General features: G+C 44.1%; 3 protein-coding genes, 1 long non-coding RNA gene and 1 other non-coding gene across 6 annotated transcripts in view; 2 read left to right on the top strand and 3 right to left on the bottom strand.

The window, feature by feature from the left end:
• Window positions 1-5,909: 5,909 nt before the first annotated feature.
• Window positions 5,910-108,877, top strand: LOC116272565 (unconventional myosin-Ie). Of its 2 annotated transcripts, XM_031661304.1 has the most exons (24): window positions 5,911-6,076; window positions 11,028-11,117; window positions 15,254-15,385; window positions 18,512-18,646; window positions 20,141-20,273; window positions 26,264-26,460; window positions 29,489-29,569; window positions 29,900-29,986; window positions 33,620-33,706; window positions 35,028-35,195; window positions 38,422-38,507; window positions 41,502-41,583; window positions 48,922-49,028; window positions 55,798-55,896; window positions 65,943-66,087; window positions 70,236-70,350; window positions 70,561-70,730; window positions 72,743-72,888; window positions 81,539-81,685; window positions 83,556-83,713; window positions 86,880-86,972; window positions 91,529-91,730; window positions 106,892-107,061; window positions 107,783-108,877. In XM_031661304.1, the coding sequence occupies exons 1-24, from the start codon at window positions 6,032-6,034 to the stop codon at window positions 107,857-107,859; spliced, it is 2,952 nt and encodes a 983-aa protein (XP_031517164.1). In that variant the 5' UTR covers window positions 5,911-6,031; the 3' UTR covers window positions 107,860-108,877. The 2 variants fall into 2 exon arrangements, with proteins under 2 accessions (XP_031517165.1, XP_031517164.1); XM_031661305.1 differs by lacking the exon at window positions 55,798-55,896 and having other exon boundaries at window positions 5,910-6,076.
• LOC116272569 lies at window positions 31,397-31,537 on the top strand. The gene has a single exon (XR_004181214.1). It is a non-coding gene; the product is annotated as a U4 spliceosomal RNA (small nuclear RNA).
• LOC116272566 (L-lactate dehydrogenase A-like 6B) lies at window positions 35,361-37,070 on the bottom strand. The gene has a single exon (XM_031661306.1). It carries the CDS (start codon window positions 37,051-37,053, stop codon window positions 35,794-35,796), a length of 1,260 nt encoding a protein of 419 aa, XP_031517166.1. The 5' UTR covers window positions 37,054-37,070; the 3' UTR covers window positions 35,361-35,793.
• LOC110743688 lies at window positions 61,185-67,599 on the bottom strand. Its single transcript, XR_002523074.2, has 2 exons — window positions 66,686-67,599; window positions 61,185-62,631 (listed from the first exon to the last, which is right to left on the bottom strand). It is a non-coding gene; the product is annotated as an uncharacterized LOC110743688 (long non-coding RNA).
• Window positions 108,878-120,012: 11,135 nt separating the features above from the next.
• Window positions 120,013-127,470, bottom strand: part of LOC116272568 (G2/mitotic-specific cyclin-B2) — a 19,613-nt gene continuing 12,155 nt past the window's right edge. Inside the window, exons 8-9 of the mRNA XM_031661314.1 lie at window positions 121,387-121,497; window positions 120,013-120,291 (exon numbers count right to left, since the gene is read on the bottom strand). Of these exons, the coding sequence (XP_031517174.1) occupies window positions 120,181-120,291; window positions 121,387-121,497 (222 nt within the window). The 3' untranslated portion in view covers window positions 120,013-120,180. The remainder of the gene's footprint in view (window positions 120,292-121,386; window positions 121,498-127,470) is intronic.

Genomic DNA, 127,470 nt, shown 5'->3' with positions numbered 1-127,470 from the left:
TAGTAGAGACGGGGTTTCACTGTGTTAGCCAGGATGGTCTCGATCTCCTGACCTCGTGATCCGCCCGTCTCGGCCTCCCAAAGTGCTGGGATTACAGGCTTGAGCCACCGCGCCCGGCCAGTGGTTCATTTTTACATTAATAAATTGTGTCAATTTTGAAAAACTAAATAATGTATCAGTTGTTCTGTATAGGTAAAGGCAAATTCATCAGTATGCTGCCTTGAGAAAATGGAAGTCTAGAGTCTGTATAAAATGTAGCACGAAATAGCACAGGCCAGAACCGTTGGTGCATCCCCAAACCTGAACCCAAGGTCACTGTCTTGGATCTCTGCACTGCCTTCCAGCTCCACTCCCAGCTTCCCACCTCACAATCAAGCCCTATCATTTATTTATTTGTTTAATTTTTTTTTTTTTTTTTTTTTTAAAGAGACAGGATCTCACATTGTTACCCAGACTGGAGTGCAGTAGCTCGACAATAGCTCACTGCAGTCTCAACCTCCCAGACTCAAATGATCCTCCCACCTCAGCCTCCCAAGTAACTAAAAACAGAGGAGCACACTACCACACCCACCTAATTATTTTTAATTGTTTTTATTTTAAAATTTTTATTTTTATTTATCTATTTATTTTTGAGATGGAGTCTTGTTCTGTCACCCAGGCTGGAGTGCAGTGGTGCAGTCTCAGCTCACTGCAACCTCTGCCCCCCAGGTTCAAGTGATTCTCCTGACTCAGATCTCTTGAGCGGCTGGGGCTATAGGCATGTGCCACCACGCCTGGCTACTTTTTTTGTATTTTTAGTAGAGGCAGGGTTTCACCATGTCGGCCAGGCTGCTCTTGAACTCCTGACCTCAGGTGATCCACCTGCCTTGGCCTCCCAAAGTGCTGGGTGTGAGCCACTGCACCCAGCCAATTGTTTTTATTTTTATTTGTTTTATTATTATTATTGTTTCTTTTGTGTTTTTTGGTTTTGTTTTTGTTCTTTTTAAGAAACGAGATCTTGCTGTTTGCTAAGGCTGGTTCTCCAACTCCCTTGGCCCCCCCAAATTATTGAGATTATAGGTGTGAGCCGCTGTCTCCTCAAGTCCTGTTTACCCATGATTCCCTTCACATGTACCCCCCAGAATTTTTGCCTCTTATGTATGGCTCAGGCTTCATCCCAACCCCTAACGTGTACAACACAAGTGCACATACACACAACACAGCCCACCTGGCTAATTTGATTGTCTTTGTTGAGATGTAACTAGTTGTGACTTTGTTTAGGAATCTTCTCATCAGGGATAGCTGCCACCCACAAATCCCTGAAACCATACCCCCATCTCCACTGTGTTATTAATAGCCTTTGTATACTTGACTTCCCTGTGAGACAGTGAGTGACTTCTTCTCTGACAGGAGCCACATCTCATTCTAGCCTTCGGCTTAACACACTGGGGCAGGGGGGTTGTTAGACAATGCTTGTTGGGTGAACAAAAGTAGGCATCATTTTTGTTTTAAGTGTCTACCCTTTTTAAACCACAAACAAAAAGTTGGAAAAGTGACATTTCAGTTACATTGATTCAGCCAGTTACAAGGGAACACCAGTTCCTGTGGTACAGAAACAACCAGGAGAGAGATTTTGAGATCAGAAATGGGGGATGGGAGTGCATTGGTGAATCTTCCAACAGTGATAACAGCTGATCCTACTTATTTTATGGAATATCTCAAAAAATAAAAATAAAAAAGAACAACCGGGTGCGGTGGCTCACGCCTGTAATCCCAGCACTTTGGGAGGCTGAGGCGGGCTGATCACGAAGTCAGGAGATCGAGACCATCCTGGCTAAGAAGGTTAAACCCCGTCTCTACTAAAAATACAAAAAGTTAGCCGGACATGGTAGTGGGTGCCTGTAGTCCCAGCTACTCGGGAGGCTGAGGCAGGAGAATGGCGTGAACCTGGGAGGTGGAGCTTGCAATGAGCTGAGATCGTGCCACTGCACTCCAGCCTGAGTGACAGAGCAAGACTCCATCTCAAAAAAAATAAATAAATAAAAAGAAAAAAAGAAAAAGGAACTGAAATATTTTTGCATTTGCTGAATAAGTTGAAGTGAATAGGAAATATTATTGACTTTTAAGTGAGGAATAACCTTTCTCAGAAAAATAATTATGGTCCTTGGATTATACCATTGTAAATGGCTTTTTTTCCGCAGAACATTCTTTCCATTTCGTTGATATTTTACCATATGTTTCCATTTCTATAGTTAGTACACAGACCTACAGACACACACAGACACACACTCTACAATACTTCCTATTTGAATTAATATTTCCTATAAAGTCTGTTATGACTTTGATTTAAAATTGCTTGGCTTAATCCCAGCTGGCTATACAAGAACTAGGGAGTTTGTTAGAAATTCCTATTCCTAGACCCTGTCCCTGGAGACTGGGATCCAGCAGGTCAGAAGACGGGCCCAGACATGGGCAATTAAAAAGTACTCTGATGATTCTGATAGACTGCCAGATGTGGGAACTACTGGCATATTTTCCTAATTTCTAGAGTATTTGTGTGTGTGTGCATGTCCATTTTAAAAGTCAATTAAATTAGGAAGAGCTGCCTGGAAGCATAAACAAAGCAAGTTGCCCTACAACAACTGCTGTGAGATGTAAAGTAAATAATTTGGGATTTATTATTTTGTCTGATACCTTCACTTTCTTTTAACTTGGGTTTTAGTCCCCAAGAAGAAGCAGTATTTTCTCATCCCAAATAGCCCAGTATAATTATGGTTGTATATACTGTAAGTTTCAAGTCATTCTGTAACATTCCATTATTGTACCATATTTTGACCAAATCAGCAGCTTCTGATCAATAAAAATTCTTCTTAAGTGTCTGTAAATTGAAACCAAATAATGAAAATTCCGATCAATGTTTAGTGAGAACTAATTATTTTAAGTCTTCTGGAAAAGATCACAGTTACTGAGAATGCAGATACCCTATTTTTGGAAATGGTATACTTATTTTAATGTATGAAAAGAGCTACTTTCCATTATTTTTACTTTCTTTTGTTTCCAACAAAAGAGACAAAATATTTAATGTCTGAATACAGTATTAACCAAAGACACAGTGGGGGGATTATTAGGATTACTTTACTTTTATTTTATAATTCTTTTTTAAATTTAATAAATTCCACTTTATATATATTATTTTATATTCTGATTCTAATAGGGTTTGCTCGTGCTCACCCTCTCTCTCTTTTCCAGCTTGTTCTAACGAAGCTTAAATGTGACAGTGTAAACTTAAGGAAAATATACATACTCATGGTGATATATAGGAAGTTGTATAATAATATAATGAAATTGATCAGTGGTGATTATCATTGTGGGGTGTGATCCCTCCCTTTTTCTCTGGAAAAGCTGTTTTAAAAACTCTGAAAGACACAAATCTCAAAAAATCTTTGAAAACAATTTTTTTTTTTTTTTTTTTTGGTGAGACAGAGTTTCACTCTTGTTGCCCAGGATGGAGTGCAATGGCACAATCTTGGCTCACTGCAACCTCTGCCTCCTGGGTTCAAGAAATTCTCCTGCCTTAGCCTCCTGAGTAGCTGGGCTTACAGGCACCTGCCACCACACCCAGCTAATTTTTGTATTTTTAGTAGAGACGGGGATTCACCATGTTGGCCAGGCTGGTCTCGAACTCCTGACCTCAAGTGATCTGTCCACCTTGGCCTCCCAAAGTGCTGGGATTACAGGCATGAGACACTGCACCCGGCCTAAAAATCTTTAAAAAAACAGTAAGCATTATGAGAAAGCACATCCAAAGAAAAAAGAGCCAGGCGCTGCGGCTCACGCCTGTAATCCCAGCACTTTGGGAGGCCAAGGCAGGCGGATCACCTGGGGTCAGGAGTTTGGGACCAGCCTGGCTAACATGGTGAAACCCTGTCTCTACTAAAAATTTAAAAATTAGCTAGGTGTGGGGTGCACACCTATAATCCCAGATACTTGGGAGGCTGGGGCAAGAGAATCATTTGAACCTGGGAGGTGGAGGTCTCAGTGAGCCGAGATTGTGCACTGCACTCCAGCCTGGGCGACAAAGTGAGACTCCATTTCAAAAAAACACAAAAAACCATTCCTTTCTCAGCCTCCTAACAAGTCAGGAATATTTCTTTTTCCTTGTGGATTTGTTTTTGTCCATACGTTATTTTCACATAGTTGTAAACTTGTTATAAATATAGTTTATAGGTATTTCACATTACCACTTAACTTTAGCTGCATTATCTTTATGTTGCTACATAGTCTTCGTAAGTATTTCAAATGACTGCAGTATTATATTGGGTGGTTGTACCATTGTAATCTTGAACTTTCCAATATTCTTGAATGTTTACATTGTTTACAACTTATAAAATGGAGTTTCATTGTTGCCAAAATGTGTAATTCAAATGAGAGAGTGCATGTATTGACCCTGGATCTAGTAAATACATCATCTGAGTATGTCAACCATTTGAAATATAATTTCCCCATGGAGATGAATTTGCCAGACCTACTTACTGACTGTGAGTAAGCATGTCCTCTGGAAGCAGTGTGACAGCTTGTCCCAGGCTTGCTGGTTTTCTACTTGCTACTGTAGCTTATGAAATTTCAGTTTGGTTTTCTTATTCATGTGACCATGAAGCCTGGAGCATAGCACTAGGATGGTGAGTGAATTGCATAGATGGGTTCAGACTTTTGAAGGTCATGAGCTCTGAACAGAGGATGGTTCCCACCTCCCCATAATTTCTTTAAAACCATATTATTAGTTCAAGGAAATTCAGCGAAGTTCTGAGTTTTTCTATATGGCCAGCTCAATTCTTTGTTCGTTTGTTTTGTTTTGTTTTGAAGTGTAAAATTATTTCAAATTTCAGTTTCCTTTTGAGAATGGGAGGGTCGCCTTGCTTGGTTTTTCCCTAAGCAAATGTTTTCTCTTTTATTGGGTAATTCAGCAATTGATAACAATTGATTTGGGCTGGATATTCACAGAACATTTGCCCTGCACCCTAAAATTTTTTATTGCAAAGAGCAAACAAAACTATTGTCCTATGAACTTGTAACAGCCTGAATTTTTCATATTAACTCCCGTCATCATTTTATATGACATGGGGTGCTTTAACTCTATCCTGGTAACACAAAGGGTACCAACAGAAAGATGAAAAATCTGACTGACTTAAGCATGTTTTGAATTGAGGTCATTATCAATTCAGGGGGATTTTGAAGGAAGAATGGGAATTTTGAAGAGCAGACTGTATATTATTAACAAAGGCTCTCCCCGTGCAGGAAGGCTACCCAGCGGAAGGTGGCCTTTGTTACTCAGGATGTGTAATATTGCTTCAAGGTTTAATTTTAGAACTTCCAAAATAAGGAAGCTTGCATCAGTTCAAGGCACATGGTTTGAAACCTCAGAGTGCCCACTTTTTCTTTTCTGTTTTTAAATTACAAAAATAGCATATGCATTACAAAATGTTTGAAAACTAATGAATTAAAACAAGTTTCTCATAGTCTCTGCCTTGACCAAAGCCTTTGTTAACCTTTTGTGGTAGTTCCAGTCTTTTTTTCTTAGGTACTTTAGAAAAAAAATTGTAATCATGTTTTATATATAACTTGAATGACTTATTTCACTTACCGTGATTTCATATGCTTGTTTATTGTGTTTACAGTCTTCATGTCAGTTGTAATTTATGCAGAATTCCACCCTTGTGACACTCCATAATTTTCCTGATCATATCCCCCATTATTGGGCATGTAAAATCCTTAATGGTCAGTGGTGTGCACAGTGGTAATTATCCACACCATGTTAATCCGACTCACATGGGCGACTTAATCCTGCTGTAACTTGCCTTTCTCTACTGGTATTGCACTAAAAAAAAAAAAAAAAAAAGGATTCTTTTCTGTCTGTTTTGTCTTTGTCTGTTTTGTGTGATGGAGGGGGACAAGGAAGGGAGCTGGTTGTAATCCACTTCTCAGGTGGGCACTTTGTCTGTTTTTCTTTAGTGGTGAAAGTGGTGCTGGAAAAACAGTGGCTGCCAAATATATCATGAGCTACATCTCCAGAGTGTCTGGAGGAGGCCCCAAAGTCCAGGTGAGTGGGCAGTGGCCCATTATGATACCTTATGCTATGGGAAATGTTAGAGGCTCCATTTGCTGTTAGAAAAGAATTTTTCTTCCACAGAAAAGACACTGGTTCTTCTATAACTGTGAAACTTGAAATCTGGAATGGAAAGGAATAGCGCGCGTGCACGTGTGTGTGTGTGTGTGTATGTGTGTGTGTGTATGTATATATTTTTTTGAGACTAGAGTCTCGCTCTGTTGCCCAGGCTGGAGTGGTGCAGTGGCGCGATCTCACCTCACCACAACCTCTGCCTCCTGGGTTCAAGCGATTCTCCTGCCTCAGCCTCCTGAGTAGCTGAAATTACAGGCGTGCCCCACCACGCCCAGCTAATTTTTGTATTTTTAGTAGAGATGGGGTTTCACTATGTTGGCCAGTCTGGTTTCAAACTCCTGACCTCATGATCTGCCCGCCTCAGACTCCCGAAGTGCTGGGATTAAGGAATAGCATATTTTAAGGTAGAAGTGCCTAATATATAATGAACTCCTACAAATCAATAAAAAGTTCAGCAACCCAAAAGGAAAATAAACAAAGGACATGGAAGACAACTCATAGAAAAGGAAAGATAAATTACTCACAAAACATGAAAGTATGTTCACCATCATGATAACAAGAAAAATACAAATAAAAACTACATTAGAAAACTATTTTTTGCCTATCAGATTGGCCAAAATCTTACCATGTTTTAAACACTTGATTGATAGGTAGTAGGGACGCAGTTGTTTTCATACATTGCTGGTAGGAGATGAACTAGTACATTTTAATGAAGGACATTTCAGCAAAATCTATTAAACTTACACATATTTGCCATTCAGTGCAGCAGTTCTGAAAAGAATTTATTCTTTAGAGATGCTGAAATGTATACACAATAATACATGTATAAAGTTATTTCTGGCAATTTTGGTAATGCAAAAGACTGGAAATAACTTAAGTGTTCATCACTAGGCAACTGGTGAAATAATTTGTGGTTCATTATATAATAGAATATTATACACCAATAAAACTGAGGCTTCATGTACTGATAGACAATGGTCTGTAACATATATCATTAATTACAAAAGGCAAGGTTCAGAACATTGTGTGTAATATATGCTGCCATTTGAGGGATCAAAAGAGAGTGTATATTTCTATTTGTTTGGATATGTGTCACATATCCCTCGAAGTATACACAAGAAACTGTCAACAACAGTTGTCTTGAGGGAGGGAAGCTGGGGGATTGGGAGAAGGGCCTACCCTTCCTGTATACCCTTTAGAAACTTGCATGGTTTGAATTATGTGAACCACTTACCAATTCAAGAAACTTATAAAAATTTTAAAGGACATAGACAGAGAAAGGGGAAAAAGAGAAGGAAAAAAGAGAGATTAAAGAGTGTAAAGGAAATGTTAGGAAAGAGAAAAGATCCAGAGAATGAGGGCACTCAAGAGGTGAAAATTAAAATCAGCATTGGCAGGAATGAGTAGAGCCTGCTCCCCAGAGCCATGGATGATGGTGATGGAGAGCTGAGGTCCGTAAGGGGCAGCCCAAGCTTGGCGCTCATCACCACTATGCACCACTGGTGACAGAATTCATTCCAAAGATTAGTTTTTAAAATCAGAACTGTTTAATGTTATTGCTGTGGTCGGCTGTAGACTTTTAAAAGACACACAAAATTCTCTTTATTGTGGTTCTTTTTTTTTTTTTTTTGAGATGGGGTCTCACTCTGTCACCCAGGCTGAAGTGCAGTGGGGCGATCTCGGCTCACTGCAGCCTCCTGCTCCTGGGCTTATGCAATCCTTCCACCTCAACCTCCCAAGTAGCTGGGACCACAGGTGTGTACCACCATGCCTGGCTAATTTTTTTTATTTTTGGTAGGGACAGGGTTTCACCACGTTGCCCAGGCTGGTCTCAAACCCCTGAGCTCAAGCGATTCACCCACCTGGGCCTCCCAAAGTGCTGGGATTACAGGCGTAAGCCACCATGTCTGGCCCCTATCTATTAATTAAATAGTGTTCTATCATGTACTGGTAGATCAGAAAGCTTAAGGCAGAGCCAAATAGTCCTCCTTTGAGTTTGTGGATCGACTCTTTCTATCTTTTGTTTGCTGGCCAGACGTGCCTATACCATTTAACAACAGCTTCTCTCAGGGAGAGAACCAAAGACTGAATCTTCTCTATCTCTTCCCTTCTTTACTTACAGACTTTAAAACTGAGAATATTTATGCATCCATCCATCCATCCATCCATCCCATCCATCCATATCTGTTCATCAGCGATCAGTGATGTCCAACAGAATTTTGTGGCATGTAGTGAGCATATCAGGGAAAAGAGAAAGAGCAAACTAAGGTTGCAGAGTGAAGGGTTCTTAAAGTGGCCTCTTTCTCTGAATGAAAGGAAGATGGAGAGCAGCTCTGCCCAGTGGAAAGATGAAGCAAGCCATATGTGTAATTCTAAATTTTCTAGTAGCCATATTAAAAGAAGTAGAAAGAGAAAAAGGAAATTACTTTTTAAAATAATATTATTTAACCCAATATGTAAAAAAAGATTGTATTATATAATCAATATAACAAAATTAATGAGATATTTTATTTTTTTGGTACTAAGTCTTTGAAATACAGTGTGTATTCTATAGTTACATCTCAGTTGGGGTAGTTTATGGCTTCCATATTGGACAGTAAGGGCAGCTCTAGAACCTGGGTTCATGTGGTTCAGTCCACTTGCCTTTCTCTATTCCTGTGATTGTACTTGCTTTTCTCTATTCCTGTGATTGCACTTGCTTTTCTCTGTTCCTATGATTGTACTGCTTTTCTCTATTCCTGTGATTGTACTTGCTTTTCTCTATTCCTGTGATTGTACTTGCTTTTCTCTATTCCTGTGATTGTACTTGCTTTTCTCTATTCCTGTGATTGCACTTGCTTTTCTCTATTCCTGTGATTGTACTGGATCCTGAGAGGGTTGACATGGAGACAAGAATCCAGGGTGCTGTTTTACAGATGGTCTGCTCTTTTTTTTTTTTTTTTTAAGACAAAGTCTTGCTCTGTCGCCAGGCTGGAGTGTAGTGGTGCAATCTCAGCTCACTGCAACCTCTGTCTCCTGGGTTCAAGCGATTCTTCTGCCTCAGCCTCCTGAGTAGCTGGGACTACAGGCATGTGCCACTACGCCCAGCTAATTTTTGTATTTTTAGTAGAGATGGGGTTTCACTGTGTTGGCCAGGATGGTCTTGATCTCTTGACCTCATGATCCGCCCGCCTTGGCTTCCCAAAGTGCTGGGATTACAGGCGTGAGCCACCGTGCCCGGCCGATGAGCTGCTCTTTTACCTTGGTTTGCTCTTTCTCTTTTCCCTAATATGCCTGCCGCATGCCACAGAATTCTGTTGGACATCCCTGATTGTTGATGAATACATATAGGTGGATGGATGGATGGATGGATGGATGGATGGATGGATGGATGGATGGATATATAAAGATTCTCATTTTTAAAGTCTGTAATTTAAAAAGGGAAAAGATAGAAGAAGATTCTGTCTTTTGTTCTCTTCCTGAGAGAAGCTGAGTGTTGTTAAATGGTATAGGCATGTGTGGCCAGCGAAAAAAAAAGATAGAGTTAAGGAAGATCCACAAACTCAAAATTGATTGTACAAAGAAAAGCAGAGTTTTATAAATCCATGAGTTTTTAAAAGAGAGTTGAAAGTGTGTTTCTAGGCTTTGAAACTGACCCATGAAAGGACCACCCCCAGAATTGCCGTTGGTGCCGTTGCTAAGGATGATTCCCCAGTCACAGTGAAAGCCCAGTTCTCATTTCTCATGGCAGTTTCTCTCCTGAAGGTTCAAGAGAGTGCCAGAAGAACACTTTGGCTGTTACATAGTCAGTCAGTAGTTAGTGCATTAATTTACTCCTCTTTGCTACACCCCTACGACCTGGTAGCCAGACTGCAGACAGTTAATGTTGATTTTCCTCTTCCTGTTTTCCTATGAGGACAATGATACAGAGCCCTTGGCTTGGAATTAGTCAGTAGCTAAAGAGCACAAGCCAGAAGACTTGTTATTTCTGGAACATGTTTAACCATAGCATGTGAATAATTAGAAGTACAAGGAATGACTCACTTGTTGAAAGACTTCTCCAACATCAAATTCTATCTCTTGAGCTGTCTCATGTCTATGGTGTGTTTTGCACACTTTTGCACAGAACTGGGATGTTTGAAAAACAAATCCTTCCCCCCTAGTAGGCCAGGACTTGTTCCACACAATCCACTGTTGACCCTTGCTGCCCAAAGTGTGTATCAATGCTGGCAAAACCAGCAACACCAGGGAGCTGGCTACAAGTGCAGATTCTTGGGCCCTACCCCAACCTTACTAAGTCCACATCTGCATTTTGACAAGATCCCCAGGTGATTCATGAATATTAAAGTTTGAGAAATACCAGGCTGTATTTCCATAACCTTGTTTGCGGGGGAGAAGTGGGTTAATTTTCCTTAAGAAAACTTGCAGTGAAGCAGCTGGAGATGGGATGAGATGGGTGGGTAGACTAGTTGGGAAGGGGTAGTGAGAAGAAAGACCCTGGTCAGAACAGCAAGGAGACACCCCTTCATGTACCACTTCACTTTTTTTCCTGCTGTGATACCTGGCACTCCCACAAGTGCAAGGTGAAGCTGCAGCAATCAATTTGGAAACCCAAGCTGAGAACGTTTGTGTGAATAGTTCCTGATTCACAGTGGCACCCTGGCTCCTGGGGATCCTGTATCAAGCCATGAGAACTGGAAGACCCAAATACACAAACAGGTTGAGGTCTGTCATGGTGAAAGAATAAATCCTCCAGAAACCCCGCCAGTGACACATGGATGTGGGGCCCCTCGCCTTAATGCATTCAGAAGCCAGCTCCTTAGAGAAAGTTTGGCATACTGTGTGGTAGGTGTTCACACCTTCCTAATCTCCAGTCTGTTTGCTGGGACAGCACGTGAAGGACATTATCCTACAGTCCAACCCACTGCTGGAGGCCTTCGGGAACGCCAAGACCGTCCGGAACAACAACTCCAGCCGATTTGTAAGTCTCTTCCCTGTTTCAGACAGTGTCACTTGATTGATAATGCTGATGTTTCTGACTGAAGTCCAGTATCCCACGGGAAATGGGAGCTTTTCACATGCCATCAGGAGCCCACCTCTTCAATCTTTCCTTCCTTTTCTATAGCAGCATGCCACCAAGCTGCAGTTTACCCTTTTTTGTGCCCCAGGGATACAAACAAGATAATTTTGAAAATCATTTTCCACATCAGTTGCCTTCGTAAGGAAAATAAATGATGAAAGTGGCAGCTTTGGCCTTGGAGGAGTTGTCTTTATGCCCTGGAGAAAAGACTTGCTTTCCTAGACCAAGAAATAACTAGAGTAGATGGGTATCCCAGGTATCAACCACTGGCAGTGGTTTTGCTTCTTAGAACTTGGTCCATAGACTCTGAAGGGTGCAGAGAGTTGGACTGATCTGGCACCTTAGAGACAAACTTCCTCCTCTCTGTCCCTCAGAGCGAGCTGCCTGCCCACCCCAGCCCTCTGGCTTTGTGCATCTGTCTTATGCCCTACTCATATAACCTAACGACATCCCAAAGTGACTGGACCTGGCCTCACAGGTTGCCTCTTAACTGGCTTACCTAACTGGTAATGAAAATATCAACCAAATGCATTGTTGTGAAGGCTTCTTTAGTCATGTTTCTGTCTGAGTGTCTCCCGAGGGGGTAAATAGGAAAGCTGGCAAGGCTGAATATGAGTATGTTCCCCTTAACAAAAGCCACATTTACAGAGAAACAAATGTTTACCCAGTAACCTTGATTTATATAGATTTTGCATCTTATTTCAACCATAGATCATGTCTGGCACTAAAGCATTCACGGAGCCATCTGTGAGGCTGATTCTGGAACATTTTAAAATAAATAAGTGGGAATTCTGGAGAAAAACAATTTTCTTTTCCACTGTCTATTTTGGAAAGAAGCTTCTATTTCCAAGAGAATTTTTACTATGTGCTCATATAATAATTGTCAAGTTCCCTGGTGGGTTCTCTCTGTTAGACTTGCCCTTACTTTCTTTGCTTTCCAATATTATTCAAACTACTCATTTGTTTGTCTCTCATATTTGGGCCCAATGCCTGAGTTGTGTTATCTTGAAGTTTTCTGGATAATAAAATAGGAAAGAAGAATTAAACAAATTTTCCACTTGAACTTTTTTCTTAATTTTCAATCTAAATCTTGTAAAAATGGACTTGACCAAATTTAACTCTTTATTTGCCTTTTCCCCTGTCTTGGATTCCTTGGAGACCAGAAAAAAATAATTAAATTGATATCTTCATTGATTTTTGCAATATAAAATTGTTCATTATATTTGGAGGATACATCAATTTCTGTAAATAACAAAAACACTCAACATTTATTATTTTCCTAATTGCAAAATTTTATACAATCCTGATGGAAAGACGGGGAGAGACAATTCAGACACACACTGACACACTCACCTACACACACACACACACTCTCTCTCTCTCTCTCTCTCTGTCTCCCACTATTCACCATCATGGATGAGAGAAATGTAAATGAAAACCACATATCATTTTCTGTCTCTCACATGGGCAAACATTAAGTTGATTGATAATAATCAAGAAAACATGCTATTGGTTGAGAACTGATACATTCTTCCAGGAGAGCGATGGGGCAATTGTTATTAAAATTTTAGTCGTTCATTATCTTTGCCCAACAATACTTTTAGAATAAATTACATAAGTTTCCTGCTTAAATAACTACTTATTTTAAAAGATATTCAGAATATGTTGTTAAATTAAAAAAACAGATTACAGAACAATATTTACAATATGTTCCTTTTTTTTTTTAAATGTGCACATGATATGAAATGTAACTAAGAGATATATAAATCCAAGTTTGACATCTGACAGTGATTATTTAGCAAGAGAATGAAGAAGTGGCATCAGGGTAGAATTATGAGTAATTTCACTTTTAAAAGTGCACAGGTATTATGAAGCATAAGAATGTATATATTTAACACTTATAAATCTTTTCAAGTTAAAGAATGTATTATGAAATATTTCAAACACGATTTAAAAATAATACAATGAACATCTATGTATCTGGCACCCAACATAGGAAATAAATCATTACCAAGGGTTGAGTTGAAACTTCTTTTCGTTTCATTATCAAAATGCAAATGCAACATTCTATTCCCTTTATACAATTTCCTGCCTTCCCCCCAAGGCTGCTATACAGCAGTCCTATAAATATGTTAACCTTTTGTTAGAAAGGTTAACTTTTATGTGATAATTATGAGCCATGCATATGCATTTTATTTTATTACAGCAGTGGTTCTCAACCTTGACCACACATAAAAATCAGCTGGGGACTTTTTGAAAACCACACAGCTCTGGGCCCTGGTTCTAGAGAGTCTGATGTGCGTGGCCTGGACTGTGACAGCATGTTGGAAAGGCTCCCCAGGTGTTTCTAAGGGGCAGCCAAGGTTGAGCACCGCTGCTAAGGAGGACTTGGGAGCTTGCCCGTCCAACACCTGCCTTTCCTGGGTCAGATGTTCTGTTTGGTTTCATTTTCCCTCAACTGATGAGGAATGGGGGACAGGCACTGAATTATTCCCTCTATCACATGCTAAAAGGAAAGCGTGGTGAAGGCGGCCACCAAAGGAAGCACGGGAGCTCCTGTTCAGCAAGCTTTGCCCAGGTGCCACTGACGTTCCGCAGAGCCATGGCTACTGGTTCTCTGCCTGGTGCTGCTGAGTGTTTTTGTTTTTTGCCGGGAGGAAGAAGGTCATCAGATTAAGACACGTAGACAGTCAGAAGCCGGCCTTCTTTGGTGGTCTCTCTTGACACCTAGAATAATTAAGAACAGGAACACAGCATGTACTCACACATCTGCAGTGTGCACAGTACTTTTCTTGCCCTTAATGAGTTTACAGCTCCAGTCACAGACATAAAACCCAGCTGAATTCATTCCTGAAATGGGTGGATTTAGTGAGCGTACACATTTTTATGTTATTACATGTGAATGTGGTGAGGCTGGGCATCTTCTCCAGTCTGGCCATAGACCACATGGCTCCCTCTTTTCCTTTATTTGTATTTACTCTTCTGGCCTCTGAGGGTGCTTAAGTTTCTGAGGACAGGAGAGAAATTAAGTTCTAGTGAGAAAAAAAGAACAATTTAAATATATATATTATATATAATAATTGTTATAATAATTATATATAATATATAATTGTTATAATAATTATATAATTTTTATTCATTTTATTTTGTTTTTTTGTACAGAGTCTTGCTTTGTGGCTCAGGCTGGAGTTCAGTGGCATGATCTCGGCTCACTGCATCCTCCACCTCCCGGGTTCAAGCGATTCTCCTACCTCACTGGTACTGCAGGCACCTGCCACCATGCCCAGCTAATTTTTTGTATTTTTAGCAGAGATGGGGTTTCACCATGTTGGCCAGGCGGGTCTCGAACTCCTGACCTCCAGTGATCCACCTGCCTCGGCCTCCCAAAGTGCTGGGATTACAGGCGTGAGCCACCGTGCCTGGCTATATATAATTAAAATAGCAACCTAGATACCTTTTCAACTGCAGTCTAGGTTTTTATTCTCCTTTGTTCCCTATTAGCAGTCATTTAAAGAGGAATTTTCGTAACAATGACAGTGACAAAAATCCCTAGGCCCATGAGTAGCTGGAAAGAACTTTACTTTTTATAAAGTGTTTTCATTTTGGATAAACATTTTAGATGTTCCATAGGTAAGAGGGATTGAGTGTTTTTGCTCAAAGCCATGAGATGAAGTCTGACAGAGCAAGAGCGCTCTTCCTCTGAAAGGGTGCCATGCCATTTTTCTGCCTCCTTTTTTACACCTTCTGGTTGAGCAGGCGGGCACCTACTGGGGGAAAGGAGCAAGGAATAGAGCATATCCTTATTTAGTCATGCTGGAATGATAGGTGCTCGCTCATAACAGAATCGTGTGGCTGGACAAAAGCACGGGTTATTGTCTGATTGAAAACTGTAAGGAAGTCTAGACTCAAATTAGGAGTAATTCAGAATGTGTCTTTTATTAATGAATTTCCTTGAATTCTATACTGTATTCAAAGCCTGTTTGGGACATCATGTTTTGTTCACCAACCACTGAAGGAAATCCCTAACTTTCTTGCAGGGAAAATACTTTGAAATCCAGTTCAGTCCAGGTGGGGAACCAGATGGTGGAAAGATCTCCAACTTCCTTCTGGAAAAATCTAGGGTGGTGATGAGGAACCCAGGAGAGCGGAGTTTTCACATATTTTACCAGGTTTTCCTTTCTACTTTTTTCCTGCCCACTTCCTGTCCCTTCTCTACATTAAAATATTTCTCAGACTTCAGGCATAGAGTGTAGTCTGGCAAGCCAGGGAGGACTGATTATGGTACCATGTGCAAGTCAATGTGCAGAATTGTGAGAATGCCCCTGCCCTCAAGGAGAATGAGTTCTAATTGGAGTGATAAGACAACAATTCCCCCAAAGCTAAATCATCAAGGAAGTATTGACGTAACTTCAAAACAAAATGAGGAGTGTTGGAGTCTTTGCCAAAGGAATTCATGTGGGCAGGTTTGGCCGGATAGTAGGAGAGGTATGAAGGAGGTAGAACCCGGATGGAGAGTGGAGGGGATTGATCAGGAAAGACAGGTGTCCAGCGCTAAAGCAGTGGAGGTGGGAGAGGGAAAGTCAGTCAGGGAGCCCGGCCTCAGCCTGTGTGCAGGGCAGGCATCTCCAGCACGTGAGCTGTGGGAGGGAAGATTTGAGATAGGTTTTGGATCTTCAATGCCAAGTTGAAAAGTTTCCACCTAGACCCTCAGAAGTCGTGGAGAGTTTGGGGCCAGAGCAGTGTGCAGGGTGCTTTTCGGTTATGTTACAGGCCTCAGCAGTCATCTGAGTCGGCTACTTTTATTTTATTTATTTTTTTTATTTGTGACAGGGTCTTGCTCTGTCGCCCAGGCTAGAGTGCAGTGGCACAATCTTGGCTCACTGCAACCTCTGCATCCTGGGCTCAAATGATCTTCCTGCCTCAGCCTCCCAAGTAGCTGGGCCCGTAGGCACATGGCGCCATACCTGGCTGATTTTTGCATTTTTCATAGAGGTGGGGTTTCACCACATTACACAGGCTGGCCTCTACCTCTCGGACTCAAGTGCCCCACCCACCTCAGCCTCCCAAACTGCTGGGATTACAGGCGTGAGCCACTGTGCCTGGCCCTGATTCAGCTACTTTTGTAAAAGTTTTTAAGTACTTAAAAAATACAATGATGTTAATAACCAAATTTTTTATGTTCTATTTAGTTATTAGTATTTTATATTGAAGATCCACATTAGACTTTCTTCGAAGAAAGGCCTGGTCACTGTTTTTTGTTTTGTTTTGTTTCATGTTTAGTTTGCGGATCCCTGTATTAGAAGGGCATTAAACTGTGTAATAGCTCACATTCAGTCTTTTCAGTTACACACATATCTTAGGTGATGCCAAATAATTCTTTTAGTTGGTATCTGTTGATTGAAAAAGTATAATAAATGTCTAAAACTTCTGTGAATTCAGTCATTTTTAAAATCGTATTAAAGCAACATGTATAGATAAGTGAAAAAAATTATATATTTCACAGAAATAATACTGAGTGCTAGATGGAAGTGTATAATGGATGCCAGGACTTCTTTAAATAAATGCAAACCCTAACCCTTCCCCAGGAGTCCTCTGCCCTTAGGTCAGAAACCACCGGAATAGAGGCTGGGAACTGGTGGGCTCAGGGCTTCAAGATTCTGACATGAAAGTAATTCTTGGCGGGGCGTGGTGGCTCATGCCTGTAATCCCAGCACTTTGGGAGGCCGAGGCGGGTGGATCACAAGGTCAGGAGATCCAGACCATCCTGGCTAACACGGTGAAACCCCGTCTCTACTAAAAATACAAAAAATTAGCTGGGCGTGGTGGCAGGCGTCTGTAGTCCCACCTACTCAGGAGGCTGAGGCAGGAGAATGGCGTGAACCCGGGAGGAGGAGCTTGCAGTGAGCTGAGATGGCACCACTGCACTCCAGCCTGAGCGACTGAGCGAGACTCCGTCTCAAAAAAAAAAAAAAAAAAGAAGGCAAAGAGTAGCGTGTTTGTAGCTAGAAGAGAGTTAGAGAAGATAGATTTGAAGATGCAAGTTAGAGGGAATCTACAGTATATGGGTGGGGAGAGGACTGAAAATAGAGGAAAAAAAGGAAGGGGTGGGACCAAAAGGTGAACGTTCAGGAGACAGGGCAGGAAACGAAGGAAGCCTGATGTCATGGGGTGACCTAGAGCTTCTCAGTAATGGAGATGAGGCCCCCCGTGTGGGGAGGGGAGCCAGGACGGCGTTGTGCAACTTGACGAAGGTGGGAAGCATGGATGGGGAGCTGTCCCTATTTTCCTAAATATTATTGGGTTAGAGCCAGGGTGTGCTGGAGCTGGTTCGCATGGGCGATGCACATCTCTTCCCTCTTCCTTCTGTGACATTTCTTTGGTAGTTGAAATCAGTCAGAGTGGGAGTATTTATACCATGAATATTGACAAACACTATAAATCAATTTTTTTCCTCAAGGGTTAAACATTTTCCTGCACACCACTGGTTAAAGCCCAGTAAGAGGGTCTTGCCCAGGCCCAAGGCAGACATCAGAGTTTGAACAAAAAGCCAAGGAGTTGAGCGTGGTGACTCACACCTGTAATCCCAGCGCTTTGGGAGGCTGAGGTGGGAGAATTGCTTGAGCCCAGGAATTTGAAACCAACCTGGGCAACAGAGTGAGACTCTGTCTCTACAAAAAGTTAAAAAATTAACTGGACGTGGTGGTACATGCCTTTAGTCCCAGCTACTTAGGAGGCTAAAGTGGGAGAATTGCTTGAGCATGGGAGATCAAGGCTGTCATGAGCCAAGATTGTGCCACTACACTTCACCTTGGGTGACAGAGCAAGACCCTGTCTATAAAAAACAAGAAAAGCCAAGGGACAGTCATTGATCAGGAGGTTTCAGAATACCAGAGAGCGAGAAGCTGCATGGCAGTTTTTTAACATGCACCCTGCAGTGAGAAGCATGGAAAAGCCAGCTCCACTTGAAAAAGCTGTAGCAAGTTGGGCAGGAGCTAAGTAATGAAAATCTGTTTTGCTTTCCACTCTGCCAAGGGTGGCAGTCGAGTTCCTTTCAGTGGACCAGGGAAAATCCTCAGCTCTTGCAGGTCTTTCCAGAGTTAGGAATCAAAATGTGCAGAGATGACATGGGGCTACTACAAGTACATATTTGGGAGCAAGGACTGCCTATAATTTTAGAAAGCAGAGATAGAAAGTCCTCATCACTGGGTTTGGGAATGGTGACTGCAGGATGTATGAGGCGACTTCGGGTGCCTTGTGGTCCACATCATGGCTCAACCTGTGTTCTCGTGCTCCAGCTCATCGAGGGCGCCTCTGCAGAGCAGAAGCACGGCCTTGGCATCACCAGCATGGACTATTATTACTACCTGAGCCTCTCGGGCTCATACAAGGTTGATGACATTGACGACAGGCGGGAGTTTCAGGAAACTCTGGTAAGTGCCGGCGCAGGGCCAGGCGGGTTCTGGTCTCCCAGCTGGCCATTTCCTGTGGCCGAAAGGGCAGTGAAGCTTAATAAAGCGAAGAGCTGCATAAAATGTCTGCCTTGTTCTGTGTGAGCACTCTGTGTGCTCATTCATGTTCCAGTGCCCTTTCATACCCATGTGCCAGTTGCCTGAGGACCACTTAATGATTTGAGATGGGTAAAAAGACATGAATTCATCATTATCCCCCTGCAGGAGCTCTGGTAAATAGGCAAAAATGATGCGTACATTGAGCACACCTGTTTGCTGATGGCCTACTCTGTTCGTGAGCTGTTATCTTAGAAGGGCTAAGCAAACAGCACGTCTGTGGACTGAATAGGTTTAGAAATTTTGGAACATATTTAGTCTTTTCTCTTATTTCTTTTCTGGTTTTGAAGACTCTCTTCCCCTCTGTACTGCGCAGGGCAGAGGACCCTTTTTCTGTGCCATGCCCTTCACATTGCATGTATGTTATGGGCCAAGTTATAAAACTTGGTAGATTATGGAGGGGTTCCATCCTGTGAGCAGCAACTAAAATGACTCAATCTAGAACTTTCTAGAGGTAAGCTGACCACCCACTTAGCCTCAAAGGCCTTCATTACCACTGTCCTTTGAGTCTGTTTCAAGCTGGTGACTATTCCTCAACTCAGATCCCAAACTGAGCAGTAGAGTCTGAATGAGTAGTGTGGATTCAGTACATTTGTGGTTGAAAGGGACAGAAAGTTCAGACAGACTGTGTCCTGGGTGCCAGGAAACAAAATGGTGTCAACAGGTCACATGGCCTCAGAGCACATGGGAGAAAAAGTGCCAGTAAGGAGTCTGCACACTGGTCCTAGAGTATAGTAGAGTATAGTTTTCTTAGGAGATGGTTCTCTAAGATTTAGACATTTTAGCGGTATTTATTGCATTTAAGGGACCTCAGAAACTGTACTTTTAAATGATGCTTTTATTGGATTTCCTGGAGATTTTTCATTAGATCCTTTTGCAAGTACAACATATTCTTATCCCTCCTGATGAAGGGAAAGATCTCTTGAGTCCACTTGGAGTAGGTGGAAAGGTCAGCAGTGACCTTCGAAGGGAAGCTGGCAATAAGAACACATCAAAGGATGAAGATAGGACTTGGAGACTTTGTGTACAACTACCACTCCTCCGAGTCTCATTCCTCCTGGAGTATTCCCTTATTCCTGGAGGACGGCATGTTCTGCTTAGAGACAGAACTGCCCTTCCAGCATGACTTTGAGACATGAGAAGAGTGTGTACACTGGGCAGTGGTCATGTTGTACAAGAAAGTCCGGCTGTCATCACAAGGTCAGCCACATGTGACTGACTGCACAACCCAATCTATGATTTTTTTTCTTTCTGACTCGTCTGTACTTGTCACACCCTTATTTAGAGCAACTGCTCTGCCTTGGCTGCTTTTAAAGCTGACGACCAGCTTCTCTGGATAGTTTCTCTTTTCTCTTCCAGCATGCCATGAATGTGATTGGGATCTTTGCAGAAGAGCAAACGCTGGTGTTGCAGATCGTGGCGGGTATTCTCCACCTGGGAAACATCAGCTTCAAAGAAGTTGGCAACTACGCAGCTGTGGAGAGTGAAGAGTGTGCGTAGCCCTGGCACGTGGCCATTGATTGAATGAGGGGTGGCTAGCTCTGATTAGAAGTAACCCAGCACTTTCCTTTGCTTAGATCTTAAATGGGAATATTGGGAAGAAGTGAGAAATCTACATGTCCTCTGTGGCAGAACAGAATGGCTTCACGAGAGGTCAGACCTCTTGTATGCACCTGCCCCTCTCCTTATCCCCAGCCTTTCCAAGTCCCACACCATCGATGATAAATGGAATCGTTTCAGTTTATCATTAACCTGGGGAAAGCTGGGAGGATTTCACATCTCGGTTTAAAGATAAAGTGTTCTCTTTAATGGGGATTAGAGTAATGGCTTAATGCAAAAGATTTAGTCTCTTTATGAAAACCTTTAAGTAACTGGTCTTTAGGATCTAAATTCACTTAAAGATTTTAAAGAGCAAGCAATATAATATATGTAAATAGGGGAAGTTCACAGCTTCACAGTTTGTTCCACGGATTGGATTAGATTGGATTTCTGAGCACAGGAAAAGATGGACGTTGACTGTTGTGTTGACATTTCTGATGATCACCTTTAATGATCACATCTGCATAACTGGAGCCTCCACACCTAAATGGTCGTTTTTACTCTTTGAGAAAAAAAATCAGGGTTCTTCCTGCAGAGAGATGTTGGTTATATGTGCCCAAAATCTACCATAAATACAGCGGCACATGACTTTAGCCTCTTAGGCATCAACAGTTTGCAGGCTGCTCTCAGAACCCACACATCCTTTAACCACCCAGGAAGACATTCTTCCTTTCTCAGCATTCTTTAAGGATGATAAATTTAGATGCTTAGTAATAAATAGTATCCCACTCATTGCTGACAATGCAGTAGGGATATTTCCATTCCAAATAAGGTTCTTGTTTTATGTTTTTGTTTTCTTTTCTGATAAAAGAGGGAAGTTCTGCTAACTTCTGATGTCTATCTGATAAAGAAAAAGATGAATTATGTTTACCAGGGAAGGGAGTAGAAAACCATAAATATACGGGGTGTCCATAAAGTCTGAAAACATGACCTAATAATCATAATAATGATAACTGTGTTTCTAAACTTTGTGTACATTATCCTTGACATTTAACAAATGCACATATGTTTCCAGTAGGATCATTAACACTTGGCCTTTTAATGGTAACAGTGTTGGTTTGGTGGTAGTTTCTGTTGAAGTAGACTGGATTTCTTTTGCCTTCTTGGATAGTAAAATAATTTACTGCCTCTTTATGCTTGACAACAAAATCATGACACTGGGACAGCAAACAGTTCCCTAGATGTCTGAAGCAAGAAGTGTTTTATTGCACATTGATGTCCAGAGTTAGTAGTCTTCTCAGCCAGATGGGTAAGGCTCAGCACTGGCAACTGCCCATGAAATTCCCTGACCAGAGGCGATGGAGGCATGGAGATCGGAAAAGGCTGAGATGGAAGCCAGAGAGGTCTAGGAAATGGGCCTCCCCCACCTCAATAATTTCCTTTGATTTGGGGTTTTGTTCATTTGGTAATACATTAACCTGGCTCGAGGGGGTATACAGTGAATGTTCTCCCTTCTATACCTTTTCTAGTCCACTTGTTCCCCTCGTCAGAGGTAACCAAGGTTCCCAGTCTCTTGTGTTCCCTTTAAAGGATGTGTGTTCCGGAACAACTACACACAACCACTCTTTTTTCCCCACTTTTGTGCAATAATGGGGGCTTATACCACAATGTTCTACAGTTGCTTTTTCACTTAATATGTGTCTTAGTCTAGGCATGGAGGCTCATGCCTGTAATACCAGCACTTTAGGAGGCCGAGGCAGTGGATCTCCTAAGGTCAGGAGTTTGAAACCAGTGTGGCCAACATGGTAAAATCCTGTCTCTACCAAAAATACAAAAATTAGCCATGTTTGGTGGTGGTGTACGTCTGTAATTCCAGCTATTCTGGAGGCTGAGGCGGGAGAATCACTTGAACCCTGAGCAACAGAGCGAGTCTCCATCTCAAAAAGGGAAACAAAAAGTTATATATATTAAAAATATATTTATATAAATATATATATAATTATATTATCTTCCCAGTGCTTCCTGGGAAAAAATTTTATATATATATATATATTCTCATATATATATATGAGATTATTCTATACCAATTCATAAGGAGCTTTATTTTTTATTTTTATTTTTTAAGAGGGATGGGGTCTTGCTTAGTTGCCAGGACTGGTCTCGAATTCCTGACCTTAAGTCATCCTCCCACCTTGGCGGCCTCCCAAAGTGCTGGGAATCCAGGCTTGAGCCACTGCACCTGGCCATCATTTTTATAGCTGCCTAGCATTCCATTCATTGGCTACACTTTTATTTCTTTATTGAACCAATTATCTGTTGTTGGACATTAATATGGTTTCTGATCTGCTGTTACAAGACTGAATGAACACTACTGAAATGAGTAGCCTTGGTTTCTGTCTTTCTCATATTTTAGTATATCTATGAAGTAGAGGGAAGTGGTAGTCCATGCCTTTAAAATAGAAAAAAGCAGACTTTCTCTAGCTGTTGCAGTGTGGAAAAAAAATGGTAAGATTTTCATCAGAACTGGCCTACTAAAGCAAAATAGCCATTAATAACAACAAGCTTTTGTTGTTGTTGTTGTTTTTTTTGTTTTGAGACGGAGTCTTTCTCTGTCACCCAGGCTGGAGTGCAGTGGCGCTATCTCGGCTCACTGCAATCTCCACCTCTTGGGTTCAAGCAGTTCACCTGTCTCAGCCTCCCAAGTAGCTGGGATTACAGGTGCGCACCACCACGCCTGGCTAACTTTTGTATTTTCAGTAGAGATGGGGTTTCACCTTGTTGACCAGGCTGGTCTCAAACTCCTGACCTCAGATGATCTGCCTGCCTCGGCCTCCCAAAGTGTGGTGATTAGAGGCATGAGCCACCACGCCTGGCCAAACAAGCTTTGTTTTTACCTGTCCTTGGACTAATGGAAGTGTAGCATTTCCTTGGTCAAATCTTTATGTTGCTGTGAAGCCAAACAAACCTCACCTTAGGCACACGTGTACCTGTCCAACAGCAATGCAGTGAGGTGGCAGGTATTAAAAACCAAATTAACCTAAGAATTTTAATGAAAGAACAAGTCACTATTTTGATAACAGTGGGGAGGAAAAGCACAGTTGACAGCGCCCCTCCTTTACCCCGTTATTCACGGATTAGAAAGCACAGAAAGTCAACACCAAGGACAGATAAACCTTTTTTTTTTTTTTTTTTTTTACCATGCTGAGTCTTTTAAATTTGTAAAAATTGAATTTTATTTTTGCTACATCTTTTTGGTGTTTCTCTATTCCCTGTATTTTAAATTTAGGTGGAAAAATTAAACCTAACTTTGCTTTACACTTTAATGCAGTAATAGTAATCTATCTTCATTATTTAAATGTGCGGAAATACTACTTTTTAGCAGGTTCTTCAATGTTTTCCATGACTCTGATTAACTATATCAGAGTTACACACCCACATTTTAAAATTAATCATTGCTTCCTCCCTCCCTCTCCCTCTCCAGTTCTCCAAGCTTCCATACTGACACTCCTTTCCAGACACACTCACAACTGCCTCTTGGAAACTCACAGCCTGAAGAAAGTCAATATTAGCAGCCCTGTAATTTCAGCATTAGGGCAGGCACTGAAGAAAATATGAGGCCATAAAAGTTTGAAAAACATGGCATGGATTCTTTTTCAAGCCAAGCGCTGTATTTCCGCTCTAGTGTCCTTCGCTATTTCCCTAAGCTTGTGGCTGTGATTCTTGGCCCAGTTGCATTCCTTGTGTTGTGAGTGCTTGCGGCTCTCCATGCCCTCTTCTGCAGAAAAGGACCACAAGATGGAAGTAGAGCGTGTGTCTTTGTCAGTCCCTTCTCGCTCTTTTGTCTCCGTGACTCTCATCTTAGCCTTTATTGTTGTATCTCTTTAGCAAAGGTCATAAAGATAATGGCATAAACATCTTAGTCAAATATTTTAACCATGTGGGAACACGGTTAGGGCTTAGGAGAAAGCCGTATTTACAAAACAGAGAGATTGAGGCTAATTATTCATTTTATGAACCTATTCACTGTATAGTTCCTATAAACAATGAGAGGAGCTCTTGTGACTGTCCTGTAAACTGCTGAGGATGATGTCCACTGCATCAAGTGAGATATCACTCTGATAATAAAACCAACAGGATACTCTTCCCTTAGTGAGGGCTTCTTATATGTTGGATATGTTGGTGAATGTCTCTTGATTCTCACAACAACCCAACATGGGTCCAATCTGATTTATGAATGTGATCTGTCCTTACTCTGTGCACAGGAAGTTTTAGTTCACTGGAAGACACACCCAGATTCTTAGACATGTGTTTAACACTAAAACTAAGTACAATGGCCATTTTCAGATCAGTGCATTTGATTTTGTTTACATGTCTTTTCTAAAAGGAAGCCCTTCTATTGCTCAAAGCATGTTTATGAAACACTCATATAGAGGATAAATGTCTTGTTCTGGCATTATACGTTTTCAAAATGTATTCACTGACTTAATCTCATTGGAAGGTGTACACTGAGAAATGTCAGCTCGTTATATTCTAACACCATCTGTGAAATTCAAACAGATTATCCTTTATTGGGAGGCTTGTGATTTTTTAGCATTATCATAAGGCCTTTAACAAAATTCTTTTATCAGATAATTTTGGTGAAGCATTATGCAGAAAAAGAAAACTCATAGCCAAGTTCAAAATTTCCATTGCATCTATAAAAATCTTTCATTCATATTGGAAAAATCTGAGCATTCTTTCATGTCGAAGAATGGTGTCATTTATTTATATGAGAACGTTCTGCCCAGAAATCAGGAAAACCCCATTTATATCACTAGCCCTCCTTAGTTAAGTTTCATGGTCTGAAACAAGATGTTGAGCTATGGAAGTCTCTGTTTCTCTATCCAAAGACCACAAACTACCATACCATGTGACATTAGGGCAGGATATGAACATCCCCTTCATTTCACTCTATATGCTACCCTCAGAGGAATCTTCTTATAATGCCCCTCTTTATTAGCCATCAGGCCCCCTTTTGCCTCCAGCCCAAATATATCATACCATGCAAGGACCGCCAGCATTGGAATCTGTCCTAACCTTTTTAATCTGACCTGAACTTTCAGCAGCAGCCAGTGCTAGTCCACACACTGTAGCTCGCGTCTCGTCTCTATCATGTCTCCCACACTTCTGCTTCCTCCCCTTGGTACACTCCCTTCTCCTCTCTGCATCTGTACAAATCCTATTTATCCTTTATACCCAGCTCAAATCTCTTGACTACCCCAGCAAGTAGTAATATCTTCCTGTTCTAATTTCTCCACATCTTGTCTGTCTGTGTTACATATTCAGCTTTTCTAAGGGTTCTTTATTTGGCAAACTATTTTTTGCCTTGTCTAGATTGCTTTCAAGATTTCTTACATATTTTCTATTCTTTCCTCCCTCTTTAGTAACCCTACACGTGCTAAATACTCAATAAACATGGGATTAGTAAACATGGTAATTATTAGTTCAGTAATATCAGGTGCTTCAAAAATGATGCTATGAAAACATTGTACTAAAAAGGAAGAAAACAATATTTGGAGCCAAAGAAATGTTTCTTGATTGAGTTCCTTCCGGGCTGTCTTGCTGGAAGCTTGGAGAGATGTCCATGTTAGGCATTTAACTGTGATCTCGGTAGGAGGGATAGGTTTGCCATCCTTCTTGGATCCCTGATTTGTATTATTGTAAGTCTCAGTCATCGTAGGAATTGACTCATGTAATAAAACAATTGGGAAGAACAAAGGAGATGGATGTGTGTGGGATTACTGATAAGCAGCCTTCACTAGAACGTAAGCTCTTGGGGCCTGTGACTGTGCCTTCTATGTATACACATGTGCATGTGCACATAAGTGCCTCCATATGTTTGTGAGATGAATTGGAAGTGTCCCAATTCTGAAAGATTGTCATGTTTTGTTTTATGTTCTACAGTTTTAGCTTTTCCTGCATATCTGCTAGGGATAAACCAGGACCGGTTGAAAGAAAAGCTAACAAGCCGGCAGATGGATAGCAAGTGGGGAGGCAAATCCGAATCCATCCACGTGACCCTCAATGTGGAGCAGGCCTGTTATACCCGGGATGCGCTCGCCAAGGCCCTGCACTCCCGGGTTTTTGATTTCTTGGTAGATGTAAGTAACACAAGTTGATGTTGGTGATGTTTCATATCTTAGCTATAAAGAGTCAAACTAGTAGGCTGGGCGCGGTGGCTCACACCTGTAATCCCAGTACTCTGAGAGGCCAAGGTGGGAGGATCGCTGCAGCCCAGGAGTTTGAGACCAGCCTCTGCAACGTGGTGAGACCCCGTCTCTACAAAAAACACAAAAATTAACCAGGTGTGGTGGCAGGTGCCTGTGGTCCCAGCTACTCAGGAGGCTGAGGTGGGAAGATCACTTGAGCCTGGGAGGTCAAGGCTGCAGTGAGCCGAGATTGTGCCACTGCACTCCAGCCTGGGGGGCAGAGTGAGATCCTATCTCCAAAAAAAAAAAAAAAAAAATGTCAAATGACTAAGGGTTTTGTGTTCCTGTTCTGGCTCCTTCCTTTCATCCATTACTTTACTTCGCTTTCTGTCCTCTCACTCTGCAATCACTGAATCCTGCATTTCCTTCTAGAACTGCCCAACAAGATACTTTAGCTAAATCTAGTATGGTAACAAGTTTCTTCTGGACAAAATATTTGGTAAAGCTAGGACTAGAGACCAGAAAAAGAGGAGATCCACGTTCACGGGCCTTTCTTGATTTGTGGGCCTAAAGATTTAGGAATATGTTTTCCACATACTTCTGTGTTACAAATTAACCCAAAACCTAGCGACTTGAAACCATAAGTGCTTGTTTTCTCAGTTTCTGAGGGTCAGATATTTGGGATCGGCTGAGCTTGGTGGTTCACGCTGACTGGAACTGTGGTTGTCTGAAGGCTTGACTAGGGTTGGAAGATATGGCTGAAAGATGGATTGCCCGTGTGGCTGTTGGCAGGAGGTCTCAGTCCCTTGCTTCATGGACCTCTCCTTGAATATCCTCATAACATGATGGTTGGTTTTCCCCAGAGTGAGTGATCTGAAAGACAGCGTGAGCAAGAAGCCAGTCTTTTTTATGTCCTGATCTTGGACTCAAGTATTGTCACTCTGCCACATTCTGTTTATTAGAAGCAAGTCACTAAGGAAAGTCCACACTTAAGGCGAGGGGAATGAGGCTCCACCTTTGGGAGGGAGGAATATCAAAAACTTTCTGCATGTATTTTGAAACTATTAGATATTTTTGGTTATGGTGTAATTATATGTAATTATACACATATATATGTGTATGTAGATACACACACACTCTTACATATGAATATATATTTATATATGTATATCACATATATATGCTGACAATCAGTCTTTCAGCAGTGTAGCACTGCCAGTAACAATCTTGTGTTAATCACTGTAGCCTCTAAATGGTAAAATAATAATGCCAAGCACTTACATAGCACTAACTATATAAGTGCCCAGATACTGTTCTAAGTATTTTAAAGAGAAAAAACCGTCACTTAATTCTTACAACAACCCTGTGACTTAGGTACTATGATCTCTGCTTTACAGGTAAACTAAGGGAGGCATAGATTGATTAAGGAATTTGCCCAAGGTCACTCTGTTATGTGATTGATCTAGGAGGCCCTAGATTCCTAGCTAGTTTGCTCCTTTGATGTTTATATATTCAAACTAGAAGGACCCTAGTCAAGGGACAACAGGGGGCCGTTCGATCCAAAAGATCTGTATGTGATTCCAGGCACTAACATCTATGTGGCTTAAAGTACGGTTAGTGTGGTTAGAGTAGGGTCAGGCAGGACAGGGTAGGAGAAGTATTCTAGGTAGTTCTAGTGGCTATTTAAAGTATAAAATTGCTTGGGAAGGTCAGGGTCATACCAAACAGAAGTCATGCAGTTAGCTTGTTCAGATCCCTTGTTTTACTGAGAAGGGAATATCAGGCCTGAGCCATGGTGGTTTTACCCAAGGCCAATCAGCAAGAGGGCAGTGCAGCCTGGGACTAGAATCCACGTATCTTGTCTGTTTGTTCAGAGCACCTTCCAGCGCTGGGCTTCCTACCTACCTTCCTTCCTGTCATCTGTTAGTTTTTTTGTAAGTAGTAAAAGTACATGAATACTCATACAAGTGATCCTAATTTGAGGTGAGATTTACTGGGCACTGACTATGTGTTGTGTATGATTACTCGTTTGCTCACAAAAGATGATATATCATTTTGTTTACCTGGAAAACACCTCTGGTACTTCAGAATTCATCCAGGTATTCAGCACCTCAAAGAATTCTTCGCTTCACTCCTCCCCCACTGCATCCCCCACCAACCCCTCTATCCAAACCTTCCCTGCTATCATTAAGTCTATTCCCATGAATTGCTTGGCCTCTTCTCACAGTGATTAAGAACACAGATTTAGGCATCATACTGCTTAAATTTAGTCCCAGACCCTGCTTCTTACATAGAACAACCTTAAGCAAGCCTTGGTGTGTGGAAAATTGGGAAAATAATGGTATCACTGCCATTTTGAGAATTGAAATGGGAATTAAGTGAAACAACACATTAAGAGCACCTAGCAAACCCTGGCAGAGGTGAATGTTCAATAGATGTAAGCAGGTTCTATTATCAATTCAAAGATAATGACTATTGTTACTATCTGCAGATAGCTCACCCTCTCTATAAGCTCCTGGGAACAAGGATTGTCTTGTCCTTAGCATCCCTGGCATATTGTGTTGGGTCATCATTAAATGACTGGTGAATGGAAGACAATGGAAATGACAATTATAGATCCTTTAGTGTGGGTTCTTCGTGTGAAATAGGTTTTACTTCGATCATCCAAGATGACATCTTCTTCTAATTGTTAAGACCTCCTGAAGAAGCTGACTCAGCCAGAAATTAATGGTTATCATCATTAAGCAAACATTTTTTGTTTCTACTGTACTCGCGTTTCTGAATCCTGGTGGTTTTCCAAAGCGCTTGCCTTTGCACTGAGAGTTTGTTAATGCAGCAGGTCTCCTGCCTTCACGTTGTCCTCTGTTTCCTGCAAGCAGTAGTGTTTGCTATGTAGAGTCCAGCCTCCCTTTCCCCAACGCATGCCCGTTTTTAGTATAAATGGAAAGGATTTCACTGCCATGCTGTTTACTTTCTCTAGTCGATCAATAAAGCCATGCAGAAAGACCATGAAGAATACAACATTGGCGTCCTAGACATCTATGGCTTTGAAATATTCCAGGTAAGGCCAGTTTGAATAAGTAGGGGTTGAGGAGGGTGGCATATTTCATCTGGCCTGCAAGAAAGAATTCTAGGCAATGCAAACACAAAAAAACAGAAAATATACCACCACAACAACAAAAATACCACTCAGGCTCATTTTGGCCTTTGTGAGTTCTTCACGTACCTTTACCAAATTAGTTTCTCCTAAATATAAACTTTTTTCTACTGATGCATCCAACATTTCTATGAAAGCTTTTCACATGAAGACATTTCAATAAATCACTCAAGAAATGACTTTTAAATGATTTTGTGAAACAATTACATGTGAATAACTTTTTTTTTTTTCCAGAAAAATGGCTTTGAACAGTTTTGTATCAATTTTGTTAATGAAAAACTGCAGCAGATTTTTATTGAACTGACATTAAAGGCAGAACAGGTAAGCAGTCCCTCGTCCTTCATCCTATTCTATTTATAATTTATTTTGTTTACAAGGGTATCGATTTCTGTCTTTTGATAATAGATTTGGGTTCCACTCTTATATTAGGAAATGCACCTAATAAAGTCAGGCAGAAAAACCATACGCCATTGTGGTATTTTAATCCATGAAATATAAATACCATCTGCAGCATTTGCCTTCTTCTTTAAGCAAATGATGCTGTGACGTTGGACGTAAGCCTGGCTGCTTTTACTATACTGACTCACTGAGCACGTGGGAAATGGGAGCCTAGTTCCAGCCCCAACTGTCTGAGGCATATATTGTGTTCTAAATAAAAGACTTGGTTTTCTCAGATTTACTCCATTCTCAATCTTCCCTAACAATACATACATTTTTAGCAAAGCTGGTATTTCAATACTTACCTGAGGTAATATGCCTTGCTGTAGTTTCTTCTAAAGTTGGGTGCAGGTCGGGTACTGTGGCTCATGCCTGTAATCCTAGCACTCTGGGAAGCCAAGTCGGGAGAATTGCTTGAGTCCAGGAGTTCAAGACCAGCCTGCCGGACAAAATGAGACCCCATCCATACAAAAAATAAAACAATTAGCTGGACGTGGTGGCATAAGCCTATCGTCCCAGCTGTTCTGGAGGCTGAGGTGAAAAGATTGCTTGAGCCCAGGAGGTCGAGACTTACATCATCACACCACTGCACTCCATCCTAGGCAACAGAGCAAGACTCTGTTTCAAAAATAAATAGTAGCCAGGTGCAGTGGCTCATGCCTGTAATCCCAGCACTTTGGGAGGCCGAGACCTGCAGACCATTCGAGGTCAGGAATTCGAGACGAGCCTGGCCAACATGATGAAACCCCATCTCTACTAAAAATACAAAAATTAGCTAGGCATGGTGGTGCGTGCCTGTAGACCCAGCTACTCCGGAGGCTGAGGCAGGAGAATCGCTTGAACCCGGGAGGCGGAGCTTGCAGTGAGCTGAGATCGTGCCACTGCACTCCAGCCTGGGCAACAGAGCGAGACTTCGTCTCAAAATAATGATAATAAAAATAAATAAATAAATAGTTCGGTGCAGTTTCCATCGTTTCCTGATAGCATATTGTTTAGGATTCCTGGGGCCACCATAACAAAGCAGCACAAACTGAGTGACTTGAAACAGTAGCAGTTTCTTCCCTCCGAGTTCTGGAGCCCAGAGTCTGAAATCAGGAAGTCCTCAGGGCCACACTCCTTCTCAGGATAGAGGGGAGAATCCTTCCTCTTCTAGTTTCTGGTAGCTCCTGGCATTTCTTGGCTTCTGGCAGTTTGACTCCAGTCTCTGCCTGTGTCTTCACGTAGCCTTTTCCAATGTCCCCCTGTGTCTCTATCCAAATCTCCGTCTCTTTTCTTTTATGAAGATACCATTTTAGCTTTGTGCAATGGCAATATTTTAGCCAGTGAGGTTTATCTGAGGCATGATTATTGCTAATTGAAAACTTTTCACAATACCCTGCCATGACGCCTTGAAATATAGTCAGCATTGACGATTTTTGACAGTCTCTATGGAGAGTGAACTGTTAAAAAAAAAAAAAAAAAAGAAAAAGAAAAAGAAAAGAAAGACACCATTTTTTTGGATTTCGAGTTCACGCTAAACCCAGGATGCCTTACGGTGGGGTCCTTAGTGAATTACATTTACAAAGACCTTACTTCCAAACCTCACACATTTTGAGGTTCCAGGTGGATGTGAAATTTGGGGGGATACTATTCAAGCCACTGTATACATCAAAGGCTGTTTTGGGGTCATTTAGTTATGGAAGTGTTTATGCCTGTGCTTAGGAAACACCATACCAGCGGGTTTCACGTGACCTTCTGCCCTGGAACCCACCCTTGGTTGTTTTACTGTAGCTACTCTAAGGGGTGGGGAAGGCTAGAGGTTCACATGAAACCCATTGCTACCGTTGCCATCTAAGTCCCTACCACGTCTAGCCCACTCTCCTGCAGTAGTCTCCAAACTGGTTTGGTCGTCTCCATATGGGTTTCCCATGAACCTCTAGCCTTCCCCAACCCTTAGAGTAGCAAGAGAAAAACAACCAAGAAAGAGCACAATAGCCAATGAGATGGGAGCGGGGAGGCAGGGGCTAGATCATATGGGAAATTGTAGGGCATGGCTGAGACTTTGGGTGTTATAGTAAGTGGAATGAGGACCCATTGAAGAATTTTGAGGGAGGAGTGACATGATCTGATTTGTTGTTTGTGTTTTTGAAAGGGTCACTCTGGCTCTGTAGGCTTATAGAGTGGGGTGAGGCAGGGGAAAGCAAACTAGAATGGAAGTTAAAAAACCAGTGATGGGGATACTGCAGGAGACTACGTTAGATGTGGTAGAGACTCAGACGGCGATGGTAGCAGTCCAGGTGGTGAGAGGGAGTATCTGGAGAGTGAGAGAATGGGACTTGCTCAAAATAATTAGCAATAGCCAAGAAAGAAGGAGCAATCGTGGGTGATTCTTAGCTTTATACCCTGGATAACAGGGCTGATGGTGACACTATTTACTGGAGGGTGAGATGAGAAGAGGGGTTGTTTGGAGGTCATGGGAAATACGGAATCAGAATTCCTCCAAACAGGTTAAGTTGGAGAGGCCCATTTATTATACATCCAAGCGAAGATTCCAGTGTGTGGAATGGATTTGAGTCTGGAACCCCGTGACAAGATATAGATGAGAAATAAATTCAGGGGTCATTAGCCTGTAGGTGATGTATTTAAAGCCATGGGATTGATAGAAATCACCTAGAGAAGGAGGGCTGAGAAAACAAGAAGGCTGAAAGATTGACCCCTGAGACTCCACCACATATAAAGTTCTGGAAATAAGAAAGAGCTAGCAAAGGAAGCTGGCAAAGTGAAACCAGTGAGGAAAGAAGAAAAAACCAGGATAGTGTCATGGTTTTCAAGTTAAATGAGCCTCTGATAGACTGAAGAACCTTCCCATTAAGTACCTGGATGCTAATCTACTCCTGTCCTATATTTAATTTTAATTTTTATTTATTTATTTATTTTTGAGATGGAGTTTTGCTTTGTCGCCCAGGCTGGAGTGCCGTGGCGCAATCTCGGCTCACTTCAACCTCCACCTCCTGGGTTCAAGCAGTTCTCCTGCCTCAGCCTCCCAAGTAGCTGGGATTATAGGCGCACCCCACCACACCCAGCTACTTTTTGTAATTTTAGTAGAGACGGTTTCACCATGTTGGTCAGGATGGTCTCGAACTCCTGACCTTGTGATCCGCCCACCTCGGCCTCCCAAAGTGCTGGGATTACAGATGTGAGCCACTGCGCCCAGCCCTATGTTAAATTTTAAGTTTTGTGATTTTTTTTTTGTAACTGGATTTATGAGTTCGGTGCTACTAAATTGCAGTTTTCGTTGGCCAGAAACAATTGTGTGGCAACAATTTCATAGGGTTCAAACTAAACATAAAAATCACCAAGTCATAAAGTGTTCCTTTCCTGTTACCTCTTAGAAAATAAGAAATTAAAGTTCCTGGTATTTGTTGAAGGACATTCAGGTTTTTCTCTTTCATGGGAATTTTTGTCCATTCAGGGTCTGTCCGTGCAGAGCTCTTGCTATTTGGGAAATAATGTGAGTTCCTGGTTTCTGTCTTACAGGAAGAATATGTTCAAGAGGGAATAAGATGGACACCCATTGAGTACTTTAATAATAAAATTGTATGTGACCTCATAGAGAACAAAGTGGTAAGTGTTGGTTTAGTATGTCTTCACTGCTCACAGGTTTACATTAAGTGAGTTTTTGTTCTGTGTCGTTGTTTTAGAACAGGCAAAGTGACAACTCTGATTTGCAGAGAATTTGAGCAATTGTATTAGTTTTCTGTATGTGTGAAAAGAAAACAGTAGGGCTTTATTCTGGCAGTAAATATGAACATGTGGATATGAGTAAAATGTCAATTTACAAATGGAAGTTGTTACTGATTCTAAGAGAAGACAGCTATCACACGATGACTTAGCATGTGAAGAGCCATAAAACTGGCCCTGTGTTCTAGTCCAACTTCTAGGACTTTAGCCTTAATGACTGATTCAGGCTGGGCATGGTGGCTCATGCCTGTAATCCCAGTACTTTGGGAGGCCGAGGTAGGTGGATCGCTTGAGCACAGGGGTTCAAGACCAGCCCCAGCAACATGGTGAAACCCTGTTTCCAAACAGAAAATTTAGCTAATACAAAAATTGTATTAGCTAAATACAAAAATTAGCCAGGCATGGTGGCACGCACCTGTGGTCCTAGCTACTCTGGAGGCTGAGGTGGGAGGATCGCTTGAGCCTGGGAGGTTGAGGCTGTGGTGAGCTGAGATTGTGCCACTGCACTCCAGCCTGGGTGACAGAGCAAGACAAGACCCTGTCTCAAAAGAAAAAAAGATGATTCAAAATAAAAGAAAAGTGATATAGAACAAATATCTCTATAGGATTTTATATATAAGCCAAACACTGGAAACAGTGAAAACATCCGTAGACAACTTATTTATTTATTTATTTATTTATTTATTTATTTATTTATTTAGAGAGGCATCTCGCTCTGTTGCCCAGGGGTTTCAGTTATAAACATGAGGAATGCTTATAAAATAGTGCTATGTGAAAAAGGAAATGCATTATAGAGTGTGTACACTAAATAACTATATAAATGATGCCTATATGGGTAACATGCTGAAAGAGAACATTAAGAAATAGATTAGGTCAAAGGAAAATGTTTTTATTTTACTTTTGGATTCATAAGTCAATTTGGCATGAATATGAGTGAGCAGATAATGATCTGTGCATGACTGTTGGATAAAACTTCAGGGAGTTAAACAGCTTTTTGGAAAATGGAGTTTCCTCCCTCTTTAGATCTAAGTGGTGACTTCCCATTTGGGACTATTAATTGCATTCTTGCCTGAAGGGGAAGACTGACTTTCAAGATGGTATCTTAAGTCTGGGGAGCTGTTTCCTTCCCTAAGAAAGGACCTGATAAGCATTGTCTGTTTTGGAGAGGTCAGTGACTAGGGCCTTGCCTTCTTGCTCCCATCAGAACCCTCCTGGCATCATGAGCATCCTGGATGATGTGTGTGCCACGATGCATGCGGTGGGTGAGGGGGCAGATCAGACACTGCTCCAGAAACTTCAGATGCAGATTGGGAGTCATGAGCACTTCAACAGTTGGAACCAAGGCTTCATCATTCATCATTATGCTGGGAAGGTATGGCCAATATCCATTTTAATGTCTATCTGTTTTAAGCTTTTGGGTCTGTGATCCAGTTTCTCATGAAGCAAATCATATGCCTTGCCGTATTTTATTCATTCAACAAATAGAACTTATTGACTATCAAAGGAAGCAAAACAAAAGATTGTATATACTACTGCATATTTTTTTTGTATGTACATACTTTTATTTTTATACTGTAGAAGAAGCTACTACTTTACAGCGTATAAATGAACATAGGTGTAAGACAGCAAGAATGAAAGAAATAGCATATATCTAATGAAAAGACTCAGAATTTCTAGAACACAAGGAATACCTACATCCTACTTTTTGGGAACCAAATGCTAACAACATGTATGTAACAAGGCAAGTGCTGCTACATCAGAGGTACCAAAAACACTTAGGAATTGTAAATAAGTATCATCCAGCACGTGGATGCTAAATAAAAGAGCTGGAGGACTAAATAAATAGGAAAGTCACTCTACCTACTTTCCTGTTTCCATCTTTTAGGAATTCAAGTTTAATCAAAATTTCGTTATATAATCCTGTATCTGTGATCTCTTCAATAATTTCGGAATGGTAGTTTTAGACAACTTTAAATCTTGAGCTCCTTCTGAATTTCCCAAAGTGTTTTTGCACTTTTTTTCAGACGGGCCTCTTCTTCAGGGGTCAGCTTTATCTTTATAAGATGGGTAATACCATTCTCTCCCAGGATACAAGGAATACTGAGGAATACTTCTTCATCTATTCCATAGAGGCCCTTAATTATGGTGGAAACTGGATGTGTTCTCCTAAGATTCTTCAAAATACTTTCTGTTAAATCAGCCACAGATAGGCCAATGGCCCAAGAAGTATAACCTTTCATTTTAATAATCTCATAGGCACTAGCAATCACTTCTTCGTGGACATTTTTCCATTGCTCAGGATCTTTATCAGTTCCTATATCAGAGTTCAGGTCCTTCAAAGGGACACCAGCTATGTTCACTCCACTCCACACAGGAACACTTGAGTCTCCGTGCTCTCCGAGGATCCATCCATGGCAGCTTTCAGAATGGATACCAAGCTTTTGTCCAATCAAGAAACGAAAACGAGCAGTATCCAGATTACAGCCGCTTCCAATAACACGGTTTTTGGGAAATGCACTCAGCTTCCAAGCTACATAACTTAAGATATCCACTGGATTGGAAACAATAATCAGTTTGCAGTGGGGACTATGCTGGACAATATTGGAAATCATTAACTTGAAGAGGGCCACATTTCGCTGCACTAAATTAAGGCGCGTTTCTCCCTTTTCTTGGCGTGCACCTGCTGTGATAATCACTAGGTTGGAGTTTGCGGTGACAAAGTAATCTTTGCTACAAACAATATTTGGCATTTTCGTGAAAGAGCTGCCATGTTGAAGATCCATCGTCTCACCCTTCAGTTTGCCTTCATCAAGATCCACAAGGGCAAGTTCATCGATCAAGCCTTTTAATAAGATGCTGATAGCGCAGGCCATGCCCACCGATCCAGTTCCTATGATGGAGACCTTACTGTGATGAACGGGCTCCTCAGAAGTGAAGCGCTCAATAAGCTCACTCTTCACAGTCGCCATCTTGCTCACGGAGGTGAAGCGCCAGGCGCCCTTGAGTGGGATGCGCGCTGCCTGACGGGGACACAGGGCCATCTTCAGGCACAGGAAATTCGCTCCCACCGAGCTCACTCTCTGGCTGGCCCGCACAAGAGGCACAGTCCAACTCATGGCTGCTCGCTCAAGAAGTGGAGAGAGAGACACGGCAAAAAGCTGCTGACCAGAACGTTGAGACACCAAGAGAGCCGTTGGCAGGACCTTCAGCCCTCTACTGCGGGTGCGCATGACCCGCCCCCTGGCCCTCTACTGCGGCTGCGCGGGCCTTTCCAGCGTCTCCGACACGTGCTTTCCGTGGGTGCTCAGACTAAGGCAGTGAAGGGCTGCTTCTCTAGCAAGTGATTTCTGGAGTTCGTTTTACAAAGAGTGTTCTCATCAATAGTTGACATGCTGAAGAAGCTAACCCAGATCCCTGGGATTACTAGTTTTTTATTTTTAGTATGAGTGCCAAGGAAAAATGCTTCTATTATCTACAGATGAAAATAAGGTTACGTTTTCTGAACAATGACCCTGCCGGGAAGGATAGGGCGCTGTGCGTTGCGTACCGGTGGCTGCCTGCACCATCTCCCAGTGTCCGAGAAGTGGGCTCCTGCTTTCTGGTCTATGGCGCTGGAGGCCTATTTTGAAAGGATCCCGCTGCCTTGGTGCCAGTCCTGGCCAGGACCCGCACTGGGACAGTCAACTGAAGCTTGAGCAGGGTAGGGGCCAGCTGGGAGTCACTCCAGCACTAAATCTCACCATACTACTGTGTATTTTTGGAACATGAATCACCCTGCTACATATATTAGCTGCTGAAGAAATAGATTTTCGTCTTGCCTCTTGCTGGAATCACAGACTGGCATTCCTTGTCTCCCCATGCCGACTGGGAGTATAAATCAAGGCCCAGAGTTCACTTTTGGTGTTTGTTCTCATAAAACCCATGAGTATTGGGTGCCTAGTGGGTGCCAGGCTGTGTAGGGCTGCAGATGATAAAAAAGTAATTTGAGGTCATGGTCTTGGGGACTTCCTGGTCCTATGGAAATCCCCTGGTCTCATCCATCATCCCAGCTGACCTCTTGTTAAACAGAGTATCTGAGCATGAGTTTCTGGGCAGATTGGTGCAAATTCGATACTGCTTCTGGGAGAAATTGCAAAGCCTCAGATGACATGGCTCATTGCAATGAATTACTGAGCATGAGGGGCTTCGCTTTTGCTCTGTCTTAGCTAAAATTTAGGAAAAGAATTGAGTTTGTCATTTAGACACCCCAATGAATCCACTGAAAAAGGGGTATGGGGCCTTGAGAGCTGGAGTTCTGATTATGGATCACCTGGGCCATCCAGGCAGGCAGATACTCATCAGCATCTGCAGGTCATCCCCGCTAAGTCAGCTAACAAGTAAGACATGCACAACCTTCCTGTGACAGTGCACAATGAAATCCCAAATGCAACATCTGGAAATCCACACGTTGTGGTGAGGATAGCCATGGCAACTTGGGTTTTTTGTTTGGTGAAATTAGATTTTTTGTTCAATAAACGATTTTGTTCAATGAATCACATTTTGTTCAATGAAATTACATTTTGTTCAATGAAATTAGATTTCTTTCCGTTCTTGGCCAGGTATCCTATGACATGGATGGCTTTTGTGAAAGGAACCGGGATGTGCTTTTTATGGATCTCATTGAGCTTATGCAGAGCAGTGAGCTGTAAGTATGTTTTGCCATAGCTGACAGGGGATATAGGTTTGACGAAATTTTCAATATGAAAACAAACTTATGAGCTGGGTGTGGTAGTGTGCTCCTATAGTCCCAGCGACTCAGGAGGCTGAGGCAGGAGGATCACTTGATCCTAGGAGTTTGAGGCTGCAGTGAGCTATGATCACTCCTATGAATAGCCACTGCCCTCCAGCCAGGCAACATAGGAACACCGTGTCTCTAATAAAGAAAAAACAAAAACAAAACAAAACACCTGTGATGTTTAGTGGTTAGGATTTTGTTCCTTCATGCTATTGGGTCTGGATTATTATTGATCTATTTGGTTTCTCAAAATAGCTTTCTTTTCTCTATATCAGTCTGTCCCTTTTATGTCCCTAACACTTCATGCACCCAAATTCCAAGTGCCATCTACAGGTCCTTGAGGGCATCAGACTTTCTACCTTTCAATACTATTATCAGGGAGAAGTGAGCCCACTGGCTTTGGATTGGGATGGCCATTTCTGACCATTTAAGAGTGGAACAGTCTGGTTCTATGACATTTTGCCCTTGAACTCTTCTTCATGGTCTTTGAATTTTTAAAGATGTTTAATGGCTTAGCAAGACCCACATTAACCAGAGTCCCTGAAGTACTTAAGAAATGGCTTGAGAACTCTGGGAGGGACAACTAAAGAAGGAGTGACTCAGAGATCCATTTTAACTCCCAAGACCCTGTTTCAGCTATAGGGGTAGAACAGTGGGGGTATCCCCCTTGCACACTGCTAGAACTGTCAGGACCACCTCTGCCTTCCTCCCCTCTTCCCTGAAAAGGTTCTCAAGATCCTGGATAACACATAAGAAGATGTAATTTACATGAGCAGGTCCATGCTTGCAAGGCAAGGCCCATGCATGCCAGATCTAACAATTTCTAGAGCTTATTTCAAGTAAGAGTTGCCCTTCTGGTCTCTATTACTTAAGCTGTCACAACAGCAAGGCCAGTTCCTCTAATCAACAGCAGCGAGCCTGATAATTTCCTAATAAAGGACTGACTGCAATGAAAGCAAAGCAAGAGTTTCCTTTTCAGGCCCTGGACAGCTGTTCTGCTCCATTTAATTCTGTCTCTGCCACTCCCTGCCCCTCCTCACCCTCTGCTCTCCATCCCTGCCCTTCTTTGCAGTCACACCACCATTTTTGAGATTTTGCATTTCTTTTTATTCACAACATACAAAATTGATCGGTTCTTCTCTGAGATGGTTAGGTAAGCCACAAGTCCTGGCTTGTGGGTTTTATGGCAGTCAGGTGCAGACTTGCTTCTGGAGATTGTTTTTAAAAACTTATTAAAATTCCTGCCAAGTTTAAGAGCTGTTATTGCTTGCATATAAACTGCTGTCATATAGACATGGCCTATTATTTTATAAACACATTTGATGTCAAAATCTGTAGTCGTGTCTGGTCAAGTTAAAAGTAGATTGCTGGGGAGACTTCCTGGAACATTCAAGATGCCCAAAAAGTCATTGAGGAGGAAGTGAGTTTGAGTTTGAATGTCAGATTGCTAATTTACATGGATCCCGTCATTCACCCAGTCAGCAGATATATATTATGGACCAACTGTGTACCATGCTATGCTTCAGACACACCAGGGACACTAAGATGAGGAAGGCATTGTCCCTGTCCTGTTGCTAGTGAGGCAGATGTGTAAACACATGCAGCTCAAATAGCACCACTAATGAAAGTATATACAGGCCGGGCACGGTGGCTCACACCTGTAATCACAGCACTTTGGGAGGCCAAGGCAGGTGGATCACGAGGTCAAGAGATCGAGACCATCCTGGCCAACATGGTGAAACCCTGTTTCTACTAATAATACAAAACTTAGCTGTGTGTGGTGGTTTGCGCTTGTAGTCCCAGCTACTCAGGAGGTTGAGGCAGGAGAATCTCTTGCACCTGGGAGGCAGAGGTTGCAGTGAGCCAAGATCACACCACTGCACTCCAGCCTGGCGACAGAGTGAGACTTTGTCTCAAAAAAAAAAAAAGAAAGTATATTCAGGAGGCAGAGTGCTCATGATTTGTTACTGCTCCACTTAAAATTGCTCATACTCAAAAGCAGTTTGTCAGGGTTTTCTGTGTAGAGCTGGAAACAGTGTGCTACTGGCATCTGGTGAACAGAGACCATGGATGCTGCTAAATATCCCACTATATGTAGAAGAGGCCCCCTCCTCAGCCCCCAACAAAGAATTATTCAGCCGCAGATACCAGTGCCCAGGCTCGGAAACTGCTCTAGAGCAAAGCAGCATCTGCACTGAATCCAGATATTTCATATAATTCCCTGAGTTCTGGTCTAGCTTGCTTGTGTTAACAAACACATGCTGGCCGGGCGCAGTGCCTCACGCCTGTAGTCCCAACACTTCAAGAGGCTGAGGCAGGAATATCTCTTGAGCCCAGTTGTTTGAGACCAGCCTGGGAAACATGGCACAACCCCATCTCTATAGAAAATACAAGAATTAGCTGGATGTGGTGGCACCTGCCTATAGTCCCAGTCACTCAGGAGGCTGAGGTGGGAAGATGGCTTGAGCCTGGGAGGTCGAGGCTGCAGTGAGCCATGATTGAACCCCTGCACTCCGGCCTGGGCAACAGAGCGAGACCCTGTCTCAAAAACAAAAGAAAACGAAAACCTGAAATCCCCTACTGACCTCCCTCCATTATGTTCTACTGTCAAGATACACCTCGATTCCTGTGACTAGGGATGTTGGAAAGCAACGTTTTAAAATTTATTTTGCAGTCTTTGATTCCAAGTTGCTTATATCTTAGAATTCTTTCCTTTCATGTCTTTCGTCCATTGTTCATTTCCCCAAGTCACATCTTGATGGCCTGTGCCATGAGTCAGATGGCTTTTCTGTAGCCAAGGTTATATGCCTGGGTACGGCCCTCCACCCCATCCTCTAAAAAGGCAGGCTTTCAGACCCCAAGGTACTTACAGATTGCTAATTCATTCTCTTTCTCCTTTTCCAGGCCTTTCATAAAGTCTTTATTTCCGGAAAATCTGCAAGCTGACAAGAAAGGGCGCCCAACTACTGCCGGAAGCAAAATAAAGGTTAGTTCTATTTTAGGAAATTTATAGATTCTTAAAAGGACTAGGGCTTCCTAGGAGTCAGGAACTGCACCCCTGGGCCAGGATATGAGGTCAGCGAGATGTGAGGAGATGGTTACAGAAGATGCTCAGAAGTAATGTCGCTGCTTGTTAAAAGGTTCCAGGACACAAGCTGAATTTGACTTGGCTGTACCAAAACCTTGAATGGTTTAAGTACCTCATAGCTTAATAGTCAGCAGCTGATAATCAGCTACTTTGTAAGAGGAAATGGCTTTATACAGAATCTGGAAGAATTTATGTTAAACTATCAGGGAAATTTTGTGGTTCAGAGCCATGTTTTGGATATTGATGACAGTTTTCCAGGCCAAGCCCAAAAACCTGCCAGTTATGGAACGTTACTTGCCAGAAATTCTACTTGGTCTTTTAGGGGCAATTTATGCGTCCCTCCTCGCTGGGCCCTGCAGGCCTGGAATTGAAGACACATTTGGCCACGTGGTGTCTCAAAGTCTGAAGGAAATCTTAACAGTGTTTCTCAGGAAGTAGGCAGGGTTCTGTGGTACCTGAGCCATTGTGTGGCAAAATTCGTTGTCCCTAATTACACTCTGAATTAAGAGTTTGTGGGCCGGGCACAGTGGCTCATGCCTGTAATCCCAGCACTTTGCGAGGCCGAGGCAGGCGGATCACCTGAGGTCGGGAATTCAAGACCAGCCTGACCAACATGGAGAGGAGAAACCCTGTCTCTACTAAAAATACAAAATTAGCCAAGCGTGGTGGTGGGCGCCTGTAATCCCAGCTACTCAGGAGGCTGAGGCAGGAGAATCACTTGAGCCCGGGAGGCAGAGGTTGCAGTGAGCCAAGATAGCGTCATTGCACTCCAGCTTGGGCAAGAAGAGTGAAACTCTGTCTCGAAAAAAAAAAGTCTGTGTCAGCCACATGTAGTGGTTCAGGCCTGTAATCCCAACACTTTTGAAGGCCAAGGAGGGAGGATTACTTGACCCCAGGAGTTTGAGACCAACCTGTGCGACATAATGAGAACCCCATCTCTACTAAAAATAAAATTTAGGTGTGGTGGCTCACACCTATGCTCTTAGCTACTTGGGAGGCTGAGGCAGGAGAATCACTTTAGTCAAGGAAGTCAAAGCTACAGTGAGCTGTGATTGCTCCAGTCTGGGGGACAGAACGAGACCCTATCTCAAAAAAAAAAAAAAAGTTTTTGTCATTGTGTCACACACACTTAATCTTGTAACTCTAAGAAATATTCACTAAGCTATTTTTAAAAATCATGCTGGTTAAGAATAATTTTTTTAAAAAATTATACCAGCTAAATACTTCCTCAGTTTTTCAATCAAAGGAATGGTTGAGTGACAGCAGGGCTTTGAGTTTGCTTGCCTGTGTTTGAATCTCAGCTCTGGGTTTTCCTCGCTGTGTGCTTGCCAAGGTGTTACTTATGCTCTCAGTGCCCTCACCGCTTCCCTGTAAAATGGAGATATTGGTGTCTATCTTAAGAGATTACTGTGATGCTTCAGCTTCATAATTCATCGGAAGCATGTAACGCAGTGCCTAAGGCATACTGAACACAAGATGTATATATGTGCTCTGACTACATTCTTCCCCTTTAGCCCCATTCCTATATCACCGTTGTTGGTCTCTGCTTAATTGTTGCTTTTTCATTTTTTGTAAAGTTGGGTTCTCACAATGTCACCCAGGCTGGTCTTGAACTCCTGGGCTCAAGCAATCAATCCTCCTGCCTCAGCCGCCCAAAGTGCTGGGATTACAGGTGCTGCAAGCAACCGAGTCCAACCTGGGCTTTCAGCTGTAGGGTAGAGCCCTCTGAGTGTCAAGAACATCATATTGAAAGAACTAGAGAAATTTAGTAGCCCCAGGACAGCCACTGGGTTAGGCTCACTGGAGCAGAAAGCTGAAGGCAGAAAACACATGAAATTCTCATGAGGCCCAGATATTACTGTCTGTGTGAAGTTTCTGACTCATGCCTTTACTGCAAAGTGCTGGATAAGGATTAACTCTGGGCTGGAAAATCGAGTCATAAGACTGTCACATTCACATCCAAGGGGCCCGGATCATCCAGGTTATGATGACTCATTTCCAAGTGGTCTGGATTATTTATAAAAAGGAGAGCAAGGGTAGGGACACTTTTTTCCTCCTCGAAGTTTTGTCCCCTTTCTTTTCCTTCATACGCTTGTCTGGTTGAAGGTTCAAAGTGCCACCATTGTGGGGTGTTTCCAAAATGTTTAGGTTTACAAGTCTCAGGCCCTTTTCTAGGGAGGTCAAGCTGAAGTCAGCCAGTTTACCTAAAGAGAGTACAGCATGTTTTCCCACCTCCAGGCACACTCTCCTCAGCGGATGTTGTGACCTCTGTCTGCCTGGCTGTCTGCCTCCACATAGGAATAAAATTTCTCCCAGTACCTCTTACAGCTACAAAGCCATGGCCCAATCTCTGATACATTCCATATCCACAGTATTTTGCAGACATCACTGTCATCTTAACAAGATCCCTGAGGCATAAGCATTTAAAAAGGTTCTGAGTTCCTTGAAAGAAAAATTAAACTGGTGTTCAAGGTCATCGTAGTGTTATATATTTCATTATCTTGTAATTATTTAAACATGTAAACTGATTTGTAGGATTTAACTAATAGAATATTCATTTGATGGGAACTCTTATTATCTTGATTATAAATAAAAGTATAAATATAGTAATATTTAATAGCACTTGATTTTGAGGTTTTACTTAATTCGATATTGTTGTGTCTGGAAGGGACCAGTACAGGTTGAGCATCCCAAATCCTGAAATGCTCCAATGAGCATTTCCTTTGAGCATCATGTTGGTGCTCAAAAAGTTTCAAATTTTGGAGCATTTTGGATTTCAGCTTTTCACATTTGGGATACTCTACTATAAAGTATAATGCAGGCCAGGCTGGTGGCTCATGGCTGTAATCCTAGCACTTTGGGAGGCCAATGTGGGTGGATCATTTGAGGCCAGTCTGGCCAACATGGTGAAACCCCATCTCTACTAAAAATACAAAAATTAGGCCGGGCGCAGTGGCTCACGCCTGTAATCCCAGCACTTTGGGAGGCCGAGGCAGGCGGATCACGAGGTCGGGTGATCAAGACCATCCTGGCTAATATGGTGAAACCCTGTCTCTACTAAAAATACAAAAACAGTAGCCGGGCGTGTTCGCGGGCACCTGTAGTCCCAGCTACTCGGGAGGCTGAGGCAGGAGAATGGCGTGAACCTGGGAGGCTGAGCTTGCAGTGAGCCGAGATTGCGCCACTGCACTCCAGCCTGGGCAACAGGGCGAGACTCCGTCTAAAAAAAAAAAATACAAAAATTAACTGGGCATGGTGGAGAGCACCTGTAATCCCAGCTAGGAGGCTGAGGCAGGAGAATCACTTGAGCCCGGGAGGTGGAGGTTGCCATGAGCCGAGATTGTGCCATTGATGTGTCAGCCTGGGCGACAGAGCGAGACTCCGTCTCAAAAAATGAAAGAAAGTATAATGCCAATATTCCAAAATCTGAAAAAATCCAAAATCCGAAACACTTCTGGTCCCAAGCATTTTGGATAAGGAATACTCGTCCCATATTTAAATTAGAGTGAAAGATTGATGGTACAGAGAAACAGAATCAAGCCCAGAGGTGGCAAAGACGGACTGGTTACAGCTTTACCTGAGTGCAGCTGGAGCTGTAAGGGACATGACAGAGGAGGTGTAGGCATCATGTAGGTGATTGGATTGGTTGGGGGTTTTTTTGGTTTGTTTTTTGTTTTTGTTTTGTGTGTGTGTGTGTGAAATGGAGCCTTGCTCTGTCACCCAGGCTGAAGTATAGCGATGTGATCTTGGCTCACTGCAACCTCCGCCTCCCAGATTCAAGCGATCCTCCTGCCTCAGCCTCCAAAGTGGCTGGACTACAGGCGGCACCACCATACCTGGCTAATTTTTGGGGTTTTTTTTTTTTTTTTTTTAGTAGAGATGAGTTTTCACCATGTTGCCCAGGCTGGTCTCAAACTCCTGACTTCAATTGATCCGCCTGTCTCAGCCCCCCAAAGTGCTGAGATTACAGGAGTGAGCCATTGCACCTGGCCTGATTGTTTTTTAATGTCTATTTCAATCTCTAGATTAAATTAGAGGTCTTCTAGTTCAACCTACTTAGTTTATAGATAGAGAACTGAGGGCCAGAGAAATCTAGTGATTAGTCATGTAGCTTGCAAATAAAAGTGCCAGGACCCACAGTCAGGCCTGCTGTCATCTCTGAAGGTAGAAGAGGAGCTTTCACCCTAAGCCCTTTCTCACTGTGCTGTCTGTATATTTTAACACCTGCTTCTGTTGAGCAAGTGCTATTGGTGCCTTTCTGTCCTAACTCAGGGACCCTTCTTGGCTGGAATCAGGATTAAATTGAGTTACTGCTTCACAACCACCTCAGCAGACATCTTAAGTTGACCCAAGGCTGGGCACAGTGGCTCGTACCTGTAATCTCAGCACTCTGGGAGGCCAAGGGGGGAAGATTGCTTGAGGCCAGGATTGGAGACCAGCCTGGGAAATATAGTGAGACCCCATCTCTACAAAAACATTTTTTTAAAAAATTAGCTGGGTGTGGTGGCATGTGCTTCCAGTCCTAGCCTACACAGAGGGCTTAAGTGGAAGGATCATTTGAGCTTGGGTGGCCTAGGCTGCAGTGATCTGTGATCATGCCACTCTACTCCATCCTGGACAACAGAGCAAGATTGTGTTTCAAAAATTAAATAAATAAATAAAGTTGACCCATAGCTATTGAAATGCAGGATAATTTTGATGGTTAAGATGTATTTCTGTTTGTTGAAATTATTCACAGCCTGGTGGCTTCTGTCTAACCCTACCTCACCCAGTTAATTCCTTTTATATCACACTAAAAGATCCCATCTCTTTGTCAGCAAGGCAGGATAGCATTGTTGCCAAAGAACAGGCTTGGTAGCCTGTGGATGTCGGTTCAAGCTTTGCTTCTCTTGCATGCAGATTGTGTCATCTTGAGCAATACTTTGTTTCTTTAAGGCCCAGCTTTCTCATCTAAAAACAGGAATAGTATTAAATAGTAGCTACCTCTTCAGGTTGTTGTGCGGCATAAATGAGATAATCCATGTATCTAATCCATGTTGCAAACTCAGTAAATGTTATCTGTCACTATTTTAGCTGGAGAGGACTATGGCAAGTGACTTATAAACTTAAGTCACACTTGCCTCTGTATGTTTTCTTATGCTGAGGTGAGAAAGAAGGAATGCTGTTAAATACTTAGGACAGGCCGGGCGCCGTGTGGCCTGCCTGTAATCCCAGCACTTGGGAGGCCGAGACGGGCGGATCACCAGGTCAGGAGATCGAGACCACCCTGGCGAACACGGTGAAACCCCGTCTCTACTAAAAATACAAAAACTAGGCCGGGCGAGGTGTGCATGGCGCCTCTGTGGTCCCAGCTACTCGGGAGGCTGAGGTAGAGAATGGCTGTGAGCCCGGGAGGCGGAGCTTGCAGTGAGCCGAGATCACGCACTCACTCCAGCCTGGGCGACAGAGCAAGACCTGGCCTCCAAAAAAAAAAAAAAAAAATACTCTACAAAAAGAGTTTGCTGCTATTGGAAATTATAAGCCAGCCAGGCGCAGTGACTCACACCTGTAATCCCAGCACTTTGGGAGGCCGAGGCAGGTGGATCACCTGAGGTCAGGAGTTCAAGACCAGCCTGACCAACATGGTGAAACCCCGTCTCTACTAAAATTACAAAAATTAGCTGGGCCTGGTGGCATGTGCCTGTAGTCCCAGCTACTCAGGAGGCTGAGGCAGGATAATCGCTTGAACCTGGGAGGCGGAGGTTGCAATAAGCTGAGACCATGCCACTGCACTCCACCCTGGGCCACAGAGTAAGACTCTGTCTCAAAAAAAAAAAAAAAAGTTGTAATTAAATACAAAACTAAAATCTAAAATAAAGTTTAAAAAATTAAGAATTTGGGGACTTTAAGAAAAAAAAGCTGTGTTATATTCAACTCTGCAGTCCCTCTCTGGCTCTACCTGATGTGTTGGAAAAATCATCAAATTTGTTGTCAAGTGCAGTCTACATCATCAAAGAACATAAGAGACAATTTACTTTTTCATTATAGGACTTTGCTTTGATCATGCAACCTCTGCAGCCCTGTCTGTCCTCAATTTCAAGCATCGCAAAGAAAGCTATTTCCTGCACATCTAAACAGAGAATTTCATTCACCAATGAATATCTTGCTTTGAATATACTCAATAGTTTTTCTCAAGGGTTTCAGATTTCCGAAACCCATGAAAACAGAAAAGTCCTAATTGAGAGAGGGTTGTCTCTTGCAAGCAAATCCCTTCTGCTGACTTTGTAACGGTTTTCTGGCTTTGGAGGTCCCTTTTGGCTTTTTTCTTTTAGAGGTTTTCTCTCTTCATGCTGCTTTGCTTGGAAGTGGAGTTCGCATGTGTACCACATCCTTGGACCCACAGGGCGTGCTCAGCTGTGGGGTGGGAATGCTGATGTGAGCTCTACTCCCGTTTCTTCAAACAAAGGTTGGGATTCTCAGGGGTCAAAATACTTCGTAAGCGATTTCTGCTTTATGTGGCTTTTTCTGCTTGAATCCATTTATACTTTGGGTACCCAGCACACAGGCATTAATAGATGGTTTTATATGGAATATTCTAGATTTGCGAAGAAGTGAGATATCAGCCACAGATAAAGTGTTCTGACTCCGCAGGTTTTTAAATGGACATATTGAGGAAGAAACTGAATGAAATGGCATATCAAAAGTTTATAAATTCTCAGATTTTTATGAATGTCCAATTCTTCAACTGTGAATTTTCATCACTTTAGCAAAGTGATTCTTCATTAGTCGGATTGCCAGAAAAGAGAATGTAGGGGATTTGATGATTTATCCTTACAAATAATTTTGGGGGCAAAAAGTTAATGAGAACAATATATCTTCAAAGGCCCTCTATCAGTCTAAAATGAACTTAGTTTGTTAACTGACGTGCTTCACTGTACCACTTGAAAATCATGTTGTATGTGAAGATTTATTGGGATTTTTGCTTTTTGTTGTTGTTCTGTTTTCTTAACTGTATTAAAAATGCCTAGTTGCTTTTGAAGATTGAATTTCAAACCCATTTAGGAGTGATAAAGTCATCATAAAAGTAGGCAGAGCTTTCGGAAAGTTTAGTAGACCTGACTTAAGCTTAATGAGCAGATTGTCATGAAGATGAATTCCTAGCTATATATTTCTACACTAGAGTTTTACAAGCCTCCTTTGAAATTTGATCTTCTGTAGAGAAAGTTCCGTGATGCTGATACTGCTCTTCCTTTCTAGAAACAAGCCAATGACCTCGTGAGCACCCTGATGAAATGTACGCCTCACTACATTCGCTGCATCAAGCCAAATGAAACCAAGAAGCCCAGAGACTGGGAGGAAAGCAGGTATAGGGGGAAACCAGCTTAGGTGGGGCTGGGACCTTTTTCCCTCTGCTCCAGGTGAGCTGTCCTCCGTCACAGGCAGGAGCAGTGTCAGTTGCCCGCACATGTCTTTGTCGTGCTCTTGCGTCTTAACTTTTTCAGGACAAAGGCTATATACTGTTTCTCCTCTGTGTCATTTCCTAAAATGTTAGCAGTGCCATTCATTTCAGAATTAGCAGTTTGTAGTGTTGATCTTGGCTAGTCTGGGGGCAGATGGAAAAAAAACAAAACATAACCTCATACCGCAGAGTCACAATGGTTTTAAAATGAGTTTGAGGTTCTGTGTAGACATTCTTAGTACACCCAGCCCCTGATCGGACCCACAGGATGTGGCCTAGAATGCTTCGCTTGGGGTGGAAAGTGAAGGGCGGAAGACCTGGTAGAAATACGGTCCAGCATTTGCTATGCCTCATGAAGACACCGGGACACACTGGAGGCTCTGGCATTCCCCCTAAACACCTTGCTGATGAGCAGAACGACTCTGGGAGGAAAGATGTCAAAGGGAAGATGTCAAAAGGAAATGTGGAGCATAAGAATTCATCGAGCCTTTTCCGCCCTGACTTCCAAGGAAGCCCATGTCACTGTTCCTCCCACAACTAGCATTTAGGGAAGTGGCCTGGGCAGGAGGAAATGGCGGCATTGAGTAGGAGGCTAGAGGGTGTGAATTTTGTGGCCCACTGGGGGACCCAGACACACATTGTTCAGAGGCCTGATCCCACTGTCCACAGAAGCATGGGAAGGAGGGCTGGGGAGACACTTAAACTACAGAGAGGACCCCAGCCATCGTCACCTAATAACAGTCCCAGGATGGGAGCCTACTGGAATTGCTACCTCTTGTCTTCTCTCTTGGAGAAAAGAAGATAGGCTCTTTCAGGTGTCGAGTGAAGATCTCCAGGTTTAGGTTCCACGGGAAGACCAGGACTAAAATTCCTAGCTGCCAATTACCTCCTGCGAGGGATAGGTGTGGCCATTTTCCATCCTGCCAGCAAGATCCTAAACCATGGCAGACAGATGATACCTGATCCTTTAGAGGAAGAAACAGATCCATAGTAAGAAAAACACGTAGGTCAAACATTTACTGTCTGAAAGTTCATTTTATTGAATACTGAATACTTCAGGGTGCAGCCTAAGTCTTTTCTCTCCTCTGAAGAAGCCAGGCTGCGTGGATGTAGGAGCTGCCATCTTTTCAATCCACAACGTTTCTGAATAATCTCATCCATAGATGCATATTCTTAAGGAATTTTTTTTTTTTTTTGAGTCAGAGTCTTGTTGTGTCGCCCAGACTGGAGTGCAGTGTCATGATCTTGGCTCACTGCAACCTCTGCCTCCCAGGTTCAAGCGATTCTCCCGCCTCAGCCTCTTGAGTAGCTGGGATTACAGGTGCCACCACTACGCCTGGCTACTTTTTGTATTTTTAGTAGAGATGGGGTTTCACCATCTTGACCAGGCTGGTCTTGAACTCCTGACCTCATGAGCCACCTGCCTCAGCCTCCCAAAGTACTGGGATTATAGGCATGAGCCCCCACCCCTGGCCCCTTAAGGCATCTTTTCCATTCAATCTCTGAAATTTTTCGATTTAATGTAGTCAGATTCCTTCTATAATATTGTCCATTAATGATATTCAGGCCCTGATGAGGAGCTCATACTTTCTAAAATGACCAGCTCTTCTTTGGTCAATTCTTACTTTAGGAGGCTGTACAGTCCTTCTCTAGTTCACTTTGAAAACATGCCGTAAGAATCATTCTCGGCCAGGCGCAGTGGCTCATACCCGTAATCCCAGCACTTTGGGAGGCCAAGGCAGGCGGATCGCAAGGTCAGGAGATTGAGACCATCCTGGGTAACATGGTGAAACCCGTCTCTACTAAAAATACAAAAAGAAATTAGCTGGGCTTGGTGGCGGGCGCCTGTAGTCCCAGCTACTCGGGAGGCTGAGGCAGGAGAATGGCATGAATCTGGGAGGTGGTGCTTGCAGTGAGCCAAGATCACACCACTGCACTCCAGCCTGGGTGACAGAGCGAGACTCCGTCTCAAAAAAAAAAAAAAAAAGAAAAGAAAAATCATTCTCGTCACTTTGCCACTGGACAGCTTTTCTGTTAGTTCGAGGTGACCATCGTGTTTCCTTTGAATCTTCTCTTCTACAGGTTAATCCCTCTCAGTTCCCTCAACAGTTTCTCTGGGACATGAAATATAAGCATTCCCCATCTGATCCCTTCTCTTGGATGTACTTAGTTTGGCCTCTGCTTTTGGGAAATGTGTAGTTCAGTTTCTCCTTTCAGACTAAGAGGGTAGCAGCATTGTCATCTCTTCCCGTCTAAAAATGTAATATGCTTACACCCAGGAGTTTTAGGCTGCAGTGAGCCATGATTGAGCCACTACACTCCAGCCCAGGTGAGATAGCGTGAGACCCCAAGTCAATCAATCAATCAATCAATCAGTCAATCAATCAAATAGAAAACATCTTGTTTTGCCCTCTTACGTTGGTTCCCAAACTTGAGCCTGCCTCAGAATCCCCAGGAGGCCTTGTTAAAGCTGAGATTTCTGGGCTCCATCCCGAGTTTCTGATGCTGTGAGTCTGAAGTGGGCCCGTGCATGTACATCTTAAAAATCTTGCAGGTGGTGCTGGTGATGATGGCCCAGGCATTGCACTTGGAGAATCACTGATCTAGAGCAAAGAACTAGACTGGGATTTGCAAGACCTGTGTCCTGGTACTGACATATCACTAAGTCGTTAGAGTGAGACTTCATCTCCTTAGCCCTCAGTTCCTTCCTTCTAAGAGGGTCCATCTAGAATAGGATCTCCTTCCGCCTGACAGAATGAAGGCTTCCAGACAGTGGCTGTCAGTCTGCCTCTGTCTCTGTCACTTTTACACTCACCTCTCACACATACCCACACGTGCACATCCCACCCACGCATACATCCACATGTACACACACACACAATAGAACAGTGATATTAAATCAATACTCCAATATGATTACTCCAATCGAATCTGTAGTCAACCTTAGAAATAAATTATGAGAGTCTTGGAAGCAGAGGTATTGCCAAAGGGGGTCTTAGCCCACCTTCCCCCATTTCAACCTCTATCCACCTGTCCTTCCCAGAAAATACTCTTAAATGAAAACATCTCACTTGCCCTACAAATGCAGTACCTCCCCTAGCACACCATCCTCTACCCCACGTAGATAGTTCTGCTGAAAGCACCTCTAAAATAGAAATTTTGTAATAGCTGCTTGGAAGTTCACCAACGCTGATGCTACCTTCTTGTAAAAATCCACCTTGATTCATTGGAATATCAGAAAATGGAGAAATTAAATGAGTGGTACATTTTATTCAGTAAATCCTCATAGGATGAGGATGGTATTTTCTCTTTTCTTTTCTTTTTTTTTTTTTTAATGATTCCACTTCTTTGAATTGCAGCAAAAATGACACGCATTCAGATAAACTGGTTTTAAGAAGTTCAAGGTACTAGTCGGTCGAGCATTGATTTATAATTGATTTATAATTCCAGTAAGATCGCTTTCTGGGATTCCACCCTTAATCCCGGTTTGGGTTTATTGTGTAACAGATGGTTTCACTCCATCAGTGAGTCAGGAGCGTTGGGGTCCGTGAAAGGGCAGTGTGCTTCACTGGCCAGGATTACACACCCAGTTGAAGCTCCTGGTGAAGAGGGTTACTCATCCCACAAGTTTATGGGGTATGGGGTTTTTCTTTTCCTGTTGCAAATGTGTTTTTGTTTGGGTTCTGAATTGCTGCCTTGCAGAGTTCTCTAGCCCTGATCAATTTGAGTAAACGGCCAGGGACAGTCTTGGAAAAAGACTCTCTCTGCAAGACGGAGTTGGCATAGCCTAGGGAACAACCGGGCACTGTCTGGCCGGTGACTGCTGAGGAGGTGACAGTGCTCCAGGAATATGCAAAAATCAACTTGTGTCCCTTTGGTGACCCCAAATTTTAAACATTACAGGACTTGCTAGACTGATTTCTACAAGAAAATTTCTTGATGGTGGAAGCTGTAATGAATGAAACAATGTTTTAACATGAGGAATATTCCTTCCTATGTGATTCATGGGAAAGGAACGTTTCTGCTTGAATTAATGGGTGATGCATTCCTGCCTCGAAAGCCTGGCGTGAAGCCAGTATTTATGAAAAGTACTTTGAAATGAGCAGAACCTTAAAATGAACAGCTCCATGCATTTTTCTCACTAGAGAAAAGGCCAGTGGCGAGTTTTAGATTTGGAGGATGAGAGAAAGGAAAATTAATTATTTTTAATTTAATTACCTTTTTAATTGACGTATTTCTTTCTCTCTCTCTCTCTGTCTCTCTCTGTCTCTGTCTGACTTATATGGGCAAAGGTGGATATTTAGTACAGACGGGGTTTCACTGTGTTGGCCAGGCTGGTCTCGAACTTCTGACCTCATGATCCACCATCTCGGCCTCCCAAAGTGCTGGGATTACAAGCGTGAGCCACTGCACCCGGCTTAACTCTTTGTGCATAGAGGCTTTTTAAAAGTTAATAATCTTAGAGGAATCAGCATTTCTGGCTCTTGGCTCTGTAAGACCCATCAAACTGGAGACTCTTAAACACCACTCCCATTGTGACCTCATCCTTCCCATCAGCCAAGGCTGCACCCCCAGTGTGAGCTTCATCTGTACCCCTCCTCCTGTCCTACAGCACCCCGCCACTGGCCTTTCCTATCCTTCTGCCTTTGCTTTCACAGCCCTCTGCCTTGTCCTCTGCACCTTGTGGATTCAACTGACCCCTCCAGGCCCAGGCACATCACACTGCTCCTGAGAACCCCCATACTGTGAAAAATCCGTTTCCTTCTCTATTCTCCTTTCCTGGTTTACATACTGTAGCTGGGAATGGATGAGAATAATAACAGCTTTACTTTGCTCATGCTACGAACTAAGTGCTTTCCATAGAAAGTACTCATCTAGAAAAAAAGAATTTATGCCACCATTCCCGTTTTTACAGAAGAGGAAACTGAGAGACACAGAGAAGTTGCATCATGGCAGGGCCAGTGGCACAGCAGGAATGCAGTGCCAGAGGCTCCTAACCACTGTGCTGCCTGTGTGGGCTCCAGCAGGAATCACAGCATTGTCCTTTTTTGGTGACCCTACCATGTTGCAATAGGGACTGTGTGTGACTGGCCCACCGCAGACATCTGCAAGTATGAGGCTTACTTGGAAATGGTGGTTTCTGTGAGAGCCTTACTGGGGAGACGGCTGTCGGGAACCTGCATGACATCGGAATGAGGATGCTTCTGATGGCCTTTTCAGCTCCGCAGCTCCTGAAGGCCCATTTTGCTGAGTTAGCCCCACTGTCAGCACAGATAACCCCAGATGTACCAAACAGGGAGCGCGAGGAGTTACCTCCCTACTGCAGCACAATCCTGACATTCTGTCTTCGAAAGAGAGAGACTTTACTTTTTATGTCTAATTTGCCTCAAATACCATGTTTCCAAGTGTCTGTGTTCAGCCAGCTTGCATAGCACGCAGCCCAGGGCCAATTTAACTTCCCAGAGTGGATGATCTGAAGCAAGTGTTCAGGATCTGTCGGCATCCAGAACACCGTGTTTCCCAGCAAGTGGTGGGTTTTCATAAGGCACATGTCCGTGCTCCACCCTAGACCCAGCAGGCCTTCCAAAACAGCAACCCCAAGGTGTGGGGCATGGGCCATCTTCTGGTATGAAAATCCTCATGTGTGAGAATATTAACCTAATAGTTCTTTATGTCTATTTTTTCAAAAGAGATTGCTAGATTTTTACTATTAAGAAACCAGGATGGGCCAGGTGTGGTGGATCACCTGAGGCCAAGAGTTCAAGACCAGTCTGGCCAACATAGCGAAACTCCATCTCTACTAAAAAATACAAAAAATTAGCCAGGCCTGATGGCACACACCTGTAATCCCAGCTACTCGAGAGACTGAGGCAGGAGAATCTCTTGAACCCATGAGGCAGAGGTTGCAGTGAGCCGAGATTGTGCCACTGCACTCCAGCCTAGATGACAAAGCCAGACTCTGTCTCAAAAGAGAGAGAGAGAGAGAGAGAAAGATAGAGAAAGAAAAGAAGGAAGCTCTAGCATCATTTAATTCAAAAGTTAAAAGTTCTTTCCTTTAGCCTTCTGATAAACCAATATTTTTGTTCATACTCTAGGTGATAGTTAGATGGGTCTTTGTGTTACTGTTATTCTTTGAAACAGATATGTAATACCCTGTTGTTTAATGACTATATTTTATTTATTTATTTATTTTTTGAGATGGAGTCTCACTCTGTCATACAGGCTGGAGTGCAGTGGTGTGATCTCGGCTCACTGCAGCCTCTGCCTCCCGGGTTCAAGTGATTTTCCTGCCTCAGCCTCCCGAGTAGCTGAGACTACAGGTGCACACCACCACGCCCGGTTAATTTTTGTATTTTCAGTAGAGATAACGTTTCACCATGTTGGCCAGGCTGGTCTTGAACTCCTGACCTCAGGTGATACACCTTCCTCGGCCTCCCAAAGTGCTGGGATTACAGGTGTGAGCCACCGTGCCTGGCCTAATTGCTGTATTTCAATATTTTAAAATTAGCATTATGTCATCTGAGAGGTCAGCTCAGTGTTTGAATGCTATAAATTGTAGTCTTTTGAATATGTTTCCCTACAGCTTGGAACTGGGGGTTTGGGGAATGGCTGGTGAGAACACGGGTGAAAGGATTATCCAGTAATGTCCAGGCCCCATTTTCTCCTTTGCACAGGGTAAAGCATCAAGTTGAATATCTGGGTCTGAAAGAGAACATTCGAGTGAGAAGAGCTGGCTATGCCTATCGGCGCATTTTCCAAAAATTCCTACAGAGGTAATGAACTAGTGACTCTGGCCTTTTTTAAAACAGGTTTATTGAGCTATAATTCAAATCTATACAATTCACCCCCTTCAAGTGTATGAGTCAGTGGCTTTTAACATATTCACAGAGTTGTGCAGCTATCACCACAGTTAACTTTAGGACATTTTCTTACCCTGAAAAGAAGTCATGCTTCCCTTTGTTGTCAACCAATTTTCCCCTTGCCTCCGGGCCCAGCCAGTCACTTATCTACCTTCTGTCTATAGATTTGCTTATGCTGGGCTTTTCATAGCAATGGAATCATGTATGTGTCCTCTGTGACTGGCTTCTCTCGCTGAACGTAAGATTCATCCATGATGTTGCACTTAAATACCTCCTTCCTGTTAATTGCAGAATAGTAATCCGTTGTATGGATATAGCGCAGTTTACTTATTCATTCATCAGTTGATAAACGTCAGTTGTTTCCACTTCTTGGCCATTATGAATAATGCTGCTATGAAAATCTGTGTACAAGTTTCTATGCGGTCATATTTCATTTATTTTGGGTATATGCTTAAAAGTGCAGTTGCGGCCGGGCACGGTGGCTCACACATGTAATCCCAGCACTTTGGGAGGCCCAGGCGGACGGACCACGAGGTCAGGAGATCGAGATCATCCTGGCTAACATGGTGAAATCCCGTCTCTAGGCCGCGCGCGGTGGCTCAAGCCTGTAATCCCAGCACTTTGGGAAGCCGAGACGGGCGGATCACGAGGTCAGGAGATCGAGACCATCCTGGCTAACACAGTGAAACCCCGTCTCTACTAAAAAAACACAAAAAACTAGCCGGGCGAGGTGGCGGGCGCCTGTAGTCCCAGCTACTCAGGAGGCTGAGACAGGAGAAGGGCGTAAACCCGGGAGGCGGAGCTTGCAGTGAACTGAGATCCAGCCACTGCACTCCAGCCTGGGCGACAGAGCGAGACTCCGTCTCAAAAAAAACAAAACAAAACAAAACAAAAAAAACAAAAAGTGCAATTGCTTGGTCATATGGTAATTCTGCATTTAACCTTTGAGAGGAACTGCCTGATTGTTTTCTGAAGTGACTGCACCATTTTACATTTTATACCACTAGCAGTATTTGAGGCTTCCAATTTATCTAAATCCTTGCCAACATAAGTTATTTTCTAACCATCCTAGTGAGTGTGGAGTGGTATTTCATGGTGGTTTTGATTTGCATTTCCCAGATTGCAAATTATATTGAGGATTTTTTCCTGTGCCTATTAGCTATTTGTATTTCCTCTTTGGAGAAATGTCTGTTAGGCCCTTTGCAATTTTTTAATTGGGTGTTTTGTCTTTTTATTATTGCATCGTAGTAACAATTCTTTTACTGTTATTTCTTGTAGAATAAATCAATAGCCATAACTATTCATTAGGCTGTCTGTTTAGTGTAACACATAAGTTCAGGAATTCTTGATAATTGTGCTACAGGAAGGGTGGAGGTTTAACTTGACTGAACAAATTAACAGTATGAAGACAATTTCAGGAAAATATTTAACCCACTTAAGACAATAAGCTTAAAATATTTCACCTCAAAAATCTTGTACAATCCATGTATAAATTTAAACTTGTTTTTATATATCCCTTAACATGTATTTGGCAGGACCCGTACTTAAATTGTTCTTATTTTGTGTTGTTTGTAAAAGGATAAAATGTAGTACCCCTAAAATGTGACATCACTCTAACTTCTCTAATGATTCTGTGGCGTTCCACCATATTTCAGCATGCATTTAATTTCCTTTAAGGAATAGGGAAACAAAAAAGAAGCAAGCCAAATTTAGTGTTTTATTTATTTATTTAGAGACAAGGTCTTGCTCCATTACTCAGGAGTGCAGTGGTGCAATCATAACTCACTGCATCCTTGAACTCCTGGACTCAAGCCATTTTCTCCCACCTCAGTCTCCATGTAGTTAGTACTGCAGGCATGCGTCACCACGCCCAGATGACTTTTTACTTTTCATAAAGACAGGGTCTCACTATGTTGTCCCGGCTGCTCTCAAGTGATCCTCTCACCTCAACCTCCCAAAGTGTAGGGATCATCATCATGAATGACCACACCGGGCCAAATTGAGCATTTGAGTCAGAAACAGTTACATCTTCCTGATATATTATGCAGGGGCTGGATATAATGGTTTTTTTTTGTTTGTCTGTTTTAATTCAGATTGTATATAACAAAGAACTAATAGACTGAAGAAGAGGTTCATTACTGTCTTTGGAATCTAGTATTTCTCATAAGACAGTTCTTATTTAGGGCTGTTGTTTCTTGTGCTATGAGATTAGGACAGCTGACTCACCATTTAGAGGTTTTAAAAAAGGGCTAATCATTTCGTATAATAAAGCCTCAGAAACTCAGTCCCCCACATTTGAGTTTCCTAATAATTTTGGAGGTGAGTTAGACTAGGAACAAGGTTCATCCTCTTTGTTCTCTGAATTGAAGACATCAGTACACCTATAGTGTAAGCAGGACTACGTGAAAGAAATATTTAGGAAGTTGAGAAAATATATTTGTAAAGCTTTTGCATCACCATAGCACCATCCATTTGCTGACAAACAACTGAGATGTTAGTTACGAGACTTCCTTAAACAGATCGGTAACACTAGCTTAGAAGAGAGTTTCTCAGCCTCAGACACTGACATTTTAGGCTGGAAGATTCTTTGCTTCCGAGTCTTTCCTGTCTATCGTGGGATGTTTAGCAGCCTTCTTGGCCTCCACCCACTAGATGCCAGTAGTGTACCTTCCTCTGAGTTGTGACATCCAAAATTGTATCCAGACATTGACTGATGTTTCCCCTACAGGGCACAGTCAGTTGAAGAAGTTTGGCTTAGATCATCATTTTAAAATTTTTTTTTTTTTTTTTTAAGAGATAAGGTCTCCCTTGGTTGCCCAGGCTGGTCTTGAACTCTTGGGCTCAAGCAGTCCTCCTGCCTTAGCCTCCCAAAGTGCTGGGGTTACAGGCATGAGCTACCATTCCCGGCCCCAAAATACCCTTTTATAATTAAGAGGGACTGGGCTCGGTGGCTCATGCCTATAATCCCAGCACTTTGGGAGCTGAGGTGGGCATATCACCTGAGGTCAGGAGTTTGAGACCAGCCTGGCCAACTGGTGAAACCTGTCTCTACTAAAAATACAAAAATTAGCCAGGTGCAGTGGCACACATCTGTAATCCCAGCTACTTGGGAGGCTGAGGCATGAGAATCACTCAAACCAGGGAGGCGGAGGTTGCAGTGAGCTGAGATGGCGCCGTTGCACTCCAGCCTGGGCGACAGAGCGAGACTCCGTCTCAAAAAAAAATTCCACACAGCAAAGGAAACAATCAACAAAATGAAGAGACAACCCACGAAATGGGAGAAAATATTTGCAAACCATCCATCTGACAAGGGATTAATAACCAGAATATAGAAGGAGCTCAAACAACTTTGTGGGGAAAAAAAATCTAATAATCCAATCCAAAAAATGAGCAAACGATCTCAATAGATATTTCTCAAAAAAAGACATGCTGATGGCAAACAGACATATGAAACAGTGTTCAATATCACTGGTCATCAGAGAAATGCAAAGTAAAACTACAATGAGGTGTCTCACCCCAATTAAAGTGGCTTTTACCCAAAAGACAGGCAATAACAAATGCTGGCGAGAATGTGGAGAAAGGGAACCATCCTACGCTGTTGATGGGAATGTAAATTAGTATAACTACTATGGGGAACAGTTTGGAAGTTCCTCCAGAAACTAAAAATAGAGCTACCATATGATCCAGCAATCCCACTCCTAGGTACAGAGCCAAAAGAAAGGAAATCAGGATGTGAAAGAGATATCTTCACTCCTATGTTTATGGCAGCACTATTCGCAATAGCCAGGATTTGGAAGCAGTCTGCGTCCATCAACAGACAAAAGGATAAAGAAAATGTGATACAAGCTGGATGCGGTGGCTCATGCCTGTAATCTCAGCACTTTGGGAGGTCATGGTGGGCAGACCACTTGAGATCAGGAGTTTGAGATCAGCCTGGCCAACATGGTGAAACCCTGTCTCTACTAAAAATACAAAAATTAGCCTAGTGTGGTGGCCCATGCATGTAATGCCAGCTACCCGGGAGGCTGAGGTGGGAAAATTTCCTGAACCCGGGAAGCAAAGGCTGCAATGAGCCAAGATTGTGCCACTGTACTACATACAGCCTGGGTGATGGACAAGACCCGGTCTCAAAAAAAAAAAAAAAAGAAGAAGAAGAAAAGAAAATGTGATACACATAGACAGTGGAGTACTATTCAGGAATAAAAAATAATGAGATCCAGGCCAGGTGTGGTGGCTCCCGCCTGTAATCCCAGCACTTTGGGAGGCCAAGGTGTGTGGATCACTTGAGGTTGGGAGTTTGAGACCAGCCTGGCCAACATGGTGAAACCTCCTCTACTAAAAATACAAAAATTAGCCAGGTGTGGTGGTACACACCTGTAATTCCAGCTACTCAAGAGGCTGAGGTGGAAGGATTGCTGGAACCCAAGGCGGAGTTTGCAGTGAGCTGAGATTACGCCACTGCCCTCAAACCTGGGTGACAGAGCGAGATTCCATCTCAAAAAAAAAATGAGATCCTGCCATTTGCAACAACACGATGGAACTGGAGATCATTATGTTAAGTGAAACAAGCCAGGCACAGAAAGACAAACATCACATGTTCTCACTTATTTGTGGGAGCTAAAAATTAAAGTAATTGAACTCATCAAGATAAAGAATAAAATGATGGTTACCAGAGGCTGGGAAGGGTAATGGGGGGAGGGGAAGGGAAGTGGAGATGGTTAATGCATACAAAAAAATAGAAAGAATGAATAAGACCTAGTGTTTGCTAGCACAAGTGGGTGACTATAGTCAAAAATAATTTAAGTGTACATTTTAAAACAACTGAAAGAGTACAAGTGAATTTCATGTAATACAAAGAAGAAATGTTTGAGGAGATGGGCACGCCATTTTCCATGATGTGATTATTGCACATTGCATACCTGTATCAAAATAGCTCATGCAATAAGTAAAAAAGAAAAAAAAAAAAACTCATGCAACCCATAAATATATATACCCACTGTGTGTCCACAAAAATAAAACAACTCATCAGTCCAGGTGCAGTGGCTCATGCCTGTAATTCCAGAACATTGGGAGGCTAAGGCAGGAGGATTACTTGAGCCCAGGAGGTCAAGGCTACAGTGAGTTAGCCTGGGTGACAGGGCAAAACCGTGTCTCAAGAGAACAAGAAAAGAGAAACTAATCAGACCTTTTTTAATCTATTCTTTTTTTTTTTTTTTTTTTTTGAGAAACCAGTTCTGAAAGACCTCCTTCCTTCTACCTTGTTTTAAAAACCAACCAACCAACCAACCAAACTGACTTCTATAAGTAATGCTGGGAGTGCTGCCATCTCAGGAGACCAGGAAGTCTGTGCACACTTTTTACCATCTAAGGCCGGACACCCCAACTCCTGGCCGGGGACCAGTACTGGTCTGTGGCCTGTTAGGAACTGGCCCATACAGCAGGAGGTGAGCAGCAGGCCAGCGAGCATTACCGCCTGAGCCCCACCTCCTGTCAGATCAGCAGCGGCATTAGATTCTCACAGGAGCACAAACCCTATTGTAAACTGCACATGCAAGGGATCTGGGTTGTGCGCTCCTTTTGAGAATCTTAATGCCTGATGACCTGAGGTGGAACAGTGTCATCCCAAAACCACCCCCACAACCCCGTCCATAGAAAAATTATCTTCCATGAATCCTGGTGCCACAAAAGGTTGGCTGGTCTAAGGGATCCTGTGCTACGTGCATGAGCTGTGAACTGACTCTGTTGATTTTCCGGATCTGTCCCGAGTACCATGCTAGCTTCATGGTTCCATGCATGGTACTTTACGCTGTGCCTCATTCTGAGTAGGCATTTTGTGAAATTTCTTATGCATTTTATGTTGAGGAACTTTCACTGAAATGCTTGTATCCTTGGATGTCTCCCTTCTTAGCTCCCCTGCTGTAAGCTTTTCCTTTCAGAAGAGACACATAGCCTTGTGTCTATTGTCAAAAAGTAGCCTTTTTTATTGTTGTCATACTTTTCTTGGTTTGAGAATACTGGGGCCGGGCAAGGTGCCTCACGCCTGTAATCCCAGTCCTTTGGGAGGCCGCAGTGGGCAGATCACCTCAGGTCAGGAGTTCAAGACCAGCCTGACCAACATGGTGAAACCCCGCCTCTACTAAAAATACAAAAATTAGCCAGGCATGGTGCCGGTTGCCTGTAGTCCCAGCTACTCAGAAGCTGAGGCAGCAGAATCTCTTGGATCCAGGAGGCGCAGTGAACCGAGGCTACACCATTGTACTCCAGCCTGGGTGACAAGAGTGAAACTCTGTCTCAAAAAAAGATTACTGGGAGGATAAAGTTTGGAAGGAGATAATTTTTCCATAAAAAGGACATTTTCAGTCCCCCACACTGTATTTCAAAACTGTTATTGAAGCAGTCCACTCAAAAGTGGCTTGAAGTCCAGGTATATGAATGGGCAGGGGTATTTCTCTGGAGAGAACACCATTTTCCATAAGACACTTGAGTCTGGGATCTTGGTCATGCAGAATTCATCCAGAATCCACCACTGACTGTCTCATCCTGTGATGGTCTACAGGTAGTTGAACCATCTCATATAACTTTATTTTTTCCAAAGGTGAGAGGAAAGGCTTTGTTCATAAAATTGCTTTCTAGGTGTCCACAGAAAGGCTGCCAAATGAGAAACAGAAAGTAAAAGCCTGAAGAGAATGGATATATTAATACCCAGCACAACTATCCACATATGCATGTATTATACACCCTCCCTAGAAAGGAAGTTCACAGGCCTAAACAGAGCCATGGCTCAGAGACTACCCAGAGCGTAGTGTTGGCTTAGGAAATACTCTATGTGTTTAGTGTGTGTTATTTTCCTCTCTGGAAAATCCTTTATATTTATCAAAACCATCCCTCTTGACCGAATATTGGAGAGCAAAAATCAAAAAATGCCTTAATTCCCCCATGGGTGGGCCTCATGCTCTTAAAGTAAGTACTGTGCTACTTGAAACAGTAGCAGGAGGCACCCGTTTACACCATCTCCCCACTACAACTTTTATGCCTTTATAAAGTGTTAAAAAAAAAAAAAAAAACTGTTAGAAATAGCAGCCATGTTGCGTCTTAGAAAATGAGTTTTCCAGAAAACACCTCTCTGAGCTAGGCAATGTGTGTTTCTTTCTGTGGTTGGCAGCAATAAGCCCAAATATGGATTCTGATGCTTAGGAGGAAGAATGTGGTAGAAACATAACAGATTTGCAAAGTTTATCTTGTAGCATGATTTACACTTCCTCACAAGCATGCTTCCTCTGACCTTGACCTAGCCTCTCAGAATGTGGGGATGATAAAGGCATGCCTCGTCAGCACAGGCATTCCACGTCATGGGCAAGAGAGGAGAAAGAATAGGAAGCCCAGGAAAGCACAGAGTGGTGGAGAGTGTCCTCGGAGGTCAGAAACAGCCTTAATCTCAAGTGCCAGCAGCTGGGAGTCCCTGGGGTCCGAGCTGCGTTTCCTCTGAGAAGGAAACCTGGGATCAGTGATCCAAGAGATAACAAGAGCCGGGAAGAGATTCCAGGCAGAAAGAGGAGCCGGCACAAAGGCCTTGAGAAGAAATATTAGCATATTTGAGTCTTAAGCTGAAAATGTGTGATGAAAGGAATGTAAGCTATTATTGCCATCTGTCCAGAATTATCACAGGCACCAATTAGGCAGGGGCACCATTGCCCTGTGCAACCTGCTCCCACGAGTATTATCCTAGAGAAAGACAGTGGCATGTGTCCTTGGTAGGACGACATGTATAGTTGGTTCATGCCCTGGTCTCCAGTGCGATACCAAAGGATGGGGTCAGGATGTATCAGGCTTCATGGAAGCAAAGGAAGCCCCAGGCAATTCCCATATATTGCCAAGACCCTCACCAGTGGAGGCCTTGTCAGGATAAGGGAGAGAAAGTCTCTGCAAGGTTCATTACGGTAAAAACAAAACAAAACAAAAAACGCAGCATTAATTTTGTAGGAAAAAATGTGAATTGCCATAAAGATCCATTTCCAGTTGCACAATAAATATACTTCAGTTTATAATTTTAGGTTAGATCAAGCCAAGCAAAACTGTACTCTTAGAAACTTGTCACCTTGAAAGTCTGTAGTCTTTTCCTTCTCACTTCTATCCTCCTTGAACTTTCTGCCTCACCCAATTAGATTCCCAGCACCTACTCATTTTCACTAACTCCCCCAATCACATCTAGAAAGGTTCTGCTATTAGTCATTTATGTGTAGCTTAATTTGTTTTGATTAATGTCATTATACCATATATGAAAGTTATTCATGCTAATGTGTGACTTCCACTCGGCATTTTCATTTTTAAGCTTTTTATCTCTAATTAGGGAATAGGAGGATTTACCTCTCCAGAAAGTTTATGATATTATCAGGCAAGATGCAGACATTTGAGAGGAGCAGAGAAGGCTCCTAAAATCACCTTAGTCCCAACCAGCTGGCCCTGTGGGAGCCCTGGATCCTAAAGGCAGGGCCACTCAAGGTTCCCTTCTCCCTTGGCTGTCATAAATCAGTCTAATCCTGATAGTAGTTTCTGGAAACAAAGGAGGGCCCTGGCTTCGCTCAAGGCCTGGGGACCTAGTGCCTGGGCCCTGGATGTGCTCGCACGTGGGCCACGCCCTCCAACTTCACACCCACGCATGCCCATGATTCTGTCCATGTTTGACAAACTGTAATGTGCTTGTCTCTCCTTGATTATATCAGCCTCTGACAAAATAGGCATGTATAGTAGACTGGATAATCTTAAAAAAAAAATTTAAATGTGAACCAGTCCATGGCTTTTTTGCAGTGTCATAATGAAAGAGACAGACAGGGATTCAAATCCCATCTCTGACACTTACTAGCTAAGTAGCCTTGGGCAAGTCATAATTTGCCTCTGTCTCTTACTCTGCAAAATGGAAAACCAACCTGATCAGGTTGCTATAGGAATGAGGAGATCGTACATCAAAAGCTTCGGTCACAGCACTTCATGCAGAGGGAGCACCCATCTGCATTAGCCAGGAGTGTTCATTATGACTGCTGTGTGCCAGGCATGGTTTAAGGCTCTGGATGTGCAGGAGGAGCCACACAGATGTGGCATCCAGTCTCCTGGAGCGCTCACCTTCATGCGGGAGGCATAAATTAACCAAATAAACCCCAACATGAATATAACTACAAATCAGAGTACATGCTCTGAAGGAAAAATATTACTTGCTATGAGAGAAACTAACAAGGAAGCAGTTTTTGATTTTTCGTCCAAGAAGGCCTATCTGGGAGTGTCACTGAAGGTGAGACACCCAAGGGGGAGCCAGCCAAGTGATGAGTTTAGGGAGCAGCACACCAGTAGAGGGAAGAGCAGGGGCAGAGGCTCCGAGGAAGGAAAGGGCATGGTGGGCACGAAGAAGAGGCCATTCTTGAAGAAATGCAGCAAGCCAAAGTGAGAGTGAAGAGGCAAGGTTGAAGAACAGCCAAGGACCAGATCCCAAGGGCCTCATGACCCAGATGCATAGAATTTCAAAGGTGAAAGTTGATATACCATTGTTATAATAGCTGCTTAGCAGGAGCTTTGTAAAACTCTTTGCGTCGTTAAATGCCCTGAAGAAATTGGGAGATTATTATTGAGACAAGACCATTTGATTTTGCCTAGAGAGCACCCCTGGTGACCTTCCACAATGCTATTTTTAGACAGTGGTAGAAAGAGTACGCAGGTTTTCACCAGGGTGTTGACAAGGGAATGCTGGGAAAGGGAAGCAGCGGGAGGCAGCTCTGGAACGGGCATCCCAGACTGGGGATTTTTGCAGTCATGGCGGTCCATGCCTGAGCCTTCGAACAGCTGGCAAATAGATGATCAGTAACTTTGCAGCACTGGGCACCTTCAGAGCGGAGCTCTTGCCGCCTTGCTCAGGTAGAAAGCCAGTGTGGTCCCACCCAAGTCTGATTCTCTTCTCCCCAATGTCCCCACAGGTATGCCATTCTGACCAAAGCCACCTGGCCCTCTTGGCAGGGAGATGAGAAGCAAGGCGTCCTGCACCTGCTGCAGTCGGTCAACATGGACAGCGACCAGTTCCAGCTGGGGAGGAGTAAAGTGTTCATCAAAGCCCCCGAGTCTGTGAGTGCTTGGCTGGCTCTCCACTCTCTTCCCTCTCGCAGGGCCCCCGCCAGCCCTGCTCCACCCCTTGCCTGGCTTCTTTTTCTCATTCTTCACTTCACGCCATCGATGCTGTCTCCTCAAGCCTTCCCTCCCTTCCTGGTCTGAGTGGGTCCTTCCCTAAACACGTGCTCTCCGTAGCCCATCACCGCCCCGTTCATTTCCTGCAGAGCACTGAGCAGGTAGAAAAAGGGGCGTCAGAGAGTGGCTCCTTCCTCGCTGACTGTCTCGCTGCTCTCTAGCTGCTACACTCCTTGAGGGCAGGGACTCTTTGTTCCATATGTCTCTATATACCCAAAGTCTCACGCAGAAAATGCTCAATAGTTACTTAGTCTCTAAGAGTATCTAAGCTAAAGAGGGACTCCACTGTCCCACCCATGGTTAGTTGACACCAAGTCAGTTACACATAGGCTCAGGATTCCTCCTGGAAGGTGCCGCAGAGTGCCGGGTGGGAATTCCCAGGATTGTACCTAGAAGGCCTTGCAGGAGCCTAGAAAGGACTGTGAGGGGGAAAATAGGTGGGAGGAGAAATTTCTGGTTTAGAGAACACGGTACTTACCAGTAAGGCGTTCATAATACACATTCACAGTTCACAGACAGACTGCTACAGCTGCGTTTACAGACACTTCTTGCTTTCCTGATGAGAATGTGCTCAGTGAGCCCCATGCATGCCCACAGGAAGTTCTGTTCAGTTCTTCTGCACAGTTTGCTCCAGGGCTGTAGAATAAAGACATTCATTCCTTTTGAAGCTGGAGAAACTGCTGGAACCAAGGTTTAGCATCATCGTTTCTCGAGGCTCCCTTAACCATCACAAGACCCCGTTTCGAGAGTCAGTGATGAACTTGGCAGAAATCAGTCATGAGACCAAGGGGAGATCGTATGGGGACTCACAGTAAAAGGGAAGCATTTGATGTCAGGCACATCCCAGTCTTGCCGTTAGTTTTCTTCTCCTCTAGGGTGAGCCCATAGCCACTGTTCTGCCTGCCTCGTAGGATCAGCCTGAGACGCAGGAATGATAATGGCTATAACTGAATGGCTTTGTGAGACATCGAAATTATTAAATAAATAAGTGGCACACAGAGATGGAAGCCATTTATGAAACGTTTGTGGTAGCATTTTTCTACTTTGAGTTATTTGTAGCTTCACAAGAATTTTCATTTCCAAATATAAAGTGAAAATGTTGTGTCATTTGCCATTAAGCAACCCACAGAACAGTTCCTGTTCTTTCTAAAATGGGATGGAGTGATTTATCGGTACAATTGAGAACTCCTTGTTTCATACCCGCTTTTACTTTTCAGCTTGTGAGATTTTCATATATAATTAAAACAGCCTCAATATTTGTAATACTATTTTTTCTGATTCAGTTGCGTTGGAGGGGGTTATATTCAAAATCAAGATTTATTTTTGGCTGTCCTTTTCCTTGCCTTACACTCAATTGTGTTATTACCATTACTTGACTCTCCTTTCCCCCATCTTTGAAATGTGCACTCACACACGCACACCATCACCTCTGCTCTCTCCCCTGCCCCAAACGCATACATCCCCATCTAGCCCTGACAGGCAAATACTTTCACAAAAGTTGGTTTTTAAAATCCGGCTGGGCACAGTGGCTCATGCCTGTAATCTCAACACGTTGGGAGGCTGAGTTGGGAAGATGACTTGAGGCCAGGAGTTCAAGACTGGGCAAGTCAGTTAGACCTCATCTCTACAAAAAAATTTAAAATTAGCTGGGTGTGGTGGTACGCGCCTGTTGTCCTAGCTACTCAGGAGGCTGAGGTCAGAGGATCACTTGAGCCCAGGAGTTCAAGGTTACAGTGTGCTATGATTGTACCACTGCAGTCCAGCCTGGGCAACAAATCAAGAAAGACCTTTTCTCTTAAAAAAAACAAAACAAAACAAAACAAAAACAGGAAAAGGAAAAAGAAAAAAAGAAAAACTACCATGTGGTTTTACCTTAATAGTAAATGTGCTGAATATACAAAATTACCTGTTTGCTTTAACAACCCCCATCATGGCTGGGCGCGGTGGCTCACGCCTGTAATCCCAGCACTTTGGGAGGCTGAGGCGGGCGAATCAAGAGGTCAGGAGATCAAGACCATCCTGGCTAACACGGTGAAACCCTGTCTCTACTGAAAATACAAAAAAAATTAGCCGGGCATGGTGGCGGGTGCCTGTAGTCCCAGCTACTCGGGAGACTGAGGCAGGAGAATGGGGCTTGAACCCGGGAGGCGGAGTTTGCAGTGAGCCGAGATTGCGCCACTGGACTCCAGCCTGGGCAACAGAGCGAGACTCTGTCTCAAAAAAAACCAAAAAAACAAAATCCACATCAGACACCATGGGGTTTGTTTTTGTTTTGTGTTACATGTATCCATGTCTTTTGGCTTTTCTCATTCAGGGTTGTTTTGTATGTTTTTCTGTTGTTGTTATTGTTTGGTTTGGTTTGGTTTTTATTCTCTCCTCATCTATGTTATCAAGGTTTTTTTTTCTTGAACCTCCCTAATTTCTAACCCCCTGGACTTTTAAAAAGAAATCTAAAATCCAGCGAATCTTTGAGATAGTCTCTAGGAAGTTGGGAATCGTTTGCCTCTTCATCCTTTCTGAGTCACAAGTGTATTTTCTGTGATACGCCCAAAATAGTTCTGGGAAAGAAGGAAACAAGACTTACTCAGAAACCCAATACATAAGATAAGAAATATCAATGGATATTCTTACAACAGGCAACTAACTGCAGGGCTCAGATTTTAAACTTTCTGTCCAGTTGCTAATCTGTGCATTCCACTTGGGGTTTAGAAATCCGTCCTTATGTCCATTGTATACGGCACTGAAGCCGGGGGAATTACGTGGCCCCTCCCCTGGTGTCTGGAGTTTGGGTTGTTGTTTCTGCACAGATGGAGCTATGAGAAGGAGAGAAGTTGAGTGGCAGGAGAGGATAGGTCTGGCTCCGAAGCATATACCCGGCTAAACGGAGACAACAAATCAAGCCCAGCTGCCTTCAAACCACATTGGCTTGTTTACTTCTGGAACATTTTTGCAATGACTATTCATCATCTTTACTTTGCATTTTTATTGGTTGATTTTCTTTTTTTCCTAGAGAGTTATGGAAGCCACTCTCAAGGTAGATGAAAAGGTTTCCTACCATTTTACAGGTGATCAAATGCAGGTTTACAGAGGAAGCTTTGCATGTCTAAATGAGGAGCCTGGCAGAGCCTGAAAGACCTAGGTTCACTTTCTAGCCCCACCCAGTCTTAGTTCCAGTTTTCTCATCTGGAAAACGGAGATGACAGAGTATGTGGCTCATGTAGCTGTGGTGTTGAATGAAACTGCGTGGAAATCATCTAGGGTGACTTCTGCCCCACAGTGGGCACTCGGCTCACTACAGCTGTTTGCTGTCGCTTTTATTATTCCAAAGCCTGGTTGAGGTGAACCTCAGCATTCATTGGTAAAATGGCCCGACTCTCAAGACCTGGCAGAGGCTGATGTGGCCCCTTAACAGCTCCAGCCCTCCTGGGCAAATCCAAGTCCTAACTAGCACACCTCAAGTCCAGCTCCAATCACTGTGGTTATTATCCTCGCTCTGCTGCTCCTTGGTGAATCCTGAGACAGGAAGTCTGTATTTTCTTGGAACTGAAAGTAGAGCAGCCCTCCTTCCACAGCAGCACAAGCCCTGCTCCTGCAGAAACTGGAAAATTCTGTTTAGAGGCTGCATGCCGAAATGCCGCACCAAACAACAGCAACAGCTCCACCTACTCACTTGATCTGGCTTCCTAATAATATCTTTGGATGAAGGTGGGGGATAAGTGGAGAAGCGCTGAATCGCTTGTTTGAGTCTCACAGAGACTGTAGCAAGGCAGGGCAAGGTCCAACTGAATACACTCAGATTCTCCTATTTCCCATTGTTTTCCATTAAAAGAAAAAAGGTATAGGTCATTTTATAGTGGGAATAAACAACATGCCACAGTAAGCATTTCACGTATTTGTTCATGAATCAGAGAGGTTGCTTCCTGTGCATGTCATTGTCGAAACTGAGTGTCCCTGGAATGACAAGAAAAGTAGTGTTCAGGGATTGGGGCTTGGGCCTTGGCTCACATTTGTCTTCTCTCCATTCACAGCTATTTCTTTTAGAAGAGATGAGAGAGAGAAAGTATGATGGATATGCTCGAGTGATACAGAAATCATGGAGGAAATTTGTGGCCCGGAAGAAATATGTTCAAATGAGAGAAGAAGGTATTTTAGCAATTTTGTTTCATTCATTTTAACAAATCTGAAGAGTAAATTTGAGCTTACGTGAAGTTCTAAGTTCCATTTTATTTTGCATATAATGTCATGCTACAAATATTGCATCATTTAGAGTTTATTTGTATATTTTCACAGTATTTTCCTCCTTTTTCTGACTGACTTATCCTTCTTCCATCTTCACCCTCTTGGGAATCGTAGCCTCAGACATCTTACTGAACAAGAAGGAGAGAAGGAGAAACAGTATTAACAGGAACTTCATAGGGGATTACATTGGGATGGAGGAGCACCCAGAGCTCCAGCAGTTCGTGGGCAAGAGGGAGAAGATTGATTTTGCAGACACAGTCACCAAGTACGACAGGAGGTTCAAGGTACGTGCTGACTGCCCGCCTCTGAGATCACCGGATTCCTTACTTTTTTAAAAAAATAACTTGTTATTTTGCTTTTGTTGTTACCAAAGCAGAACATGGTCATTGTAGAAAAATTTAGAAAAAACATAAACCGAAAGAAAAATCGATACCTATGCCCAGAAACAATCACTGTTAACATTCTGTGTATATCCATATCTTTCAGAATGTTTTTATGAAAACATACATTTGTGTATTTAGTTTTACAAAAACTGAGATACATATTGCATGCTGTTTTATGTCCTGAGGTAGTATTTGTTTGTTTAAATAATGCTAGGGAGAATTTTCAATAGTAATACAGGGAGCAATATAAGTTATTTTACGGCCGGGCGCGGTGGCTCAAGCCTGTAATCCCAGCACTTTGGGAGGCCGAGACGGGCGGATCACGAGGTCAGGAGATCGAGACCATCCTGGCTAACACGGTGAAACCCCGTCTCTACTAAAAAATACAAAAAACTAGCCGGGCGAGGTGGCAGGCGTCTGTGTTCCCAGCTACTCGGGAGGCTGAGGCAGGAGAATGGCGTAAACCCGGGAGGCGGAGCTTGCAGTGAGCTGAGATCCGGCCACTGTACTCCAGTCTGGGCCACAGAGCCAGACTCCTTCTCAAAAAAAAAAAAAAAAAGTTATTTTACATGGCTGCATAGTATTCCATTTTACAGATGCCTTATTATTTTTAACCAGTTTCTCATGAATCTATTTTTAGTGAGTTTTTCTTTTTTACTATCATAACTTCAATGAGCATATTTTCACACATCTTTGTATATCTATCTCTCTCCAAATATTTTTAGAAGAAATTGATAGGAGTGAAATTGTTGAATCAAAGGATTGAGAATATCAAGTAATATTGCAGAGTATCCTCACCCATTTTCCCAAAGTGGCTGATAAGTAAGGCTTTTCTAGCCACAGGAGAAACAGCTGATTTTTCACCTCCTCCCTTAGATACCTTTTGATAAAGTCTTGGTCCTAATAGACAAATCTGAAGTTTCAGAAGCTCATGGACCCATTAAGAGCTTTTGGTTTTTTGGCAGGGACAGGGAGGTAAAAAAAAAAAAAAATGTAATGAAGTAAACAACAGAAGCACGATGTTATTTTCCTAAAACCAAACCGTTCCTTGCAACCTGTACATGGCCCTAGCTGCTGTGACGGCAGCTCTCAGTTTACACAGGTGCTTAGTTCTTGCAGCGGTACTCGTTATAAAGTGGTTACCCACAAATTCCCGAGTAGATTTATATTAATTATTGAGAATTATCATTCAAATGACAATATGTCAGTATTTTAATAAGAAAATTTTAGGAACTCCCAAGAAAACACATGCAGACACCGCCGCCTGTTTAGAAACACGCTGTAGTGCATCCTTGGTAAGCTCGCCACAGCTGTTGGTGACTTCCCCTTTACAGCTGCTGTCCTGATGCATCAGGTGACTCCATGTGAGTTTGCCAGTTTTTAAGTCAAAAAGGGTGAAGCCATTTTTTACATGTCATCTTAATAATCACAAATAATGCCATCTTTTCCCATCATGGGTCCGGTCATGTGATGAAAGGAACAGCCGTCCCAACAGTAGTGAAGATTGACTGTCCAAGGCCGCTTCCCACTGTCCTGGTAACAGCAGTCCACCGTGTGAATGGTTGTCATCATATTGACCGTGTCTGTCCACCTTTTTTTGAGACGGAGTCTTGCTCCGTCACCCAGGCTGGAGTGCAATGGCGCAACCTCGGCTCACTGCAACCTCCACCTCCCAGGTTAAAATGATTCTCCTGCCTCAGCCTCCCAAGTAGCTGGGATTACAGGCACCCACCCCCACACCCAGCTAATTTTTGTATTTTCAGTAGAGACGGGGTTTCACCATGTTGGTCAGGCTGGTCTCGAACTCCTGATCTCAGGTGATCCACCCACCTCGGCCTCCCAAAGTGCTGGGATTACAGGTGTGAGCCACCGTGCCTGGCCTGTCCAGCTTCTTAAAGCTCCTCTCCTTACAGGGTGTAAAGCGAGACCTGCTTCTTACCCCAAAGTGCTTGTACTTAATCGGACGAGAAAAAGTCAAACAGGGCCCAGACAAGGGCCTGGTGAAAGAAGTCCTGAAGCGGAAAATCGAGATAGAACGGATCTTGTCTGTGTCCCTCAGGTGAGTGGCTGGAGGCGCAGAGGCAGGACTGCCCCATCTCGCCTCAGCATCACCGTCCGCTGTTCCACACAGCCAGGAGGAAGGCCGGGCGGGGCTCCCCTGCGGTCAGAATCATGATCAAGAGAATGGAATTTTCCTTGGTCCCAAAGGGAAGACTCCCTAGTCTCAGCGAGTCTTGATATGTCAGGAAGAAGGTACCAAGAACAGGTTGCCTCCGGACAGCTCCCCGAATCAACGGGACCCAGATCTATTGTAACCATAACATGTTAGAAATGAACCCAGTATATGGAGCACCTCCGAGAAGAATTTCTCTTGTTGCAATGGAGCCAAGGGTTCAGAGCTCTGTCCCCCAACCCACCTCGCCCAGGTTGGAAGCCTCACCCATTTCCCTGAGCAGAGGGTCCTGGAAGGGAAGTTTCTTTGGGACTTCCTTAGGGAGTGCAAGTTGGTCTCCATTCTCTGTAGTCCTGGAGTCATCGCGAGATGCTCTCTTTGCTCCAGTTCTCAGGCAGTGGGGAGTGGTGTTTGCTTCCACAAGGCCTCAGGCAGGGCCCTTGCTCTTCTCGGCAGCACCTTGGCTTCCTTTCGGCAGAAGGGCTCCTCTGTCAGCTGTCAGAGCATCTCCTCCGTCACTGGGACCTAGGCTAGGAGTTCTTAGCATGGGAGGTTTTCCCATGCTAAGAAGTCCTCCCATGCTAAGAACTCCTAGACTAGGAGTCATCCCATGCTAAGTCCTCCCAAAGTCCTCCCATGGTAAGAACTCCTAGACTAAGTTCCTCTGACAGAGGAAATCCTCGCAATCCATGAAAGCTAAGAATGGAAGAAAGGCCTCCTCGAGCCCCATAGCTTCCTCCAAGAATCATGTCCCTGGGCCTCTGAGGCTAACACTACTTTAGTCAGGAAAAGCTTTGGGTCATTGCATTAGAGATGTTCTGCTCTCACATGAACATGGAATTGGGACGCCTCTCAAACTCTTACTCCACACAGAAGACGAAACTGCTGCGCTCAGGAAAAACCAGGGGTTTGATGTGCTCAGGCGTCTGACCTACCGAGCTGGAAATCCTAGCTCCAGTCTGATAATCCAAAGCAGATTTCTCGTTGCGTCTATTCTTGCCTGTGTCTCTGTGGTTTCTGATTCTATCTGTTCCTAATTTCCCTGGATAAAGGGCCAGGCGGTGGAGGGCAGTTAAGTATGTCAAACATGCCAACTCAGGATGTGGTAAAGTTGCTAAGCAGATGAGTCCACAGTGTCCATTTTGCAGCCCCTCCTCAGGTAGGTTTCAAGGCCATTGGTTTTTTTAAAAAAAGCTCTAGGCGCTGACTGGTTTTCAGAAGGTCTTCCTGAACATTCAGCTCACTGGCTGGGTCCCAAGCTGAGCGGGGCAGTGCCTGCTGGCCACACTCTTCCTAGCTAGCTGGGCCCTGAGGTTGCCCTGGGAACCCAACAGGAAGCTCCTTGCTTGTCATCGCATGGGGACCTGCCATGCCTGGACTAAGCCAGGTTGGCCACAACGTGCTTGGCAGGCACCCTAGGTGAAGGTCAGGGAACCACAGCTCTAGGGCACGTGTAGTCACTGTGCTGAGAGTGACTTTGTGTGTTATTGCCCGGGTCTGTCTTCAGTCCCTCAGACCCCTGGTGGAGAGCTCATGACTGGGACCATAAATTATCCTCATCGAGCTACATTTGTGTGGTTCTTTTGTTTTGTTTTGTTTTGTTTAGACAGAGTCTCGCTCTGTCACCCAGGCTGGAGTGCAGTGGCGTGATCTCAGCTCACTGCAACTTCTGCCTCCTGGGTCCAAGTGATTCTCCCACCTCAGGCTCCAGAGTATCTGGGATTACAGGCGTTGGCCACCACCCCTGGCTAATGTTTGTATTTTTAGTAGAGACAAGGTTTCACCATGTTGGCCAGGCTAGTCTCGAACTCCTGACTTCAAGCAATCCACCCACCTTGGCCTCCCCAAGTGCTGGGATTAGAAGTGTGAGCCACCGTGCCTGGCCTTGAGCTACACTTGTATCAAGCACTTTGACACTTACTATCTTATCGGTAAGTCCTTGAGAGGGTCATCAAGCAGGGACTATAGGGACTGTTCACACTCAAATTTCTTCCTTTTATTTTGTTTTTTGTTTGTTGTCTTCTTTTACAGCCTCTGGGGATATAATCTCTTATGGTAATACCAGCTGCTTTTTCTTCTTCCTCTTCAGTATTCATCATCTGGAAGGTTCCTTTCTTGTGGTCTTTCCTTTTTAGAGGCTGTAGTAAAATGAGGTACTTAGCCTAAAAGTTTTTCTGATTCTAAGGAAAATAAAAGAAAGTGTGAGTCATTTGAACTTGTGATGTCTGCGTATTGCAGTCACTGAACCTCACACTTGCCAAGATGAGTAACAGTGTTCCCTCATTTCTTTATACTTGAGTTAGGCCAGTAATCAGAACCAAGTTAGGAAAGCAACCAGAGGGTGATGTGTGTGCAGAATCGAACCCAGAGTGGAAATTAATTCTGGTACCAGACTACTGAACGTGCGTGTGTGTTCTCAAAATACTTCAGTACTGGCATAGAGAAGGATTTTAACAGTTGTCTTGTACTTCAGGAAAAAAGCCGCAACATCTGTATGTGTTTTTCAGTATTTCTGAGATTGACTAGTTGACTATTGGCTGGAATGATATCAACATATGGCCTCCTAGTTACGATTTATCCAAGTATCCTATAAGCTTGATCTTAGCCCATCTCTAACTCTTATAACTAATGTCAATGCACAGTGGGCCTACATCTCCCTATTCAAACCAACCAACCATTTAGTGGAAGTTATGATACAAGGGAAATGTGAGCATGACTAAATATTTGGTCTGAAGAATTTATTGTTTATTTCTGTAGGTGTGATAATGGTTTTGTGGTTAATTTTATATAAAGAGACGTTATCTTTTAATGATATATACTGAAACATTTGAGGATAAAATGAAGGCTGAGCGCAGCGACCCATGCCTGTAATCCCAGCACTTTGGGAGACCAAGGCAGGAGGATCACTTGACCCCAGGAGGTTTGGGACCCACCTGGGCAACATAGTAAGACCCCATCTCTACAAAAAATGTAAAAATTAGCCAGGAGTGGCGGTACATGCCCGTGGTCCCAGCTACTCCGGAAGCTGAGGTGGGAGGATTGCTTGAGCTCAGCGGGTCAAGACTGCAATGAGTCATGATCACACCACTGCACTCCAGCCTGGGCAACAGAGTGAGACCTTGTCTCAAGTAAAAATAATATCATAGTCTTTACTTTGGTTTAAAATAACCTGGAAGTTATTTTAAAGTGGAAGCGGAGAGAGTGACGTTGTAGATAATTGTGATTATCCATGGATTGGTGCTTGAAATCTGACATGTGGTTCATTCTACTATACTACTTTTTATTTTTTCGAGACAGGGTCTCACTTTGCCACCCAGGCTGGAGTGCAGTGGCACAATCTCGGCTCACTGCAGCCTTGACCTCCAGGTTCAAGCGACCCTCCCACCTCAGTCTTCTAAGTAGCTGAAACTTCAGGCAGGTACCACCGCTCCCGGCTAATTTTTGTATTTTTTGTAGAGACAGGGTTTCCCCATGTTACCCAGGCTGGTCTCCAACTCCTGGGCTCACAGAATCTACCCACCTCAGCCTCCCAAAGTGCTAGGATTACAGGCATGAGCCACTGTGCCCGGCCCTACTATCCTACTTGTTTACAATTTAGAATTTTCTATAATAAAATGTTTTTCTAATCCTCCAGTAGACATTAAATTTTTAGAAGTCTTTATCTTTTCTAAACATACTGATATATGTCTAGTTGAATTACGGTTAACATTTTTTTTGAAGCTTTCATTTACAAGAAAGAATAGGATCACAACAGGTAGAAACAGGGCCAATAGCTCAGAGAGATATTAAGACTGTAGTTTGTCAAAGGGACTCCAGGATAATTTGATCAGGAGAAATCCTTATTTAAATAAATTTAGGCTGGGTGCGGTGGCTCATACCTGTAATCCCAGCACTTTGGGAGGCTGAGGCGGGCCGATCGCTTGAGGTCAGGAGTTCAAGATCAGCCTGGCCAACATGGCAAAACCCCCTCTCTACTAAAAACACAAAAAAATTAGTTGGGCGTGGTGGCGGGCGCCTGTAATCCCAGCTACTTAGGAGGCTGAGGCAGGAGAATCGCTTGAGCCTGGGGGCAGAGGGTGCAGTGAGCTGAGATCACACCACTGCACTCCAGCCTAGGCAACAGAGCAAGACTCTGTCTCAAAAAAAAAAAAAATTAAAATTAAAGTGAAACACTGATGCTTGCATTTCTGGCTTCATTGGAGACTTGGGAAGAGTGTCAGGAGGTCACATACCAACACAGAGTTGAGACACAGGATTTCTGAGGCTTGTGGTGGCTGCTGACAGAAGGCCATGCCTGGGTTTTTGAAGGATCCTCCCAGAGTTGCTTCTTGTTCAACTACTGACCTGGCCCCAGTCTTATTTGAAAAACAAGGAATCTTATTTGAAAAACTCAATTCCACTCATTACCACAGGTGTAATGACCCATGTTCTTGGCTTTGCTATTGTAGGTGTCGAGTTCGGGGCCATGGAAGCTCTTATTTGGGGCCCTCTGATGAGGCTTGTCGTTTTTCTTCTCATTCTGGTAGCTGACCACAAGAAGGATGAGACCAAAAGTTGTGTGGCTGGCTGTCTAGGTTAACAGATTTTCCAGTACTTGTCTCCAATGGGAAAAACAACCCGTAAGACGGTGCTTTAGACAAAGGCTGCAGCTCCCTGGTCACAACATTCTTGCCCAGAATGTTTCCTTGCCTGAATCCCCTAACTTTCTGGCAGTAAAAACAGCCCACCTCACTGCCTGTCCTGCTGACCTGAAGCATTACTGGCATCGTGGCTTGCTGGGGCCTGTAAGCACTGGGAACCTGGAAGTTGTCAGCATCATGGGATTGAACACCTACCTGGTGCTGAGCCCTGGTTTTCGAAGGTGGATGAGGCACAGTCACTGCCTTGGGAAGCTCCTCTCATTCTGGAAGGGGGAACAGACAGCTGAGTAAACATGTGCCTTACTACAAGTGTTCCCAGCGTGATTTAAAGGATACTCTTGGGACTCAAAAGAGGAGAGTGGGTCTTTGCACCTGCAGGTCAGGTGAAGCTTCTTTGAGCCGGACACATCACTGCTGAGGCCTGCACCTGCGTCCAGGCTTTCTCAGAGAAATGAAGAAGGTTCTGAAACTGGTGCCCCTGGTTTCTCTGAGTGGTAGAATTCTGGGCCAGGTTTATTTTCTTCTTGATTCGCCTCCATATCTTCCAGTTTACTAAAAGCAGCATATTTCATAAGCAGGAAAGACTTTTGTAAAAGCTTAAATAAAGGCAGGGCTATCCTTGGAAATTGCCTTTTCAGCTTAAAAAAAAAAAAAAAAACTCCTTCAGGACTTTCCTTGGTGTTTTGTAACTACATTTCTGTGAAAAGATATATTGGTTAAGAGAGTAAAACAAGATTTTCTAGTGTTGTCAGCAATACAACAGTAAGCCACAAAGACGGAGGGAAAAAAAAACAAGGGCAGATCCAAACCAGAGACTAGGAAGAGGTCTTCCAACACAGGGTACAGCGTCAAACATCTGTAAGGAATTGCAGCATAGGAATAAGTCAGGGGTGAAGTCCAAAGATAAGTCTGACTTTTTAGAATAAATAAACACAAAAGCTTTGTTTTCAGGTCCAGGAGCATGGGCTGAGGAGAGCAGAATGAGCTGAGACCCTGGCCTGGGTGAAGCTGGTCTGCCTGGCTCCAATGCCTGGATCACTGAAGGGAGGGGACTTTGGATTTGATGGTTAAAGTCAAAGTGTCCAAACACATCTCTTCTCATTTCTAGATTCATGCTGATAATTGACCTGGAAGTTTTGGCCCGCTTGCTTTTTTTGTTATGATAATAATGAAACTCCTAATAAATCTAAGCACATTAAACCAGTCAAGGTGACTTGTGCTGGGCTCATTTAGCCCTGTTGAATAATCAGCATCCTGCCACAGTTCAGTCAGGCAAGCAGGCATGATCAGACATGCCAGAGAGAGCTTTGAGCAAACCGCCAACACAGGGAGGAGTTTCATTCCCCACCCCAGAGGCCAAAAAGTGGAGCTTCTTGTTTCACTCTGGTCTATTGCATGCGCTCTACCTATTGCAGCCGTGTTCTTTCACCTGGGCTAGGGTGCTAGGAGGCTTAGACTTTACTAATTCAAAATGACTTGGAAGAGCTCTTTTGAGCAGCTTTTCATAAGTGCTTTTTGGAGTTTTGGATTGCTGGCTGTCCCTTTAAAGGGAGGGAGGAGGTGCTTGTTCCCAGGCACTGTAGAACTGGCATGTTGGCCCTGAGTTGCCTTTGCATGCACTGTTGACTGATGGAGATGAAAACTGTCTGTTGTTTAAACCACTGGTTGTCAAGGTTTATCCTTGATCCCAGCTATCACAGGAGTGGGCAAGAAGCATGGCTATGATATGGGGATGTCTGAAAACAAACATCTGGGGTAATGATAATGACCAAGTGCTCCTCCCAAATGGCCATTATTTGGTAAACCAAATAAACCACGGTAAAGTGTTCTGACTTCACATCCAAGGGAAAGTTTGGCTGCTCTTCAGGAAGCTGGCCATGAAAGGGCCAAGCTCCTTTCCCCTGACGCTGGCCTCTTGCTTCCAGTGAACTCCATGCACCGCCCCACCCCACCCCCATGGTTTGTGCATGCTGCCATTCTATGCCTTCCTATTCAATTGTGCTGCAGTTCCTTCAACCTCTTTTTCTCCTGTGGATTACCAAGCTCCTTTCCTGTAGGAGGACTGAAAGTGCATGATATGAAAAAAAAAAAAAAAAGAGAGAGAGAATTTAGTTTTTACAGTTCTAGAGACCGGGACGTCCGAGGTCAAGGTGCAGGCAGATCTGGTGTCTGCTGAAGGCCACTGTCTTCTTTATAGATGGCACCTCTTGTTGTGTCCTCACATGGGAGAAGGATAGAAAGGGCAAAGCACTCCTGTAAGGTCACGAATCCAATTCGTGAGGACCCATTCCTTGTAACTTAATCACCTCCTTAAGACCACACTTCTTAATACTAGCACATTGGTGAATAAGCTTCAACATCAGACCAAGGTAGAGGCTGTGGCTACGGCTACTGGTTCCATCAGCTCCGGGTCACTAGCTCCCTGTCTCAGGCCGGAGAGAAGGTTCCTGACAAGCCTGGGAGAGTCCACCAAGATTCTCTGTCCAAGGGAGCCCTGTGATCCCAACAAGGGCCCAGCCCCTACCTTGACCTGTGAATGGGGCTGAACAGGGATAGCACAGGAGTTTCCTTTTAAATGGGTCAGATTTTACATGGAAGGAGGATCCTGGGTCTCAAAGATTCTCTACAGCTCAGTCCTCTGTGTGGTCCCCTTGCCTCATCATCTGGCTTTGTCACAGCCTGGTAATCCCACTGGTGCAGTGACAGCAGGAGCTCCGAGAGCAGAGCAGAGCTCGTGAGCCATGCTGCAGGGCTCTGGGTGTTCAAAGAACCGTGTCTGTGGCGCTTGGAGAGACTAAAATGTGACCATGGTCAATTCACTGAAGCAGGTTTGCCTAATTTGTTTCTAATGCCTGGGAAAATGCTTACAATCCCTAATGAAATCTCATTCTTCAAAGGGCTGTTTTCGGTATTTGGCAGTGGTACTTGCAGATACTCATAAACTTATATATTACAGCCTTTAGGGTGGTGGCCCCATTCACCTGAGTGATAAATCTAACAAAGAATGCAAATTCTCAATTACACACATTGTCGCTTTCTACCAAGCCTAGCCAGGCCTGAAGATGGAACTTTTTCTCACCAACCTCCCCTGACCACCAGGCATTTCCTCAGCGCTGGGTCTGCCTCAGCGTCTCTCTGCCATCACCCTTTAGCTCCTAACACCTGCTCCCCTCCAGGCATAAATTTCTGCACAATCCCACCCTGTCCAAACATGTGCTTCCTACAAAGGTGTGTTCTCTCCTTGTCTGACAAAATTCATTAGCTTGAAGGTGATGATTTTTGCTTGTTTGCTGTTTGTCCATCTGACCTTTGCATCTCTGAACTTGGACGTGTCTGTACATTCTAGTAGCTCCTGGCTTGCAGTGTCCGCAGAGCACTGTTTGCCAGAAGGTTCTTAGTAAGTACCTTGAAGTCCAGGACATTGGCTTCCCTCTTGATAACCGAGCTTATAATTCTTCAAGTTCAAATTTACTACAATAGCTACAACCATATCATAAATTATACTAATACTAACTTGGAACTTAAATGTAGAGTTATCCCTTTTCAGCTGCATTCTATTCACAACGTTCTGGATTTTTATGGTCTTAACACAAGTTGGATTTGAAAATGGATTTTTTAAAAATATGGGCTAAATTGTCCTTAAGTTCCTCATTTTAAAAATCATGTGGAAAAAGTACTTTGATTATCCTTTTGTTGGGCTATAAACTTTCTTTGAAAGCAGATTTCAGCAATCTCATTATGTAATTCCATTGTAGTTGGTTTTTGTTTGAAAGATTATTACTATAGAAAGACTAAAATCTTAGCACTATCTTGCAGGATTTTTAAAATGGAAGGAAAAAAATAGAGTAAACAGAAGCACAGCTTTCACCAAGTGTGTTTGTCCAATCTCTTTACAGTACTATGCAGGATGACATTTTTATTCTCCATGAGCAAGAGTATGACAGTTTGCTTGAATCTGTCTTCAAAACTGAATTCCTAAGCCTCTTAGCAAAGCGTTACGAGGAGAAAACCCAGAAGCAACTACCTCTGAAATTCAGCAATACGTAAGTCCGGATCTGGGACCCAAACTTCTGCGTGTAGCTAAAAAGGGGCCTTGATCGCACCCCTGGGATTCAGGATGGGGCTGGGGGAGGCTTGCAAGGAGGAGAGTGGGGTCTGGCTGGCCCCAGTGGAGCCTTAGAGCCTGCAGAAGACAGTCTGGATAGCAGTCACAGACTTGGAAAAGGTTACTTTTGCATTTCTGTGAAATAATGACTTCATAGACTAGTGTATTTTATCATTTAGACAAAAACCTCCTAAATGAGGCAGACAAAGGCAGATTTTTATGTCTCACCCAAAAATAGGGTTTTTAATTTAGCAGAGCAGACAGGAGTAGAATCAGGCTGGAAGCAGATGAAAGTGACAAAGGTGGGGGCATAAATTCCCCAAACCAATGCATAATAAAACCTATTTATTGGTAGGGCCTCTGGGGGCTTGAGGACTATAGGTGGCCAATGTGTTGTGTAGGTGGCTCACCTTCCCTTCTTTTTTTTTGAGATGGAGTCTCGTTCTGTTGCCCAGGCTGGACCTCTGCCTCCCATGTTCAAGCAATTCTCCTGCCTCAGCCTCCTGAGTAGCTAGGATTACAGGTGCTCACCACCATACCTGGCTAATTTTTTGTATTTTTAGTAGATACGGGGTTTCACCATGTTGGCCAGGCTGGTCTTGAACTCCCAACCTAAAGTCATCCACCCATGTTGGCCTCCCAAAGTGCTGGTGTCACAGGCTTGAGCCACCATGCCTGGCCTCACCTTCATTTCTTTTGGCAACATGACCTAATGGACCAGGTACTGGCATACTGTTGACCCTCTAATCTCAGATTTGCTGAGTACAAGTTATTTAGCTAGTCTGGACAATATAGTAAGACCACATCTCTACAAAAAGTAAAAAATTAAAAAAAAAAATTAGCCGGGTATGGTGGTGCATGCCTGTAGTCCCAGCTACACGGGAGGCTGAGATGGGAGGATACTTGAGCCCAGGAGGCAGAGATTGCAGTGAGCTGAGACTGCGCCTCTACACGCCAGCCTGGGCAACAGAGCAAGACCTTGTCTAAAACACAGAAAGAAAGTTATTTAGCTTTTCTTTTTAAATGTCCCCATCTATAAAATGGGAATATCCTCCGTCTTTTCCCAGCTACAAGAATGAGGCCAAGACAAAGCCTTAATATCATGATGAGGGAAACTTATAATAGGCAGCTACTTAAAATTATGATTTTTCCTTCTTATGATATGAGAAAATATAAGTTAAAAGCAGAATAAGGATTGCATAATGCAGGCATATGGGCAATACAGAAGCATTAAAACTGGCTGGTGAGTTTGGGAAGTGCAGGTAAATCCTGTCTTCTATTTGGATCTTGGTTGCTAGTGTGTCTTTTTCCTCCCCGGGTGGGATGTCATGGTGCAAGAACAGTACGGGACTAAACAAAGCCAGGTTCTGTGCTAAAGAGTCTTCAAGCTGGCCTGGGTCTGGCATCTGTCAGTCCTCCACAAGCACAGGAGCAGGGACAACAGCTGGAAGCACAATGACAGCACAGCGGTGTGACCTGGAAATTGTCTCTTTCCTCTGTCCCCTCAGCAGGTGCCCCTGAGGCCACCTGACAGAGTGGCACTGGCACATTAGCGAGGTGTACCTCCCTCACCACCCGGTGTCTCATGGTACCGGGCCTCAGATGCTCCTGCTTCTGGCTCATTGTCATGCGGCGACAGTGCCACCCCATGGATGCGGTGCACATCCTCAGGGCCCTGCCCCGGTGTGGATTGTCCGGTCTTGCCTCATGTTTATGCTTTTCCAGCAGCAGAACTCCGTGGCAGGATCTCTGAGCACCGTTTTCTCACTGCTTCCTTCGACCTGTTAACCCCAGTGTGCTTTTTGCAGGCTTGAACTGAAGTTGAAAAAGGAGAACTGGGGTCCCTGGAGTGCGGGGGGCTCCCGGCAAGTGCAGTTCCACCAAGGCTTTGGGGACCTGGCTGTACTCAAGCCCAGTAACAAAGTGCTGCAGGTCAGCATTGGACCTGGACTGCCCAAGAACTCCCGTAAGTGCTCCATGGGCCCTGCGGCCAGAACTGCTGCCGCTCACCCGAGTCTCCTGAGCGAATGCTGAAAACGTGTGCACAGATGTGGGGGCTGAGAATCAGTACACCTGCTGCTTCTTGGGGCTCAGGCTTTCTTCAGAATGGAACATTTCAAACTAAAGCAACAGCAAGGAAAATGAGCAGGTTAAAAGTTTCTGAGGGACTTAGTACTTATGTGTCAGTATACCTGGCATTACAATATTGTGATTAAAACAAATCAGAGTTCGTTAGCTTCAAATTTCCCCTCCCTTTCCAGTCAGATCTTGTCCACAATACCAACATCATCCTCTATGCCACCTTTAAAGAAATTGACTGGGCCAGGCGCAGTGGCTCACACCTATAATCCTGGCACTTTGGGAGGCCAAGGCCGGACGATCGCTTGAACCCAAGAGTTCTAGACCAGCGTGAGTAACATGGTAAAATCCTGTCTCCACACACAAAAATAAAAATACAAAAATTAGCCAGGCATGGTGGTGCACACCTGTAGTCCCAGCCACTTGAGAGACTGAGGTGGGACGATGGCTTACGCCTGGGAGGTCAGGGCTGCAGTAGCCTGGGTGACAGAGCAAGACCTTGTCTCATTAAGAAAAAGAAGACACTTTGGGAGGCCGAGACGGGCGGATCACGAGGTCAGGAGATTGAGACCATCCTGGCTAACACGGTGAAACCCCGTCTCTACTAAAAAATACAAAAAAACTAGCCAGGCGAGGTGGCGGGCGCCTGTAGTCCCAGCTACTCGGGAGGCTGAGGCAGGAGAATGGCGTAAACCCGGGAGGCGGAGCTTGCAGCCAGCGGAGATCACGCCACTAAGAAATAAAACACCACACACATACACACACGCACACACACACATACACACACAGACACATGCACTACCTCAAACCCCAGTCTAACTCCTTCCCTGGCCTTTGATTCTTTTTCTATTTATAATTGGTATTTATAACTTATATCTATAGTACACAGCATAGAATAATATATGCTATGTATACTGTGATATTGTTCTAAAATTTGGCCTGTGTGTTTGATCACACACATGAAGATGCCATATGTAAAATAACTGTGTCTAGGGCAGGCACAGTGGCTCATGCCTGTAATCCCAGCACTTTGGGAGGCCGAGGCAGGTGGATCAGCTGAGGTCAGGAGTTCGAGACCAGCCTGACCAACACCCCGTCTCTATGAAATGCAAAAAACTAACAGGGTGTGGTGGCGTATGCCTGTAGTCCCAGCTCCTTGGGAGGCTGAGGCCGGAGAATTGCTTGAACCCAGGAGGCGGAGGTTGCAGTGAGCCAAGATCACGCCACTGTACTCCAGCCTGGGCAACAAGAGCAAAACTCTACCTCAAAAATTAATTGATTAATTAATTAGCAATTTCTCAAATCCATCTGCAAAGGTACACCTTAACATGTTCTCTAACATATTAGTACAATACCAATAAATGCCATCATTTTTTTTTTTTTTGAGACGGAGTCTCGCTCTGTCACCCAGGCTGGAGTGCAGTGGCCGGATCTCAGCTCACTGCAAGCTCCGCCACCCATTCTCCTGCCTCAGCCTCCCGAGTAGTTGGGACTACAGGCGCCCGCCACCACGCCAAGCTAGTTTTTTGTATTTTTTTAGTAGAGACAGGGTTTCACCATGTTAGCCAGGATGGTCTTGATCTCCTGACCTCGTGATCCGCCTGTCTCGGCCTCCCAAAGTGCTGGGATTACAGGCGTGAGCCACCGCGCCCGGCCCATCATATTTTTATATGTGTAGAGCCACCACTCAGGAAATGTTGGTGTATGTCTGTGTATCCGTTAGTACTTGCAGAAAACAGACAGCAACTTTTCAGGGGATTTCTGAAGAGACTTTTCAAGAAAAAGATGTGGACAGGGTTTAGGGAACAAAGTAGGGACCCAGGGAAAAGGAACAGCGGGAGATCATTGTTATCTGCAAACCTGAAGCAGCAGAGGGAGGAACGAGGTGAACTGAAGGCTGTATAGGCAGGAAGGAGGCACATGAAGTCCCCCTACCTCCCTCCTGACATTCTAGTCTCCTGCCAGTGCCTCCTGTTGGCCTGGCCTATAGGCCTCACCCCACTGGAAGGCAGAGGCCTGGCTGTCCACAGGGCTCAGACCCCAGGGCATGGAGCCAGGCAAAGAAAGGCTGCAAATAACCAGCAGGCGGTGTGTGTGCAGCGGGCCCCAGAGTGGAAACTGCCCAATAGGTGTTGGATTCTACCTTATTTGGGGTGGAGAGAGCGGCCTAGGTACTGGGAGGGAAGCGCCCAACAGGCCACATCCGTTTGCCCCTGGTCCCACGTGGTTGGTTCTCCCAGGCCCCAGAGCTACAGCTCCTCTGCTGTGTCTGCAGTGTGCACCTTGTCACCTCCCACCCTTCTCTATTCTTCAGCTCTTCTCTTTATAAGAAATTCCCTCTGCACCCCTCTTCCAGCTGGTTTAATCCTACCTTCCTTCCTGTTCCACTCGAGACCCTATTTATTGATTTTCTTCCCCACATAGATGTCTCTGCAGAGATCTCCTCTGGCTCCTCTGGCCCTGCTGTCCAGCCCTGACTGTGACCCACAGTGTGTTCCTTTGGCCCCAGCTTGTTGCTAATTCTTCATGTCTGTGTCAAGGGTACAAGTCTGCTTCTACTCCTTGTGGTCTCTTTGTTTAGTTCAAGGACCGTAGAACACACACTCTTGCGTGAAAGGCCCTTGACATAGGCAGGTGTGCAGTCAGCGCCGGAACGGGCTTCCTGCCAACCCCGGTGACCCACAGCGTTAGTGAACCTGCTCAGCCACTTAGCGTGTAGAACATGAATGCAAATGTTAAAATGTTCCGTCTGTCTCAAAAAGTCTGCAGAAATAGAAACACCTTTGTAAGATGATCAGCCCTTCTTTAAAAGCCACAGTCTAACATTTCAAAAGTGTACCTCTATAAACCTATCCTCCAGCCCCTCCCACCCAGTGGCTACCATTACATACTTCCCTCAACTGCCCCTTCTCCGCTGCAACTGTTCTCCTGCAGATCCACCTGAGAACTGGAATCCAAGCTTCTCAAAAATTTTCCATATGCAAAGAACCATGAGGATCCATAAAACCAACCTGTAGCGCTGATTTTAACTTTGTCTTGCTTGTTTATTTCAGGTCCTACCAGAAGGAACACTACCCAAAATAGAGGTTATTCCGGTGGGACTCAAAATGCCAACTACCCAATGAGAGCGGCCCCTCCTCCCCCAGGTAAGCCAGCCATGTACCATAGTCTGGGACCACTAAATCTGGACCCACAACATAAAATATGTTTGGGAAGAAACCCATTAGCAGATCAATGCACACATATTAACCAGGCATGGACCATTTCAGTGCCAGATGTACAACGCAGCAGCTCTGCTGGAGACCTCACAATTCAGAAAAGTAGGAGTCAGTGAGACTGAGCTGCGGCTGAGTTCGCAATCTGGATTTCATTACTTCGAAATATTGCTCTCTTAGGAAAGGCTTCTGACAGAGAGAAAGGAGTTCTTGTCCGTGACAACTAGACTGTTGTCAGCTTTTAAGACACAGGATGCTGCTTTACGGAAATAGGCGTTTGTCAGGTCTAACCACACCACCACTACCCAGCTCTGGCCAAATACCACTACAGTAGCCCCGGCTTATCCGCGGAGGATGCATTCCGAGACCCCCACTGGGAGCTTGAAAATGCAGATATTACCAAAACCTATCTATACTTTTCCAGTTTGAGTTTTCCACAAAACCAGCAGAAATTTTTTTCCTTCTTCACAATGTTACAGATAGAAGATTCGTTGTTACTGTAGATCTTAGCAACTTCTGCATAATTTTTTATCCTCAGTAAGTTGAGAACTTTCACCCTTTCACTTAAAGGAAGCGCTTAATGGCTTCTCTTTGGCATATCCAAATTGCCAGCTTCCTGGGGCCGTTATGAATAACAAGACGGCTGCTTAGTGACTGATGACGGGGTAGGGGACACAGCATGGATAGGCTGGGCAAAGGGACGATTCGCATCCTGGCGGGACAGAGCGAGATGGCACATAACCTAAACCTTAGGAATTGTTCATTTCTGGAACTTTCGTTTAATATTTCCAGGCCACAGTTGACCATGGGTAACTGAAACAGTAGAAAGCAAAATCATGGATAAGGAGGGGAGGGGGCCACTGCACAGTATTTTGTAAGTTACAGCAGCTTAATGACTGAATAGAAGAAATTTGTTTTCTATTTATTTTCTGAGATGAGGATTCAGGAGGCCTGTTCGAAAAAACAAAGTAATATCTGAGAGCATTACAAAATTGTTATAAAGTTTATGCTTATATTTCATGTTTATCTCTTCTTTTTTGGGGATGGGGTCTCAGTTGCCCAACTGGAGTGCAGTGGCACGATCATAGCTCACTGCAGCCTCAACCTCCCTGGATCAAGCAATCCTCCCACCTCAGCCTGTTGAGTAGCTGGGACTACAGGCACGCACCACCATACCTGGCTCATTTTTTTACTTTTTGTACACATGGAGTCTCACTGTGTTGCCCAGGCTGGTCTTGAACTCCTAGGTTCAAACAATCCTCCCACCTTGGCCTCCCAAAGTGTTGGGATTAAAAGTGTGAGCCACTGCGCCTGGCCTCTCATTTTGAATAATAAAAATAAAACTGACAGATTCATACACTCTAAACCTGAATCTTAGACTTTCTGCCTCTAAAAATCTGTGTAGTGTTTGCAGAACACTTGCAAAAATACATAACATCTTTTAATGTTTTTCCATCGCTCACAAAACTCAGTTCATAAAAAACTGCTCCCAGAGTGTTTGGTATTAAGCAGTTTAGGATTCTAAGTCTGATAGGGTCATTTTGAGACTATTTGATTCCAATCTTCCCAGCCAAGAGAATTCTATTTGTACCAATGTCTTAGATAAGGAGTAAAAAGCATTTCTTGAGGCTGGTTGCGGTGGCTCACGCCTGTAATCCCAACACTTTGGGAGACCAAGGCAGGAGACTTGCTTGAGATCAGAAGTTTGAGCCCCGCCTGGGCAACGTAGCAAAACCCCATCTCTATAAAAATGTTCGGAAAAATTAGCTGCAGCTGGGCGCAGTGGTTCAAACCTATAATCCCAGCACTTTGGGAGACTGAGGCGAGCAGATCACTTGAGGCCAGGAGTTTGAGACCAGCCTGGCCAACATGACAAAACCCTGTCTCTACTAAAAATACAAAAATTAGCCAGGCATGGTGGCGCACACCTGTAATCCCAGCTACTGGGAGGCTGAGGCACGAGAATTGCTTGAACCCGGGAAGTGGAGATTGCAGTGAGCTGAGATCACCCCCACTGCACTCTAGCCTGGGTGACAGAGCAACACTCTGTCTCAAAAATAAATAAACGTAAAAGAAAAAATAAAAATTAGCTGGACATAGTGGCACATGCCTGGAATCCCAGCTACTCAGGAGGCTGAAGTGGGGGGCTGAGGTGGCTATGATCATGCCACTGCATTCCAGCCTGAATAACAGAGTGAGACCCTGTCTCAAGATTAGCTGGGCATGGTGGCGTGCACCAGTGATTCCAGTTACGCTCAGAGCTGAGGCATGAACATCATTTGAGCCTGGGAGGCGGAGGTTGCTGTGATCTGAGATCGCACTACTGTACTCCAGTCTGGGTGACTGAGTGAGACTCTGTCTCCCCCCCCCATCCAGCCCCCCCCCCCCCCCCCCCCCCGGCAAAAAAAAAAAAAAAAAAAAGACATTTCTTTAGTCTCTGGAATCTCACCGTTGCATGCTAAAGTATGGACACTGGGGCCCAACAGTGAGAAACTAATCCTCGTCTCTTTTGGAGTCCCCGTCCTGCCTTGACCCAGCTCTGTCTCCTCCTTTCTTCTTTGAAGAAAATCCAAGCACAGAGGAACTTAAGAGAAGCCCTGTAGTACCATATTACTGCGTGTGCACTGCTTCCAGTGGAGAATTCTGGCCAAGTCCACCTGGAAGACTCACTGGCCTCAGCTAGGTTGGCCAAAGCAGCCTCAGATCCAATCAGGCCACAGAGTTTCCGACCTTGAGCAGCGCTCCCCAACTAAGTGCCAGTTCTTTCATCAGTCGAATGAGACAATGGGACCTGGATCCATTCAACCAGTGCTTCTCAAACTGTCTGTGGTGGAAGACCAGGGGTTTTCGAGGGGTTTAAAAAAAATGTCCAGTCCCTCACAAACCATACATTTGTATGATATAATAAAAATGAATTAGTAGAAGAAGAATTTTCAAAGCATATAAAATATAAGTCAAAATTTCTTATTATAAGATGCAACCGGCATGAAATAGATCTGTCAAACTGCCATGAACGTTTCTAAATGCTTACTCTTAACTTCTGATCTTATCGTGGACAAGGGGATCTCGAGCAGCATGTGGGGCGGCCCCTGTGGGGACCCCACTTTTGTCATGGGCCATGTGACATCCCAAGGGCATGTCACACACTTAAGATGCCCCTCTCCTTTCATTGGGACCCTAAGCAGCAAGTGGGGTCCTTCTACCCTCCTCCACCCAAGACCCTGTGGGAGCCCATTCAGCTCTCACTCACTGAGGGAATGGGGTAAGGTGAAGGGCAGCTGTTTGCTCCAAATGTCTAGTTCTGATCTGGTCTGGTGGCCTGTGGGAGGAAATTGCTAGAGACGTGGCTGGATGAGGAGCCACCCTCTTGAAAGCTCCACCCTGAGAAAACCGGGGTTCAAAGTAAGAATTCCAGCTATTATTACTGGGCAGGAAGAACCCTATTTCTGCAATAATAAGGATATAGAGAAAATGCATGTTGGAGCTGGAAGCCACCAAGCAAATTCTGGACCTATCTCGTGGTTCTTTCGTGAAGAACTGAGACTATGAAACATCAGCTCTCTTGCTTATGATCAGTGTAGCTATCAGAGGCAGAGCCGGAACTGAACCCCTGGTCCTTCTCTAAGGGTCATCCCACTGGTACCAAAGAGTTCTCTTCGTTTGGTTGGAAGAGGTTTTTGGGTGGGGTTCACCACAGTGGGCCTTGAAGAGTCTTGTTCTCTTTCTCCACTCAGCCCAGATCTGTCAGTGGGAGAATGAATAAGGGCCTCTTCATACGTAGCATGGAATGCTAATGCCCGAGTCAGCCAAGACGCATGGTTTGGAGCCTGTCACTCTAACCCATTACTTATTGGCTAATGTGATTTTAACTAGACATCGCTGTTTGGCTGAGAGAGCTTGCTGCATCCGGACTGAGCCAACTGGGTGGCCACTTTTCCCTTGCCTGTGTAGCGCACCCCGTCTGCCTCACACAGCAGGCTCCTGCAGTGGATGCCCAAGACTGACCCCTTGAAAATGGATGTCCAGCTGTTTAAACAGCTGCCTGCCAACCCTCTTGAGTCATAACCTCATAATTTTTCTGAGGCCCAAGAAGGTGTCTCCCAGCCAGCTGTAAGCTTACCTTTCCTTACTGTGGGCTTTGAACCCCAGGAAATCTGGGGATTCTGTTGTCACCAAGCATGTGCTGAGTGTCCGCTGTGTTCCGGGCACATCCCGGGAAGTTGACCATGCATTGTTGGACGTGTTAAATACATACAATTTTATTTGTCAGTTATACCTCAGTAAAGCCTGGGAATGGGGAGAACAGAGAATCAGCTCTAATTCTCACAATGTGTTAGCAGTGATGCCTTCCATTTTTTTCAAATGGGGAAATTGAGACTCAGAAGTTAAGTAAGCTGCCCTTGTAGTACGTGGAAGAAATGTGGAGAGACTTTTGGGAAAGGATCCAAAAATGTAAGCCTTATTTCCTCCTCTCTTTCTCTCTCTAGGATACCATCAGAACGGAGTCATCAGAAACCAGTTCGTGCCACATCCCAATGCTCCTGGAAGCCAGAGGGCCAGTCAGAAAAGCCTGTACACCTCCATGGCCCGCCCGCCCTTGCCACAGCAGCAGTCTACTGGTTCAGACCGAGTGTCACAGACGCCAGAGAGCCTGGATTTCCTCAAGGTCCCGGACCAGGGAGCTGCAGGGTAAGATTCTCACATCCCGTGGATGAAGCTGGCAAGCTCCATCTCCATCATTCAGAACAAGGGTTCAGAGGTTCCTGGGGGCTGTCAGTACAGGATTCTAAAGTTCAGTTTTCCACCTCAGTGCTGTATTCCGGGAGCCAAGGCTGTGGGGCTGTGGCTGGTATTTCTAAAGGTACAGCCACATTAATAGCAGACAGCTCATTTCATTCTCCAGAGAAGGCTTAGCTTGGAAACATCAGAAGATGGGTGCCCTTTGGCCCCAGATACAGTTACTCTGCAACCTCTTTGTTTTTCTTGCATGGTTGAGGAATAAGGGAGCTTTTGATTTGTGTCTGTGCCTGCAGTTGCATAAATACAACAGCTTTAAGAGTCTTCAGCAACATTAAGAATAACATCCCAGTGTTCTATATGATGTTTGTTGAAGAATATGAGTTTTTGTGGCTTTAGAGTGACAGCCTCTCTGCCTTTCTAGAATATAAATAAAGAGTGGTGAAGAGAACCCAGGCTTTTTAGCTGGAGGAAGTGAAGATGCCTGAAGCTCTGTGTAGATATTAGAAGAGCTCTCAGTTTTAAAAGGGGGTTAAGACATATCCTGTGGAGTCACAGGGATGGAACTAGCGCCAGCTGAAAACCAGTTAGTGAACTCGGCCAGGAGGTAGATTTTGGCTCCAGTAAAGGAAGAACATTGTAGCAACCCAAATATGAGTTGCCCTCGCATGTAAAGAGCATTTTGTCCCTGGGAGCATCCAGGCACCGGCTGGATGGCGATCACCAGGCAGGAGTGTTCAGAGTAGTGTTGTCAAATGTCAGATAAGGGGATGAGAGGTCTCTCTAACACTGGACCTGCTGCTTACCCTCTAGTTTCCTTGTCTAAGCACTAATGTAATGCCATCAAGCATGCAGGGTCGTCAGGAGGACTAGAAATAATATCCATAAAATCTCTAGCATGGTACTTGGCTGGCAGGAGTCTACTCACATAACGCTAGCTTGAGGGTGGTGATGACGGTGACAGAGTGATGATGATGAGGACCCCCGTCGCTTCATGGAGGATGAACTAGAGACTTGTAAGGAATCTTCCAGCTCTGCACGAATCTCCGTGGTGGAGTGGCTCTGTCTGCTAAAGCCAGTAACGGCCTGCTCCCGCCCACTCTCTCTTCTCTTCCCCTCTCTCAGGCCCACTTCCATTTTCCACTCTCTCCTGTCTCTAGCACCATGGAGAAGTTTCAAATGAGGATCAGGAGGTATGAATGCAAAACAGACCTGTGCAGGAAGAGAAGCAGCAGCTCCTTCCTCTGAGGGGGGCAGCCATCCATCCACCTTTTTGTTTGTGGTTGGTTGCTTTGTTTTTTGAGACAGGGTCTCGCTCTGTTGCCCAGGCTGCAGTGCAGTGGCACAATCTTGGCTCACTGCAGCCTCCTCCTCCCAGGTTCAAGTGTCTCCTGCCTCAGCCTCCTGAGTAGCTGGAATTATAGGTACCCAGCACCACGCCCAACTAATTTTTTTTTTTCTTTTTTTGATACAGAGTCTCGCTCTGTTGCCAGTCTGAAGTGCAGTGGCATGATCTCGGCTCACTGCAATCTCCGCCTCCCGGGTTCATGCGATTCCCCTGCCTCAGCCTCCCGAGTAGCCAGGACTACAGGCATGTGCCACCACACCTGCATAATTATTTTATGTTATTTGTATTTTAGTAGAGACAGGGTTTCACTGTGTTGGCCAGGATGGTCTTGATTTCCTGACCTCGTGATCCACCCACCTCAGCCTCCCAAAGTGCTGGGATTACAGATGTGAGCCACCGCACCCAGCCTAATTTTTTTATTTTTAGTAGTGACAGGGTTTCGCCATGTTGGCCAGGCTGGTCTCGAACTCCTGACTGCAAGTAATCCACTCACGTCGGCCTTCCAAAGTGCTGGGATTACAGGCATGAGCCACCGTGCCTGGCGCATTAACCTTTATGCCCTATTTGCCCTATTATTTGATGTTTTTCCTGCCTTAGCAGCTTCCTTCTAAAGACCACAAAGCTCTTAGGAAGTTCACCATGTTCTCTCCTAGCGTTCCTTTTCCCCTGGCAAGTCTTACCTCACTTCATTTGGGCTACAAATATGAAAGCACCTTAGTTGGTTTTTTTTTGTTTTGTTTTTTTGTTTTGTTTTGTTTTGTTTTTGAGACAGAGTCTTATTCTGTTGCCAGGCTGCAGTGTAGTGGTGCGATCTCGGCTCACTGAAACCTCCATGTCCTGGGTTCAAGTGACTGTCCTGCCTCAGCCTCCTGAGTAGCTGGAACTACAGGCACCCGCCACCACACCCAGCTAATTTTTTTGTATTTTTTGTTGAGACGGGGTTTCACCATGTTGGCCAGGATGGTCTCGATCTCTTGATCTCGTGATCTGCCTGCCTTGTCCTCCCAAAGTAGCTGGGATTACAGGCGTGAGCCACGGCGCCCAGCTGAAAGCACCTTAGTTTTATCACACAGACAGCCATCAGTAGAGTGGATGCCACCCTTATATAGACCTCGCTCTGCGTGTGTGTGTGTGTGTGTGTGTGTGTGTGTGTGTGTGTCTGTGTCTGTGTCTGTGTGTGTCTGTCTCCCTCTCCTCCTCCCTTCCACTACCCCCCACTCTTGGGTAAGTAGCTATATCCTAGCAGTTGTCATGACCATGGTTTACCTAATTGGCTTGGTCTAAACCAGTAGTTCTCAAACTCTAGTGTGCACTGGAATCACCTGGAAAGCTTGCTGGCCCACTTGCCGAGTTTCTGATTCTGTAGGTCTGGGGTAGGGCCTACGAATTTGCATTTCTACCATGTTCCCAGGTGATACTCTGATCCAGGGACCACATTTTGAAAACCATTAGTCTGAAGGCACCTGTGGTCTGATTGATAAAGCCAGGGAAGCCTCCATGTGAAGGTGAATTGCAAGGGTGCTGTTAGGCTCACAGGATTTTCGATCTCTAACCCAGACCTACACCTTTCAGGTGGGTGAGCATCACTAAGTCACCCCCCTAGGCCCAGTTTGATCCCTCAAAGTAGGCAGGGTATTAAAAGCAGTCAACAGAATGCACCAAATCTCTTAGCTCTGTCTGCTAGCTGCCTACTTACTTTGGTTTTGGCAAGCAAAACCATCTTTCCAGCCTACTTTGCAAGTTGCAGACTTGCACATCAGCCAGCTGGGAGCATCTGTCAGCCAAAAGTAGGCAATTTAGGAACACTGTGTCTTAACCAAGGCTGCTCCCTTCCAGCCCTCTGCCATGTGGTTCCCTATTTAAGTCTTATCGCACCCTTTGCCGCCTTCAGGCCTAAAGACTGGGTACACGTGGTGCTGTCTTGGAGGCTGGCCATGAGGCCGGAAGGAGAGGACACCTTCACACCTGTCTACTAGGCAGTAAGATTTCCTTGTATGTAAAACACGATTAGTAGGCACACTGTGTCTTAGCCAGCCTCCTCTTTGTAACCTTAAATCTGCTGTGCAAACGTTCCTTACAAAATAGTACCTTGGGCAAAGGGCTGAACCTTTTCTTAGTATTTATTTTCTAAAACACATAAAGGTGAAAATTAAAAGTGTTTAATGTGGCCAGAGACTTTGGATGTGGCATTTTATGGATCCCCATGGTTACCTAAATTTAACAGCTTCTTCGTGTTTGCCATAAAAACCTGAATTGCATTTATCCCACAGGAGGCTGTTGAAGCATGCAGGGAATTTTAGGATCCCAAGTTTGTACTTTTTCCATAAATATGAAAATTCCTATATACATCAAAGTTCTAAACAGTAACCTTGACTTTAAGCAATCTGTAAAAGGAGGATTACTATGGTCTTTCTTCCCCGGCTCTCACATTCTGGGTTTCTCTTTCCTTCCTCTCTCATCCCTCAGTGCACTTTTTCTGTAATTTATTTTGGATCATGTAATATGGATAAAATCAAATGATGTAATTAGCACCTCAAGTTAATTCAGGCAAGTCTTTATCAGTTTATTTTAGGTTCAATCAGTTGTTTTGAAGAGAGCATGAAGATTTCACTAAATTAATTACCATCCCAACTGGATTCTTTACCCTTGCATTGCAGTATTTGTGCACATGGTAGCTATCATTATCATTCTCCTGGAAACACTGAGAGATCTGCAGTGGGAATCAGGATCTTGCCATCGATTAGTATAGCTTTTGAAAAGTCTAACTCAGGTCAAAGATCTTTCCTGATTCTCAAGGAAAGAGAAGAGGTTAGGCAAGAATCGTATAAACAGTTCATCCAGGCCGGGCGCGGTGGCTCACGCCTGTAATCCAGCACTTTGGGAGGCTGAGGTAGACGGAACACGAGGTCAGGAGATTGAGACCATCCTGGTTAACATGGTGAAACACCATCTCTACTAAAAATACAAAAAATTAGCCAGGCATGGTGGCGGGCGCCTGTAGTCCCAGCTACTCGGGAGGCTGAGGCAGGAGAATGGCATGAAACTGGGAAGCAGAGCTTGCAGTGAGCCGAGATTGCACCACTGCACTCCAGCCTGGGCCACAGAGCGAGACTCCATCTCAAAAAAATACACACAACAGTTCATCCATCCACCTTTGCTCTGATCTCACTATCCAGTGTGTGTCGTAATTTTCCCTCCTATAACTGAAATGTACATAATCTATCTGCAGTTCATTCTTGGAAGCATTAAAACCCAGACTGGAAATGTCTGTTAACCTTTTTAATCCTGTGGTCCATTTTGTGGGAGGACAACTTCAGGAAATTTCAAGATACTCCAGAGATTAATCCAACTAGAAGTTGGAAAAACAGAAAAATCTTGCAGGTGCTCAGTGGTGGGGCTTCTGGGCATGCCACAAAGGAGGGGCCAACAGAAATAGTTAAATGCTGCCTCTGTGTCTCTTGTCAAGATCCTCCCAATGGAGTCATATTTTCAAGGGGCTTAAAATTTCCATCAAGTGTCCAACAGCAATATTTCTCAACCCATAATCTGTGGGAGCAGCAGCCATATCCTGGCCCGGGCAGACATGGTGCTGAGGAATTCCTGGCATCCATTTCCACATTTCCAGTAATGTTTATAGATTCAACCTTTTGGAACACAGCATATTTTTAAGAGCCAGTGGAATAAAATGCCATTATTTTCCTTCTTGGAATTTCAAGACATACATTTCACATCTGCAGAACAAAGAGGTGATATTCGAAAGCTTAATCCCAGCTCCGCCTGATAGACTAGGCACACCCACCCAGGAGGTATGGGAGCTACACAGAAATTCACAAAAGGTGGCATTTAGAGTGCAGAGAGCACAAGATTTGCAGCTATAAGAGCAGGATGTGAGTCCTGGTTTGTCCATTCATTCCTTTTTCTTTTATTCATCAATATTTACTGAGCCATGTGCCTTCTATGTGCTACCCCAGGCTTGTCACTTAATCTTTCTACTCCTTGGTGTCTTCACCTGTACAATAGGGATACTAATAATATAATAATTTTGAAAACCCACTCCTCAGAGTTTTCTTGAAGGTTAAGTAAGGGCTTTGTGTGCTATAAAGCACAGTGCTATTTGAAAGTTATTTTGTATTTGTCTCATTACTGTTATTCATTGGTTGGTCTCACAAGGAAATTTTAATGCTCTACCAGGGTTGAAAGGTGACATTCCCTGGCCCAGTGGCTTTATTCTCAACAACTCAAATCTCTGGCCTGCCTAGAGCTGTGGATTCCATGAAGGTCTACACTTCAGGCATTGCTGGCTTTAATGCGGGGAATGGACAGCCTAGGGAAGCCAAAACAAGGAGACTAGACAGGGAGATGCCCGCCCCCAACACACACACACCCTTGGCAGCTGTGCCTGTTCTCCATGGGCACAGAGCATCAGCGGCACACAGTTCTGCAGTAACGGTAACAGACACTAGACATTAGAGCCTCATTTGGATGATTTGAAGAAGGAAAGTCACAAACTCCTTCCGGCTCTGCACTATTCCACAGTCTCTCTCTCTCTCTCTCTTTTTTTTTTTTTTTTTTGACAGAGTCTCACTCTGTCACTGAGGCTGGAGTGCAATGGTGCGATCCTGGCTCACTGCAGCTCAACATTTGCCTCCCACGTTCAAGTGATTCACATGCCTCAACCTCCCAAGTAGCTGGGATTACAGGCATGAGCCACCACGCCTGGCTAATTTTTAGTAGGGACAGGGTTTTGCCATGTTGGCCAGGCTGGTCTCGAACTCCTGGCCTCTACAGTCTCTTTCTAACTAAACATCTATCTCAGCTGCAGTCATCATAACAATGAACATCCCATGGAAAGGATGGACATTGCCAGGGCAGAGGGAATTAACTAGCCCTCAGTTGAGTTTTGATGTCATTTGGGGTTTTGTTTCCTTGTGGACTTTTGGCACCTTGTGAGATTCGGCAGCCATCCGTGAGGACTCAAATGTCAGCTGACATCCTAATGTCTTGGGGCAAATAGATCAGTTGTTTCTTCTCTGGTCAGTAATACAGGACTCTTGCAGTGCAAGTTTTCACAAAGCAAACTGGATGTAGTGTGCTTAATTCATCAGGAAATGTTATTTGCTTCTGGGTTATAATGTGATTGCCCTACTCAGAAGAAAGAACCTGGTGCAAAAAAAAAGTTGCTGTAGGTCAGCTTTTTCGTGTAGTTATGTTAATTGGTAATAGACACATAAAGTGATGTGTACAACTTACCCTAAAATAAGAAAACTAAATTGCATTGTACAAAATTACATATAATGAAACACTGGATTTGCTTAGTAATATATAATTTTTTAACCATATACTAACATGTATATTATATATATAAACAATATATATTATATATAATGAGCCTTTATTATTGAAATGTCAAAAGGAAAAATAACTTATTGTTGAGTCTGAAATCTTGCTGCAACTCCCCGTTATCTAGCTGGGGACAGTGGCTCATGCCGTTAATCCCAGCACTTCGAGAGGCCAAGGCAGGAGGATCACTTGAGGTCAGGAGTTCGAGACCAGGCTGACCAACATGTGAAACCCTGTCTCTACTAAAAATACAAAAATTAGCCGGGCATGGTGGCAGGTGCCTGTAATCCCAGCTACTTGGGAGACTGAGGCATGATAATCACTTGAACCCGGGAGGCAGAGGCTGCAGCGAGCTGAGATCATTCCACTGCACTCCAGCCAGGTGACAGAGTGAGGCTGTGTCTCAAAAAAAAAAAAAAAAAATTATCTCAATGAAATAATTATTTTTATAACACAATTTTTAATTCTGTGATGTTTATTAGAAATACAAATACTGTATCACAAAGTACCAGAACTACCAAAATTATCTAAATTCTACATAGCCATTATAAAACAAATGGGGGTAAATGGCTGTAGTCCCAGCACTCAGATGGTTAAAAGCAGGAGGATGGCCCAAGTCCAGGGGTTCAAGACTGCAGTGAGGTATGATCATGTCACTGTACCCCAGCCTGGGCATCATTGCAAGACCTTGTCTCTAAAAATACTAACAATAAGGAAATAATGAAACAAAAGTTGGCAAGGCATTTTTAGACATGAGTGAGCCTGTTTTGTTGTGAGGGCAGCATGAGGATGGTAGGATGGTAGTGTTCTGGTGAACAGTGGGCACTCCAGCGAGTAAAAGGCCTGAACTGTAACATTTACCAGTTTCTCGAGTAAAATTCTCTCCCCATGGCCAATTTCAAGCTACCAGTGTGACTACTACTGAGTGCAGAGTTGGGAAAAGATGGGCAGTCTCACACCATTGTATAGTATTTCTACCACACATCAGCAATAGACTTTAATAACTTCAAATGCGTAGATAGAAGGAAAATAAGTAGACCAGGAGTGGTGGCTCACGCCTGTAATCCCAGCACTTTGGGAGGCCAAGGTGGGTGGATCACTTGAGGCCAGGAGTTTGAGACCAGCCTGGTCAACATGGTGAAACCCCGTTTCTACTAAAAATACAAAAATAAAAATAAAAATTAGCCGGGCTTCTTGGCACATGCTCGTAATCCCAGCTACTCGGGAGGCTGAGGCAGGAGAAACGCTTGAACCCGGGACGCAGAGGGTGCAGTGAGAAGTAGGAAGGGATAAATGATTAGCATTTATTGCCTTTGCTTTAATACAATTTCTTTGTTGTCAGTGATTTGATTTTTAATAATGGCCATGTTTGACAATTGGGTCATAAAATGCCTGAAAGTTCTATCAGCTCTCGCAAGTTGGACTGAGGCTGTTCTGGCATGGTGGGCATGCGGGTTTCATGTCCCCTGTAAGGGGCTTTGTAATCCCTTCCTCCTGGATTAACCAACTGCCTTGGCTGGGAGTTGGGGGCCTCCAGCCTCCTAGAAGACCTCATTAATCAAATTTCTGGCAGTTTCTTTGAAAGTCATTCCCGGCCAGGCGTAGTGGCTCATGCCTGTAATCCCAGCACTTTGGGAGGCCAAAGCAGGTGGATCACTTGAGGTCAGGAGTTCAGACCAGCCTGACCAACATGGAGAAACCCCATCTCTACTAAAAATACAAGATTAGCCGGGCATGGTGGCACATGCCTGTAATCCCAACTACTCAGGAGGCTGAGGCAGGAGAATTGCTTGAACCCAGGAGGCACAGGTTGCGGTGAGCTGAGATCGTACCACTACACTCCAGCCTGGGCAACAAGAAACTCTGTCTCAAAACAAAAAAAAAAAAAGGAAGTCATTCTTCTCATTAATGACGCAGGATTGCCACCTAGTGACACAGAGGAGATTGCCTGGGTTTTCCAGGCTGTTGGAGTCTGGGAAAATGGCTGTTTCCACCGACTGTGTTCCACGACAGCTTCATGGCACAGATTTCCTGTGTTCCTCAGTGCTGTTCAGAGCTCTCTGTAAAACTTTCCTAGAATTAGGCCGGGCGCGGTGGCTCAAGCCTGTAATCCCAGCACTTTGGGAGGCCGAGACGGGCGGATCACGAGATCAGGAGATCGAGACCATCCTGGCTAACACGGTGAAACCCCGTCTCTAGCAAAAAATACAAAAAAAACTAGCCGGGCGAGGTGGCGGGCGCCTGTAGTCCCAGCTACTCGGGAGGCTGAGGCAGGAGAATGGCGTAAACCCGGGAGGCAGAGCTTGCAGTGAGCTGAGATCCGGCCACTGCACTCCAGCCCGGGCGACAGAGCGAGACTCCGTCTAAAAAAAAAAAATCCTAGAATTAGAAAAAAGGCCTAGAACCGGGTGCAGTGGCTTACGCCTGTAATCCCAGCACTTCGGGAGGCCAAGGTAGGAGGATCACTTAGGCCCAGGAGTTCAAGACCAGCCTGGGCAACGTGGCAAAACTTCATGGCTAAAAATAAAGAGGCCGGGCGCAGTGGCCTACACCTGTAATCTCAGCACTTTGGGAGGCTGAGGCAGGCGGATCACTTGAGGTCAGGAGTTGGACACCAGTCTGGTCAACATGGCGAAACCCCATCTCTACTAAAAATACAAAAATTAGATGGGCATGGCGGTGGGCGCCTGTAATCCCAGCTACTTGGGAGGCTGAGGCATGAGAATCACTTGAACCTGGGAGGCAGAGGTTGCAGTGAGCCGAGATCATGCCACTGCACTCCAGCCTGCATCATAGAGCGAGACTCAGTCTCAAAAAAAATAAAAATAAGTTAATAAATGGAAAAGAAAAAGGACCTAGGCCATTGCCTGAATCTGCTTAGGTTTTACAGATGCAGAGCTTGGCCTCAAACCCAGCACACAGACTCAAGCCCATGTCCCCCTCCTGCTACACACTGTCAGCATAGAGCTTGAGGCCCCATCCCAGGGGGAGTCAGCCAGATAGCCACACAGGTCACCGTCATGCTACAATTCACCCTGCTCTGGAGGAGCCGTGGGCTAGGGGAGGGTGTGGCGGGTGGTTGGCCAGAGTCTGGGGAAGAAGTGATGGAAATGAGATCCAAGGCTGAGCAGGAGTTAGCAGTCCTGCCTGGGAAGTGGGGAGAGGCCAGGGGAGCGTAGCCAGACCAAGGAGGCAGAAAGGTTCCGTGTGGCTGCAGTGCCAGGAGCCTTAGGCATGGGCCACCATGGTGGCCAGTGGTGAAACCAGCAGGAAATTCCAGGAGCCTGCATCAGTCATCTCACAGGAGTGTCATGAGGGTGAAATGAAGCAGCATCTGTGAAAATGCCTAGCACAAGGCCTGGTCTAGTTGAGGGGAGTTTATCCAGACTTCACTCACCTACTGGCAGTTTCCCAGAAGACATCCTGTCTGCTCGCCCTCACAAGGGTGTAGCCATGTGCAGGCTGGCCAGGGAGAATGGCTCTCACTGTGGCTCGCTTTGGGAATATGCTGCCCCAGCAGAGCAGTTGTGCCCCTTTGTGATCACAAGAAAGAGCCAATGGTGGCAGCATCAGTGTTGCCCTTCCTAATGCAAAGTGCAGAGGTCCTCCCTCCTCCACCCACCTGCCCGCTCCTCCCGGCTGCCATCAAACAGTCCCCACTGTCCACACCCTGCTCCCCAGCAAATGTGCCATCTAAAGCTGCCCTGGCCTCCCCCACCTCTCACTTGTGGAGTACTAGGAACCCCATTCAGCCTGGTGATAAAGGGCCAGATGGCTTACATTGCCAGCACAGTAGCAGTTGCCCACAACCTGGACAATTAGGCCAGGTGTTGTCATGGGTCTACAGAGGACCCCAGATTCCCTGGGTAATTCCTGAGGTTTTACTTTGGCCAGTAGTCACGTATCCTGAGGAAGCAGCCTCTGATGCCTTGAGATCAAAGACCATGCAGTGGCCACACACACAGCTATTTGCGTGGTCCACCTGCATCCCCTTAGGTCTTGTTTATAATTTGGTATCTTATCACCAGAAAGAATCCGTTCAATCAGACTTATGATCTCTAGTTTAAAACAATCTAGATGCCTTTTTTTTTTTTTTCCTGATTACCCTGGCTAGAGTTTCCAGGATAATATTGGACAGAAGTGGTGAGTTCTGTTTTTATTCCTGATCTTATGGGGAGATTGTTGTGAGTTTCACCAGTAAATATGATGTAAACTTGAAGTATGTGGACAAGGGTCCTCTCCCCAACCAGGGCTCATGAAGAAAGGTAAGAAGGCACCAATGTGGCCTGAAGCAGGGAGTAAGGCTGGGGTGTGAGCAGGGGCCGCACCTGGCAGAGTCTGTAGGCGCCATGAAGGGTTTTGGTCCTTTTTCCAAGAGCAGAGAAAAGCTGTTAGAAAGATTTTCAGGTTGAGGATGGGGCGAACTAATAACAGCTGAGCTAGCATGAGGGTCAAGTGTCCTAGAAAGGAAACAACTGGCAAGGAAGACATGAAGGACAGAAACAAGTCTTAGTCAAAGCTGGAAGCAGGTGGGGCAGAACAAGTGAGTGATGCCCAGGGCAGGGAGGGTCTTACCTCTCAGGAGCCATCCGTCTTGTCTTACCCCGACCCCAGTGAGGGGAGTCCTTCAGCAGGAGGACCCCGTACCTAAGCCCCCGTATTTGGGCTCCAGAGACCTTGTCAATCTGCATTAAGGACGGCAGGATTTTTCCCCTGCACAAGACAGGACAAATTTACATCTGTGGGTTCAATTGGCCCGCTGTGCCCATGGGTTCCACATCTGTGGATTCAACCAAACTTGGAATGAAAATATTTAGAAAAAGTACAGATAGCTGCCTCTGTAGTGAACATGTACAGACTTAAAAAAAATTTTCTTTTTTTTTGAGACAGTCTTACTCTGTGGCCCAGGCTGGAGTGCAGTGGCGCAATCTCGGCTCACTGCAACCTCCGCCTCCTGGGTTCAAGTGATTCTCCTGCCTCAGCCTCCCAAGTAGCTGGGACTATAGGCGTGCACCACCACGCCTGGCTAACTTCTGTACTTTTTGTAGAGACAGGGGTTTTGCCATGTTGGCCAGGCTGGTCTCGAATTCCTGACTTCAGGTGATCCACGTGCCTTGGTCTCCCAAGGTGCTGGGATTATAGGCGTGAGCCACCATGCCTACTCAGTCCTATATTTTTAAAAAAGCCTTTTTCTTGTCATTATTCCCTAAACAATACAGTATAACAACTATTTACATAGCAATTATATTAAGTATTGTAAGTTAAATAGAGGTGATTTGACGCATACAGGAGGATGTGCATATGCACATTGTTTATATGCAGTTGTTACACTCTTTCATATGAGGGACGTGTCTGTGGAGTTTAATATCTGTGAGGAGTCCTGGAACCAGTCCCCTAGGGAGACAGGGACGACGGTTTTGGGTGTGTGTGCGTGCACATGTGTGCATCTGTGTCCTTCCACGTGCACTTCTAGCCCAGTTCTGTGGACTGCCAGGCTGGAGGCTTCCTGCCTCCCAGGGTGTTGTAATGCCCGCCCCCACCCCCTTTCATTCCTTGTTGCTGAGAAGTCACATGACATCTGGTATCCAGGCTAATGGCTCTTATTAACCAAATGCTGACATATCCCCAATATATAGGGTGCTTAATTTAAAACCTGCTTGCCTGGCCAACTTTCAGAGAAGCACGCACTTCTTGAACAGGGAATGGGGATTTCCAATAGGCACTAGGTAGAAAATGACTGATGTCACACTAAGAACCTACAAAATGCCTTTCCTCTGCACTAAGAGAGAAGTGCAGGGGGGTGGTGGTAAGAGGAGTGGAGCCTGAATAGCCTTGGGGATTGCTCCCTCCCATGTGGGGTGGTGGAAAAGCCCAGTCTCAGGGGAGCCCAGCCCCTCCTAGGGACAGTCCACCACCCTGCTGGCAGTCCGTGTCCCCCCCAGCCACCCCTTTGTGATCCAGGTTGTTCATCAGCACCCCATGAGCATCTGTCATCACAGGACCTGGGCAAGGCCAGCAGGCTGTGGCTCCTGAGAGCACAGCTCAAAACTGGGTGTGGTGGTTCTTTCCAGAACTCAGGCCCCAGAAAGCCCCTCCCTTTTCCTCCTTGCTCCTGTAGGTGTGAGTGATGTGCAGACCTAACAGCCAGTCCCACCATGTTGAGGTCCAGCCCAACTTCTTTAGGGAGAAATCTTAAGTTTCTTTTGTAGGGAAATGAATATAGCCTTTACTTTGGTTTGTCCTTAAGCAAAGTGGAAAAAAAAGAAATGTTCTCCATGTTTCCATTTTCCTTTTTGTTTTTGCTAAATGCTTTTTATGAACATATTTAATAAATAAATGTTTCAGGTGTAGGTGTAAAGATCTCACTAAATAGGAACAAGTTGAACTTACATACCTTTGAAACGGTATATGAATGGTGACTGAAGGCAGCATAGTATATAGAAAGAATAACTTTAAAGCTAGAAGATCTGGATTAGGGTGAGAGCACTGGAGATATTTTTAATAATTATGACAGTGGGGTGGAGGGAATGTCACTGGTATCCAGTGGGTAGAGGCCAGGGATTCTACAGGGCATAGGACAGCCTCCCTCACCCACCCCCATACACACACACACACACACAACAGAGAATTCCTAGCCGCAAATGTCAGTTGTGCAGATGTTGAGAAAGTGCTCTGGATAAACTCTTGTATAAGAATATTCACAGCAACATTTTTGGAGGGGCAAAGGGGAGCTCTGAGGGGTAATAATGAAAGAATGGGAAGGAGATCTGAGGAGTAATACTGATTGACAAAATGAGAGGGAAGTCTGTGGAGTAATAATGAGGGGGTGGGAGGAAAGATTGTGGAGTAATGAGAAGGGTGTGAGGGAAGTCTGCAGAGTAATGAGAGGGTCGAAGTGTGAGGAGTAATGAGGAATGGGAGGGAAGTCTGAGGAGTAATAATGAGAGGGTAGGAGGGATGTCTGTGGAGTAATAATGAGGGTTAGGAGGGATGTCTGTGGAGTAATAATAAGGGGGTAGGAAGGATGTCTGCAGAGTAATAATGAGGGCTGGGAGGGAAGTCTGACAAATAATGAGACGGTGAGACGGAAGTCTGAGAAGTAATAATGAGGGGGTAGGAGGCATGTCTGCAGAGTAATGAGGAGGTAGGAGGGAAGTCTGAGGAGTAATAATCGGGGGTAGGATGGAAGTCTGAGGAGTAATAGGGGTGGGAGGGAAGCCTGAGGAGTAATAATGAGGGGTGGGAGGTAAGTATGACGAGTAATAATGCGGAGTGGGAGGTAAGTGTGAGGAGTAATGAGGGGTGGGAGGTAAGTATGACGAGTAATAATGAGGGGTGGGAGGTAAGTGTGAGGAGTAATGAGGGGTGGGAGGTAAGTGTGAGGAGTAATAATGAGGGGTGGGAGGTAAGTGTGAGGAGTAATAATGAGCGGTGGGAGGTAAGTGTGAGGAGTAATAATGAGAGGTTGGGAGGGAAGTCTGAGGAGGAATGAGGGGGGTGGGAAGGAAGCCTGAGTAATAATGAGGGATGGGAGGGGAAGTCTGAGGAGTAATAATGAGGGATGGGAGTGAAGTCGAAGTAGTAATAATGAGCTGGTGGGAGGGAAGTCTCCGGAGTAATGAGGGTGGGTGGACAGATGGGATGGGAGTAGACAGGAGTGAGGTCTGAGGCATAATAAGGATACGAATGGGGAGCAAAGTCTCACGGCAGCATTTTTTACAATAGTGAAAACTGGAACCATCCCAAGTGACCATTCACAGTGCCCTGGAGAAGTAAACTGTGACACAGTCACTCGTGCAGTGGTGTAGTATCAGGCAGCGAGGATGAAGGAACTACAGCTGCAGGCATCAGCAGGGCACATGGTCCAGTTGTTGAGTGTGTGACCGTGGAATATGATGCCTTTCATACAGTTGATACAGTCGGACCACAGATATTGGTTAGGGGTATTTACATGTGTGGCGAACTGTAGAGATGAGCCAGAGAATCATGAATACAAACTGTAAGGTGGTGGTAATCTGGGGGGAATGCAGTGAAGGAGAGATGCCTACAGGCTTCTGTGGCACCTGCAAAAGTTCCATTTCCCAACTTGAGGAAGGAGGGACAGATACCTGAATGTTCCTGATTTAAATGTATGGGTATACTTTTGATACTTTTATATGGATATGTGTCTCCCACATTGCCTTCTATGCTGGGGACACAGTAACAGCAGCAGCTAAGGTTTTTAAGAGCTATGTGTGTTTGCAACAACCTTGTCAGAAAAATTACTTTTATTCCTCAAGTTTAAAGACTACGCCCTGGGCCATATGTCTTCTAAGGATGGATTTGAACTTGAACAGGCCAGTGCCAGCCACCATGCGCCAAACCACCGCTCGGTGCTGCTGCCTCCTGTTGGGGCCCAGTCTCACCTGCTCCTCTCTCCCCACAGGGTCAGGAGACAAACGACCAGTAGGCCTCCCCCAGCAGGGGGCAGACCCAAGCCCCAGCCCAAGCCCAAGCCTCAGGTGCCACAGTGCAAGGCTTTGTATGCCTATGACGCTCAGGACACAGACGAACTCAGCTTTAATGCCAATGACATTATTGATATTATCAAAGAAGGTAAGTGTGTGGCCGGTTGGCTGGGACAGCCTCCCAAAGAGCACATGGTCACATTGCTGTAAGATCTAGTGTGAAGATGAAGAGAATTTATGAGCTCCTCAAACTGCAATTTGTAGAGGCAGATCCAGGCCTCAGGCTCAGTCTGATCAAGACACCAGCTGCTCTTTTAATGCTTCTTTCAGCTCTGCCCCCTTCTTTATATCCCCTCCCTTCTCAAGCTGTTTTTCTTCATGGTAGCAAAATGGCAGCAGCAATTCCAGGCCAACATACCAAACCATGTCTGAAATCTGCATCATCTCTGCAACTTCTTTTCTTAGCCATTGGACAAAAGTCCTGAGTTTTATTCTGATCAGACCAAATTAGTCATGTGTCCATCCCTGAACCAACTTCAGGAGCAAGACAAAGGCTGTACCCTGAGTGGATTAGAACTGGTAGGGGCTGTCCCACCTACACTTCGTGGCTTCCTCATAATGAAAGTAGATGGTGTAGAAGCCAGGGAGACAACCTTCAATATCCATTAGTAAAGCAGTCCATGGGCTTGGCTGAGTGCTTTATTAATTTGGTAGATATCTTTTTACAACAAACTTCTTGATTTAAAGAACAAAGGGAAAACAATATGGATGGAGCCACATCACTTGAATCTGTATAGGAGCAGTGTGTGTTTGGCTGGGGCAGAACAGACTTACTCATCTTCACTTTCACCACCTCTCTCCCCCTGCAGATCCTTCTGGCTGGTGGACGGGTCGACTACGAGGCAAGCAGGGCCTGTTCCCCAACAACTATGTGACCAAGATCTGAGGCGCCCATGACTCTGACGCATGGGGCAGAGGAGCTCCAGGCACAGACCAGGGGAGGAGATATTTAGGGGCTCCCCTTACAATCCACAATGAGCAACTGCTTCTCCAAGGCCTGGAGCTATTCTGGTACCTTCCCCATGGAGGACACTGAAAAGACTGGGTTGGGGACAGGGAGTATCACTCCGTAAGTGATCCTAAAAGGTAGCCTCTTCATAGGAACCCAGGAGGGCAAAACCACCATGCATTAAGATTTATTTATTGTATTTAAACCTGGTGAGAGGACAAGTGAGGTCTGCTCAGACCTTATAGGCTTCTATCAAAACAGCACCCGGCTTGCTCACCAGGCCTAGGGAATGGCTGTAGGCGGCCGCTGACAAGTGCCTTTAGTTGAAGAGCACATTTCTTTCATCTCTTTTGTCCGTACCTGATATACACATTCCTCTCTGCCACCTTCCCTCAGGGAGGACCCGCCCTCTGCAGACTGGGCTCAGCGTGAGCAGGCACTTCCCACGCACATGCCAAGGGCAAGCTGGCCTGCTGAGCCCAGGGGGACAGCGGGGCACTGGTTTACACTTTGCTGGGACCATCAGGGCCGCCAAGCAGGTCAGGGGCTGGGGGCTGGGGGCTGGGCTGCCGGCTTTGCTTTCTCTGGGTCTTCAGTTGGAATGTGGCTGGCCCATGTTGGTTTGTGTTTAAATGCTGTACTTATTACAAGAAGGATCTTTTTTCAAGCTGTACATTTATAAAAACAGATCATATACTGTATATATAAAAATCTTGAGATGGTAGAAACATGTATGAATGTACTAAGTAGTAGTCCACTGTACTCATTCATAAGGTAGGTTTTCTTACAAAACTCACACCAGGTACTTACAGATGTGCCCTGCTCTTTTCCAATTACGGAATGTCATTGCTTTCTAGCTCAGTCCCTGCAGACTCTTCTCAACTCTTTCCCTATAGGAAACTTCCTCCGCATCCCGCCCCCACCTCCTAAATAAATAAAGGAATCCGCGAACACCTTCTTCTTTCATGACATTTGTTATGGGTTGAATTGTGCGCCTCCAAAGAAGATGTTAAAGTCCCAGCCACCAGTACCTCAGAATATGACCTTATTTGGAAATGGAGCCTTTACAGAGCAAACAAAATTAAAGTGAAGTCATTAGAGTGGGTCTTAATCCAATATAATGGTGTCCTGATGAAAAGGGGAAATTTGGACACAGAGACCAACATGCAGAGGAAAGACCATGTGAACAGGTAGGGAGAAGACAGCCATTCACAAGCCCAGGAGAGAGGCCTGGAACAGATTCTCCCTCACAGCACTCACAAGGAACCAACCCTGCCCACCTTGGTCTTGGAGTTCCAGCCTCCAGAACTGAGGCAATACATGTCACTGTTTAAGCCACTCAGTTTGGGGTACTCTGTTACAGCAGCCCTAACCAACTAAAACAGTGTTTTCTTGCCATAATAGTGAAAAGTCGGAAACTGTAATGCCCATCAATAATGGAATGGTTGTAAGTAGAGACTGCCATTTCTCTACCTCTCCTCCTCTGGTTGCCATGGCCATTCTTAAGCTACTGGGAACTTAGAGTTTGAGCAGCATACACCTTTGAGTCATTTCAGGATCCTCAAGTCCATGGGAAAAAATTACCAGGGCTTACATATAAGGAAAAAAAAAAATGGATCTAGATTTGAAATGAAGATACGGCATTTAATTCTCCTGTGTTTTACTTCAAGAACAGGGAGCAAACTCCATTCTGTAACAGTAACAAATAACGTTAAAAAGCTACTTCAGTTCCATGTTGTGACCAGAGGAAAGTAAAGCCATGATGTGGTGAAATGAGGAAAGGTAATCCTATTGACACTAATGATCTCTATATATTTTACAAAGTACTTTCACATTCATGGACTCCCCACAGTGGGACGAAGATACCATAAGAGCTAGGACCGAGGAGCATGCTGGGGTCCCCACAGCCACCAGCACTCAGGCTACTTTCTCAGGGCAGGAACACCAGGACCATCTTCCCTTGTTACAAGCCCCTGGCTGGCTGGGACAAGCCTTTGTTTTTCCTCCTGATTGGCGTTTTACACTTGTGTATAACTGGGAACCGTCAGGCTCTAGGTGACAAAACTGGGACTGAGTGAAATCTCCCATGAGTAGCACGAACACCCTCATCCATGGAAATCACAGACCAAGCCCTTAGCACCTGCATCGTGTGCCCAGCCAGTGCCAGGCTCACGGAGATGCCCAACAAATGGTGCTGAAATAGGTGAGTGACCCATAGGGGAAGGAGACTTAGATCTGTGTAGAGATGCTGAAATGCTGACACTATTAAGAAAAGTTTGGAGAAATAGTGGTTTATCTTAAACTTATTTGTATATATGTAGAAATTCAACATGGGGACTATCAGAAAAATGCCTTTTTTCCCCTTTAGGGTCTTTAAGACACTAACCTGGGTTTCCTCTAGTCTCTGGATCTAGCCTGGCCTGCCATTTTGTTCACTGTGCAGTTAAGTAAATATGACCACTTCAGGAGTCACTTACCAGGAAAGAACATACAGAACGGGGCCACCCCCACTTTCTGGAACTTGCCATCCTGTTTGAAATAAGGGGTGTTGATGTGCACACACAGCAACATGGAGAGCAGTATCAAACACAATGTAAAAATGTGATACCCCTTCAACCAAAGGTTTCAAGTAACCGTGAACTAAATGAGAAGGCCTGACTGTGTACCCTAGGGCAGAGGTGTTCGAGCTTTAGTGGTAGATGAGAGAGAGACAGAGGTGTATATAAGGGTGGCATCCACTCTATTGATGGCCATCTGTGAGACAGAGGCTGATCTCAAATTCCTGGGCTTAAACAATCCTGCCTCAGCCTCCCAAAGTGCTGGCATTATGGGCATGAGCCACCGCACCTGGCCAACTGGCTTCTTAAAGACATGCAAAAGGACCATCTCTTCCACAGTGTTTTTTTTAGCAATACATAGACATGTGGAGAGGGCAAAGGGTGAAGCCTTCTTGAATAAGCTTGCTCCCCAACCATGAAGGGTGCCAACCCACTGACCTCCCAACATGGGGTCCCAGCCCACTGTAATCAAACCTGACTCACCACTATTACCAAGTCCAGCCCAATGGAGGTGGAAAAGCATCGTGCAGTTTCCTTCTTAAAGGACCTGCCCTATGTGCACACCGTGTCCACCAATATTCTACTGGCCAGAGCTTAGTCATGTGGCCTCAACTCAAGGGGGCTGGTCTTTCCACTGAGCTGTCTCAGCAGCTTATCCAGAGCACCAGAATGAGAGCGGCCTCCTGCCAGGTGGAGCTGTTCACAAAAATGAGTGAGAGAAAATATGGATGTGCATCTATGAATTACAGACTCCATGGGCTTCCACAGAGCATGGCTTTTACATATCTAAATTCCCTCTCTTTGCGACTCCCTCCTGAACTCATCCCCAGACCCTCCCTGAGTGGAGCTGGTCACACTAAGTCTGCCTGTGCCTCTAATTGCTACCATTTCTTTTATAGGTGGTGTCCCAGTTAAGATTTCCCTGGCAGTAGAGCTGGATTCTGGTTTCCAGGGCAATCAACAGCAGAGCATGAATGGTGCTTCTCTGGTGGACGATTTAACTCTGTGTTTCTGGCATCCCTCACTTTTGTGATCAAAAGACCAGAGGAGCCATTCGGCAATTCTGCCCTCTTTCACTGTTTTGCTTTTCTCCCAGGGCCTGATTACAGTTCTTTCTGGATTTAGTAATGTGGTTTTATTCCTACCCACTAATCTTGATGCCTTTTTCCCTACTAGGCCATACTTTTCCACTCTGAGCACCCTTTCCAACCAGAAGCCTGGCTCAGTATGGTTCACTAGGTCGCCCAAGGTCACACAGTTCTTCCCTGGGGGAGCCACCATTGGAACTCTGAGTCAAAAGCCTATGCTTTTTTATTCTGAGATAGCGCCTCACTCTGTCACCTAGACTGGAGAAAAGTAGAACAATCACACCTTACTGCAGTCTCAAACTCCAGGGCTCAAGCAGTCCTCCCACCTCAGCCTCCCAAGTAGCTGGGACCACAGGTATGTGCCACCACACTCAGCTAATTTGTAGAGATGAGGTCTCCTATGTTGCCCAGCTGGTCTTAAACCTCTGGGCTCAAGCAGTCTTCCCACCTTGGCCTCCCAAAATTCTGGGATTACAAGCATGAGCCACTGTGCCCGAAAGGCCTGTGCTTTTAATCATTTTCTCCAATTCAACAAATACTTAGTAATGTGATGGTCTATTGTGTTAGCCTTTCAACTGCCAATATCTTTCTCTCAAAAACATAAAAATATATTTTTTAAAAAGAAAAAAACTCATGCATAGAACTCAACAGCTAGAAACTTGTAAACTCCTTTAATGGGCAAGAGTTCCATCTAACAAATCTGAATCCTCTGATCCATCTCTTTCCAAGACCATTAACCTTTTCCTTAAAATAATAACATCTATGTTCAAGTATCTTCTTTGTACTGGAAACTATACTAAGTGCTTGGCATACTTTATTTAGCACAACCCTATGAGGTAGACACTCTTAGCCCCACTTCACAGGTACAGAAACTAAAGTATAGAGGTCACAACTACTTAGAATCAAACTCAAAGCACCCACGTTCAGAGTTAGTGCTCTTCTATACTATGAATCCATATCCCATTTTTAATTTCCGTGTTTTTATGATGTGGTTTCTACTTCTGCCGCTCATTTCACATTTATGACATTTTAGTTTGGGGTGCCTGCTGTGCCATCTAAAAAAGTATCTTAAAGGTCTTTATGACATCCTGGAAGAATTTCCTGAGTCAGAACATGCAATATTTAACTAAGTAAAATATGTAATAAGGAAGCTATAACATGTCTTTGGATATGCTTACAAAACTCAGGCGTTCTTGGAGAGAAGTTGAGCTCAAGCATCTCTGGGAAATAATTGCTTGTCAGAGCCAGGAAAGCTGCCTTTCATGGCCTCACTTCGTTACCCTTCACACTTGTGATCAGAGTTGTCTAAGGCTGCCATGGGAACAAGCTTCACTAACCCAATAACAGATATTCATCAACTCTACACTAGGATTTCAACATATAAAGATATCCAAAACTTACAGTTAAAGACACACTAGTCAGGCAGTCCTGCCTGCCCAGGAAGAGAGTAAAAAGCCAGCCCTGACTGGAGCCAGTTTCTCCTCCCCAGGGGCAGTTGTCCTCAACCACACCTGAATCACAGGAGCAGACACTGAATTTCTGTCAGCAGGAGGCAGCTCTTACCACACTCTAGGTTGGGGAAAATAACTGAGATAAATGAGTTTACTGCAAAGCACAGAGCCTTTATGAATCTTCCAATCATTTGCAATGTTTCACAAGTGTATTTGACTAACTCCTTTCTCTTACAACACCAATTAACATCTTGTTGAACCAGCGTCTTGGGAAGTTGTTTTTATACGAGACTATGTTTACGGTTTTTAAGTCAGTGGTTGGAGGTGAGGATGCACTCCCCCCACAGAAAACAATGTTTGAGCATCCCAGATTGACCTCAGACTGCTGAGCTACCAGCAAAAATTCCAAGCCAATGAGTGTTAGCTTGCTGGGCTCCGTGGGGGTGGGACCCAACGAGCCAGGCATCGGAGGGAATCTCCTGGTCTGTGGTTGTGAAGACTGTGGGAAAAGTGCAGTATCTGGGTCGGAGTGTACCTTTCCTCCTGGTACAGTCTCTCACGGCTTCCCTTGGCTAGGAAAGGGAAATCCCCCGACCCCTTGTGCTTCCCAGGTAAGGTGACGACCCACCCTGCTTCTGCTCACCCTCTGTGGGCTGCACGCACCTACTGTCCAACCAGTCCCAATGAGATGAACCAGGTACCTCAGCTGGGAATGCAGAAATCACCTGCTTGGTTGGGGGAGGGGTGCCTGCCATTGCTGAGGTTTGAGTAGGCGGTTTTACATTCATACTGTAAACAAAGCTGCCAAGAAGTTCAAACTGGGCGGAATCCACTGCAGCTCAACAAGGCTGCTGCAGCCATACTGCCTCTGTAGATTTCCTCCTCCCTGGGCAGGGCATCTTTGAAGATAAGGCAGCAGCCCCAGTCAGGGACTTATACATAAAACCCCCATCTCCCTGGGACAGAGCACCTGGGGGAAGGGGAGGCTGTGGGCATAGCTTCAGCAGACTTAAACGTCCCTGCCTGACAGCTCTGAAGAGAGCAGCAGATCTCCCAGCACAGTGTTCAAGCTCTGCTACGGAACAGGCTGCCTCAAGTGGGTCCCTGACCCCCGTGTATTCTGACTGGGAGACACCTCCCAGTAGGGGCCAACAGACACCTTATACAGGAGAGCTCTGGCTGGCATCTGATGGGTACCCCTCTGGGAGGAAGCTTCCAGAGGAACAGGCAGCAATCTTTGCTGTTCTGCAGCCTCTGCTGGTGATACCCAGGCAAACAGGGTCTGGAGTGGACCTCCAGCAGACTCCAGCACACCTGCAGAAAAGGGGCCTCTTACAAGGAAAACTAACTAATAGAAAGGAATAGTAGCAACATCAACAAAAAGGACGTCTACTCAGAAACCCCATCCGAAGGTCACCAGCATCAAAGACCAAAGGTAGATAAATCCACAAAGATGGGGAGAAACCAGCACAAAAAGGCTGAAAACTCCAAAAAACAGAATGCCTCTTCTCCTCCAAAGGATCACAACTCCTCACCAGTAAGGGAACAAAACTGGATGGAGAATGAGTTTGACAACTGACAAAAGCAGGCTTAAGAGGATGGGTAATAACGAACTCCTCCGAGCTGAAGGAGCATATGCTAACCCAGTGCAAGGAAGCTAAGAGCCTTGAAAAAAGGTTAGACAAATCGCTAACCAGAATAACCAGTTTAGAGAAGAACATAAATGATCTGATGGAGCTGAAAAACACAGCACGAGAACTTTGTGAGGCATACACAAATATCAGTAGCTGAATCGATCAAGCGGAATAAAGGATAGCAGAGATTGAAGATCAACTCAATGAAATAAAGCAAGAAGACAAGATTAGAGGAAAAAAGAGTAAAAAGAAACCAACAAAGCCTCCAAGAAATATGGGACTATGTGAAAAGACCAAATATACATCTGATTGGTGTAACTGAAAGTGACAAGGAGAATGGAACCAAGCTGGAAAACACTCTTCAGGATATTATCCAGAAGAACTTCCCAACCTAGCAAGGCAGGACAACATTCAAATTCAGGAAATATAGAGAACATCACAAAGATATTCCTCAAGAAGAGCAACCCCAAGACACATAATCGTCAGATTCACCAAGGTTGAAATGAAGGAAAATATGTTAAGGGCAGCCAGACAGAAAGGTTGCGTTACCCACAAAGGGAAGCCCACCAGACTAACAGCGGATCTCTTGGCAGAAACCCTACAAGCCAGAAGAGAGTGGGGGCCAATATTCAACATTCTTAAAGAAAAGAATTTTCAACCCAGAATTTCATATCCAGCCAAACTAAGCTTCATAAGCAAAGGAGAAATAAAATCCTTTACAGACAAGCAAATACTGAGAGATTGTGTCACCACCAGGCCTGCCTTACAGGAGCTACTGAAGGAAGCACTAAACATGAAGAGGAACAACTGGTACCAGTCACTGCAAAAACATATCAAATTGTAAAGACCATCAATGCTATGAAGAAACTGCATCAACTAATGGACAAAATAGCATCATAATGACAGAATCAAGTTCACACTTAACAATATTAATCTTAAATGTAAACGGGCTAAATGCCCCAATTAAAAGACACAGACTGGCAAAGTAGATAAAGAGTTAAGACCCATCAGTATGCTGTATTCAAGAGACCCATCTCACATGCAAAGACACATAGGCTCAAAATAAAGGGATGGAGAAATACTTACGAAGCAAATGTAGAGCAAAAAAAAAAAAGCAGGGTTGCAATCCTAGTCTCTGATAAAACAGACTTCAAACCAACAAAGATCAAAAGAGACAAAGATGGGCATTACATAATGGTAAGGGGATCAATTCAACAAGAAGAGCTAACCATTCTAAATATATATGCACCCAATACAGGAGCACCCAGATTCATAAAGCAAGTTCTCAGAGACTTACAAAGAGACTTAGACTCCCACACAATAATAGTGGGAGACTTCAGCACCCCACTGTCAACACTGGACAGATCAATGAGACAGAAAATTAACAAGGACATCCAGGACTTGAACTCGGCTCTGGACCAAGCAGACCTAACAGTCATCTACAGAACTCTCCACCCCAAATCAACAGAATATACATTCTTCTCTGCACCACATCACACTTACTCTAAAATTCACCACATAATTCGAAGTAAAACACTCCTCAGCAAATGCAAAAGAATGGAAATCATTAACAGTCTCTCAGACTACAGTGCAATCAGATTAGAACTCAGGATTAAGAACTCATTCAAAACTGCTCAACTATATGGAAACTGAACAACCTGCTCCTGAATAACTACTGGGTAACTAACAAAATGAAGGCAGAAATAAAGATGTTCTTTGAAACCAATGTGAACAAAGACACAAAGCACCCAAATCTCTGGGACATATTTAAAGTAGTGTGTAGATGGAAATTTATAGCACTAAATGCCCACAAGTGAAATCAGGAATGATCCAAAATTGACACTATAACATCACAATTAAAAGAAGCAACAGTAAATATATTCAAAAGCTAGCAGAAGACAAGAAATAACTAAGATCAGAGCAAAACAGAAGGAGACAGAGACACAAAAAACCCTTCAAAAAAATCAGTGAATCCAGGATCCGGTTTTTTGAAAAGATCAACCATATTGATAGACCACTAGCCAGACTAATGAGAAAGAAAAGAGAGAAGGATTAAATAGACACAATAAAAAATGATATGGGGGATATCACCACCGATCCCACAGAAATACAAACTGCTGTCAGAGAATACTATAAACACCTCTACACAAATAAACTAGAAAATCTAGAAGAAATGGATAAATTCCTGGACACATACTAAACCTCCTGAGACTAAACCAGGAAGAAGTCAAATCCCTGAATAGACCAATAAAAAGTTCTGAAATTGAGGGAGTAATAGCCTACCAAACAAAAAAGTCCAGAACCAGACGTATTCACAGCCAAATTCTACCAGAGGTACAAAGAGGAGCTGGTACCATTCCTTCTGAAACTATTCCAAACAACAGAAAAAGGGAATCCTCCCTAACTCATTTTATAGGCCATTATCATCCTGATGCCAAAACCTGACAGAGACACAACAGAAAAAGAACATTTTAGGCCAATATCCCTGATGAACATCGATGCAAAAATCCTCAATAAAATACTGGCAAACTGAATCCAGCAGCACATCAAAAAGCGTATCCACCATGATCAAGTCAGCTTCATCCCTGGGATACAGAGCTGGTTCAATATATGCAAATCAATAAACATAATCCATCACATAAACAGAACCAATGACAAAAACCACGATTGTCTTAATTGATGCAGAAAAGGCATACGACAAAATTCAACACCCCTTCATGCTAAAAACTCTGAATAAACTAGGTATTGATGGAATGCATCTCAAAATAACAAGAGCTATTTATGACAAACCCACAGCCAATAGCATACTGAATAGGCAACCTGGAAACATTCCCTTTGAAAACTGGCACAAGACAAGGATGCCTTCTCTCACCACTCTTACTCAACACAGTATTGGAAGTTCTGGCCAGGCCAATCAGACAAGAGAAAGAAATAAAGGGTATTCAATTAGGAAAAGAGGAAGTCACATTGTCTGTTTGCAGATGACATGATTGTATATTTAGAAAACCCCATCGTCTCAGCCCAGAATCTCCCTAAGCTGATAAGCAACTTCCGCAAAGTCTCAGGATACAAAATCAATGTGCAAAAATCACTAGCACTCCTATATACCAATAACAGACAGAGAGCCAAATCACGAGTGAACTCACATTCATAATTCCTACAAAGAGAATAAAATACGTACGAATACAATTTACAAGAAATGTGAAGGACCTCTTCAAGGAGAACTATAAACCACTGCTCAAGGAAATAAGAGAGGATAGAAACAAATGGAAAAACATTCCATACTCATGGACAGGAAGAATCGATAGCATGAAAATGGCCATACTACTCAAAGTAATTTATAGATTCAATGCTATCCCCATCAAGCTACCATTGACTTTCTTCACAGAATTGGAAAAAACTACTTTAAGTTTCTATATGGAACCAAAAAAGAGCCCGCATTGCCAAGACAATCCTAAGCAAACAGAACAAAGCTGGAGGCAACATGCTACCTGACTTCAAACTCTACCACAAGGCTACAGTAAACCAAAACAGCATGGTACTGGTACCAAAACAGACATATAGACCAATGGAACAGAACAGAAGCCTCAGAAATAACAGCAAACATCTACAACCATCTGATCTTTAACAAACCTGACAACAACAAGAAATGGGGAAAGGATTCCCTATTTAATAAATGGTGTTGGGAAAACTGGCTAGCCATATGCAGAAAGCTGAAACTGGATCCCTTCCTTACACCTTATACAAAAATTAACTCAAGATGGATTAAAGACTTAAATGTAAGACCTAACCATAAAAACCCTAGAAGAAAACCTAGACAATACCATTCAGGACATAGGCATGGGCAAAGACTTCATGACTAAATCACCAAAAGCAATGGCAACAAAGCCAAAATAGACAAATGGGATCTAATTAAAATAAAGAGCTTCTGCACAGCAAAAGCTCCATCTGACACAGGGCTAATATCCAGAGTCTACAAAGAACTGAAACAAATTTACAAGAAAAAAACACCACCATCAAAAAGTGGGTGAAGGATATGAACAGACACTTCTCAAAAGAAGACATTTTTGCAGTCAATAAACATGAAAAAATGCTCATCATCACTGGTCATTAGAGAAATGCAAATGAAAACCACAATGAGATACCATCTCATGCCAGTTAGAATGGCGATCATTAAAAAGTCAGGGAACAACAGATGCTGGAGAGGATGTGGAGAAATAGGAATGCTTTTACACTGTTGGTAGGAGTGTAAATTAGTTCAACCATTGTGGAAGACAGTGTGGCGATTCCTCAAGGATCTAGAACTAGAAATACCATTTGACCCAGCCATCCCATTACTGGGTGTATACCCAAAGAATTATAAATCATTCTACTATAAAGACACACGCACACATATATTTATTGTGGCACTGTTCACAATAGCATGGACTTGAAACCAACCCAAATGCCCATCAATGATAGACTGGATAAAGAAAATGTGGTACATATACATGGAATACTATGTAGCCATAAAGAAGGATGAGTTCATGTCCTTTGCAGGGACATGGATGAAGCTGGAAACCATCATTCTCAGCAAACTAACACAGGAACAGAAAACCAAACACTGCATGTTCTCACTCATAAGTGGGAGCTGAACAATGAGAACACATGGACACACAGAGGGGAAGACCCCTGCTGGGGGTCTATCGGGGTGGGGGACTAGGGGAGAGATAGCATTAGGAGAAATACCTAATGTAGATGATGGGTTGATGGGTGCAGCAAACCACCATGGCACATGTATACTTATGTAACAAACCTGCATGTTCTGCACATGTATCCCAGAACTTTAAAAAAAAAAAAAAAAGTTCAATGCCCATTAAAAACCAACCAAACAAAAAAATACAAAGCCATTTAGCCCATAATGTACCTGAAGCTGCACAAAGAGAAAATGCATCCCAAGCTTCAACTTGAAGAGGATGCCACAGGCCCATTTTCTCCAGCTGTGACCCATAGGATGGCTCTCTGGTCTCACCCATGCCTTTGAGAGAGGGACCCATTACAAGGGTTGCTCTGGGCCAGGCGTTCCAATGCAGGAATGAGAGAGCAGCTGACTAGCTTCTAGAAAGGAAAGTGTCATGTTTATCTTTCCATTTTAAATTTTCATAATAGACTTATTTGTATTCAAGAAGCTTAGGAATAGGTTTAGTGTTCACTGAGGCCAAGTTCTAGTTTTTCCATTTGAGAAAATGGTAGAAAGGTCTTGCCCAAGCCATAATGGCAATAATTTACATGCTATTCATAATAGCTCAAAAAGAAATTAGTCAAAGCAAGCTTTCACTGATTTCTTCAGTACAGAATACACAAATAAATACACATGGGATACCTTAAGAAAAACCAATCGCTTTATTTTTCCTCAATATATATTTAGAAAATTGGTCTGAGAAGAGGTTTCATGAGATAGACCAGAGGACTATGTACAAAATCAAGAGTTCTAAACCAGTAAGAAAAAGGGTACAATGAAGCACACATCCCCAGGGGCGATGGCAGCCTAGGACCTTCCCATCAGTGGGGAGGCAAGATCTTTGACGGCTTTTGAGTTCAGCTGAGGGATCGTGCTGATCTTCAGGAGTTTGCTGCTTGCATACTTATTCTTGATGGCCTGCAGAATTTGTGATTAAGCACATGTCAGGAACCCCCACTGGTACCTTATTCCTAGTCTAATTCACAACTGTCAAAGGTCCGGGCCACAATCACCATCACAATGACGATGCCCAATTGCTGAAGCCAGTGAAAGCTCTGGGCTCATCACATGTGCCTGACCATTTCCTTCCATCCCCATTAATGAATAAAACCCAGCTGGTAGCACAGGTGATCGGAACAAATGATTTCAAGGTCCGAGTAGCAGGCTTCCTCTCATAGGCTACCAGAGGGATGGGAGGGGGAGCTGTGTTTATGACACCTAAGTGCCATCAGACATAACAGGTTCACCAGACCTGGCAGCAATAGCCGACAATCAAAGAGGGTGGCAACTAGCACTTAACAAATCCCAGACAGTCCTCTCAGGACTGAACACACAGTACGCTACCATGAAGCAAATCATGTTGTGAGGACACTTGAGACTCTTCTGAGGTTCAAATGCCTTGCTCTTTGCCACAACACACTTGGTGAGCTCTGATGTTTGGTGTCACACAAGGACAGCACTAAGTCTCCTCTGGTTCCTCCTCATAGGTGGGCCATGCAGAGATAGACACCACGCCCTCAGGATGCCCCCTGAATGGGTGTCTTCCCTCTTAACCATGCTTGCTAATTAGGTGTTTTTCCATCATTGCCTCAAAAGATCCTGGACAAAGGCTGAGTAACATCACCTGAATCCTACTTCCACACTGCCATTTGAAGTGGGCCCTCTCTCTTCCCAATCCCATGCAGAGCAGCCTTCTCTGCTTGCAAAGTGCCCTCCCCAGGACACTGGTATGAGCACAGAGTAATTCAACACATTGAGTAACTGGCTGGCTGACTAGGAACTGGGCCTAGACATGGCTAGCCTATCGACTTTGTTTCAAAGAAAGTTTGCTCTCAGAGTTTATCCGTATGCTCCACACCATACTATATCAGAAATATATAAAGGATAAAGGATTTGTGCTAAAAGTCTCACGTTATTAATATATTTACATGACAGCACACACACACACCCCCCACATATACACAAAACCCAGAACCTAAAGCATTCCACAGCTTAAGAAACAATAGTACTTACGATGAATTTAGTTAAGTTTTCGTTTACTTTCACCACATTCTTGGCCATGTGCTGCATGACTTCCAATACTTCATTCTCTGTGTATCCTGTGTAATACTGCTGCTTTAAGTTCTGAAACACAAGAAGCAGACACACATGACTGAGGGGAAAGAGAAAACCTCTGCTTCTTTAGAAGAACACATCTCATACATGATGACATTACTTATGTAAAAGCTGTACAAAAATATTCTTACCTTCTGGAAATTCAAAGTCCTAAGCACTCCCACAGTACCAGCAACACTAAAGCAGCTGGTAAATGCAAGATGATTCTGGCCCTGAGACCAGACTAAATGAAGACATTGTGAAGCTCTTAGCTAAATCAAGTGCCAAAGGTCCCATAGGATCTTTTAAAGAGGTTGCACCGGTAGGAGTCCTTCAAGTGACAACACTGAAAGGGGATGAAAAAGGAGACACTTAAAACAAAGTGTCCCTTTACAGTGCTGGCCACATCTCACACAACCCTGTGTCAAAGCCCTCCCCAGCTGTCTCTGTTATGAGCTCAAGAACCCAAACAGACATACTGTCGGTCAGGGAAAGATATTCAGAAATAAGAAATAAACTGTGCTAAAAAAGCAACAATCTATCAAATCCAGAAGAACTAGGTAGGACTACCTACAATTCTCTTGTTGAACCCTGTGTAATTAAGCACCAGAGAACAGAGAGAACTCAGACAACACCACAACAAGCCTTGTGACCTAGCCTCCCAAAGAGTAAAATACAAGCAAAAGAACAGCTGTCCATTGATAGTAGGATTTATCATGTAAGAAGATACATAAATTGGCGGGGCCCAGTGGCTCATGTCTACAATTCCAGCACTTTCGGAGGCCAAGGCAAGAGGATTGCTTGAGTTTAAGAATTTCAGACCAGTTTGTGTAACATTGGGAGACCCTATATCTATGAAAAATGAAAAATTAGCCAAGGATGGTGGTGTCCACCTATAGTCCCAGTTACTTGAGGAGCTGAGAAGGAAGGATTGCTTGAGCCCAGAAGTTTGAGGTGTAATGAGCTATTAAGGCCATTGCACTCCAGCCTGGGCAACAGAGTGAGACCGTGTCCTTAAAAAAAAAAAAAAAAAAGGAAAAAAAGATCAGGCATGGTGGCTCATGCCTGTAATCCCAACACTTTGGGAGGCTGAGGTGGGCAGATCACCTGAGGTCAGGAGTTCGAGGCCAGCCTGACCAACATGGTGAAACCCCGTCTCTACTAAAAATACAAAAATTAGCCAGGCGTGGTGGCACATGCCTGTAATCCCAGCTACCCAGGAGGCTGAGGCAGGAGAGTTGCTAGAACCCAGGAGGCAGAGGCTGCAGTGAACCAAGATCGTACCACTGCACTCCAGCCTGGGGAACAGAGAAAGACTCCCTCTCAAAAAAAAAAAAAAAAAAAAAAAAAGGGTATGTCAACTGACTTTAAGAATTCTGTGACAAAAATTCTAAAAGCGAAAGTACATTTTTTTCATATGCATGGTATTATTGGCAAATTAAACCACAATTTAATCTTTTTCTTTGAAGACCGGGTCTTAACTCTGTTGCCCAGGCTGGAGTGCAGTGGCACTATCAGAACTCACTGCAGCCTTGATATCCTGGGCTTAAGTGATCCTCCCACCTCAATCTCCCTAGTAGCTGAAACTATAGGTGTGCGCCACCATGCCTGGGTTCTGTCGCCCAGGCTGGAGTGCAGTGGCGCAATCTCGGCTCACTGCAACCTCTACCTTCCGGGTTTAGACAATTCTTGTGTCTCAGCCTTCCAAGTAGCTGAGACTACAGGCATGTGCCACCACACCCAGCTAATTTTTGTATTTTTAGTTTAGTTTGTATTTTTAGTAGAGACAGAGTTTCACCATGTTGGCTAGGCTGGTCTCAAAGTCCTGGCCTTAAGTCATCCACCTGCCTCAGCCTCCCAAAGTGCTGGGATTACAGGCATGAGCCACTGCCCAGTCTACACAATTTAATCTTAATCCTAAAATACTTTGAAGGGAAAAAAGAGGAAGCAAGAGTAAAAACTGAAATAATGCACAATTTCTAGAATTTTGAAATCAATTCTCAGAAAACTGGGACAGCAAAGCACATTTAAGAGTAAGGTGACTAAAAATGAGCCATTGGTACCATATATCAGTGGCATTTTTGCCTCAAATGTTTTATTTAAAAAAAATTCCAAATCTACAGAAAAACTGAAAGAATGACCCTCTAGATATCCTTCATGTAGATTGATCAATCATGAACATGCACCACGTTTTCCTCTTCTCCCTCTCTCTGTATATGTATACTCACACACAATTTTTGCTATGCCATTTGAAAGCAATTTGCAGATATCACAGCACATCCCTGCTAAACATTTCAGAAGCATATTCTAAAAAGTACATTTTTGTACCTATCTATAACACCATTCTCACATAAGAAACACTGTCACCAGTGACTATTTTTTTAAGCATCCAGGCAGTTGCTTTTAAAATGTCTCACATTCTGGATTTGCACATTTCCTCATGATTTAATTCATGTCAAACGTTTTGAGCATGAATAGGTGATAATGTATACATCTTACTGCACAACATGGCACAGCAACTCAGGTTGTCTGCCAATGGCAATGCTGAGCTTAATCACTGGGTGAAGGTGGAAACCACCAGACCACTTCATCATAGATGTGCAGTTTTGCTACAGAATTAACAAGTATCTATGGGATGATAATTTGAGACCATGTGAATCTTGTTTCCCAAAATTATTCCATCTAGTGATTTTTGCATTCATTGATGCACCTTGCTTGAATAAATTATTACATTACAGGTTGAAAATTAGTGGTTTCTAACTCTACCATTCTACTTTAATTATTCCGATTTTTAAAAATGAACCCCTGTTTTATTTTTTGTATCATTATGGACCCATGAATCCTTTTTTTTATACACTACAATCTATTACTGTCATTTTTCTTTTTAATGCTCTAATTCAGTCAGCCAGAGCCCTTTCAAGCCCATTCCTATGTCCCTCCTTCCCTTCCCATTTTATTGTGGTGCAATCATAGGTCACTGCAGCCTCAGACTCCTGGACTAAAGGGATGCTCCTGCCTCAGCCTCCTGAGTAGCTGGGACTATAGGCACATGCTGCCATGACCAGCTCTCCTATGTCCTTTGGTGTGACCTCATTGATCTTTGAAAATTTGTATGCTATCTGGCACAAATTTTTCTAGGCTTACCTTGTACTTCCCCTGCCATAGCCCTTAAATCAGCAATTTCACTAATGAACCCTAGTTGACAGTAGATGATGGTATTTAGTATCCAAGATGTGCGCACTAAATATGCTCACTACTACTGAGTTGTCACTGTTTCTGAGACCCTTTATTCTGAATTTGCCGTTATTTTCAAAACATAATAGGGGTTTTCCTTTGTTTTTGTTTTGCTATTTCCTACGTGAGGACTAACCTTTAGTTTTTAATTGTTAATATTTTCTCTCTTAGGCCAGGCACAGTGGCTCACGTCTGTAATCCCAGCACTTTGGGAGGCCAAGGCGAGAAGATCACTTGAGCCCAGGAGTTCGAGACCAGCCTGGGCAACACAGGGAGAGCCAATCTCTAGAAAAAACTTTAAAATTAGCCAGGCATGATGGCGTGTGGCTGGGTCCCAGCTACTCAGGAGGCTGAAGTGGGAGGATCACTTGAGCCCAGGCAATTGAGGCTGCAGTGAGCTTTAGTAGCAGCACCACACTCCAGCCTGGATGACAAAGCAAGACCCTGTATAAAAAATTAACTAATTAATAATTTAAAAAACTCTTCCTATAGTGAAAATTTTAGTCCTTAATAACATGAATAAATTTGTTTTATCCTACAATACACATAAAATAGTTCCAGAATTATAACAACAAATTAACAATGAACCTACTAAGTAAACTTGATGTTACCACTTTAGTCCTTTGTTTTGTCATACTTTAAATCCCACTAAGGATGCTCAGTCAGAATGCTGTGTTCAGGTTACAGACTTTTTTTTTTTTTCTTTTTTTGAGACAGGGTTTTGCTCTGTTGCCCTGGTTGGAGTGCAGTGGCATGATCATAGCTACTTCACCCTTGAACTCCCAGGCTCAAGCAATCCTCCTGCCTCAGCCTCCTGAGTAACTAGGACTACAGGTGTGCACCACCATACTCAGCTAATTTTTAAATTTTTTGTAGAGATGGGGGTCTTGCTATGCTACCCAGGTTGGGCTCGAACTCCTGAGCTCAAGCAACAAGTACTTAAATTAATTCTTTCCTCTGTGTTCTGTTACCAGTTTCACATGTGGTTACATTGTTTATTTCCACTTAATTACAATTTAAAGTTTGCATAAAATATTTACATTGTTCAAAAATCAAAAAAGTTACACTGTATTATAAAGTCAATAAAAGGTTACAATCAGAAGCCCTCTCATCCTCAACCTCCACCCTGTTCCACAGAACCCCATAGTATCCACTTTCATTCTTTCTGGTTTATTCCTCCTGTACCAAAAAATTAAACAAATATATAAATATATATACATACAGACACACACACTTTCTTGCATAAAATGTAAACTACAATATACATTGTTTAGGTGAACAGCTCCACCATGTTGCCCTGGTGACCTTGCCTATATCCATATAGGACAGGCCAAGGCCTGAACCACAGCTGATTGGTCCTGGCAAAATGCTTTGTGATCCTCCTGGAAAAGGAGGGGATGGCAGGTGTGGGCAGAGCTGCGGCCCAGCCATCTCCCATTCACCTCCCTATCTCCTCTGGGAGGCTGTCACCAGACAGTTTCTTCTATTTTTTTTTTTTTTTTTTTTTTTTGAGACAGAGTCTCGCCCTATCCCCCAGGCTAGAGTGCACTGGCACGATCTCAGCTGAATGCAACTTTTGTCTCCCGGGTTCAAGTGATTCTTATGCCTAGGCCTCCCGAGTAGCTTGGATTACAGGCACCTACCAACATGCCTGGCTAATTTTTGTATTTTTAGTAGAGACGGGGGTTTTGCCATGTTGGCCAGGCTGGTCTCAAACTCCTGACCTCAGATGATCTGCCCACCTTGGCCTCCCGAAGTGCTGGGATTACAGGCATGACACCCGGCCAAGACAGCTTCTTATCCCCTAGGTTCTGATGAAGTTTTCAGCTGTGCTGCTTTCAGGGTATACCTGCAGACTAGAAGACTGCTTAGCAGTCATCTACAACTGGCTTCTCCACAGCAGTGTACCTGTGGCTTGCACTGCAGCCATCCAGCTCCATTTGTTTCCACATTATCCTTTTTGCCATGTGAAACAAAGACCCAGGGAGCTGCCAACCTTGGCTACTCTTCTGAATCTACAAGTGGCTCATTCTATTCTTACTGGCTAAATCAGTCAGGCCTTGGCCTTCCTTTGTCTCGTGTGCTTGACAACTTTTTCACTTAACATAATATCTAAGAAATTGTCAGTTCTTAGTGGCCTTCCTCATTCTGTACAACTCTATAATGCATACATGCACCCTGGTATATATAGTCAACTCACTTCTATTTGAACTGTTCCAAGTAGCTTGCTTGCTTTCTCTCCCAAGAGACAGGGGTCTCTCTATGTTCCCCAGGCTAGACTTGAACTGAGCCTGAGCTCAAATGATCCTCCTCCTTCAGCCTCCCAAGTAACTAGAACTATAAGCACAAACCCCCACGCCCCTCTGCAAGCAGCTTTCCTTTAGGCCTTTGAACTTTAAACAGTTGCTTCAGGCTAGGCATAGTGGCTCATACCTGAAATCCTAGCACTTTGGGAGGCTAAGGTGGGTAGACTGTTTGAGCCGAGTTCAAGGCTACCCTAGGCAACATGACAAAACCCTGTCTCTACAAAAAAATTACGAAAATTAGCGAGGCATGGTCATGCATGCCTGTAGTCCCTGTTACTCGGGAGGCTGTGGTAGGAGGATCACTTGAGCCTGGGAGGTCAAGGCTGCAGTGGGCTGTGACGGCACCACCACACTCCAGCCTACACGACAGAGACCCTGTGTCAATAACAAAACCAAACCAATTGCTTCAATGACAGTGTTGTAAAAATGCTAAGGCCTTTCATATTATGAGAGACTAAAATAT

Source organism: Papio anubis, unplaced genomic scaffold, assembly GCF_008728515.1.
Source record: "Papio anubis isolate 15944 unplaced genomic scaffold, Panubis1.0 scaffold128, whole genome shotgun sequence".
NCBI classification, from domain to species: Eukaryota; Metazoa; Chordata; class Mammalia; order Primates; family Cercopithecidae; genus Papio; species Papio anubis.
Note: the sequence above shows the minus strand (reverse complement) of the source record. Positions and strands in the feature narration are given on the sequence as shown.

Bases quoted from the DNA above. Each gene is read 5' to 3' on its own strand.
- LOC116272566 (XM_031661306.1), bottom strand. From the start codon at position 37,053: ATGCGCACCCGCAGTAGAGGGCTGAAGGTCCTGCCAACGGCTCTCTTG.
- LOC116272565 (XM_031661304.1), top strand. From the start codon at position 6,032: ATGAGCTACATCTCCAGAGTGTCTGGAGGAGGCCCCAAAGTCCAG. The intron at 35,196-38,421 runs GTATGGCCAATA...GTTCTTGGCCAG, and splicing joins TTCATCATTATGCTGGGAAG to GTATCCTATGACATGGATGG. The intron at 70,731-72,742 runs GTACGTGCTGAC...CTCTCCTTACAG, and splicing joins AGTACGACAGGAGGTTCAAG to GGTGTAAAGCGAGACCTGCT.